The following is a 103,481-nucleotide window of genomic DNA, read 5'->3' as shown; positions in this document are numbered from 1 at the left end:
TGTGAATCTATTTCTGAACTCTTTGCTATTCTGTCAGTCTATGTCTCTTTCCCTTCTATAATACTACACTGTCTTGATTTCTTAGTTTTATGGTAAACCTTAAAAACAGCTAGTGTAATTCCTCTAGTTTTTTTCTTTTTTCAAAATTGCATCTGGTTCAGTTCTTTTGCCTTTCTATGTAAATGTTAGAATTAGCTTCTTGACATCTATGTAAAGCTCGCGAATTTTGATTGTAATTATTTGATTATGTGTGTTTCATGTGGATATTTTAGGGTTTATCCTTTGGGGGTTTGCTCAGCTTCTTGAATCTGTAGGCTTATGTCACCAAATTCAGGAAGTTACTAGCCATTATTTCTTCAAATATTTTTTCAGCAGTGTATGTATGCTTCATCACTGTATGCAGAGTCCTTTCTTTCTGGGCCGCTGAGAACAAAATGTTAAGACATTTCTTATTGTCCCGCAGGTCTCTGAGCTCTGTTCTTTTTTTTTTTTTTCAATCTATTTTCTCTGTTATTTAGTGTGGATAATTTTTATTGATATATTTTCTTTATTTATTTTCATTTATTTATTTTTTAAACATCTTTGTTGGAGTATAATTGCTTTACATTGTTGTGTTAGTTTCTGCTGTATAATAAAGTGAATCAACTATACATATACATATATCCCCATATCCCCTCCCTCTTGCGTCTCCCTCCCACCCTCCCTATCCCACCCCTCTAGGTGGTCACAAAGGTCCGAGCTGATCTCCTTGTGCAATGCGGCTGCTTCCTGCTAGCTATCTGTTTTACATTTGGTAGTGTATATATGTCCATGCCACTCTCTCACTTCGTCTCAGCTTACCCTTCCCCCTCCCCACGTCCTCAAGTCCATTCTCTACGTCTGCGTCTTTATTCCTGTCCTGCCCCTAGGTTCTTCAGAACCATTTTTTTTTTTTAGATTCCATATATATGTATTAGCGTATGGTATTTGTTTTTCTCTTTCTGACTTACTTCACTCTGTATAACAGACTCTTGGTCCATCCACCTCACTATAAATAACTCAATTTCGTTTCTTTTTATGGCTGAGTAATATTCCATAGTATATATGTGCCACATCTTCTTTATCCATTCATCTGTCGATGGACACTTAGGTTGCTTCCATGTCCCGGCTATTGTAAATAGAGCAGCAATGAACATTGTGGTACATGACTCTTTGAATTATGGTTTTTTTAGGGTATATGCCCAGTAGTGGGATTGCTGTGTCATATGGTAGTTCTATTTTTAGTTTTTTAAGGAACCTCCATACTGTTCTCCATAGTGGCTGTATCAATTTACATTCCCACCAGCAATGCAAAGAGGGTTCCCTTTTCTCCACACCCTCTCCAGCATTTACTGTTTGTAGATATTTTGATGGTGGTCATTCTGACTGGTGTGAGGTGATACCTCATTGTAATTTTGATTTGCATTTCTCTGATGTTGAGCATCCTATCATGTGTTTGTTGGCCACCTGTATATCTTCTTTGGAGAAATGTCTATTTAGATCTTCTGCCCATTTTTGGATTGGGTTGTTTGTTTTTTTGATATTGAGCTGCATGAGCTGCTTGTATATTTTGGAGATTAATCCTTTGTCATTTGCTTCTTTTGCAAATATTTTCTCCCATTCTGAGGGTTGTCTTTTCGTCTTTTTTATGATTTCCTTTGCTGTGCAAAAGCTTTTAAGTTTCATTAGTTCCCATATGTTTTTGTTTTTATTTCCATTTCTCTAGGAGGTGGGTCAAAAAGGATCTTGCTGTGATTTATGTCATAGAATGTTCTGCCTATGTTTTCCTCTAAGAGTTTTATAGCGTCTGGTCTTACCTTTAGGTCTCTAATCCATTTTGAGTTTATTTTTGTGTATGGTGTTAGGGAGTGTTCTAATTTCATTCTTTTACATGTAGCTGTCCAGTTTTCCCAGCACCACGTATTGAAGAGGCTGTCTTTTCTCCATTGTATATTCTTGCCTCCTTTATCAAAGATAAGGTGACCATATGTGTGCGGGTTTATATCTGGGCTTTCTATCCTGTTCCATTGATCTGTATTTCTGGTTTTGTGCCAGTACCATTCACTCACTCTTGCCTCTGTCTTCTGCATTCTGCTGTTGAGCTCACTTTATACGTTTTTATTTTGGTTACTGTTCTAAAATTTCCATTTGGTTCTTTTTTTATACCTTCAATTTTGTATTTTAACATTTGTTGCAAGGTAAGTGACTGTTCATGCATTTTTGTAATAGCTGCTTTAACATCTTTGTTGGATAATCCTAACATTGGTGTCATTTCAGCCTTGGTATCTGTTGATTGTTTTTCATCTGGAAGTTGAAATTTTTGTGGCACTTCACCAGGTAATTTGGATCGTAGTTTGGACATTTTGAATATTATATCATGAGATTCTGGATCTTGTTTAGATTCTATGGTGAATGGCATTCTTTTCGTTTTATCAGGCAATGAACCTGATTAGATGCAGAATGCAGTCACCAGTCCACCTTCTGTGGACTGTGGTTCCAATGTCAGTTCAGTTTTCAAGAACTGAAGTTCTTGTGATCTAAGGTTTATGTGACCTGGTCTGGAACCTAGGCAATCTGGGACCTAGTCAATTGGATAATTTAGTTCTGAAGTTCTTTTGGTATACTAAATAGGATCAGATCCAAGCATTAGTGACTTGAGAGTGAACTTTGGGGTTCATAACCAACTTTACAACGTTGCTTTCCTCCCTCTCTATGATCTCCTCACTACTTCCTGGTTCCCTAGGCTCCCTTTCTTTAGTCCTCTGGCCAGAAACTTGGAGTTCTGTTTACTCTGTTGCTCTGTGTCTCATACCTTCATGATTGGGCCTACATCCTGACCTATATGGAGGGGGATAGAGGAAAAAAGCAAGAGAGGTTTCACTACCCTCTTGAAATCATAACTCTGTCAAACAGAGAAAAATTCTCCTCTCTCAGTTGTAGTTCTTGTGGGTTTCCATAGTTGCTGGCCACTACTACAGGATTGTCTAGGGGAAGTCTTTGGAAGCCAATGGGAAGCCTTTGCTCCAAATGATATAACAACAAATGTAGTAACTTTGTCTTGATTTGAAGGTCTGAGGAAATCAATATGACCTGAGTACAAATTATTGCTCAAGGGGAAGTAGTATGATGCACATACAGGACAGATAACCCCTGTAAAGTTGAACAACAATCTGATCTAACTTAATGCCTAGGGTGGAAAAACGGTGACATTGGCTAATCAGAGAGACCTTATTTATAATTTTAGAAGCAGTTACAATGTTTTCAAAAGTCCAGGCCAAATGGCAGGGTTCTAATTGCTGTGAAACTATACCTATGCTTAGATGTGAATCTTAACTTCTTGTTTACTTGTACAGTGAGTGTCACCCTTTTAAAATATTATATGTACCTAAAGTCAGGAAATATTTTGGGGAATGCTTTTGGTTTCATATTATTTTGTTTTCAGTCCTTTGACTTTAGCAGGGACTGTCTTTGAAAGAGTACAATTCACTAACAATCCATACAGAACCATTTTTTCAAAGAGGTGCTAAACTTTACATTGTAAGCATAATTCATCCATTGTTTTCAATAAAGTTTGATTGTTTAAATTGTGCTAGACTTGATGCCTTTGAGTATTGTCACACTGTTACCATTATTACTCCTCTTGGTTGTAGGAATTTATTAGATAAAGTAGAATTATTCATTTGCATGTTAGTAGCTTGTGTTAAGCCTGAACTTCATGGTAGATTTTTTTTGAAGTCTGGAAGTAGAGCTAGATGAGCTGACAGATTGTTTGAATGAGCTTGAATCCTATTAAAATGATGTTTTCTTTTTCTTTTCTGCATACAGAATGAAAAATACTAAATTGCTGTCATTTTATCTACATATGTTAGACCTGCTTGCTTCTCTCTCTCTTTGCTGTTTCTCTGGTCTAGAGTAATGAAAAGTTTGCTTATTGCCATATCATGGGAAATGAGATTGAATAAGGAGGGAAGGCAAAGCATTATGAGTTGCTAAAGTGGTTCAGAGGAATTTGTATTTGATGAGCATTTAGAGAGCCACTCGATTCCTGAGCTGAAGGAATAAAAATGGAAACTGGGAAGCTTACTTTGTTAGTATAACACAGGGTGGCTTCTAGGGGGAAGGAAGCCAAAAACTCTAGATAAAGAAAGATTGGGTAGTGAACTATTTTAGTAAATAACTTGCCTAAACCTGTATGTAAACAGAAGAGGCTGCTCTAAAGGGGTGTTGATAGGCCACTGTGTACTTCCACTAGGCCAGAGGCTAATTCCAGAGAACACAGGAAAGGCAGGGCCGGGAGTCCCTGGCAGGTGCTGTAGCTCTAGCAGGTCAAAGTCCACTATGCAGAAGGGCAAGCAGAAGGTAATCAGGAAACCAGGTTAGGGGAAATGTTTTTAAAGGGCCTGGACAGGAGTCTGATTCAGCAGAAATTCCTTGTACTTCCTGCCTAAGGCCAGAATTGTTTTTGTGGTGTGGTGTGTTGTGTGTGTGTGTGTGCTGAAATGGAGGTGGCTAGAGCTGGGCATGGAAGAGATGGGAAGTCAGACAGTTCCTCAGAGTGACTCTGCGTACAGTTATCAATGAAGTACTAGAGTAGGGCAGTGGGAATGGAAAGGTGAATTTAAAAGATTTGCAAAGAATTGTTGCAGGGAGGGGGACCCCTTCCAGGGCCCGAGAGTGGGCTGTCGTCTAATACTCGGAAATGAATTGTCCAAGGAGACACATGTGCTGACAAAGCAAGAGACTTTATTGGGAAGGGGCGCCTGGGTGGAGAGCAGGAGGGTAAGGGAACCCAGGAGAACTGCTCTGCCACGTGGCTTGCCGTCTCGGGTTTTACGGTAATTGGTTTAGTTTCCGGGTTGTCTCTGGCCAGTCACTCTGCCTCAGGGTCCTTCCTGGTGGCACGTGCATCGCTCAGCTAAGATGGATTCCAGCGAGGAGGATTCTGGGAGTGTGGTAGGACATACGACTGGCGTCTCCTCTCTCCTTTTGACCCTTCCCGAATTCTTCCGGTTGGTGGTAGCTTGTTAGTTCCGCGTTCGTTACCAGGACCTCCTGTTGTAGGATAACTCATGCAAGTGGTTGCTGTGATGCCTGGGTAGGGTAGGCGGTTTCAGTCAGTGGTTCCCCTAACACAATGAGGAGGACTTTGTGATAGGGGATTCAGGAAACGGGGGTGTGGCAAAGGCGACATTTAGATTTCTAAGAATTCTGTAAGGAATTCTGACAGAAATGGTAGTTGAAAAGAGATCTGAGTGGGAAAGGTAAATGTATTCTTTTCTTTTTGTTGAATTTGAGATGCTGGTAGTTCTGCCACAGTTGTGACAAGAATCAAGCCACCGATGGCCTTTGATTAACTCCACAAACTAGGGAGGAGTGAAGCAATATTACTAGGAGCTACAGAAATGGTTAGAAAGGAAGTGGAAGAAGCACATGTAGACCACATGTAAGATGCTTGACAACAGACACACTGAGGATGAAGCCCTCATTGTGTGGCAAAGATTGATAGTAGGAAGAGGCTGCCTTGTAAGAGTATGTTTCAGAAGGTGGGATGAGTAGGATCTGGGGTTTTGTGGAGAAGTTACTGAAAAAAAAGAATTTCTTCTGATTAGAGGGAAAAAAATTGGAAGGATAATGGAGGCTCATGTCAGATGTTTTTGGTCTTCATTTCCTATAAGCTGAGATCATGGGGAATGATGTGAGAGAACAATTTGGGGTTAATGGTAATGTCTGGAAATACTTTTAAGACTTGTTTATGAGGTAAAATAATGAGTAGGAGGATCCACAACGAGGATCTTCACAGTGTCAAGACATTTCCAAGTCTCCTGCCATCTCCTCTTTCCTGATCAACTTTGCTGTTTCTGGGCCCTGAGAATCATTCTTTCCCTTCCATTCCTTAAGTCCTCCAGAATCTGTTCCAATAACTGTTAAATTCACTGTGTTCTTTTCAGTTCATCAAACTAATAGACACAATTCAGGTAAAGATTTTTAAACAGAAATTTTATTGGAAGAATTTTGATAATTGTTTATCATTCTTTTTAAATACATCTGAGGTTAAACAAAATATATACATGAATGTCTTCAAGTAGAAAAAAGTGAAATATACATTATGAATTTGTTGTGTTGTTCTTAGGCAAATCATAATTGCTCACTTTAGCATATTCAAACCAAATTACAACATAGTCTTTGACATTCCAACCTAGGCTTGTACTCAAACGTTTATTTAGAAATGTTTTGATGCCATACTCTTCAACACAGGAATCAAACCCAAATTCAAACTTGGCCATATGTTTAGAAACCATTAAAGACAGGGAGGTAAAGAGTTGTAGGGGTGTTTAGAATAGGATTTAGCAATTTTTCATTCACAGTATTTCTGATATAAAAGACCCATTCTGTGTATTGATCAAAGTCACAAATGTTGGGGCAAAATGTCACTTGGGCAGAAATATCACTGAATTTGCTATTAGAGGAAGCAATGAGATGATTACTTGGCAAGCTCTTGACAAGATATGTGTAGTTCAGAATAGAATCTTCATTGAGCCTAATCGATGCATGATACATGATACATAAAACTCAAATACTAAAATTCAAAATAAAGGGTTTTTTTCCACTAGTGAAAAAGGGAAGTTTTACATTGGCAGAAGCAATGAAAAGAGATGGAAAATAAGTAAAGAAATAAAGAGAAGCTCTACTGAAATTTAGTATTTAGAGGGGAAAAAGAGAAGATAAAAACTATCTTAGGAATGTTTAAATCACTTAATGAATACATGTAGTGTTGTTTTTATAGAAGTACCTTCAAGATATACCTTTGAAAGAGTTTTGGATGAAAATACATCTGGGATAAATGAAATAGAATGTTATACACAGGTCCTTAAAGAATAGGAATATGGCAATTTTCTATAAAAACAAAGGAGAGTGTGGTTTCTCATTTGGCTATACAAAATATAAAAATTCAAGTGACCCAGGTTCCACAGTCCCAGTTCTACGAAATTCCTGTCCAACAGCATGCAAAATGGAAAACATCTCAATATCTCCACTGTTCCTGTATTAAAATGAAGGAGCAGCTAGCTTACAGGGCTACTTGAAAAAAAAAAATGGCCGAAGTGAATATAAACTCACTTATTTGTGCAAAAATGCCAAAGAAAAGCTGAGATGTCTTCTGTAATAAACAATAAATTACTGGTTTACCTGTCCCCAGTCCTTACTTGTGTATCCACTGCTGTCTACAATATTTACTCACTGGTTATCCAAACATTTACTAAGTGCGTTAAGTGTAAATTCATGCTAAGTGTGGTGACAATAGGATGTATGAGACAAAGACATTCTTTTTTACAGACTTTCCATCAGGATCAAAATTACAAATATTAAATTTTCAAAGCCATGGGAAGAGTTCAAAGTTAAATATTATTAAGTTTAAGCATAGATTACTACTAATTGTGAAATATATTTCTCCCTTCTGAATAGGTGTCTATAAAATGTAATGTTGTAAATCAAATCCTATGTATCCCTCTCATGCAGTGCAAAATTATTTGTACTTCTTGGAAGACAACTTCCTACTAATTAGGTTAATGTCTCTTGGCCAGGAGTTCAGTTTCTCTTCACACACTGGTGCTGACACTATTGAATCAGTCCCTTTTAAGCAGCTTACTCTATGTCAAGAAAACTTTACTTTTTTAAAAAAAAAAAAGTTCTTAAAAGTGCTTAAAAGAGCTCTGATTGCTCTTTTTAGCCTGCACAGTTTAAGTTAAATGGCAAAGGTAATAAGCATAAGAGAGCATCCAAAGAAGGAATGAGTCTAACCAATGTATATATAACAACTATTCCCCTATATCAATTTTTTCATGGTGATGGTTCATGATTTTCTACGAGTGTGTTTAGATCTGCTACAACTTCTTGGACCTTTAAATCATTGTAGAATGACATACAAAAAAGAGTAGCTGTCACCAAGAAGTACTGGATCTAGAGTCAGTGCTCTACCACTGGCTATCCCCCAGTTAGGTCATTTACATTCTCTCGAAATAGCTTCCTCATCTGTAAAATGGAGTTATGAAGTAATTCCTTCCTCACAAGAATGTTAGGAGAATCAGAAGATAAAATATATCTGAAAAAGGTCTATGGATCAAAATCATGGAAAAATCTTTCTTTATAAAAATATGAGGATTTTAAATGTGATAACATGAAAAAGGCCATACAAAGAGCCTGATACATAAACACTTAATAAAAGTAACCCCACCCTTTCCATATAATTTGTAGTTAGGAAATGGTTAAACATAAACCAAAGGCACCCTCATCAAAGACCTCGATTTGACCTTTAAATAGAACTATACTTCTCTTCAAATACTTTTTTTGATACATAATTTTTCATTGTCTGGATCACTAAGGCTTTTGGGGATTCTGTCTTGAAAGAATTCTCTACGAATAAAACTTTTATTGAATGTTCTTTAAAGAATAAAATAATTTCCTTTTTTGTCAAAGTTCTGGTGAAGTGGAAAATAATTTGTTTCGAAGATAGTGACAGAAAGAAAAAAAGTTTAACTTTCTCTTTTTTTTTTTTTAAACTTTCTCAAGGTAATTCTTTTAATGAAGAGTTGAAAGTAGAAGTAGCAGTTTAACATCTGGGATTCTGATAAGACTTCAAAATTTTACCCTATTAAAATTTTTGTTTTATTCTATACAACATTTAACGCTCAATTTTGTGTGGCTCTGAGAATAACGTTAAGAATTCAAGAGCTCTCCGGTGACTGAAAACTTAACAAGGATGAAATGATATGACCTATGAATTAGCCTGGTTTCTAAAAAGCACCAATTAACAGAATTTAAACAAAATAAAGAAACTAAACAATCCTTAAATTGGATTTAGTCTTGGGCAATTAACAGAAAAATTTACAAGTTAAAAGTATCCAATGCACACCTGTCATTATTTTTTTTTTAATCAGAAACTGGTTCCAGAAGAGTAAAAAAGAGTAAAAAAATTAATCATATCTTTCATAAAGAATACTATGGAAATAATATTCTAAATCTCATAATTAGCTATGAAAAATAAGACAATAAAAAAACTCCATTTACAAAGTGCCTTAATGTACCAAAAATGGAGGTCAGACGTCCTTTATTTAAAAATGCTTCTTCAACACATTTACAAAATTACACTGGAGACAAAGCACAGTAAGTCAGAAAACCTGGATTCTGGTCTTGGCTTTGCCACTAATTATCTCTGTGACCTTGAATAAATGACAGCATTTCTGGGCTTCAATTTTCTCATCTGTAAAGTGAGAGGTAGAATGAGACTGCTTCTAAGGACAGTCTCCTTGGATGTAAAATTCTATGTTAAGCAATGAATTATTTTTGTTCTTAAATCCCAGCATTATATAAGAGGATGCTACCATATTAATAATTCTGTAAAACTGATTATACCATGGTAGGTAAAAACATTATAGAACTCTGATCATCTGCATCTGGAGTCAACGATTTGGCTGCTTTACAAAGGTGCACAAAAGTCACAGTATTTTGGTTATTGGTGTTTACCAGTAGGCTTTGAAGAACGCTGGAGCATTCCAGGTACATGGGAAATGCCAGTAACATCTGTTACCACTTCTTTATGCCTCTGCAGAAGATGCCATGGGGATGTGGGAGGAACACTGAGCTACAGATAAACTAGATACTGTCCTTCACAAAGTGCACGAGGAGTAAGCAAAATAAGGGAGCCGTACATAGGTTAAGCCCTTCATCTCTATCAATATAATCTAGATTTAAAAACACAAAACTAGTATAGGTAGATTTCTCTTTGGGGAAGTTTACTTGGCAAGGTAAACATTCCCTGAGCGATACAATTTTTTTCTCCAGAGAATATTTGGTTTTTAAAATATTAGCAAAGTTATACTCAGCTTTTTTCCCCCAAGAATTAGGCCAACAATAGGGACATTCTAAATTTATAAGAATAATCAAGGAGTATTTCTCAGTGAAATTATCTACTTTAGCAATACATCTATGCCAAGAACATTGAGAAGACAAAGTATTTCCCAAGAGGGAGAAGAAAATTCCTTTTTGTCCTGCTGCACACACAGGTTTAAGAACATTTCATTAAAGCATAAATGTTAATGCCAACCTGCTAAATGATATGAACTGGAGATCTCTTTTAACAGGTGCAAAACTAAGAGTTTCATCTCAGTCAAATGTCCTATATATATACTCTATTCCTTATCAAAGAAAAAAACCATACTCATGCACTTGTGTACTGAGAGCGTAGTTAAATAAAGTGATGCATATTTTGACAAGAAACTTCACTTGGAATGGAGGCCTCAGTGAAAGGCAGAATTGGATCTTCAATGTGCACTGTAAATTTTACAGGCCAGTGCAAAAATTATCTCTGTATGTGAAGTATCAGTACAGTTTCACATAATTAGTTTTTAAAGGCACACATCTAAAATCCCCACCTTCATCTAGATCTTTCATTTTCCACAATATGCCAGAACCTATAGAATATCGCAGGCTTCTATCAGGCTTGGTAGTGGATGCAAACTTCCAAGTGACTACTTATAATGAAAAAGCAGTACCATTATCAGGACATTTCCTTTTATATTTCCCTCCTGAAACATCGTAACAATTGTTTCAGTTAAATGCATTCTACTGCAGTAATTCTTAGCTTTAGAACTGCCTGGCAGTAAGTAAAAATGCTTTGAAAATACTACTTAATCTGCAAAAAGGGGACTATCAACAGTCCATAGCAATCTGCAGCGGTTTAGGAAAGCATGAAGAAAGGAGTCTATAGTTTTCCTAACACAGTATATTTCATAAGTTGTAGGTCAGAAATAGGGAAACAGATACCTTGAAACTTAGACAAAATCAACAGTGATTTCTGCCACATCAGTGAAAAAGTGCTTATTACTGATCTACATTCTAAACATTCATTTCCATCCTGCAGGGTTTTCCCCCCAACAATTTTATTTTTTCCCTTTCAGTTAAAAGGGAATATATAATACATTGTGATAAAATGAAGTACAATGGGAAAATGTCTATTCAGAACAATTTCTTCATAAAACACAGAGAATATTTAAGTAGAACATTCAAGCACTTATCTCAAATTGCAATTTTATTTTTCAAACATACAAGAGCCTAGAAATCAACTCATTTATTAACTTCCAAGATACCTGTGTTAGGAAGAGTTCTATGTTACCACATTTACTCAGTACCTTCAATACTTCAAAGTCAATAAAATGCTGCTTTAGGATTCCTGAAAGCAACTGTATTTGTGTAACACTTGCACAGGAAAACGTATGACTTGGCATTTGAAGAATGAAAAAGCAAAGTAACATTGTCACAACCATTTCTGCCTTCACTCTACATGCCTTTTCCTTTCATTAATAGAATCTATAAAAACAGCAAGGAGAGATATATGAAAGTTTATCACAGACACAGTAGCTTTCATAGAAATTTGGAATTTAGCAGATGTTTTAAGTAAGTCAAAACACCCGTCTGTATAACAGAAGCATTTGCAAAGTTTTGAAAACACAGTACACAAAATAATTTAATGTAATAATTGAATTTGATTTAAAAAGCAAAATAACACCTTTTATTTTTTGATGGGATAAAGTAATAAAAGGCAGATTTTTATATATCTAAAGCTATGCTGCAAGTACACAAAAAGACATCTGTATACATTACTAACAAGAGTCTTATTTTGTACAGAATACATAATACCCATTAAAAAAAAACATATACATGACCTTTGATGTTACATTTCTATGCTGGCAAATACATTTTCTGATACAAAGGCACTTTGAAAACCCAATATGGTTTGGTTCATAAGTTTGCAAGGTACAAACAATTTTACAAACGTGATTATATTGAAGAACGTCAACAATTGTGACATTACATATAAAGCAGATTTCCATTTTTCTTTTTCTTTTTTTTTTTAAATAACACTGGTTTTCTGGGAATGAAAGCATTGGTTTCCAGCAGCTTCAGTGAAGACATTCCAGATGATTAGAGGCCCACTGTCTGAATTTCTTACTGGCTAGGATGAGGGGTGGGAGTGAGGGCATTTGAAATGAAAAAAAAAGGAAACAAACAAACAGAAAACAATACCCTGGAACAAAACTAGAAACCTCAGAAATCAAAATGGTTTGGAGGGAAGAAGCACAGAAGACCAGAAGTCCAGGAGAGATCCTCTTAATTCTGATCCCTTAGTTGTAAACTCCTGGCAGAGCACAGTCGGCTGACTCTGCCTGGTCTACTTGGTGCTGGGGAGTTGTAGTGATGATTCCTCCTTTTAAAAAGTTAGGTACCATAATTAGGATTGTACAGTACCAGAAAAAATTAGGTCCCCCAAAAGGCATAATTTCTTTCATTCATTTACATGGCCGCAAAGTCAATCTGTACATAAAGCTGTCTCACTCCGGCCTGAAAAGTTAAAAAAAAAAAAAAAATTAGAAAATCAAACAAACCAATAATAGACTATACATTTCAGAAAAGTAGTAGGAAAAAAAAATTTCTTTTCTTTTTTTTTTGAAAAAGGGAAGAATTATTTTTCTTTTCTGTCTTTGGGAAAGAATTCTCCATTTTTCAACATAAAGTGCCAATAATTTTATTTTAGAAACAAGTATGTTAATAAGTTGCAAAAAAGATTCTCCATTTAGCCCTACAAAAGAAAGCTATGCTACTAATTACATGCCCTGCCCAAGTGAATTTTGGAAAAATGAGGTTACCCAGCTACCATTATTCTGCTAGAAAACACCACAGTGCTTGACTAGTTGGCTACCAAAATCATAAATCTATCCAGCCTAAGTCTTCCTATGATAAATGATTTTAAACACTGAAATAAGCATAACCATCTACTGGTTATTGAATTACTTTACACTCCAACTCCTCTTTTCAATTTTGGATATAAACTTGCTATTCAAGGACACTGATCTCAAAATTGCCCCCATCTCTCCTGTTTTATCAATTTTTCTATATTTGCTGTCTATAATTCCTTTACTCTCTTCTCTCTTGAACTCATTTCAACCAAACTTTTGCTGCCAACCACTTCCCAAAACTGTCAAGGTCACCTCTAAATTGCTTAGACCAGTGCTCAATTCTCAGTCCTCATCTTAGTAATTAATCTAGCAGCAAGGACACGGACGATCACTTCCTCCTCCTGAAACACTTTTCCTGCTCTTGGCTTCCAGAGAATACTCGCTGGTTGCCCTTTTACCTCACTTATCAATCTTTCTCAGTCTCCTTTGTGGGTTCTTCCTCCTGTCTTTGAATACTAAACACTCAAATACCCAAAGGCTTAGTCCTCAGACCCCTTCCTTTTTGACACTTGTCCCCTAGATGGTCTCACCCAGTATCCAGACTTTCAGTACCATCTACATGCTCACACCTTTTGTAGACTGGAACCTACCTACCATCTACCTGACAGTTCTACTTGGATGTCTGACAATCATCGAAACACAGCCAAATTGATCCCTATTTCCTCCCCTCAAAACTGTTGATCCTGTATCTTCTCGGGCTCAATTCCTTCCTCAATGCTGCAACGTAAAAACCTTTCTTTCTCTCATACCCAACCCATTAGCAAACCTGTTTGCCTTACCTTCAAAATAATGCAAATACAGAATCTGATCACTTTACATCACCTCTATTGCTATCCCCTGGCCCAAGTCACTATCATCTCTTGCCTACATTTTGTAACGGCCTCTGATCTTGTTTTCACTCTTTTACCTTTGCCCTCCTTTGGTCTGTTTCCAGCAGAGCAACTATAGTGATGTCACTCCATCACTCAAACCCTACAACAGCTTACCTTCCTCAGTCCTTAGCCCAGAGTCCTACAATGGCCTTCAAAGCTTTCCCATGATCTGGCCCCTATTACCTCTCTGATCTCATCTCTTATTTCTCTCCCTTTGTTGACTCTGCTCCAGCCACACTGGGCCCTCTGCCTGGAACAATGTTCCTCGAGATTGCCACATGACATACTCCCTTTCCTGTCATATCTCTACTCAGATGTCAGTGAAGCTTATTCTGACCACGCTATTAAAAAATGCATTCAATTCATTCATCCAACAAATACAGTTTGTGCATCTATTGGAATCCAAGCACTCTTCTGTCCCCCAGGAATACAACAGCCAACAAAATAGGTAAAAAAATACCCTTGCCCTCATGGAGTTTATAAGCTGCTGGGAACTAGGAAGGAGGGGAGATGATAAACAAGCAAATAAATATAGTATGTCAGATGAGATGATGAGATAGATATTACCTATCTATTTCTATCTATCTATCAAAAGAACAAAAAACAAAAACGAAGCTTGGTGCAAGAGATGGTAAATGCCTCAGCAACCCCAGTCTCCCTACCCTGCTCTCCCTATCTATAACACTTATCACTTTCTAATATATCATAAAACTTATTTGCTATGATGCTGTTGATTGTCACTCTCCAATGATAATGTCCGAGAGAAAAGGACTTTGTCTTGTCTTTTGATGCTGACTCCCAGAACCTCAAGTAGTGCCCAGCACACAGTAAATGATCAATAAATACCTGTTGGATGAACTGAAATTCTACTAATTTCCTTCTTTCAAATAAAAAAAATTTTTTAAAGATTAAAGCATACAATCAGTTACAATAAGCACTTTCTTGTCAGCAACATAGAATGAAGAGTAAAGTGGAACATCTAAGAGAAAGAAAAGCCGGAGTGGGGGATAAAATAATAACGCTACCTTCTCCCAGGAATTTCTGGGCTCCTGAAAGCATTACTTTCTAGCATGGCTTTTCTTCTAGCATTCCAGTCGGAGGGCTCTGCCCAGCACTAATGAATGTCTAAGGAGTCAGGAGCTGCTCTAGTGGAATAAAAAGCTGGAAAAGACCCCAGTAGCTTTCCAGCACAGAAAACATGCTAGCGTTTTTGCCTCATTAAAAAAAAAAAAAAAAAGAAAGAGAAGAAAAATCCTTGCTGTGGTAAAGTTCTCTGAAAATACATTGAATTGCACGCACTCAGAGTTTTGTGGCAGAAAAAAGATAGAACTTAACATCTGTATGATTTTAAGCTAAAAATTGAAACAGAATCTCAGTTTTCCTAATTTTAAAAGTGTTGATAAATACCAATCCTACTTATTTCACAAAACTGTTATATATTCATCCAGTATTTGACAAACATTTAATAAATCCTTGCTACATATCAGGCACTATTGTAAGGATCATATGTGAATATACAAGAAAGGATTCTTACGTGCTATAAAAAACAAATTATTATGATTGATTATATTTGATTTACTCAACCCAGAGGGGCCACGTAATAACTATACTTAGGAGCCCTTCTGCAAAATTCTTGTGTATCTAACCTTAGGAGAAAACAACTATTGCCCAAATAAACTGGCTTAATTTCTTTTCTCTTTAACAAAATTGTTAATGAAAGAAAAATGGACAAGTTGGGCTCCCATTATTATCTCTGCCACTTTCCTAACTTCCCCCCACCATATACAGTGAAGATGGTAATAAGAAATGAGGTAGCCCAAGGCAATAAAAAAGAAAGAAGAAAAACAGAGGCTAGGTAAATTGATCTTTGCATAATCACAAGTTAATTACTCAAGCTGATATCTTTCCCCAGAGGGCCTACTGCTTTACACAAAAGCCCAGTCTAACAGAAAAAGTCATTTTGTTTCATCCATCTGGCTGGATGGGAACACCTTTAAGTCTTCCAGCTTCCCATTTTCCTTTCTCAATTTCCTTCAATGTAGAGAGAAAAAGTGGAATTTCCAAAGACTCCTTTAGGAAGTCACCTACTTCCTGAATGCAAACTAGGTTTTCTATACAGTTTATCCACACGACAAAGACATGACAAATACTCCAGCAGATCAAAACAGTGCTCAGCTCCATTAAATATTCTACCTACCACTGGGATGACACTAAGGCCGGCTGAGGGTTGTCCTCAAAAAAAGTGGAAACCATAGAATACTTGTTATGTCTTATATCCTGAGAATCATGTATAAACCATAATTCAGTTAACACTTTTTTAAGTTGGAAGGACAGCTAGTTATTTTTAACATCCATGCTTCTAAGAAAATAAGTGCTAACTTGAAATCATAGACTTACAATACTCTCCATAAATACTCATTGTTGTGGAAAGGAAGACAAATCAGCAGTAATAATTTAGAAAAATAAATAAGAATACGGCTAAAGAAAATTACTGGGTTGTTTGTATTTCTCTACCAATTCTCAAAAACTGCAGAAACTTTCTACTTTAATTTTTGACTCAATGTAGAATATTAGTCTTTATCCCTCAAAAATGAATTCTTGAAAAACTGCCTTACTCTTCCATGTGAAAACTGAATCATCTCAGAATTCGCGAAATAGTGACTTAATATGATAAAATTACAAGTCATGAACAATAACTTGGGTCTGGGTTCCTTTTTCTGTATACTGGGGAGAATACCCCACCTGTGTTGCAGGTAGATTAATACGTTAGGTGCCTATCGCAGTGCCTGGCATGTGGCGGGCTCTCAATAAGGCTAGCTGCTGCTGCTGTTATTATTTCCACCATCATCAACCAATGGACACTTAACCCCTGTGGATTAATTAAAACCAATCAATCATTATAAAAGATTAAAACCCGCTACACACAGGAAGGGTGGAAAGCTAGCTAGCCACCTGGAAAGGCACAGAGAGCTTCTCCTATTCCCTACTGCCAGAGACAGGAAGGGATCACACACGCAGGACAGTGGTGCAGGTGGGAGGTCCTGAATCTGGGGGAACTCCCATCTGGGTTAGTGAGGACGCTTTTTGGTTCCTTCCTGGCGATCAGTGTTAACTTCTATTTTGAGGCTAGAAAATAGAGCACAGAAAGCTGAAGAAGGAAGCTAGGGGTTTAGGACTTAATAGGTATAACAGAAACAGGCAGAAGAGAAGATGGAAGATATCAAGGTACAGTTTCTATCAAGGAGTAAATAATATACATTAGCCTTTATTGTCTTTTCTGCTTTGTGGAATTGAGGAGGGTAATGAATCCAAGCATATTCTAGATTTTTCTTCAAACTTTATTTCTAACCAAAGTGTATTAAAAAAATTAACAGACGATATCAGCCAGTTTAAAACAAGAAACATAAATGATAAATTGCCTTCCTCATCCAGTATCCCACATCCACTTCCTGTTCATATACTAAACATAAATAATAAGTTTTCTATTTCATCTGTTCCCAAATGATAAATCATTTTTAAAAAGTTAGTGCACGTGGTGGAAAGGAGAGGGACTTTTTCTATGTCAACAAAAAACCCTGGATTATCACTTAACTAATAATCCCAAAGGAATCAAAGTACTGAAGAGACTTCTACCAATTCACTAGTATTGCTCTATACTCGTGATAGCAAGCCAACTGCCTTAGCCATTCATGATTAAGTGATAACTATGGAACATGAGAATAAAAAGACATGCTTAATGTACAGTTCCAAAACAGTCACAAAGCTTATAGTTTTAAAAACAAAACAAAATGTTATAATTCTCAAACTTATGTTAACCTTTTCAAAGCTAACCCCATATAAATTTTAACAAGAACAACTTTTTAACCAAAAAAAAAAAATTTAATTCCAATTTAAGATCAGCTATAAGAAAAACACATTAAAATGTCATAGAACCACAAAGTATTGAGAAAATCCTTCTTTTGGAACTAAGGCCACCAGTATTTCAAGTCTTTCTACAAGAAATGTAAAGGATTAGTGTAATTTTTTTCTTAAAAATGGAGCAATTTGAGTTTTATTACTTTTGATAAGTAAAATCTATGATTAAGATATAATTTAAAAATTTTAAAAAACATAAAAAAATTTAAATTTCATTTCATGAATTGCAAATGTTACTGCAAAGCCTTGGATATACTCATGGCATAATGAATATGCATGACTAGGGCATAAGCAGAAAAGGAAAATAAATTAATAAAAAACTTCAGTTTTGCATACGTCAGAACCAAAACAACTATCACAAAACAACTTTACAATCATTAAATGTATGGAATGAAAATCATGAGAAGGATGACTTCCTTCTGCCTGCTGGGAAAAATGTGTTGAACCATTTTCACTGCAAGCCTAAGAGAGTCCCTAGTCTCTGCAAGGAATGAAATAAAGTGGGCTTGACCTTAGCTGATAAAAAGGCTTAAAATATGTTTTAGAGCTTAAGATTTTCAAAACCCAAATACAGTTTCCAAAACCAAAGAAGCAGCTGAGTAAACTTTCAACTTCAGCCATTTTAAAAGCCAAGATTTCTAAGGTTACCAGAAGAACCTCCCTCCACCTACTTCAATTACAAATTCAGCAGTTATAAGCACAGACACAGATGCTCGCGCATTTCTAAACCTATAAATTGCATTCCTTCTCAGAGGGAAAATTAAGTGACTTAAGTGCCAAAGTCTTAGGACAGTATGAGGTATCCTAGAGGTGGACAGAAGCTCAGACTGTGAGGGTGGAAGGACATGGTGTAACTAGGAGAAAATCGAGACTGAAGGAGAGAATAATGATCTAGAAATGGCAGTGAAAAGCGAGGTTGTTGCTAGTCATGTTCTCCTTTTTGCCTCTGAAAAAGGGAGGAGGTGTGAGAAGGATTCAGACATATTGTGTAGGTTTTGCATGCTGCATTATGAAACTCATGGTGGTACAGACTTCTTATAATGTCTGTTAAGAAAAGACAGTTCTTAAATGTCTAGAGTAAATAAGTGGTACCAGCATACTGTTTTGTAGTAGAGGAAGTCTGGCTGTGGCCTACATTCATTACAAGATTATTTCATTAATTATTCCAAAGGAACATAACCGTACATCTCTATTAGAGAAGAGAGATCGTTTAATTTATGCTAAGGTCCTGAATTTAAACTGTCAGTCTGTCCCTCTCTCTTTCTCTATCTATATGATGCTTAGAAGGGTCTTTAAGACTTCAGAGAGAAAGTAACAATTGAATTGGACCTTTACATTAGAGTAGGATTTTTGTCTCACACAGGTAAGTAAATAGTCTGGTGGGGCTGGTGTATGAAGTATATGGCAATGAATAATAGTAGGAGAGAGGCTTGAAAAGTTAATTGTGTCATGCTAGAAAGTTTGGGCTTTATCCTGGTGGCAATGAGGAGCCACCAAACTTTTATTTTTTAACTTTTTATTTTGAAAAGGCTTAAAGTCAAAAGAATAGCACAATAAATGCATATCTACCCATCACCTGTATAAACCAATTGCAAACATTTTGCCACATTTGCCTTATTTCTCTATATATGTATTTATTTATAATCCTTTTTACTTTTGCTGAAACATTTGAAAATTAGTTAGACATCCTGATACTTTGCCACTAAAGCCTTCAGCATGTATCTCCTAAGAATACGAGCATTCTTCTATAACCACAATACCATTATCGTACCCAAGAAGTTTAACACCTACACAATTATATGAGCTATTGTGTAGTCCATATTCTAATTACCCAATAGTTTCCTTTGTGGCTGTTTCTCCCCAGTCCAAGATCCAATCAAGGACCACACATCGCATTTAATTGTGAAGTCTCCTCTAATCTAGAAGAATCCCCCATCGTTCCTTTTTTTCCTTTCATGACACTGACACTTTTTAAGAATCCAGGGTAACAGTCCACAGGGTGGGTCTGTCTTGTTGTTTATTAGTGACGGGATTCACATTAACCATTTCTGGCAAGAGTGCCACACGGGTCATGCTGTGTACTTCCCACTGCATCACATCAGGAGGGCTGGGTCAGTTTTTAAGCACAGATTTCTTTTTTCTAACATCTTTATTGGAGTATAATTGCTTTATAATGTTATGTTAGTTTCTGCTGTATAACAAAGTGCATCAGCTATACATATACATATATCCCCATATCTCCTCTCTCTTGTGTCTCCCTCCCACTCTCCCTATCCAACCCCTCTATGTGGTTACAAAGCACCGAGCTGATATCCCTGTGCTATGCGGCTGCTTCCCACTAGCTATCTATTTTACGTTTGGTAGTATATATATGTCAGTGCTACTCTCTCACTTCGTCCCAGCTTACCCTTCCCCCTCCCCATGTCCTCAAGTCCATTCTCTACGTCTGTGTCTTTATTCCTGTCCTGCCCCTAGGTTCTTCAGAACCATTTTTTTTTTGGATTCCATAAATATGTGTTAGCATACAGTATTTGTTTTTCTCTTTCTGACTTGCTTCACTCTGTATGACAGATTCTAGGTCCATCCACCTCACTACAAATAACTCAATTTTGTTTCTTTTTATGGCTGAGTAATATTCCATTGTATATATGTGCCACATCTTCTTTATCCATTCATCTGTCGATGGACACTTAGGTTGCTTCCATGTCCTGGCTATTGTAAATAGTGCTTCAATGAACACTGAAGCACAGATTTTTAAGGCATGGAATCAGTTTCCTCATTAGATTTATGTGTTAGATAATTTTGGAAGCAGTGTCAACATCTAGATTTTTTGCCAAATATTTCCAGCAAGCTAGACCAAAAACAAATCTGTGGTCTCTCTCCTCAGATATTCTTGACATGATGTTCTTATTCTACTGGTATATACAGAATAACCGAGTAATCACTTTTATTTTATCAGTCACTGACTATGTCAACTCATGATGGCATAAACATTACCTGATATAATTTGGTTGCAGTCATGCACTGACTAATTAATGATTCCACATACAGAATTAAGAAAAACTCAACAGCATATTAAGCCATTAAATGACACAGAAGTAGAGATGGCTTTGCTATCAACAAAAATGTTAACATAGTTTGCTTTTAGCTAACGTCACTGACCAGACATTATTCTTATTCCACATGCTACCTTAGAATTCCTAGCTTCAAACATCATATAACATGTCTTATAAGGAGTGTACAGTAAGGGAGAATCTACTTTTTCTTAAAGGAGCTCAAATCAGTACAACAATGAGTAACAGGACTATCTTCATTAACAGTATTCACTAAAGTAAGGATCTCCCAAATTTGACTCTGTGGTTGAAAAACAACTTTCACACTTACCTCACAGTGTAGTATATATATATTCAATATGTTAAATAGTAAATATTTTTAAGACTAGTAGATACAATAAATTCCTAGACCCTTAAAAGAAGTTAGTAAAAAAATCATACCTGAGTAAAAATATTATGCGTTTGGCTTAAAATCCACCTGGCATCAGCATCAGGTGCTACTACTAATTTCAAGGTCCCAACATAAACATCAGAACATAAGGTCCAGAAATGCTGTTCTTGTAAACTGTAAACTCCTTGCAACTGCTGCACCTAAAATATAAAGAGCACATATTAACATGAACTCAAGTATAAGTACACCCAACTTAAATTATGCAACACATCAGTAAACATGGATTCTACCCTCTAATGAAAAAAGTGGCCTGGTGGGGGGGTGGCTTGAATTGATTAACAAATACCTACTGGGTACTACTATGTTCTGGTACCATGACAGGTGTTTGGGAAATATAACTGAGCACATATCAAAATTTGTAGGGCACAGCTGAGAGAGCTCCTAAGTGAAATTTACATTTTCAAATACAGTTGACCCGAGAACAGCACAGGGGTTAGGGACGCCAGCCCTCTTCTCAGTCGAAAATCTGAGGATGCAACCAACCATGGATCATGCAGTACTGTGGTTATTTACTATTGAAAAAATATCCATGTATAAGGAGAACGTGCAGTTCAAACCTGTGTTGTTCAAGGGTCAACTGTACATCGATCAGAAGACAAATATAAATACATGTGAGCTAAGAAATTAGGAAAAAACAAAAAGTCAACTTAAGAGATAAAAAGGAAGGAAATAAAGGATGGAAATCAATGATCCACAAACTTAGAAATGACAGAGTTCACAATATCAAAAAACGAGTTCTCTGAAAAGATTAACGAGCTAGAGAGTCAGTGTTTCGTATGTAATGGGGGCATGTTTTAGACAGGATGATTCTTCATCGTGTACAAGAGTCAGGAACTACAGGATCTTTGCATCCCCAGGACCCAGGGAACTACATGCCAACATATACCCTTCCCCAACTCATGTGACAACCAGAAAAGGGATGGATGTCTCAAAGTTTTTCCAGTGGCTCCTTAAGTGTTCCACACCCTTAGGTTGACAACCACTGGCAAGACAAACTCTGATGGCGGTAAAAAAATAAAATAAATGAACATGCAATTAAACAAAGTACAAAATGAAAATGGAAAAGAACTACAAACAACAGATTTTAAAAACCATAAAACGGAATACTATATGAATGTATCAATATGTGAGTGTACAAAATACTACAGCTGAGTAGAATCCAAACACTTCTCACCACCTCTACTGCTGCCAGGCTAGTTGAAGCCACTTTAGTTTGGATTATTATAATATCTTATTAACTGGTCTCTCTATTTCTAGCCTTGCACCTCTTTATCTATTCTCAAAACAGTAGCCCAAGTAAGAATCTGTTACTTTAGATCAGATGCTTTCACTCTGTTCAGAATCCTCCAGTAGATTTCCATCTTACTCTGAACAAAAACCAGTGCTTTCACAATGACTTACATGGACCCACGTCACGTGGCCCCTTGTTATTTACCTTATTTCCCTCATCTCCTACTACTCCTCCCCTTGCTCCCTCTTCCTCAGCTACAGAAGCTTCCTCACCACTCTGAAAAGTCAGGCACACTCCTGTCTCAGGGCATTTGCTATTCCCTCTGCCTGGAGTGTCTTTCCTTCCAGATTTCTGCCTGGCCTACTTTGTTTGGGTCTTGACTCAAATGCCATCTTCTCAGGAGACCCTTCTACTGTTATTCTATCTAAAACTACAATGCTCTTATTTTTACATTTCTCTGCTTTGTTTTACTTTTAGGCATATAATGTCGCACACTACATTACTTATGTTATTTATATTGTTTCTTGACTGTCTCCTCTAGCAGAACTCAAGCTCAATAAAGGCAGGGATTTATTTTCGATTTTTATGTTTTGTATCCTCAGCACCTAAAACTGTAAGGACCTAAGCCTGGCCCAAGTAATTGCTCAGTAAATAGTACATGTATGTATATAAAATGAATATAAATTCAATTTTGGTGTTTGCTTTGGTAGCACATATACTAAAATTAGAACAATCAGAGAAGATTTACATGGCCCTTGTGCAAGAATGACATGCAAATTCATGAAGTGTTCCATGGTCATTTCACAATGTACATGTATATCAAAACAACACATTGTACACTTTAAATATACATAATTTTCATTTGTCAATTTTACCTCACTAAAGCTGGAAAAAAAATAAATAATAAAATCAGAGAAGCAACAACAAAAAACACAATTTCAAAAGTCTAGACAAAAATGAATATATTTCTGGAAATACAGAAAATGCTGTAATATAAGAAAAAACCAGAAGATATAAAAGGGCCATTAAAAACTGAAAAGGTAATAAAAGTTCTCTTTCATAAAGCACCCCCCACCCCTAGTCCCAGAGGGCAGACTTTCAAGAAACTTAACATAACCTCTTAGTTTTGCCAGAAAATAAAAAAGAGGTGCTATCTCATATAAATAAGAAATAATCTTGATCCCCAACCAGATAAAGACAATAAATCATAAGCTAATTTCTCTTATGAATTAAATAAGCTAACTCCAGCAGTATATTAAAAAATAACATATCATGACTAAGTTAGGTTTATCCCAAGAGGGAAAGATTAAACATCAGACACTCTATTACTGTTATTCTTCAATTAGTGAAGCAAAGGAGAAAAATCACAGTCATTTCAATAAAAGCATTACAATTATTTAATAAAATTCAACCCCTATTTATGATTAGAAGGACACTTCCTTAACTTAATAAAAGCTATCTACCCAAAACGTGCAGAAAACGCTTAAGGAAAAAAACGTTAGATGTATTCCCTTGAAGATAAGGAAAATCTTTACAAAGATGTCCAAATCACCGCTATTGTTCAATACCTCTGTATAGATCTGGAGGAGATGAACTAAGATCAGAACCCAGAAGTTAAAACAAAGGCTCAATGTAAAAAGATCTTTATAACAATTACAGCAATTTAAAAGAGAAAGAGGGGCTTCCCTGGTGGCGCAGTGGTTGAGAGTCCACCTGCCGATGCAGGGTACACGGGTTCGTGCCCTGGTCCGGGAAGATCCCACATGCCGTGGAGCGGCTCGGCCTGTGAGCCATGGCCGCTGAGCCTGAGCATCCGGAGCCTGTGCTCCGCAACGGGAGAGGCCGCAACGGGAGAGGCCACAACAGTGAGAGGCCCGCGTACCGCAAAAAAAATTAATTAAAAAAAAAATAAAAGAGAACGAGGTTACTCTGTGAAGGGGTTAACTACCGATTCCTGTAAATAGTCAAGAATCTGAATGACCAACTGAACGTCGCAAAGGAGATTCTTCCAACAGATAGAAGTCTGGGCCAAATGAATAATAAGATCTTTTGAATTCTGAGATTCCCTGATTCTTAAGTAATCTATTTGGGCTGTCAATTAAGAAAAAGTTGAACTTATATCTATCAAAAATATTTATTTTTATCAGAATTTGATGCATGTAGGGTCACTTTCTGTAAGCTCCAAGACACTTGGTGGGAAATGTGAGACAATAACCATTGTGCCCTTTAAAAAAACTGCTTTTACTAGGGAAAAAGGTCAAGGTGCACTTCCTCTTTCTCTTTCAGGACTCTGATGACACAGTGGTTTGAACCTGATATCCCTCCACACTTTTCTAAATGGAAATGGTATACTGCTAGGGAAACAACACCCTGACTGAACAGATTTCTTCTACCTCCATAGATATAGCAGTACAAGCACATTCCTGCAGTTATCCTAAAGCATAAGTTAAGGAATGAGTCTTATAGAAACTGGCATTAACTTTACTCAATGGGGGGGGGGGGGCTTCCCTGGTGGCGCAGTGGTTGGGAGTCCGCCTGCCGATGCAGGGGGCGCGGGTGCGTGCCCCGGTCCGGGAGGATCCCACGTGCCGCGGAGCGGCTGGGCCCGTGGGCCGTGGCTGCTGGGCCTGCGCGTCCGGAGCCTGTGCTCCGCAGCGGGAGGGGCCACGGCAGTGAAAGGCCCACGTACCCCCCCCCACACACACACACAAAGTGGGGGGCTTCCCTGGTGGCGCAGTGGTTGAGAGTCCGCCTGCTGATGCAGGGGACACGGGTTCGTGCCCCGGTCCGTGAAGATCCCACATGCCGCGGAGCAGCTGGGCCCCTGAGCCATGGCCGCTGAGCCTGCACGTCCAGAGCCTGTGCTCCACAGCAGGAGAGGTCACAACAGTGAGAGGCCCGCGTACCGCAAAAAAAAAAAAAAAAGTGGGGAAAGTATAGCTACAGCTGAAAATCTGTGTCGCTCTTCCTGCTCGGACAGTGTGGTTTAACAGAAACAGCATGAGCTTTTAAAGCCAGAATGATATGGATTTGAATCCAGATTCAGCCACTACCATCTGTGACTTTAGATGAGTTACTTAAATCCTCGAACCTCAATTTTACTCAGTTTTCCTAGGGAAAGGAAGATGAAACTTACCCTGTATGGTTAATGTGAAGAAAAGAAACAATATATGTAAATCACTTAATATAGGGACCAGCTTAGAGTAGGCGGTCAATAAATTGCCCCTTTCTCTTCCACAACTATGCTGACTGGTCCTACCTTAAAATCATAAAACCACAAATGTCAAATGGGCAGCACTTCACTTTCCCTATCTCAAAAACAACTATTCTATACCTTCTCTTTTCTCCTCTGGTCTTCTAATTTCTCTGCATGATTACTCTGCCCTGTAAATCAAAGAGAAAATAGAAGCACACAGAAAATCCCTTATCCTGCACCACCAAATCCACCAGTCAGCCCTCATCTCTTTCAGCACTTTCTGTCTTCCCTTGGGGGATACAGAACCCCTGGCTCCTATCTACAATGAATTCCTCCATAGTGCTTTGGGTTCTATCCTTTTTCACCTTCTCAAGAACTTCATTCCTTCAACAGGTAGTGAAGTAACCTGCTTCACTACCATATCATCAATTTCTTCCTGTCAGTCGACTGTTCCCATCAGTAACACACAGGCTCCAGAACTGCACTGTGCGATGCAGAAGTCACTAGACACATGTGACTAAATATATGAAAATGAAATGAAATTTAAAAATTAGTTGCGCTAGCCCAAATTATTAAGCTTCAGGTACTCAATAGCCACATGTTCCTTGTGACTTCCATACTGGACAATGTAGATTATTGAACATCTCCATTATTGGGGAAAGTTCTATGGGATGCTGTTTTAAAACATCTTATTTTAAAAACAAATTCCCTCACCACTGTTACTATATCTACAGCCAAGCTATCAGCTCATTTCTTTGTTCCCTTTAACAACACTTCTTAAAAAAAGTTGACTGTAACCACTATCTCTACCTCCCCAATTCATTTTTTCCTTAATCTACTATTATCATGCTTTCTCCAAACTCTACTGAAAATGCTTTTATCAAGGCCATTAATGCTGTTCATGATCCCAATCAATGGTCACTTCTCTGTTCCTACTGTAATTGCCTCACAGAAATATTTGGCACCGTTGATTACTTCCTCCTTCTTCAACTTCTTCTGGGTTTTCCAGCTCCCATTCCTGGCCTTCCTGCCTGTGCTCTAAATCTGGAGTTGAAGCTTGACCTAAAGATTAGAGCTTAATCCTCCCAAGGTAATCTCACATAATCCTAATGTTTTAAATGCTAGTCATATACTGATGACTCAAACTCCCCCTAGTTCTAATCAGTCCCTAAAACTCCAGATCTGCATATCCAACCACTTGAGTGACACTTCCCCTAGATGTACAGTAGGCATTTCATTTTTAACATATCCAGAATAGAACTCTTGATTTGGGAGGATTTTCCACCCTCACACCTGCATCAACCTCAACAAATGGTATTAGCATCTACCTAGTTGTGATTCAACACTTTTTCTCCCCTCTGCTAATATAATCCATCTCCAAAAACTTATCCAAAATATCTACTTAGCTCCATTTTCACTTCTACCACTGTAGTCCAGGCCATGATTTTTCAGATTAGAAGATAACAGCCTCTTAACTGGTTTTCTTTGCTTTCATTCTCCCTAGAGTTTATTCTCTAATAGCAAGCAGAATAAGCTTTTAAAAACTTACATTTTGTGACACCCTACCTGCCTAAAAGCTAATGCTTCCCAGTGAATAGAATTAAATCTAAACCTCTTAGTAAGACCAAAACCTCTATATGATCTGTCCTCTGCCATTCTCCCCAGCCTTTCCAGCCACTCATCCCTTTATTATGCTTCAGCCACAATGGCTTTTTTTTTTTCCTGTTTTTCAAACACACTAAATTAGTTCCAGTCATAGAACTTTTCCCATTAGCATTTTCCTTTACTTGGAACACTCTTCTCCAAGATGTTCATGTCTGGCTCCTTCTTGTCAACAAGATTTCAATTTCCTTGAATATGACTTCCTGGATAAATCTGACATAGCCATCCATGTTTCACACGACTTTGTTTTATTTTTATTATAGTAATCATCACTGATATTTTCTTATTTATTTATTGTTTAGTGCCTGTGTTTTCCCACCAGACCATAAATTCTTTGATAGACCCTGACTACCTTATTTACCATTACACCCCTAGTACCTTAGAAGAATATATGGCATAAAAGGGGAGCTCACAAAATCTATGCTGAAGAAATGCTTATATCATCTGCTATTCATATTTATATTTTAAAAGAGCTGCTTGATTTCTAGATGAGGACAACTTCTACCACATTTTCTTTAGTGACGCTCAATATTTTCCAATGATTTTATTCTGGTTTGTATAAATGGCATTCATGGTCAGCATTCAGTCTTGGCAGAAATACTAAATTATACACACATGCTACCCATATTTATAAAAGTTATAACCCCTAACAGCTTGGAAACAACCAAAACCCAATGGTTTGGAAGCTTTGAAACTTACCCTCTGATAGCACTGAGGGAGAGTATTTTCCAAAAGGGGAGGAGTTCTCTGCATTAATATTCCAACAGACTCTCTTAAAAGAGGAATAACACTATAGAAAAGGAAGACATCAAACTTATTAAAGCCACATTCTGACAATCCCATCCTTCAAGAAAGTAATAATATACCTCCCAATAGAATATAACAAAGATTTGTCAGAATAATATGAGGAAAAAGAATCCAGCCATTGCTCCAAATTTTTCATGGGACAAGTAAGTTATTCTTTAAAGTAAAAGTAAAAGAGCTAAATGAAATGTATCAATGTATGAAACAATAAACATACTACTGAATAGTACTGGAGCATCTAAAATTTAAACACAGCAGTCGTTCAACTGTCATTTAAAATATGACTTCAAATGGCTAGAATCTTCAAGGATAATCTATAAAGCATATCATGGCCAACTGGTCCTTAACGTTTATCAAATGTTTACATTCATTTATTTGAACAGTAGTGTTAAGGAAAATACAAAAAAATTAATACAGTATATTAAGTTCATTCATCCAGTGTTTTTCCAACCTGATTATATATCAGTCTTCTTTGATTATTAAAAAAAAATAGAAGCCTGGATATAACCACAGATCTAGTGAATCAGTACCTCTTGTGATAGGGCCGCAAAGTCTGTATGAATTGATGTAACTAGTCCTCAACCAGTATTTGGAAATTATGGCTTTAGGCTACTTGGATGGTTAAATGCACACAAAGCAATTAACAGTGTAATGGTGAGGGTGACTCTAATGCAGTAGTTTTCTAAACCAGCTACATATCAAATTCACCTTAGAGTCTTGTTTGTTGTCATTTCTAACATATTGAATGAGAATCTCTGAGGGAGAGTTGAGGCATCTATGTTTTTAAAAAGCTCTCCAGGGGGTGTCCAATGAGTCAGGGGGTGAGGCACTGCTCTATTGCTTGAAGCAGACGGAGAGGGAAGGTCAAGAATAGCTTCATTACACTTAATAGCTTAAGCCAGTTCTTTCTTTTAAACTTGTAGAATCTCAATATTTCTAGAGTAAAACCCCTCCTGATTACAACTATAGGAGATAGAGATAAAAACAAAACAAAACAAAACATATACCTTTTAAGGAAGGTAGAAGGTGAAGTGCACCTTAAAAGATTAGTAGTACTTCTGACAGATAGAAAAGAAAGAGAAGATATTAATGAAGACACAAAGGAACAGGGACAATGCTTGTCTTGTTCACTGTTATATTCCCAAGGAGGCCTAGTAAAGTGCTGGTCACAAAGTGGGCCCACAATAAATACTCGTTGGTTAAATGAATGATAAATGCATAGATATTAGATGTTTTAGAATCTAGATTAAAGAAAGGAAAGGCCCCAGGGAAGAAATAGGAGACTGTTCCATACTTTGTGTACAGTGATAAGTATTTGGATAGGGAGGGTAAAAACAGGAACAGAAACAAATAGGAAAATTAAACAGATACTGAGAGATATTGAGATATTGAGAAACTGGTGTCCAGGGAAGCAACACCAAGGGCAAGCTTAGAAAACTAAAAGTGTGGAGAGAATAGCAGTAATGAATATAAAAGCTCAACGTAGACAGGAGTTTAAGTCACATTCAAATGAAAATATTCTTCAGTCAGATAGTGATTTACAAACCAAGAATAATTAGATGCCACCTTTAATTGCTCCTTCTCCCTTAAAACCCTCATGCTCTAAATCGCCAAGTTCTCATGACTTAACATTGTAAACATTTCTAAACTCCATCCCCTCCCTGTCATTCTATTACATATGTCTACAATAATCTCCATATCACTTCACTTAGATTATTATAATAGCCTCCTAAATGGTCCCTTTACCTCTAGTCTTATTTCCTTAAGTCTGCTGTGATAGGCAGCTTTAAAGATGGATCCCAATGACCCCTGCCTCCCTAGCGTTCATGCTCTTGTGTAATCCCTTCCCCTTGAGTGTGGGCTGGATCTAGTGACTTGCTCCTAATGAGTAAAGTATGGCAAAAGTGACAAGATGTCAATTCTAAATTAAAGTACTCTGGCTTCCATCTTGTTCACCCTCCTCTCTTGCTCTCTCACTTGCTTGCTCAAAGCTGCCACGTTATGAGCTGTCCTATGGAGAGGCCTCTGGAGAGGAACTGAGACCCTCAGTCCAAGAGCCCAAAAGAAACTCAATACTGTCAATAACCACTTCAGTGAGCTTGGAAGTGGATTTTCCTCCAGATGAGCACTGGAATGACTGCAGTCCTGGCTGACACCTTGACTGTTACCTTGTTAGAGACCCTGAGCCAGAGGCCAGTTAGCCACGCTCAGGTTCCTGAACCAAGGCAAAGATAATAATATGTGTTATTTCAGCTACGAGGCTTTTGTGTTAAGTTCTTATGCATTCATAGATAACTAATATAACCATTATTTACAAAGCCATTAGACTAATCTACCTAAAATCAGTATCTGACTTTATTCCTTCCCCATTTAAAAAAAATCCATTAAGAGCTCCCTACTGCCTAGGGGATTAAGTGTAAGCTCTTTCACATGGTATATTTTTTGATCTGCCCTCCGCTAGCTTCACCTCCTATCATTTTTCTTCACATTTTAAGCTCTCTAAAACGTAAGCATGTTTGTACTTCACTTTCTGCTGTTTTTCCTTTCATGCTTTGGCTCATGCTGTAACCTCTCTAGAATGTCCCTAAACTGCCCTTTAATCTGGCTTCTACTCCTTCTTTAAAATCTCAAGTGTCACCCCTTTTAGGGTATATTCCCTGATCCCAAACTGTCCTCCAAACTGTATAAATGTCCTCTCTGTGCTCCTGTAAAAAATCTGTGATACCTATAGTAACATTGGAGGAAAAATGGGTGGAAAGCAACTGGAATCAGGGTTAAGGATTTTGACAGGAAAGAACATCGGTTATTCCTTCATCTAACCTGAAGAATACTGTCTGTTTCTATCTACTGTGCTGTTATTAAATAGGTGAGGACTCCCTGGATTTACCAAAAAGGCAAAGAAAAACAACACAGTAGAATAATAAGGCATAATTCAACCATTACATTTTTTCTTTCCTCTCTCCATCCTCATTTCTCAGGAAAAAGAAAGGATCAGTCACTAAATGTTTCTATATATCTAATTTACACAATTTTTATGTTTTCCTACTTTCCTTATTGTACTTCTCAGAAAATGAGGCACAAAAATGGTTCCCCTAGAATAACTGTTTGAGAATAAGTTTTTTTAAATTTTTTATACAGCAGGTTCTTACTAGTTATATATTTTATACATATTAGTGTATATATGTCAATCCCAATATCCCAAATCATCACACCACCACCCCACCCAGAGAATAAGAAACGTTTTTCCATGTGCCCACTAAATTTAGCTATTTTGATAATTTCTTCTCCAATCTTTATCTCAAGAAACTCCTAATAATCTGGAGATATCTGAGGTGGAAAAATCACTCAAATGTAAATCATGAGACTTGGGTTCTAATTCTGCCATTAAATAGCTTCAGGCAAATGGTATAACATTCCAGAGCATCTATAAAATGAGGAAGTAGATTAAATATCTAGGCAATTTCTTCCATCTTTATTTTCATTCAATAAGAAAAAAAAAGGTCAATCTACAAGGAATACTAAGAGAGAATATATTTGGAAATGAAAGAAAATATAAGTTGCCTTTATATTCTAAATAGCAACAACAACAATGCACAACAGCATCATCAAATGAGATACACTTTGCAAATGAATTTAATCTATTACTAATTAGGTAATCCTGCAAATGGATTTTATTATACAATCAATACAAATAAGCAATAATTAAGCACTACATGCTTTGCTTGGCATCAGATTTTCTCAAATCAGATGGAATCTTACTCTAGAGTTGTGGAAATGGAGACCTAGTGCACTAAAGTAACTTGCCCAAGGAAATAGCTAGTGAATGGGAGAGCTAGAATAATAAGAACAGGGCTTTTGACTCCAAACTCAATTTTGAAAAGTTCAAGTCAACATTTACTATATGCCTACCATGTGCCAGACATGTGCTAGGCACCAGAAATAAAAAGATAAATAATACACAATGCCTTACCTCAAAGGAATTCACAACTATTGAAAAAGCCTGTAGAGATCAATGGAAATCAGGCAACAAACACTTATTTAGGACCCACCATTTGGAGGAAGGCACATATGAATTCAAAACAACTGTAGATTAAAAGCCTGTATCCAATTTCATTTCCCATGAACTTTTGGTGAATGGTTTTTTTATTAGTATGTTGACAACTTACTTTTAAATATACCTTTAAAAATAAAAAGTATAACTTTCAAAATAAAGTGGGGGAAAAAGGAATAGAAGAGAACATGGACTCTACTGTAACAGAAGGCATGCAATATGAGCAATGATATTACTTAAGCAATAGTTGTAAAATATCACCTTGCAAACAACTTTTAAAATATTTATTGTCTTAGAATACCTAGGGCTAGTCTAGCTTTCCCTGCAAAGAGCTAAAACACAATTAATACAAAAGAGTTGAGTCCAATCTAAAATAATACTTAAGGAGAGCAGCTTTAAAACATTAAAGACATGCCCTTAATACAGTGTCTTAATAAGTCACCCCAAATAACCATCTACAAATTAATCCAAACCTTTGTTCAAATTTTTATGTGTTAACCCACGTGTGTTGCCTCTCAAAGACTGCTACTCCCTTGTAAGAACAACAACAATAACAACTAGTATGGCCGTTTTTCTCCTAAAATTTACTTTCACCTGTGGCCCTTAGTTTGAGGATTCTAGAACTGGTGAAGTTCCATGATCACAGATTACACACTACTAGAATTAACAGAGGGGAATTCCCTGGTGGCACAGTGGTTAAGAATCTGCCTGCCAATGCAGGGGACACGGGTTCGAGCCCTGGTCCGGGAAGATCCCACATGCTGCGGAGCGACTAATCCCGTGCACCACAACTACTGAGCCTGCACTCTAGAGCCCACGAGCCACAACTACTGAGCCCATGTGCCACAACTACTGAAGCCCATGCGCCTAGAGCCCATGCTCCCCAACAAGAGAAGCCACCGCAACAAGAAGCCCACACACCACAACGCAGAGTAGCCCCCGCTTGCCGCAACTAGAGAAAGCCCACGAGCAGCAAAGAAGACCCAACACAGCCAAAAATAAATAAATAAATAAATTTATAAAAAAAGAATTAACAGAGAATTTAGAGATCACTCATTTTAACACAATTCAAGAACCATAATGCAGATAAATATTTTAATAATAAAATTAATGTTAGAAGCAAGCATCTATTTTAAAATAACTAAATAAAAGATATAACTGATACGTATAAGGAAATAATATATAGAGAGTGTACCAACAGGTTCTTACCGATTTTGTTATACTATAAAATTTGGAATGGTTGCCTACTTAGGTAGAATTTTAATAAAATGTTTACATTCAACAGCAGCAAGCATTTCACCAAAGCACATGGAAGCATCACACTAATTTTCTCCAATAATAATTTTAAAATATTGTTAAAAATTTCAGATGTAGGAGCTATATAACTAGGTTATGAAACTGGGGTGGGGAGAAAAAGGTGCTTGCTAAATCACATGGTGATAAGCAATTTAGAACCAAAGCCAATTTCTATAACAATCTCAGAGGTCATAAAAATGTAAAAGAAACCTGTAGAAACTCTATTTTTGCTTTTTTAAAATTGTGTTTAGCTCAGGAGTTTGTGCCCAGATTTTTCTGATTAACTATTGTAATAGGGAATCATAAAATAGATTTTAGCATGGATCTATCTAGCCATAATGAAAGGATATGGGGAAAAAGACAAACTCAGCAAATTCCTGACTGAGCTAAGACTTAGAGCTGCATCCAAACCCAGAAAGTAAGCATTTGGAAACAATTAGAGGTTCACTTCTGGTTGACTAACTCAATTCTAGCTTTAACAGTGAAATAGCATTTTCCTAGCATATATAAAAAGAATGAGTCATTAGGTACATGAGTTTACCAGTAAAACATGGTAATAGTTTTATTCCTCAAAAGCTGAAGATAAATCAAATTTACAATCATACAATCAGAAACTTAAAATTAATATGAAAGCTTAAATGCTAGCAGATTAAATAAGCAAGTTATTATTCTTTATTGCCAGTAACTTTGTAAATGAAAAAATACCAAATCTTACTTCAAAAGCAGCATATTTAGTGAGTCTCACCATTTCAACAGTACATAAAATTATCTAGCAATAATTATAAACAAACCAAACCAAAGAAAAGGGTATACATTATGAAAACTTTTGAAGAACAGACTGGTGATAATCATAATCATTAACAATAAAAAATTTCAGAGAGTTGAAACTATTACTTAGATCTGAGAATAAATATCTATTAATAATAATTAAAACATAATTACTGATTCAACTTTTTTGAATTGGCTAATGGGCTTAAGTCCTCCTGCATATTACCAGTGGTTCTTATAATCTACAAGCATATAGATAGCTGTACTTTATAAAAGAGCCCATAAATTTGAAGGTCTAGTATATATATCATATACTCGAAAATGTTTAGTGGACAAAAAAAACAAAGAAAATTGGCCCCCAAAAGCAATGTATTCTGCATTCAGACATGGTGGTCCTATGACAAGCTGTAAATATGCAGTCATATTTACACAAATACAATGATTCCGTAGTAAAAAACAATTACCCATTAACCCAGAATTTCATGAACCTAATTTGGAACAGATAACCCAGAACCACAGGAATTGCGGTTTGCCTTATAATTATTCTGAGTTTCTGAAACCTATGGTTTAAATCAACGCATATTTACAGAGTACCTACTTTACTCAATAATGGAGACAGTAAGATATCCTAAAATACCCCTAGAACTTACAGCCAAAGTCATGAAAAGGTCACTCTTTTCCTTAAACTTATGGAACTTAGTTATAACACTTAATGCATCTGGTCTTTGGACTAAAACCATTAGTAAATAATGTCAAGTTAGTAAATAGTAATGTCTTTGTTTAGACAACACTTAATAGTTTTTAAAGTATTTAATAAATTTTTTTCCAATTTGATCCTCACAACAACCTTAAGTAACTTTCAGAAAATGCTGGAATCACAGATTTAAGCAAGATCATAAGAGATCATTTAGGCCAACCCCCTCATTTTACAGAAAAGAAAACCATCTCAGAGAGATTAAGACAACTTGTTCTTTGTTACACACTGGTAAGTGGCAGAGCTGGGTGGGATAACTCCAAGACTAAAGCTCTCTGCACTACACTGCAGAGTCTCATCATGATTGAATCCTCTGGAGTCAGAGACCATATTATATTCTTTTAATTCCCAGTGCCCAGCACAGTGTATGGAATATAATAAGTGCTTAATATATGTCTGCTGAATGCATAGTCTATTTTAAAATTTCAAACACTAGTGGAAGATTATTAAAATGTAAAACATCCCTTGTTTGACATGACTTTCAACCCTTCACAATAACAGCTAAATAACAAAACAAGAAAAGAGCCCCTCAATTTAGTCATTTCCCCAAAAGAATCTCCAATAAATAGAAGCAAAAGTATCTTATCCTCTATTCAAGTATAGGTGAGAAAGAATTAATTACACTTAGGCAGAAGCAATCAACATTCCCAGCTCTTGATGTGAAATTTGTTATCTTAATAAAGGCTCTTTATTCTAATGAATAAGAATAGTCTCATAAATAAGAAGCTAAAATCACACCAACAATATAAGTAAAAAAAAAAATTACTAAGTGATACATATGTATCCATGAAGAGCAAAGGTGCAAATAAATAAGAAAAATGAATGAGAATTCATAATACCCTGTCAAGAGGGAGGGAAATGGGGAAAAACAATGGAATAAAAGAAGTAAGAAGAGAGGACTTCCCTGGTGGCGCAGTGGTTAAGAATCCACCTGCCAATGCAGGGTACATGGGTTCGAGCCCTGGTCCAGAAAGATCCTACATGCCGCGGAGCAACTAAGCCCGTGTGCCACAACTACTGAGCTTGCGCTCTAGAGCCCACGAGCCACAACTACTGAAACCATGTGCCACAACTACTGAAGCCTGTGTGCCTAGAGCCTGTGCTCTGCAACAAGAGAAGCCACCACAATGAGAAGCCCATGCACTGCAATGAAGAACAGCCCCTGCTCGCCACAACTAGAGAAAGCCCACGAGCAGCAACGAAGGCCCAAGGCAGCCAAAAATAAATATTTTTTTTAAAAAAAGGAAAAGCAGAGAAAAAGGTGAAAGGATTTAAAAAAAAAGAAAAAGATGAGGACAAAGAGCACCACAAGATATACATAGTTTTGAGAGAAGACTGGAATAAATCTTCTTCTTATTCTTATTAAATACGGTAACATTTGTATTGAAAAGATCATGAAACTTGGAGGTACCTCCCCATTACCTCTGCAACTCACTGAAAGCAGTGGCGAGGCTAAGATGGACAAAGGCAGGAGATGAAGCTCTTTAAGGAAATCTGCATTTTCAAAAGTACAGAAGTGAAGAAACGGGACTTTATTTAGGAAAACCAGATAAGAGGGCAAGAAATATTTATTAATCACTTCAGTGATCACAAGTTTTAACTCAGAACAAAAAGGCCTTAAGATCAGCACGAAAAATCCAAGAGGAATGGGACCAGAGTGCTGATCAAATACCTAGGTTCAACAAGGCTATTAGGAATCTGAGCTAAACAGTGTCTATTTGGTTTTAGGTTAAGCAATTAACACACAATTCTTGCCAAGTGGCAGGTCTGTTCCAGGCCTGGTATATCTTAACCTATTTAATCCACATATAACAAATTATGAGGAAGATATAACTATCATTGCCACTTTAAAGATGAAAAATTGAGGCTAAGTGGCTTGTCCAAGGTCACACAGATAAAAGGTAGAAACAGGATTTGAACCCAGGCAGTTTTGCGCCACAGTAAATGCTCTTAACTTCTCTGCAAGACTCCTTCCAATTAAGTCATCAGGGTGGCTTTGCTAGTGCTCCCAAAGCACCTTTACCCAAAGGAGAATTCTGACATTAGGAGATGCTGACCTTCAAAGTGTATAGGAGGCCTGGACCACAAAAAGAAATTTAAAAGCTCTGGAAAAGATGATCAGTAATAACAATATGAAAGTTTTCTGCCATCTGAGAGCTGACTGGTAAAGTCAAAAATTGAACAGAAGCAAACCCCTGACACCTAGTTTCTGTTCTGGGCCCGTCCTCAATGATAACTTCCAAAGTCACATGTCTGAGAAGCAAACCTAACATAGGAAATGAAAAGCAAAGGAAAAAGTACTCTTATTTGCTTACCCAAATTAAACTTAAAATACCACTGTGAGAGTATAATTTTTATTAAATATCTCAAAGTAGGTTTCTAATTGCTACAGTGCTACATTGGATGCTGACTACATTAAAATATTTAGTTACTGAGGTAGGAGTAGAAATCATGTTTTCAAAGGATAAATTAAGCAAGAGAACAGAGTAACAAGTGCAGACTATACCTAGTGGTGGAGAATTTCAAATTAATTACACACAAATTAACAATGAACAATGAATAATCAAAGGAACTAAAAGTTTTTCTTTTGGCAGGAGTAAATTAAGAGTAGAAAAAACTTAATATGCTTTCAACCTTTAAAATTTTACTTTTATTTTTTTAAAGGCTAAAAATGCCTGATTCCAAAGTCAAAAGTATATTTAAAATACATGTTCCAAGTCTCACTTCTAATCCCTTCCCTCTGTCTAGAGGTAACTATATTTATCATATTTGTTTTTGGTTTATTCTTTGTGTTTCTTTTCAAAATTATAAGAAAACATGCAGATTATATGTGTATCTCTTCTCCTTATGGAAAAGGTAATAGTGCTACTTTTTGCCTATCTTATGCTATACTCCTATATATCATTTGCTACATATCAAGTGCTATTTTGTTTTCTTAACAATACATCTTGAAAATAATGCCACATTACCATATAGAGATATTCCTTATTCTTTTTTTTATTATTATTATGGTAAAAAACATGTTACACTAAATTTATCATCTTAACCATTTTTAAATATATAGTTCAGTAGTGTTAAGTAACATTGTTGTGCAAAAGATCTCTAGAACTTTTTCACACTGCAACACTGAAACTCTTTACCCATTAAACACTATAATTCCCATCTGTCCTGCCCCCAGCCCTTGGCAACGACCTTTCTACTTTGTTTCCACAATTTTAACTACTTTAGGTATTTCATATGAGTAGACTCATACAATATTTGCTCTTTGGGATTGGATTATTTAGCTTAGCATAATGTCCTCGAGTTTCATCCATAATGTAGTGTGTGACAGAACTTCTTTCTTTTTAAAGGCTACATAATATTCCATTGTATGTATATACATTTTCTTTATCAATTCATTTGTTGACAGATATCTGGGTTACTTCTACCTCTTGGCTATTGTGAATAATGCTGCAACGAACATGGATATATGAATATCTTTTTGCGATCCTGCTCGGAGTTCTTTTGGACATGTACCCAGACATGGAATTGCTAGATCATATGGTACTCTACTTTTAACTTTCCATAATGGTACTCTACTTTTAACTTTCCATAATGGTGGCATCATTTTACATTCCTATTAACAGTGCACAAAGGCTCCAAATTCTCCACATCCTTGCCAACACTTATTATCTATTCTTTTGATAGTAGACATCCTGATGGGTGTGAGGTGATGTCTTGTCATTTTGATTTGCATTTCCCTAGTGATTAGTAACGCTGAGCATCTTTTTACGTGCCTATTGGCCAGGTGTAAATCTTCTTTGGAGAAATGTTTATTAAAATCCTTTGCTTATTTTTAAATTGGTTTATTTGTTGTTGTTGTTGAGTTGTAGACCTTCCTTGTATATTCTGAATATTAACATCTTACAAGATACGTATGACTTGCAATTATTTGCTCCAATTCCATACATTGCCTTTTCACTCTGCTGATTGTTCCTTTTGATGAGCTGAAGTTCTTAAGCTTGGTAAAGTCCAATTTGTCTATTTTTATTTTTATTTTTTTTGCCTGTCTTCTTTGGTTAGTATCCAAGAAATCATTCCCAAAACCAATATTCTGAAACTTTTCTCCTAGGAGAAAAGTTTTTGTCTAAGAGTTTAATAGTTTTAGATCATATGTTTATGGTCTTTAATCCATTTTGAGTTAATTTTTTTATGTGGTGTAAAGTAAGGGCCCAACTTCATTATTTTGCATGTGGATAGCCATTTTCTCAAAACCATTTGTTGAGGAGACTGCTTTATCCCCATTGTGTAGTCCAGGCACCCCTGTCAAAAATCATTTGGCTATATATATGCAAATGTTTCCTTCTGGGCTCTTTATTCAGTTGACTGGTCTATATATCTGTCTTTATGCCAGGACCACACCATCTAAATCACTGTTTCTTTGTTGTTATGTTTTGAAATCCGGGAGTCTAAGGCCTCCAACTTTTTTCTTCTTTCTTAAGATTGTTTTGGCTATCATAGTCTCTTCACATTCCACACAAGTTTTAGGAGTTTTAAAAAATCTATTTCTGAAAAAAAAAATGTCATTAGGATTTTGATAGGGATTGCACTGAATCTGTAGATGACTTTGGGCAGCATACACATTTTAATGATATTGAAGTCTTCTGATCCATGCAAGAGATGTTTTTCCATTTATTTATATCTTCTTTGATTTCTTTTAGCAATACTTTGCAGTTTACAATGTACACGTTTCACCTCCTTGGTGGAATTTATTCTTAAGTATTTTATCCTTTTCAGTGCTATGGTAAATGGGATTGTTTTTAAAATTTCCTTTTCTGATTGGTCATTGTTATTATATAAGAATGCAACTGGGTTTTGAGTGCTGATTTTGTATTCTGCAACTTTGCTGAATTCTTTTGTTAGTTCTAACAGTTTTTGTGTGTATGTGTAACCTTTAGGATTTTCTACATATAAGATCATGTCATGTGTGAACAGGGATAATTGTAATATTTATTTTCCAATGTGTATGCCTTTTCTTTTTCTTGTCTGATTGCTCTGGCTAGAACTTTCAGTACTATGGCGAACAGTAGTGGGAAAATTGGGCATCCTTGCCTTCTTCTTGATCTTAGAGGAAAAGTTTTCATTCCTCCCCAGGTGTGGGTTTTTCACATATGACTTTTATTATGTTGAAGTAGTTTCCTTCTAGTCTTGGTTTGTTAAGTGTTTTTAATCAAAAAAGGGTGTTGAATTTTGTCACTTTTCTGCATTGTTTGAGATGACCACATCTTTTCTTCCTTCATTTTGTTCATATGGTGTATAATACTGATTGATTTTCATTATGTTGAACCATCCTTACGTTCCAAGTATAAATCTCCCCTAGTCATGGTGTATGATGCTTTTAATGTGCTACTGAACTTGGTTTGCTACTGTTTTGCTTAGGATTCTTAAATCAACACTCATCAGGGATACTGGGTCTATAGTTTTCCTGTTGTGTCTTTGTCTGGTTTTGATATCCAGTTAATGCTGGCCTCATGAGTTTGGGATTCTCCTCTCCTCTTCAAATCTTTGGAAAAGTTTGAAAAGAACTGGTACTAATACTTCTTTAAATTTTTGGTAAGATTCACCAGTGAAACCATCAGATCCTGGGCTTTTCTTTGTTGAGAGTTTTTCGATTACTGCTTCAATCTCCTCACTAGTAATAGGTTTGTTCAGATCTTTAAAATTTCTTCATGATTCAGCAGTGGTAAGTTGTATGTTTCTAGAAATTTACCAATTTCTTCTAGGTTATCCAATTTGTTGGCATACAACTGTTCATAGTAGTCCCCTATAATTCTTTTTATTTCTATGATATCAGTTGTAATATCTCCTATTTTATTTCCTATTTTAGATATTTGAGTCTTCTCTTTTTCTTATTTGGTCTAGCAAAGTTTTATCAATTTTGTTGATCTTTTCAAAAAACCAACTCTAGGTTTTGTTGACTTTTTTCTATTGTTTTTCTAGTCTCTATTTCATTTATCTCTGCTCTAACCTTTAGTATTTCCTTCCTTCTGCTGACTTCGAGTTTAGTTTGTTCTTCTTTTTCTAGCTCCTTGAGTTGTAAGGTTAGGTTGTTGACCTGAGATCTTTCTTTCCTTTTTTTAAAAATGTATGTGTTGGGCTTCCCTGGTGGCACAGTGGTTGAGAGTCCGCCTGCTGATGCAGGGGACACGGGTTCGTGCCCGGGTCTGGGAGGATCCCACATGCCGCGGAGTGGTTGGGCCTGTGAGCCATGGCCGCTTGGCCTGCGTGTCCGGAGCCTGTGCTCCGCAATGGGAGAGGCCACAACAGTGAGAGGCCCGTGTACCGCAAAAAAAAAAAAAAAAAAAGTATGTGTTTATAGCTATGAACTTCCTCCCTCTTTGTACTGCTTTTGTTGAATCCCATATGTTTTGGTATGTTGTGTTTTTGTTTTTCATTTGTCTCCATAAATTTTCTAAATTCTCTTGCGATTTCTTCCTTGATCCATTGGTCGTTAAAGAGCCTGTTGTTTAATTTCCACATACTTTTGGATTTTCAAGTTTTCCTTCTGCTATTGATTTTTAGTTTCATTCCACTGTGGTCAGAGAAAATATTTTATATAATTTCAATGTTCTAAACTTTGTTAGGACCTCTTTTGTGACATGACATATCATCTTTCTGGGAGAATGTTCCATGTGAGCTTAAGAAGAATGTGTATTCTGCTATAGTTGGGTCAGGCTCAACAACAACCCGTTAGGCCCAACTGGTCTATAGTGTTCAAGTCTTCTCTTTCCCTACTGAGTCTCTAATGAATGACTGGTTGATTTCCTAGTTCCTCTAAGGTACTGAAGTCTCCTACTATTACTATGTTGCTGTCTATTTCTCCCTTTTTGTCAATGTTTGCTTTATATATTTGGGTGCCCTCATGTTAGCAGCATATGTATTTACAATTGTTATATCTTCCTGGTGAATTGACCCTTTTATCCCTACAGTGTTTCTTCTTTGTCTCTTGTGACAGTTTTTGTTGTCTATTTTGGCTAAGTATGGCTACCACTGCTCTCTTCAGGTTCCTGTTTGTATGAAGTATCTTTTGCTACCCTTTCACTTTTAGTCTATGTGAGTCCTTATAGCTAAAGTGAATATCTTGTAGGCAGAATAAAGATGAATCTTTTTTTCTTAAATCCATTCAGCCAGTCAATGTTTTTGAAATGGTATGTTTAATCCCTTTACATATAATTACTGGCATGGAAGGACTATTACCATTTTGTTCAGTTTTCTGTTTCTTGTAGCTTTTTCATCTCTCTTTCACCTTTTTTCCCTCTTTTACTTCTTCCTTTGTGTTTCATTGATTTTTTTGTAGTGACATGTTCTGGTTCCCTTCTCATTTCCCCTTTGCGTATATTCTATTAATATTTCCCTTGTGGTTATCACTGCATGTGACAAGTTGCTCTTCTTTTGCTGCTTTCAAGATTCTCATATTATATGTAACTTTTGACAGCTTGATTATGATGTGCCTCAGTGTAGGTTTCTTTATATTATATTTATCCAAGTTGAAGTTCCTTACATTTCTTGAATTTGTATATTTGTTTTTCTTCTCAGATTTGGGAAAGTTTCAGCCACTGTTTCTTTAGCTAGGTATTCTGCACCTTTCTCTCTTTCTTTACTTTCTGAGACTCCCGTAATGCATCTGTTGCTCTGCTTGTCCATAAATCCCTCAGGCTCTCCTCATTTTTCTTCTTCTTTTTTTTTGCTCCTCTGCCTCAGTAATTTTTGTTAAATCCTGCCTTCAATCTCACTGATTCTTTCTTCTGCCTGGTCAAATCTGCTGTTGAGTCCCTCCAGTGAAATTTTCAATTCAGTTATTGTTGTTCTTTTGTTTGGCTCTTCTCCACAGTTTCTATCTCTTTGATGATATTCCCATTTTGTTCATGCACCATTTTCCTGATTTTGTTTAGTGTCTACCTGTGCTTTCTTTTAATTAATTGGGCATCTTTATGATGGTAATTTTGAATTCTTTACCTGGCAATTTATATGTCACCTTTTTTCAGGTTTGGTTTCTGGATATCTAATTGTTTCCATGGTTGGCTGTTTCTTTGTATGTCTTATTTTTCATTGTTGGGATTTCAGCACCTCAAGAATCAGTCAACCCTCCAGATTTTGTGGTCTGGTTTCATGCAGGGAGGACTAACTCTATATAGCCTGGCTGGAGATTCAGGAGACCTCTCAAGTCTTTTCTGGTACATGCCCTCTCTGAGCTTGCACATGTAACCTCCTATTTGAAAAAGGATGCTGGCTCCTATTCAAGAGCTCCTCCTGGTGTCTATCTGCTGCCTCCTGGAGCTGTAGTAAATCACAGTCCTGGAGTTCCACCTAGTGTCTGTCTGTGATACTGCAGACTGTAATGCACAACTGACGTCTGTTCCCAGGGATGCCCAACCAGGCACCCATTTTTGTCAGTACTTGGATACAAGCAAGACAAATCTCTCAGGCAGCATCCCCCTAAAAGTCAGTTAGTGTTAAACTCCTTTCCCCCCGCAGGAATATGGGAAGTGGGGGTTTCCTCCCAAACAGTCCACCATGTGCAGGCTTGGGCGGTGGGATTGGTTATGAGGAGAGAAAGTGGGGAGTGTCATGAATTTCCTGTCAAGCTTGCATGTGGTTGGCTTTCCATTAGCCTGGTGTGCAGGAACCTTTTAACTAGTTTCTGGATTTCTCACAGAGGTATTTTGTCAGTTTGTTGTGTTAAATCTGTCTCCATGGAGGAAAGAAAGTCTAAGGCTTCCTATTATGCCATCTTGCTGATTACACTTCCTGTCTCCCTTTATTCTTTTTTTTTAGGGATACATAGAAGTCCCTTACTGATGTACATATGTGTTCTTTCCAATCTTTGGTACAAACACAGAAAGCCACAAAGAATGGCCTTAAAATATATCTTTATGTATTTTTGCCAATTTATCTTTAGGATACATTCCTAGAAGTGGGACTGCTTAATCAAAGGTAAACATACATTTAATTATGCTAGATGTTTGTCAAAGTTCTCTCCACAGAGACAGTACCACTCTCATTTCTATCAGCAATGTATGAGAGTACTTATTTTACCTACAGCCTTGCCAAAACATTGTGCAAATTTTTGGATATTTATCCACCTGATTGGTGAGAAGTGGTGTTACAATATATTTTAATTTACATTTCTTTTTTATGAGTGAGGCTCTGTATTTCTTTTCCTTTGAACTAAATGACCTTATACTTTTGCCCATTTTTCTATCAGGCTTTTAATTTTTTAAATTTAATTTAAATTTTTTTTTTTTTTTTTTTGCGGTACGCGGGCCTCTCACTGTTGTGGCCTCTCCCGTTGCGGAGCAAAGGCTCCGGACACGCAGGCTCAGCAGCCATGGCTCACGGGCCCAGCCGCTCCGCGGCATGTGGGATCCTCCCAGACCGGGTCACGAACCCATGTCCCCTGCATCGGCAGGTGGACTCTCAACCACTGCGCCACCAGGGAAGCCCCCAATTTAATTTTTATTTTTAAGAGTACTCTCTATATTAGGGAGGTTAGCCCTTTATGACCTAAGTGGCAAATATTTATCCCAATTGATTATGCTTTTTGACTTCCCTTATGGTGATCTTTTTTCTATGCCAAAGTTCTTTTTTTTTTTAAAATGTAACTTAATTCATCAATCTTCTCTCTCACTGATTCTAGGTTTTGAGCCATAGCTGTTCCCCTAATATTCCCATGTTGTAAAAATAATTCAGACATGCTTTTTTTCTAGTATTAGCATGGGTTCGAGTTTTACTTTTAGAGCTCCAATCCATTTAGAATTTATCCAGGTAATAGTATGAGGTACAGTTCCAAATTTATCTTTCTCCACATGGTTGGTTATCCAGTTAGTAAAAAGCTCATCTTTTCCCCACTGACTCAAAATGCTGCCTTTATCCCTATAAAATTTCTATTTGCATATAAATCTATTTCTGGAATTTCTAATCTGCTCCATTAGTCTGTGTGCTTTTTTAGGCATCTCGCTATTTTAATTGTAAAGGCTTGGGGCTTCCCTGGTGGTCCAGCGGTTAAGCCTCCATGCTCCTAATGCAGGGGGCCTGGGTTTGATCCCTGGTCAGGGAACTAGATCCTGCATGTTGCAACTAAAGATCCTGCATGTCAAAAGGAAGATCCTGCACGTGGCAACAAAGATCCACGTGCCACAACTAAGACCCAGTGCAGCCAAATAAATAAATATTAAAAAAAAAAAACTGTGAAGGCTTTAACACTTTACATCTTCTTTTCCAAGGTTTTCTTGGCTATTCCTCCTGCTTCTTCATTTTTCCTTATAAATTTTAAATTCAACTTTTATTACCTCCTCTCTAGAAAAAAAAACCTGTTGGTATTTTTATTAGAATAGCTTAAAATTTATAAATAAGAGTTAACATGTTTATAATGTTGATTCTTTAAAAACTCCATAATTGACCAAAAAAGGCTCTGTTAAAGTCTACTTTTGTTTTTCAGAAGTGTTTAAATTTTTTCTCCTACAAGTTTTACACATTTTATCTCTAGATTGTCTTTGTTATTGCTACTGAAAAGGTGTCTTCTCTTTAATTGTAACATTCAACTGGATTTTGCTTATATATAAAGGGTACTAATTTTATACATTAGTTTTGCATCTGTAACTTTACTAAATTACCTGTTTGTCATAGTTTTTCCATTGATTCTTAGAGGGTTTAAAGAAATATAGTCATATATTTTACATAAAAGAATAACCTCTTCTTTCCAATTTTTAAGTCTCAAATACTTTCTCTTATCTAATGTTATTGGCTTATGATCACTAATACATTACCACACTTGCTCTGTTCCTTCTAATATTTCTAAGACTGTCTGCCAGCCTTTCTTAATTGGGATCCCTCTTCTGAACCATTGAACATAAAATGATTTCAGTGACTATTTCTCAATGCCCGCAAGAATAGTACATAACCAGTACTTTTCTAGATGCAGAGATGAAGTTAATAATTGTATACAAATGGATACTTTACAGCATTAGGGTATTCTCTCCCAGAGTGCTGGTTGAGAAAAGCTGTTAGACTATTCAGTATTTATAAATGCTGTTACTAACTATGATGGTTTTACATATGATTAAAAAATACAATTACCATACAATAATATTCCCATACGTTTGATTTTACAATATGAGTACAAACACCAAGTTAAAATCTTGTGAAACTGTTTATCTTTATCTTAGTCTCCAAAAGTATAGTGCACAAATTATAACCACTTGAAAGACAAACCGCAAAGGAAATTGTTAGGCAACACCCAAAACCATTCTTGAAAAAAAAATCCATAATTTCTCATATATATATAACCATTTGAAGATATGGTAGCATCTTACTTGTTTAAAAAAATGCTTTTTTGACTTAATATAGGCTCAAATAATTATCTATTTAACCACAAAATCAACAAGGTTTATCAAAATCAGTATCTGATCCAAATCCTGTATTCTTGAACAATGATAACCATCTAGATAATCATTTAGAATTTCAACTTTATAAATTTTGTTTCATTACTGTATATTCTTTCTATTTCATACTGCAGCTTATGACCACTACCTGTTATTTCTAAAGCCTTGGTTAGCTTCTAAAAGTTGGGCTATTTTTTTCTTCTATATGATAATAAATAAATATATTATTTGAAATACTTTTGCCCCTAACAAAAAGACAATTTCTTTTTTTAAGAAAACTTTTCTTTGTATTTACAAATGATTAGTGAAAGTCAGAGCACCACAAGATAGTAACTTGTGAGTTGCAGAAAACTGATTAAAAAAAAAAAAAAAGGCTTCAGAAATACCGCACCAGTAACAAAGCTTTTTTCTGCATCCTGTTTATATATTTTTTCCCGTCATGCACAGGTACCCTTTTTATTTAAGTGAATCAAAAATCAAGCTACAGATTTATGTAGCTTTTAAATCACAGTGCAATTCAAAGCTACAACTAATTGTTCAGATTTCTGTTCTCTAAGTTATGAATCCATTTTCCATTCCAATTCAACTTACTAAGGGGGGAAAAAAAGTGAAATCACACTGAAATCTCCTATATTTTCAGATGATAAAAGATTATACTCTTGCTATTATACTCAATTTCCTGCTTTTCATTGGGAAAAAAAAAAATCCATCACAGTACAACCGAGTTTCACAAAGAAGTTTAAATTACCCTTTGCGTGTTAGGAAATGTTTAGAGAAAAAATGTCTTTTTCTAGGAAATCACTTTCACTTGAAAGTGATACTGCAACACTGAGCAGCCTAGAAGGGACAGACGTCTATTTCATGGCACGTTCTCAATTGAGGAACATTTAGATCTAGAGAATATATAAAGAGTACCATTATTTCTCTTGTTTTTAGTGAATTGAGAATATATGAAAAAATTAACAGTAAGGAAAATTACTTCTCTATACTCCATTTTGTTGAGTGCTTAAAAGTTTTAATCTACTTCCTAAAACTAGCTTTGACTAATTAGACAAACTCTTAATCAATTTGAGAAGTGTCTCAAAGTTATCTGCTTGCAAATATTTCATTATCATGTAAATATTTAAGTAAAATAAGTTTGCTTTCTTAACAGAAAAACAGACTGAACTGGAATGTCTTAATTTTGTACTTTGGAGCTACCTTGGTTTTTACTGCCTGCCATTTAAAAAAAAAAAAAAAAAAAAAAATATATATATATATATATATATATATATATATATATATATATATATATGCTTTTAAAAGGCAAAGTCACAATTATTGATTTACTTTAGAAAAATTAGGAAAGAAGCATAATTTTAAAATTACATCACCCAGAGAGATCCAATTAACATTCAGGGATATATATATATATATATTTTTTTTCCCCCATCCTACATGTAAAGAGAAATATATACTTCAGATATGGACTGTTTACAATAATGACTCATACTTATGCATTGCCCTGTATCTTGTCATTTATTGTCACTGAATTAAGACCTTGCTACCTAATAAATCATCCCAAAACTTTATTGACTTAAAACAATAACTGTACTATTATCTTTCATCTAGAACCTGTGAGTGCTCTACTACTGACCAAACTTAATAAATCAGCACATGTAGTAGAAACTGAATAATGGAAAAAAAGAAAAGGCCTAAAAATGACTAAAGAAATACTGTTAAAGTGATAATGTGACCCCTGCGTGTTGTGATCCTGACTGATCTTTCTTGACTTCTTTATATTTTCATCATTTCCCAAGTTTTCTATAATGACTACATATTTATTATCAGAAAAAGCTAAAAAAATTTTCTTACTCAGAATGTAATCTTATATATATGATACAGATAAAAAATACTATATATTTTATATATATATATATATATAAAAGAAAAGAGACTCAGAATAAAAGAAAAAGCCAAACCCATAAAAATATTAACATAGCTCTCTTGGCTGGTGGAACTATGGGTAATTTTTTTCCTTATGCTTTTTTATATTTTACTAAGTTTCTTTATCAACATAACTATTTCCATAATTTTAAAAAACTACTTTTAAATATGTAATTTTCACTAAATCTTCAGCCTCTCCTCTAAATAGCCACAGCATGTTCATGCTCTACCTGAAAACTGGCTATCACCTGAGGACACTTTTCCTTAGAGCACTTTCTCTCCCACACTCCTGGTACTACTGGGACTTACCGGGAGGTAAATATCCTCCTCACTTATCACTACTACTGTTCCTCCTACTTCTCCCCAACACAGCTCCTTTAAGGCCCATGCCATCAGATTATGCCACCTTCTACCCATCCTAATTACTAGTGATACAATTCTTGATAGTTACCCTTCAGCCACTGAATAGTTTAACAACAGGCTTATTCTCTTTCCATCTCTATGTTTTTCATTACTCTTAATTGAAATATCCACGTGAACAATCCATCCGACATTTGGCCTCTATATAATGATCTTTTCCTGGAGCCACCCCTATGATCAGACCTTAGACCTTAAGATCTCAATTTCAAGCACTCAAAAAACCTTCCTACTTCTGGATTTCTTCCCCCAATCCATCTTTAACACTTTTCTCAGAATTCCAATCCAATTCACTCCCATCACTTTCATTTTCAGAATCTATTATTACCTTTAAATCTTAGTTTCCCATGTCTATAATCCCTGCCTTGCTCCTTTCTCACTCTGCCAGTGAGAAAGGAGCAAGGCAGGGATTATAGACATGGGAAACTAATACTCACCCAACACTCACCCAACAAAACACTCACCCAACAAAACCTCAAACCTTTTAAATCCAGCTCTCTGCCTATTCCATACCTTTTACCAAGTAGCTGAACAAGACTAGAAAAAAAGAAAAAGAAAAAAAAAAAACACAACTGTGCTGGTTGCTTTCACTTTAAATTCATGACCACAAATCTCAAAGTGAGCCCTCAGTGTCACCAGCAGTCACTGCTCCCCTTTACAGCAAAGGGCCTTGAAAAGGAGTTGACTACAATTACTTCCATTTCCTCCCCTCCCATTCTCTCTTGAAGCTACTCTGATCAGGCTTTCATTCTTATCACTCCTCTGGGCATGTTATCTAAGTTATCAATTATCAGCCCAAAAGCATTTAATAGGCTTAATTATTCCTTCTTGTTTAAAACACTTGCTTTACAGGGCTCCTGAAACAAGGCACGCCCATGTCTCTCCTAGCTCCTCACTGGCCACTCCACTTTCCTCTCCTCTGCTGGAGCTGCCTCTGTTGTCCCCCTCCCCTAGGGTTCAGTCCTCCAGCCACTTCTCTCTATCAGTGCTCATTCTCTGGGCTAACTCATCCAATCTCATGGCTTTAAATACCATGCAGCTTGATGACACCCAAATTTCTATCTTTCACCTCAACCCCTTCCCCATACTCTAGATACATATACCTGCCACCTCTCTGCCCTACTCACTGCACTCCCCTCTCGCCATTCCTCACACGTCAGGCATGCTCTCACCTCAGTGTGTTTACTTGAAGTTCCCTCTATCAGGAATGCTCTTCCTTTGACCAGTCCCAAGCCCCTCTCCTTCAATATTAAGGTCTCTGCTCAAATGTCACCTCATGCAGAGGACTTCCCAAGCCCTTCTAAAATACAGCCCCTTCCCCTACTTCATAGCATTTATCACCATATGACATTACATTATCTATTTGAATGTTCATCTGCTTTATTGACTATACCCCCTATTAGAATATAAGCTCCATGAGGGTAGGGTATTTGCTATATTGTTTACTGACTAGCACAGAGTGGGCACTAAAACATTTGTTAAATGACTCAAAGATTCGTTAAAGTTTTCTGCTTTATCTCCAAGTGGTGGGATTGAAAGGACATTTCAATAGACAAGTTGCACATTTCAATAACGTTTGAGTTTTTTACAATCAACATGTATTACTTTTGATATGAGAACAAAGGAAAAGAACAAGTAAAAATGTTAAAGCTTAACAAAAATGAAAAAGAATCAAATTATATGAATTTGAGAATATATACTTATGTAAACTACTAAGAAAAAGTTTTATAAACAGGTCAGTAGGACTCAGACAAGGATGACATCTAAGTTTTATAGGTTTATCTTGAAAGCCAACTGTAGTTGGTTGTGGCTGCCTGAAGCATTATTCCCTTTAGCTAAATTGGGTTCAGCAGAAAAGAGGGTTGCTTTCCAGGAAAATGGAAGGGGTAGGAATTGTGGAATTCATGACAGATAAATGCTACTCCATGACTTTAAATCTATATGTGAACTATTTCCAATCCTTTATATTCAGTTGAGCACTCCCAAGAATTCTGTACTTGTACTTGCGCCACCTACTTGAGATCACCATATAAATGTCTAATGAGAGACCTCAAACCTAGCAACAACCAAAACAGAACTTCTGATCAGCAATGCCCTTTGAATCAGATAAAACAACTCTTCCCCAGTCTTCCCTCTTTCAGTAGAGGAACCTTCATTCACTCAGTTGCTCATGTAAAAACTCTAGGAATTATCCTAATTTCCCCCCTTTCACTCAACCCTTCACCTAAACATTCATATCTAGGAGCAAATCTTATTAATTCTAGGCCCAAAGCATTTTCTAACTTTAGCTATGTCTTTCTACCTCCTAGATTATTAGTACCTTAGACCAAGGAACCCTGGCCTCTTATTTGGTCCACTCTAATAATAGCTTTCTAGTTGGTCTGCCTGTGTGCCCTCTTACCCCCTTTTAATCTTATTAACTACAAAGCAGCCAAAATTATTTTTAAGGATACAAATCAAATAATGTCACCCCCTATGGTTTCCTCCTCCACCTAAAATAAAATCCAAACTCCTAACCCTGGCTAATTTTCCCAGGCCTATCCCTTCAGCTTTATTTCAAAGCACTCTCCCCTTACTCCCTATACTTCTGCCATAATGACCTACTTTCAGTGCTAATGTTCTTTCCACTACAGGGCTTTTATACTAGCTGTTCCTTAGACTAGAATGCTCTCTTCGACACTCTGATCTCAATTTAAATCCTCCCTCTTCAGAAGTCTTCTCTTATGACTCAATCTAAAATGGTACCTCAGTCACCAACATCCCATCTTAACTCTCTGCACAATTAACTGCTAGATACTTGAGTGGTTTATTGATTAATTTGTTTGTGTCTCTTTTACTATAATGTAAGATCAAAACAGTAAGTTATCTTGTCCTTTCACCACGCTGGCGAGAGGGTCTACTTAATAAATATTTGCTGAAAATAATTTGTGTAGCTTTTTAATGTGTTATGTTTCAGGAAAAAAAAAAGTTCTCTTGTCCTCTGTGTGTCTGTTTATTTATTTATTCATATTTGTGGAACAACTGAATGGGACTAGAACTAAGTAAGAATTCCCGATTTAGGATTAGAGAAAATAATTCTCTGAGACTGAAAAAACACAAATTTATTTTGATTCAAATAGAAAATGCACCAGAATAGAAAATGCCTGGCAAAAAATTTTCAAATAGAAAATGCCTGGCAGAGTTAGGTGCTGACTTTACAACAATGAAAAAACAGTTTGACCTCATGGAGCTTAAGGAAGACAATAAGACAGGCTATTTCAACATAGTTAGTAAATGCCACAAGAGGAGTAGCAGGTGTATACTGTTACTGTTAAGTAACAGGTATACTTAACCCCTCCTGGGAGGTAGACTTTCAGGAAACGCTTCCTCAAGGAAGTGCCATTTAAACTGAAATCTAATCTCAAGGATGAGAATTGTTATCTATGCACTTGTGGGGGTGAAGGGGAAAGGAGAAAAGCACTCAGTGTAAGAGTATTTTATTTTGGAGAGAGGAAACACGAGCAAAGCTCAGAATCCAGAAAGCTCATAATATGTTTTCAGGGAACTGAGTTATTTACTGTGGCTGGAGAGCAGAATAGAAATTGAGACAGGGTGAGAGAAAGACTGAAAAGATAACTGAGTACCAATGGGAAGGCCTACTGAGGAATTCAGACTCTATCCTGAGGGCAAGAAAGCCATGGCAGGATTTAAAGCAAGATTATTTTTCCATGTACCATAATCTTCATTAAAGAAAGATCACTTTGGCCACAATGTGGAAAAGAAATTAGAGGGAGACAGAAAGGTCAATCTCTTCCAAGCAACAACTGATAGGAGAATTAGGATTATAAGAGTGGAGACAAAGGAAAATAAAGGTTAAGATCTTACTCTAAGAAGTATTAGAAGCAACCACAAATTATAACACAAAATAAAATAAACACTGAACATGCAAATAAAGAGGTACAGATGTAAGTTACCAAGTCTATCAGGAGTTAAGTTTCATAGAATATGTGAATCCAAGCTGAACTTTCAAGGAAATATGTAAGATTTCCAAAGATGAAGAAAAGAGATTCCAAGTTTTATAAAAGATTTTTACATAGCAGAGATGATTCCTAGTACAAATAATTTAAAGAAAATTTTAAAATAATCTTCATGTTTAAAATGTATACTGTATCCTATTTTTTAAGCAAAAACTTAAAAACCTAAGTTTATGACTAATTTATAATTTATAAGATTATAATTTCACTGTAATTTTTAAAGTCTATTCTATTCAACTGCAAGCTATAAAAATCATCTCAGTCTGCCCTCTAATAGGTCTTCTTATCATTACAAAGATAGCTTTACTAACAGTAAAATCATATGGATAAATTAGACAAGAACAGTCCAATCAAGACATATCTATATAAATAATTCAAGATTGTGAAAAAAGGCACATAATGTTCCATTATTCTGATAAAAATTAAAATAATAATAAAATAACTTGACAGAAATTTAAGAGATAGTAACCATACACTAATTCAGAAAATATTTATTGAAAATTTATACACACTCACACACACTTTTACATACACATTGGTACTATGACAGGCAACAGAGAGCCAAAGAGCTAAAAGACAGATTCTTCCTCAAGAATTTATAATCTAGATAGGGAGAAGGACATAAATATACTTCAGTAAGCAATTTTATAAGACTTCTGCAATAATAATATAACTTTATAAATTAAAAATAGTTCTAGAAGAGATTTTAATATTCTTTTGATAGTGCAAAATACAGATGTCAAAGGAATAATATTCTAACATTAATACATTTTATATTCCAATGTTCTACTCTACAGATATAGTGTTGGATTTAAGAAAATTACTACTGATTTGATTTACAGAAGATCAATTACTAAATACCAAAAAGAAATATCAAACCCTAGGTAAACACAGGTAAAAACAGTAAGATGAAAAGAGAAATAATCTATGTAGGAATTTGTTAAAGACCAAAAAACCCCCAACATAATAATAATTTAGATCTGTAATTTAAGTAGTATATTTATCACCTCTCATTTTAATACCTGAAAGTAACATACCAACACTTACCTTAAAACTATGAGCATGGCTATCAGGATTGAACAAATAGGATCTGCTATCATTAGACCAAAATTCTGCATCATGATGGCAGAGACAATTACACCGATACTCCCAAGTGTATCTGCTAGAATGTGTAAAAATACACCTAGAAATAAAGCATAATGAAAATCAATATAACATTTTCTGATCAAGTGAAAATGCAAATATTTCTTAAAACTGTATTCTTGATTTTATATATAAAAAACTAAATACCAATTTGAAAATCAGTAAGAATGCAGATTCACTGTTTAGTAAAGAAGTAATATTGATAGTACCTTTGGGAATTGAAATAATCTTTCCTTTTAAAAAACAGCAGGGGTTAAAGTATTTGACTCATAAGTTATGCTTGCTCTTAATGATCCTTAGTATTTTGCTATAATATAAATGAAGAAGTAGAGAAATAACTGATTTAAAAAATTTTTTGTGCACACTCATCTCTGGTTAAGAGTCCAGAAGTTAATTAATAATTTGTTAGAAGAAAACTGCATTAGGCTGAAAGAATCAGTCAAGAAAACATTGTTTATAACTACAAATATACGTACACACAGAGCCCTCTGCTGGTAATTAAAATTATTACCACTTGAGACTAGAATTTCCTATGGACCATACTGCTAATCCTGGTAATTATCCTGAAGGTATTGTTACCTGAAGTTACACACTAAACTCAAACATGATATGAAAGAAAGTAGAGATCTGAATATTTTAAAGTGGATGTAAATATATTTTGAACTTTTAATAATTAAATATTACATTAGTAGGATACTGATACTCTGCCCAAGAACCTAGATATATTAACATTTAATAATTGATACTTGACTGGAAAACCATTAAAAAATGTCAAAAATTAAGTTTAGTATACATTATTTAAAAAAATTTTAACTAAGACAAATTATTCAACATTTAGATCTGTAAGAGGTAAAATTTACTGTATAGCAAAACACTGTATCTTAAACAAACCTCAACCACATGTTGCTAGAAATAGAACATTCTTCAACAGCATCAACTACTCTATCTGAAAAGAAATATCTAATGTGTGAAACCATGTGTCTACTTTAGAAATACTTATTTTTCTTTTTTATTATTCAATAAGCAATTGAAGGTAACCCAATTATGTTTTAGGTATAAAACAGATTTACTTAAACTTGAAAACACTTTCTAATAATTTAAAAATGTACTATTAACAAGTTGTTAATTGAATCTTAATACACTTGAATTGAATCTTAACACACTCTATGAAAATATGCTTCAATCAATCTGCTAATGTGGAATTTTATATCATGTATTAATACCAAATGTAACTGATTCCTCAGTACCTAATATGCTTTTTCATTTGTACACAGTATTGATCTTTACAACAACTCTTCAAAAAGTCAACAGCTCTTTTTTCTGTAACAAAAAATATGTTACAAGCACACCTATTAAAAAATATTCTATTTCTCTATAGTGTTTCAAATAACAAAAAATTAAATAGATTAATAATTTTTGGGACCACTTTAAGTTTTAAAATTAAAACTGGAGGAAGATACACGTGGAAGTGGATTGAGGGTCCCTAACCTTCAAAACTCTTAAGTGATATGTGATTTTAAATTTTTATACATTCTTTAATCAATGTTTTGGTAGGACCAGAATTGAAAGCAGCTCTAAACACTGAAAGGAAAAAGAAAAGAATCCTTTGTTCTTCATTTTCCTTTGACTGGCAAGTCCCTGGCTACCTCTTATTTGCTGACCTGAAAACTGGCTTTACTAGCAAGTGTCATTAACTAACTAAGCCCTTCTTACTTTCCAGTAACTGTTTCAAGAAGAAAATCACTACAGAGAGAAATCTAAACTAACATGTTTAACTTATATAAAAGTTAAAACCCTTAAAAGACTTGGTAGGATACTGATATTTTAACTGCCCATGAACCTACAAAGCCAGGAGTCATATTGAAAATGCAGCAAATAACTGAAAAATTCAGTAAAGTCAGTTTTTCATGTGTGAGTATTTATATGGAAAAGTTTTAGTACCCGGAAGTTATCCTAACCTTCAGCTTTCTACTGGGTTGCTTCAGCCACCATAAATTAATGGATACTCTGAAAATACAAGCTAATTTTCACAACAGCTTGTATAAAAGATAATTAGGAATGCAAATCTGACCTCCCTTCCCTCAACTTCTGATGATTTCCAAGACTAAAACTAAGTTCTTATTATCAAGGCTAAATTTGTAGCATTGGATATAGATGCATTACATATGCATGATTACAAGCTATTTCAGCAAATGCTGTCCTAAAACAATTCTGTGTATTTCACAAATGGAAAACTAGTCACTACAAGACACATTTAAGCCTCCTGAAATAAGCTCTTCAGTATGGAGGAACATATTCACAGTGAAAAAATAAAAAGCAAGAACTATATCAAAGAATAGAGGAGAAAATAAAAATAAGCACAGTTGAAGTTGGATGACAAGCTAGTGAGAAAGTCAGACTGCAGTCAAAAGTTAATAAAGGCAGAAAAATGGGGAGCTGCAAATTAGGAACTGTGACAGTGAAGTTTATATGGAAATCCAGAGCCAAAGATTGGTTCACATCCCAAAAAAGAAACTACCATAGTTCATAGACAAGACTGATTTTCTCTAGCTTGTAAAATTCTGTAATATATCATTTTACATAATATGTAAGCTCCTCTTTAGGTGACATAATTTGACGCCTATGGATATGAGAAAGATCTCCCTTTGCATTATTATTTTTTTTAATATAATAGACTTTACTTTTGAGAGCAGTTTTAGGTTCACAGCAAAACTGAGTGGAAGACAGAGATTTCCCTTACGCCCACTGTTCCAACTCAGGCATAACCTCCCTCATTGTCAACCTCCCCCACCAGAGTAGTATATTTGTTACAACTGACACATCATTATGACCCAAGTTCATAGTTTACATTAGGATTCACTCTTAGCTCTGTACATTATTTGAGTTTGGATGCATTACATTTTTAGCATTACATTTTTCCACAACATAAATACATGTTGAATATTATTCTTGGAAAAATTATTTAATAATTCTACAAAGGCAAACATACTATTATTTATTACTAAATATTATGGTGTTACTAGAGTCACTGGCATGAGTATTTATTTAGATTTAAGCAGTATAGTTTCTGAATATTTTAATCTTCTTATTAAATCTGAGAAAACAGCCTAGTGACAGTTAAAAGAACATCTGCTAATATACCTAATAGTATATATTAAAAAATCGACTAGGAAGGCTAACATTTTAAACACAAATACCGTGTTATACATTTTTCTTAAAGGAAAACTTCAGATAGCTCAAAACTATGAAACCAGTTTCATAAAACTGAGAAATATACAAATTGCTTGTCATACCTTGTAAAATCTGTCTACTGGGTCCTGTTGTTTCTTTTAAGGAGGGGCCATCTGTAGAGAGTTAAGTTAAATTATTTTAAAACATGTCTTCATTCCTGATTCAATTTTTGCAATTCAGAGTACTTTTCATTCAAATGTATCGTGAAGGATGCATGACTATATAGCCACATCAGACCTACAAAATTATTTTTTAAATTTAATATGGTAATTAAATGAAGATAGACATAGGAAATTTCAAACTGCATCAACAGTACAGAGTATTTAGGAAATTATTATATTAAGCAATCTGGTTAAAAAAAAAAAACCCAGTAAATTAAAAACACTGAGTCTTCTAATATTCATAACATACCTTACAGAGCCTGCTGCACCAATTTTACAATTGGAAAATCCAGAAAAAAAAAACTACTGCTTGATATTATAAGAAGACCAAGAAATGAAGCCAGGACAGCATCCAGGAAAACTGGACTATGGCAAACAGTTTCCCAATAGCTTCTAGATGAATACAGCAAGCTTTTCATACAGAAGAGATAAAAATACTTTTTCATATTGCCTTTATAATGACGAAATGAAAAAATACTGCAATTTTTATACTTAAATACTTGGAAGATTACTAATCAGCTTTAACATCAAAGCAGAAAATACAGGTAAACAATGTAAAAGATCAGCAATGTTTGTTATGGGATCATCAGGTGGACTGATGAGCTTTCTGATGATGACTAACAGAGTCATGGTTCTTGGCCCACAGCACCAAAGAGTGGACACACCCTTGTTACTACATCTTTGATGGAACACTGTAACAATGCCAGAAGTATAAAAGCATAAGGCTACACAATGACTTCTGTCTTAATATGGCACTGCTGCATGGGGAGAAGGATGGAGCTACCTTGAAAATCCTGATAGTCAAAAGTGTAACTCTTCTAAAAATCCAGCTCCTGATAAGAGCATGAGATTTCTGTCTATACATAGTTGGTCGAGATAAAGACAGTCTTTTTTTTTCCTTTTCCATTACGGTTTATTATAAGATACTGAATACAGTCCTGTGCTATACAGTAAGACTTTATTGTTTATCTATTTTATATATAGTAGTGTACCTGTTAATCCCAAACTCCTAATTTATCCCTCCCCCACCCCCTTTCCCCTTTGGACCAAAAGTCTGTTTTCTATGTCTGTGAGTCTATTTCTGTTTTGTAAATAAGTTCATCTGTGTCATATTTTAGATTCCACATATAAGTGATATCATATGGTATTTGTCTTTCTCTTTCTGACTTACTTCACTTAGTATGATAATCTCTAGGTCCGTCCACATTGCTGCAAATGGCATTATTTCATTCTTTCTTATGGCTGAGCAGTATTCCATTGTGTATATATACCACATCTTTCTTATCTATTCATCTGTTGATGGACATTTAGGGTGCTTCCATGTCTTGGCTATTGTAAACAGTGCTGCTATGAACATTGGGGTGCATGTATCTTTTTGAATTAGAGTTTTCTACAGATATATGCCCAGGAGTGGGACTGCTGATCATATGGCAACTCTATTTTTAGTTTTTTAAGGAACCTCCATACTGTTTTCCACAGTGGCTGTACCAATTTACATTCCTGCCAACAATGAAGGAGGGTTCCCTTTTCTCCACACCCTCTCCAGCATTTGTTATCTGTAGACTTTTTAATGATGGTCATTCTGAGTGGTGTGAGGTGATACCTCATTGTAGTTCTGATTTGCATTTCTCCAATAGTTAGCAATGTTGAGCATCTTTTCATGTGCCTATTGGCTAACTGTATGCCTTTGGAGAAATGTCTATTTAGGTTTTCTGCCCTTTTTTTAAATTGGGTTGTTTGTTTTTTTGTTATTGAGTTGTATGAGCTGTTTGTATATTTTGGAAATTAAACCCTTGTCGGTCTCATTGTTTGCAAATATTTTTTCCAGTCTGTAGTTTGTTTTTTAGTTTTGTTCATGATTTCCTTTGCTGTGCAAAAGCTTATAAATTTGATTAGGTCCCATTTGTTTACTTTTGCCTTTATTTCTATTGCCTTGGGAGTCTGACCTAAGAAAACTTGGTACGATTTATGTCAGAGAATGTTTTGCCTGTGTTCTCTTCGAGGAGTTTTATAGTGTCATGTATTACATTTAAGTCATAAAAATAACATTTGGTGATAGGTTATCCAATTTTTGGAATGTAATTCTGAAGGTATTCAAAGAATTAACTGAAACTGCTATAACAGAATTCCTTGTATTTAAAGTTTCTTAGTATTGATACTTACATTATAAGGATGGAAAATAGGAACAGAATTGACGCCAAACCTGTTTTATGCTAATAAGTGTTATTTATCCATAAACTAATTGAGGAAAAAAAGACTTCCAGTCATATCATTAAGATATGCATTTCAGGGACTTCCCTGGTGGTGCAGTGGTTAAGAATCCGCCTGCCAATGCAGGGCACATGGGTTCGAGGCCTGGTCTGGGAAGATCCCACATGCCACGGAGCAACTAAGCCCGTGCGCCACAACTACTAAGCCTGCACTCTAAAGCCTGCAAGCCACAACTACTAAGCCCGCATGCCACAACTACTGAAGCCCATGTGCCGAGAGCCCGTGCTCCACAACAAGAGAAGCCACCACAATGAGAAGTCCGCGCACCCCATCTAAGAATAGCCCCTGCTTGCCACAACTAGAGAAAGCCCATGTGCAGCAATGAAGACCCAACACAGCCATATAAAATAAAAAAGGATATGTATTTCAAATAAAATGTTGCTTTTTTATGTTTATATACATATCAAAAATCAGAATAGAATTATTTTCATTGACTTTATGCTAGTAAAAGCTACAATAACTCCATCCAAAAGAAATGTTTAAATGTCTTGTGTGCCTAAGAAATAAAATATTTTAATTTATATACATATTTTATTGCCAAGAAATATAACAGATGGTCAACTAAGGACTTAAATATACTCCATTTTATAAAATTCTGGAAAGGAAGCGGAATAGAAATAAGAATTCGAGGAGAAACAGGATGCTGTAAAATTTATAACTGCTTATGCATTTTTGAATGGGTGACAGTGGGTCTCAAATCACTAGGGTATTTAGAGTCCACTGACTGACTATATTCAATAGAGTAATATGGAAGTTTCATTCTAAAATATAATCTATAAGGTATCAGAAATTACATTCTTTGCAATTATTTAAACACACAAATTTTTTTAGAAATCATCTTAAAAATGTGAGCAATATACAGTTTTTCAAAATTATTTTGGGACGCATGTGAGCAAAAAACTTAGAAAAGCAGGTTTTAAAGCATATCAGTGTAATAGTTACAAAAATATAGCAAATGTTAGAGACTGAAAAAATTAGGGTCTTAGTATTCAATCTATAAGGCCCATTTCATATTTTCAAATTGAAAGCTTTAGGATTTGGTCTGTGTGCCAAGTACAGACAATTTTTAAGCATATAATTTTTTTTTTTTTTTTTTTGTGGTACGCGGGCCTCTCACTGTTGTGGCCTCTCCCGTTGCGGAGCACAGGCTCCGGACACGCAGGCTCAGCGGCCATGGCTCATGGGCCCAGCCGCTCCGCGGCATGTGGGATCTTCCCAGACCAGGGCACGAACCCGTGTCCCCTGCATCAGCAGGCGGACTCTCAACCACTGCGCCACCAGGGAAGCCCTACGCATATAACTTATTTAAAGATTAATCAAACGGTATCACCTAAGCAGCTTCTATCTATTAATCTATATTCTAAAATTTTGTGAATAAACTATTTAAATATAATTTTAAAATACAATGTTAATTAAGTTGATAAGTACCTTATAACTTAGTACCCAGTACTATATAAGTTAGCATATAAAGATTTCTAAGGAAACATGGAGTAAATATCAGGTGATAGCTATCAAAATTACAAGAAAAATGCGAAAAATTGAAAACTCCTGTCATATTTTTATAAGCCTATATATGGCACAAAAGGCCTCATTATACTTCAAAAAAATCATTTGCTAAAATGCAATAGTTCCTCATTCACTGACACTCATTTAAAATAGTGGCATTTTATTATGATAAGCTCACTGAAAAAAGCTACATTCACTGCCTATGCCAAGTTAATTTCATTATATACTAAAAATAAACTAGTCCAGGAAACCATTCAGTCTGACTCATTAGAAAGGAACTTGATTGCAATATTTTTAACAGATTATTTCAACTACAAAAATTAATCTACACAATTTCTGTTTATTTAAAAAGCTGTCCACTTGAAAGTATTTAGGCTGTACTCACCATGAGAATGAAAGTGTTCATGTCCATGAGCGTAATCATGGCTATGTGTAGCACCATGTTTTAATTCATGACTATGGCAATGATCTCCATGGCCATGTGCCTGATCCAGAGCACCGTTAAAGAGGGAATGACTGTGTCCATGGCCTAAAAACAAAGAGTGTTAGAACAAAAGTTATGTAAAAATATATTATTTAATGGTTACAATAATACTGACATTAGTGAAAAGAATTAGCTCTAAAACCAGATTCGATTCAATAAATATTTACTTGTAGAAAGTGCTACAGATTCATTGAAACAATACTGAGTTTCTAGTATAAAGTACAGGAAGGAAATAAAAGCATAGAAGGAAGTGGTAGACTTTACTGGAGATGAAAATAAGTGAGAAGTACACAGAAATATTTAAAGAGATTAGACAATGTTGTTCATTCATTCAAGAAGTACTTATTTGGAACACATTATGTTACAGCATCATTCTAGGCACTGGGGATAAAGCAGTGAACAATACAGACAAAAATCTTGGCCAAAACTTTGCCAAGTACTATTATACATACTAACAAAGATAAAACAATGCATGCATATGGTCACATTAAGGCAGAGGCAGGGAAGCAGCTGTATTTGGTAAAAGGATCAGTAAAATTAAAGCAGGTAGAATCCTTAGGGGAAAAAAAGCACAAAATAGTGGGGAATCATTTCTCCACAGCAGACCTAAAAACTACCAAACCATCATAGAAGCATCTTCTACAAACTATTCCAAAGCATAGAAAAAGATTGGATGTTACCTAATTCAAAAATATCACTTATATTTACAAAAATCCTAAATACCAGAAAATCAAATTCAGCATTGCATTACATGAAAAATCATGAATAATGGGGAAATCAACTTCCAGAATGGTGGACAGAGGATGTGGGCAAACTAACTCTCCTAAAACAACAAAAATATGTGGAACACAACTAAAAAATTTCAGAACTCTGACAATTAACCAAAACCACAAAAGGAACTGAAAATCATCTACCCAAGAAACTACCAAACCTCAGTAAGACAGCAGGGTCTTGATGTTTAACTTGGGGCTATGCCATTCCACTTCCTGCCTCAGCTCAGTTGAGATTAGCCAAAAGCCAGCAGCTGTGCTAAAAAAAAAAAAAAAAAATCAATAATCTAATCTTCCACCTTAAAAAAATTAGAAAAAGAAGAAAAAAATTAAACCCAAAAGCAAGGAGAAGAAAGTATGTAATAAATATTACAGCAGAAATAAAATGAAATGAAGAGAAGAAAATCACTGGAGAAAAACCAACAAAACCAAAGGGAAAAATAACTAGACTGACCAAGAAAAAAAAAGAGAGAAGGCAAAAATTGCTAAAATCACTGCTGATCTTATGAGAAAAAAAAGGAACACTTTTAAATACATATCTATAAACAATAATAAGTTATTTAGATGAAATGGACAAATTCCTAGAAACACACAAACTGCTGAAACTGACTCAATAGGAAACAGAAATCATAATAGACCTATAACAAGCAAAAAAACTGAATTAATAATTTTAGAACTGCCAACAAAGAAAAGCCCAGGATTCACAACTGAATTCTGCCAAACATTTAAAAAGTACCGGTACTTCACAAACTCTCCCCCACCTATGCCCTCCAAATAACAGAAGAGAAAGGAATGTTTCCCAACTCATTATATAAGATCAGTATTACCCTGATACCAACACCAGCCAAAGATATGAAAAGAAAACTACAGACAAATATCCCTTAAGAATATGAACACGAAAGTCCTCAACAAAATGCTAGCAAACCAAATCTAGCAATATGTCAAAAGGATTATAAACCATGGCCAAAAGGGATTTATCCTAAGAATGCAAAGGTGCTTTAATATCTGAAAATCAAGCAATGTAATATACCATATTAATAGAATAAAGGGTAAAACCCAACTGATCATCTTCAAAAATAAAGAAAAATATCACTAATAAAATCCAATACCCTTTCATGATGAAAACACCCAGTAAACTAGGAATAAAAAGAAAACTTCCTCAATCTAAAGGGCATTTCTGAAAAACCCATAGCTAACACAGCTAAAATCATATTTAATAAAGAAAGATTGAACGCTTTCACCCTAAAATCAGGAAAAAGAAAAGAATGTCCATTCTCATTACTTCTATTTAACACTGTAGGATCTGGCCAGGGCATTTAGACAAGTTAAAAAAAAAAGGCATTCAGATTGGCATTCATCTGGGCCTTCAGCAAGTCACAGTAGTAACATCAAAGATCACTGATCACAGATCATCATAACAAACATAATAATAATGAAAAAGTTTGATATATTGCAAGAATTACCAAAATGAGACACAGACATGATGAAGTGAGCAAATGGTGTTGGAAAAATAGTGCTGATAGGTTTGATGCAAGGTTTGTTTGCCACAAACCTTCAATTTGTAAAAAATGCAAAATCTGCAAAGCTCAATAAAATAAGGTATGCTTGTATTTAGAAAATTCTAAAGAATCCACCAAAAACCTGTTAGAATAATGGACTATTTCAGCAATGTGGCAGGACACAATATCAATATACAAGAATGAGCCAATATACAAGATAATGAGTATCCCTTATCCCTTTTGCAATCCAAAGAAAACAATCCCACTGATAATGGCAAGCAAAAAAAAAAAGAAGCCCTACAAGTAAAGTTAACAAAAGAAGTGTGAGACTTGTACCCTAACAACTACAAAACATTGTTGCAAGAAACTAAAGAAGCTACAAATAAATGGAAAGCCATCCCATGTTCATGGATAAGGAGATTTAACATTGTTAAGATGACAATAATTCCCAAATTGACCTACAGATTCAGTACAATTCCTATCAAAACCCCAGCTGCCTTTTTTTTGGGCAGAAATTGACAAACTGATCCTAAAATTTATATGGAAATGCAAGAAGAGACCCAGAGTAGCCAAAACAACCTTTAAAAAGAATAAAGTTGGACAATTCACATGTTCCAATGTCAAAACGTACCCGAAAGCTACCCTAATCAAGACTGTGTGGTTCTAGCCCTAAGGACAGACATATAGATCCATGAAATAGAATTGAGAGTCCAGAAGTAAACTCTCAATTGATTGTTGACAAGGGTGCCAAGACAATTCAACAAAGAAAAGCAATCTTTTTAGCAAATTCTGTTGAGAAAAGCAGACATTTATATACAAGAAAATGACATTGGACCCAGACCTCACACTATACACAAAATTGACACAAAATGGATCGCAGACCTAAATTTTAACCCCCAAATTTAAGGACAGTTCCTCATGAGAAAATCTATCAATGTAATTACTAATTTTAAATGAACTAAAGCAGGAAAAAAATGATTACTTCAATAGATGCAGAAAAAAAAGAAATATCCTTAACTTGATAAACCAGTTTTATCAGAAACAGACCACAAACATCAGACCCAGTGGTAAAACTTTAGTAGCGTTCTTTTATTAAAGCAATGGTTCTGAACATTCACTGCACACTAAAGTTGACTGGAGAGCTTCAAAACATGCTGATGTTTGGGTCTCTTCCTCCAGAGATTCTGATGTAAATATTCTGGGATTAAACCTGGGCATCAACGTTACTTTAAAAGCTACCCAGGTGATTATCCAGGTTGACACAATGATATAAGCTATAAGTATTTCTAATGAACATTGTTCTAGAGGTCCTGGCTATGTAATTAAGACAAGCAGGAATAATAGTTTTCATTCTTAATAGTGAGAAAAACTTTTCAAATACCTAAAAATGAACCAAATGAAAAATATAAAGATCTTTATTAAAGTGCCTAAGACAATTTAATAAAGGGCTCAAAATATGTTAATTCTCCACAATTAAACATAAAGACAATGCGTTCCCAATCAAATCCCAAAAAGATTTTTCATAAAACTTGACTAGCTGATGAAAAATACCAAATGAGCAAGACAGGCCCAAACAACTTTGGAGGGAAAAAAAAGAGAGAGAGAGAGAGATGGGATTAACCCTACCAGATATTAAAACATAAAGTTTACAGCAATTATTCCAGTGTGATAGTGGGGTGGCCAAAAATAAACAGGCCAGATCTGATACATAAAGCAATTTAATGTAGGGTAAAAGTGTCCTTTTATATCAATGATGTAAAGAGCAGATTAATAAATGGTGCTTAGAAAACTGCTTATTCATTCACACTGAGAAAAAAAGGTCCTAACTCACCCCATCACAAAAATAAATTACATACAGATGAAGGACCAAAGTAGATGGGAAAAAAACATAAAACCAAAATTTTCACAGTATTAAATAATAAGAGAATATGTTTATGACCCAGGGACAGAAAATTCCTTAAACAAAGCAGAAAACATACCACAAAATATATGACAGAAAAACTAGACTATATCCAAGTTAAAAACCCCTAAATAAAAGCTTAAATAGACAAGCCATAGACTGGGAAAAGATATTTGCAACACATAAAACAAAGAATTAGTATACAAAATACATTAAAAATGCTTGTAAGGGGATTAACAATAAGAAAAACAGGCAAAAACAAAAAAGGGACAATTCCAGAAAAGGAAAAAATCTGAATGGCCTAAAAACATACAGAAAGATTTTCAACCACACTACTAGGCAAAGAAATACCAAATAAAATGATACCATTTTTATCAAAATATCACCAAAATGGTTTTAAACCCATAATATTAAGTTTTGATATGGGTGAAAGAATACTAGTACTTGAATTTTTTGCTGGGGTAAAAGGGAATGAGTCATTTGGAGGGCAAACTGCTAACATCTATTGAAACTACAAACTAGATATCCTGTGTTCCAGCAATTCTACTCATATTCCAGCAGACTGCAATTCCAAGAATTTTCTGTGATGATGGAAATCTTCTACATTTGCTGTCCAAATGGTAGCCCTATGTGGCTACTGAGCGCTTGAAATGTCATTAGTATAACTGAGGAACTGAATTCTTAATTTTATTAAATTTAATTAACCCTAATGTAAACGTAAATAGTCATATGTGACTAATGACTACTGTATAGGATAGCACAGCTTTGGAAAAACACTTGCATGTGTTCACAAGGATATGCTTCATATGTAAGTGCGAAAAACAAGAAACGACTTAAATCCATAGAAGACTGGTTAAATAAACCATGGTAACCCACACCATGGAGTTTTGTGTTTCTGTTAACAAGAGAAGGTACACTGATGGATACCAGGTGGAATGATCTCAAAGACAGATCGTATGATAAATTTCACACCCCCATACACTGTAACTTTTTAGTAACTAGATTTGTACTGTGGTTTTGATATTTGTTTGTTTTATATAAATGGTATCATACTAAACAGATGAGCTACAGAGGTCTGGAAGTATCCACACCAAGCTGATAATACATACAACTCTGAGAAGCCACTAAGAGGGAGGGACATGGAGAAGCGGGAAGGATTGTTCAGGAAGACATTAATATGAGTCTATTAACATATTACTTTCTTTATTAAAAGTCAGTATAGTAAGTTCAACTTTAAAAATTATCAATTTTCAAAAGTGACTATGACAGAAACCAGAAATGAAGAAACAAAGCGTTCTAACCATCATACCAGAGCCATGAGAATGTCCATGACCTCCATGCTTGAAAACAAATATTCCTACTAGGTTTACCAAAAACCCAAGAATTGAAACAAGAAGCAGTCTCTCATGGTGTACATCTGGAGGGGCTAATGCTCTCTAGAAAATACAGAATACAAACAAATTGCATTGATATAATTTCTGACTGATCAACTGGTAAATTTTAAAAAATTTTTAGTTATTTTCAGAATTAAAATCACTCAAAAATTATCTGCCAAAACAGTTAATAAAAATAAAACCATTGCTCACATACTGTAGAAACGGTAACAGTTATTATTCTTAAATAAATACATTTAAAAGCATGAACATTTGGACTAAAACCATCCTTCTTCAGAATCGTAAAATACTGTCATTAATTTTAAGTTGATTAATCTTTAAATTTTCTCTTTACTTGTTTTAATATACAAAACATTCAAGATTCATTGGCAAAATCCTCACATTCTATCTTAAGAACTCTTCCAACAGACCTCACTACAGGGATTGTGTGTTTACTTTTCATAAAGTGTCAACACTTCATTCACAGCTTGTAAAGCACTATTATTTGTTTTCAATTTGAAGTAGTTTCAAATATAATTTTTTCAACTACTTTATAAGTTCCTCCTGTACACACATAATATTTTATCTAATCCAAGACTGGCCTCAATAAATAATGATAGTGTGAAAAAATAGTTCTATTACAAGTATCTTTAGTTAGTAAACATTTTCATTATAGAAATATAATTTACTGACTCTAATTATTATCTACTATACCTCAACTCCTTCTGAGAAAATAAAAAAAGCAGTGAAGATCAAAAAGAGGCCGTTGACAAAACCAGCCAGAACTTCCGCTCTAACATACCTAAAGAAGAGCAAAGTAAACAACTGAATTAAGTTATTTCTTAAATCAAATCACAAATTCACATATATTCAGAGGTCCTCAACCATACTATATAGTTATAAGCAGCCAACAAAGTCCCAGTGTTTATAGTATGTTTTATTGTACATATATCATAAAATTGAGAAAATAAATTTAATTATTATGAGTTATATTTAACAGCAGAATGCCATAAAATATATAGATTTCTACAAAAGACCTTTTTAGAGTAAGTAGGTTTAGAGAGACCTTTCACAGAAATGTAAATCTCAAGCTGCCAGTGGAGAAGGAAGAACAGGACCAGATAAGTGGGCAAAGAAGGAAGGATACAAAGATAAAAAAGCAGAAGAAGAGACCCTGAAAAAGGGGTTTTTATAACTTGTTAATTCCTTCTTTTCTAAGAACTCCTTATGCTTTCTGCTTTGTACCTTTCAGTTTTCAAATCTTTGGCAAGGGGAGCTTTGACTGAAGGAAAATATAATTATTTCTGAATTATCCCAGAGACAACTTGAGATTTATATTTCTATCACTCTTCTTCTAAGATTAATAAATTTAACAAAAGCTTTTCAATTACCTATTTTTAGAATCAATTCTAGCTTCACATAATTCTAATTAAACTATTTTTAAAATACCTCTCTTTTTCTCCATGGACTTCTGAAGCTTTCTGCTTCCTACCTGTGTGAAGCATTGGGGAAAGATTTTATTTTTCCATGAGGTATATTCAGCTTAAAGTCATTAAAACAACTTTAACTTGGCAGTTTTACATGTTCAGACATTATTTAAAGGGTGCTGACAGCAATTAATCACTCTGGTTCTTGAACAATGTAACAGGAGCATCAAAAAGCTAGACTTCCTAGCTTTCTACGTTAATTTCTAGATAATACAACCCTTCTAATCCCATAGCTAATGCTTGATGGAAAGCCTTTTGTCCTTGAGTTCCATTAGATTTCAAGATCAAAGGCAGGAGTGTTTTTCAGGCATCTTTTTGTCCCTAATGCTTAGCTTAGTAGGTGCTCCATAAATTCTGATAAATTGTTGGGCTAAAGTGATTTTAATTAGGTTTAATATATTTGCTAAACTTGACTGCAGGATTACAATGAAAAACTTGTGAAATCTAGATACACTTGCTTTTCCAAACACACTGTGTTTACCTGAACAGACTGAGTCTTGGAATTAAAACATATGATCCATGAATGTGCTATTGCCTATTTAGTATGATGGTATCTGGATTATTTAGCCAGGGCAAAAAAGATACAAATATATGTACATATGTATATAAGCATGCACATAAGCATCTATCTACCTATCAGATATGTATTACTTTTATTCTAGCTTTGCTATTTCAAAATTAGGAGTGTGACAATACACAGAGATGACTTTACATAAAAAAATACTGAGAAGTCTTTGCTGCCTTTCAGATTCTGCCTATGGTTTCTACTGTTGCAGTCAGCCTGCTATTCTGATCATACTGAATTAGGGGTTTGGGGATTCATCACTGGCTTAGCCTACTCAGTGTCATTTTGTTATACTGGCACCTACATTTACTGCTGCTACTTACTACTACAGCAATTACTAATAGTTTCAAATGTTACATCAGCTTTTTTCCCCTAATTTTTCCCTTCTCAAAAGAAAAGAAAGCAAATAAGGAGAAGACAGGATAAACAAATTAAAAAATGTCAAGAATATTACTCTCGTATATTTTAGTTGAAGTTGAATCAGTAAAACCTGCTATGGTACTGAAGGTATTCAAAGCTATTTCTAAAAACTATTTTATACCAGAAGATTATGCATTCTAAATAGAAAACAATAGATACCCTAAGAATTAAGGAATTGAGGAGAATTCTTATAGTTATTTACTGTTTATCCAGGAAGATTGCTTAATAAGATACTCTAATTAGATTTTTTTATGTAAAATATGCATGAATTACTAATTTTCCAACACAAAACTATAACTTCACATACAACCTTTAGTAATTCAAAATATACTTAAGAGTCTTTTGATTATGCAATGTCATGGAATAGGTTCTTTTCTGAGCTTTTGAGCTATTTGGATTTATAAATAAACAGGATCTCTTGCTCTATAAAAATAAAAAGTATTTTTTGTCTCACTTTTTATAATGTTACAAGTAATCATATCACTTGGGTTATACCCCAAGTCAGCAAGTCCTGTCACAGAATTTCACGTATCTCTTTTAGCACTTGTCACATAATGTATAGTTATCACAGGATTTTTACAGAGCTGTTTCCCCATCAGACCACAAGTTCCTCCGAGGCAGACGTCGTATCTTATTCATTTTTTTTTTTTTTTTTTTTGCAGTATGTGGGCCTCTCACTGTTGTGGCCTCTCCCATTGCGGAGCACAGGCTCCGGACGCACAGGCTCAGCGGCCATGGCTCACGGGCCCAGCCGCTCTGCGGCATGTCTTATTCATTTTTATATCATTACAAGTAGCAAAGTATTCAAATCATATTGAGCCCTCGATAAACATCTGAAGAGAACAAGAGCACGTGCAAGAAGCAGAGAGTGTGTAACTACTCAAGAACAAAAGCAAAGCTAGAAAGAAAGAGGAAGTAGTGGGGGAGCACCAGTAGAAGAGAGAACCAGGGGCACAAGAGACAGTGCATGTAAGAGGGTGGATGTGAACGGAAGAGAGAGAGAATGAGAGGAACTGCATAGGAAAGAAAGGGCACAGGGAAGGAGAATCAGGGAAAGAAAGAAAGAGAGGCTGGGAAAGGGAGAGAAAAAAAAAAAACAACTACAGCTGAAGAGGTTAAGGGGTGGGGAATATGGGATGAGAAAGAGTCTTAGTGATACAGTGCTACAGCATAGAGGAAGAGAGTAGGAGAAAGCAATGAATAAGAGAAAAGATATGAGGGAAGGAGAAAGAGAGAATGGAGAGTAGAAGGGAGAGGGAGAGAAAAAGACCATGAGCACAGACCCAAGTAACTAGAAAGAAAGAACAGGAAAGGAGAGAAGGGAGTTTAGAAGTAAAAGGGAGAGAATGAGTATGAGGATGGGGAGACAAATGAGAGATGGAGTGAAAATAGGAAAGACAGCAAAGAAAGGAGGGAGTGCAAGACAGCACTCACAAGGGAAAGGGAGGGGAGGGGAAGAGACAGGGCAAGAGTCAATAAGTAAGTAGGTGAGAGAGGGGGAGCAGGAACGAGAAAGTGGGTGGGAGAGAGAAAGAGAAAGAGGATATTAGTTCTGAGCGTTACTTATTTACACATAAATATAATTACATTGTAAAATAGTCTATGAGCTCAAAAAAAAAAAAGAGAAAACACTCAGGCAGAGTAAATCAAATAATGGAAACTCCATTGCTGACCCCAATCAGAGATGGCAAAAAGCAAACTCTGCCTCTAAGGTTACTAGGCTCAGAAGTGAGACCAGCCCCTTCGGCATAAAAACACTTTCCAAATATTCAGTAAATTGTGCATATTCAGCAAAAGTAGGGGAAGTATTTTACATAAAAGCAGAGCTGAAGACAGTAAGTAAACAAAATATCAACCAAAAAAGAAAAATAAAGAAACATGACCATTTTCATATACTGAAACTTTCTCTTTTTCCTCTTTCTTCAAAAAAAAAAAAAAAAAGAACAAAAAAACAACAAAAAAATAGATTAAGAGTTGAGAAATTTCCCTATCTAGTAACACTCACCTGAAAATTTTTGGTAAAATCAAGATGCAAGAGAACTCAGATGCAAAAAAAAAAAAAAAAAGTACACATTGTAGATTCCAATTATATATTGTCCAAAAACAGGCAAAACTAACCTATGGAGTTAGGAAAGCGGAAAAGTGAGTATTAAAGAACTAGAAGGAGGCATGAGGAGTTTTCAAGGGTTCAAGTTAGACAAGTGTATTCAATTGTGAAAATACATTGAGCTTGAGTTTTATGTATTATTTTCTGTATTTCTTATACTTCAATAAAAATGTTTTTAAAAAGTCTTACCCATAAGAGAAAGCATCATTATCTCTCCATTTTGAAATAACAGACGCTGCCAATCCAGCCAAAATGGCAGTGCTATCGAAAAACATGTGAAAAGAGTCGGAAATCAAACCTAAGCTGGAAAAGAACAAACACATTGGCATATTATAATAATAACCAAATAGTAGTCATCCTTTTCTAAAAATCTAAGATCCAGCCTCTGCTCATCAGGAACTAATCTTCTAAAAAGACAACATTAAAATATGATATATTGAAAAACATTAAAGATAATTTTTAAGCATCTAAGAAGAAACCCTCATACCCCTTGCCAAAGGAAAAGCCCAGCTGCTACTGAAAGAAGGATAGGCATCTGTCCGCCCTCTGATGACTAGCAAAGGTCAGCTGTCACTGAAAGAGAAACAGAAAAAACAGCCATCTGCTACCGGGGGCAAGGCTAAAGCCAGCTTGGGCCCGGGATCTTACACTGATACAAAGCAAAGGTCTGCTGTTGGAAGAGGTGCAGGACCCTTGCTCCTTTCCTTGATACACGGCTGGGGGGAGGGGTAGGGAAAGGGGCAGGAACGTTAATAACACCCACTCTGACAGGGGGAAAGGGCCTACCTAATATTGAGGCTGCAACAGGAGAATGAAATATTCATCCCCCCACTTCCCCACCCAAAGCCTTGCCTAAAGTAAAAGACAACAGCAATCTACCTCTGAGAGTCAAGCAAGAGCACAGAGAGACTCCCTTGTGGCACAGGTATGCAGGGCTTGCTGAAAACTGAGAGTGAAACAAGAACACTGAAAAAACTCTCCAGTTCTCAAAATCCTACACTAAGCACAAAGTGGTAGAAGCCTCTGGAAAAATGTGACGTCTGTGGCTTGTTGACATTAACTAGCAATATACCACAATACAAAAGCCCAGCTCCACTATTGATCAGATAAGTTCAAAACCCCCATGCTGACAAAACAAAACAAAACAAAAAGGGCATGCACAGTTCTGGGCATAAATACTACTAACCTCAGTTTCTATTATTCTTTTAAACATAATATCCAGCACTCAATAAATATTTATAAGGCATATAACAAGATCAAGGAAACAAAATAATAAGACCCATTGTTAAGAGCTGAAACAGTCAACAGAATCAGAGGCAGAAAAGTCCCAGAGATTAGATTGTAATACGGGCTTTAAAACAAATATGATTAATATGTTAAAGGATGTGGTACGAAGCTGGAGAAAATTTATGAACAAACAGAGACTTTCCACAGAGATAGAAACTATAAAATAATCAAATGAAAGTGATAAAAACTTTTAAAATATCATAGTATTAAAGATTAAAAATAACATACATGGGCTTCTGAGCAGACAGGACACAGAGAGAAAGAATCAGTTAGGTCAAAACAAATTATCCAAAGTAAAACACAAAGAAGAAAAGGAATGAAAAAGAAAAAAAACCTAAAAAGAACAGAACATTCAAAACCTATCAAAGCATCAAACAGACTAAAATACATGTATTTGGATTCTCAGTAATAGAGAAGAAAGAATAGGGTAGAAAGAGCATTTAAAGAGAAAATGCTTGAAGAGTTGTCCAAAATTAATGAAAAACAAAAAACAAATCACATATCCAAGAAGCTTAATGAAGTACTAGCAAGGGAAAAACCCTACATACCTCACAAATTGCTGAACACCCAACAGAAAGAGAAAATCTTGAAAACAACCAAAAAAAAGAAAGAAAGAAAAATTGGATACAGAAAAACAAAGATAAGATTAATAGCATATTTTGCTTCAGAAACTACTCAAGGCAGAAGGCAATGAAGCAATGTCTTTCAAGTATTGAAAGAAAAAAAAAAGCGTCAACCTAAAATTCTATATCTAGCAAAATATCTTTCAAAAATGAAGATAAAATAGATTTTTTCAGACAACCAAAACTGAGAGAATTCACTGCCAGCAGATTTGAACTACAAGGATAAAAAGTTCTTTAAGTCCAATATGATACCAGATGGAAACTTAGCCTTGTATGATGATCACTGAAAATGATAAATAGGTGTAAAAATATTAAAAATAACTTGATTTTAGTATCTTTAAAAGATAATTGAGAATAGAAAAAAAGAGGAAAAAACAATAACCCAAAAGTTGGTTCTTTGGAAATATCAGTAAAATTCACAACCTTTAAATAAACTGACCAAGAAAAAAGAGAAAGGGCTCAAAGTACTAAAATCAGCAATGAAAGTGAGATACTACTACTGACTTTATAGAAATAAGAAGGATTATAAGAAAATACTAGGAACAACTAAATATAAACTAATAAATTAGATAACTTAGATGAAATAAACAAATTCCTAGAAACAATCTAGCAAAACTGGGTCAAAAAAAATCTAAATAGATTTATAACAAGTAAACAGATTAAATTAATAATTTAAAAACTTTCAACAAAGAAAAGCCTAGGCCCAGATGGCTTCACTGGTAAATCCTACCAAACATTTAAAGAACAATAAATATCAATCCCTTACAAACTCTTCCAAAAAAAAAAAAGATGAAGGAATACTTCCCAACTCATTGTATAAGATAACCATTACCCTGATACCAAAATCAGACAAAAGACACCACAAGAAAAGAAACTACAGACAAGTATTTTTTGCAAACACACACACAAGAATCTTCAACAAAATACTAGCAAATTAATTCAGCAATATATAAAAGAGTATACACCACAACCAAGTGGGATTTATCCCAACAATGCAAGGTTGGTTAACTACATGAAAATCAATCAATATACTACATCATATCAATGGAATGAAGGACAAAACCCACATAATCATCTTAATAGATGTAGAAAAGCATTTCACAAAATCCAACACTTTTATGATGAAAACACTCAACAAACTTGCTATAGAGGGAACTTCCTGAACTGATAAGTGGCATCTATGAAAACCCCACAGCTAACATCAGCATCACTAGTGGCCAAAGACTGAATGCTTTCCCCTAAGATCAGGTACAAGATAAAAACGTCCCCTTACCACTTCTATTTAACATTGTACTAGAGGGTGTACAAGGGCAATTAGGCAGGAAATGAAATAAAAGGCACCCAGACTGGAAGGGAAGGAGTAAACCTATCTCTATTTGCAAATGGCATGATCTTGTATATACAAAATCTTAAAGACTCTACTAAAAAACTATTAGAACTGGGCTTCCCTGGTGGCGCAGTGGTTGAGAGTCCGCCTGCCGATGCAGGGGACATGGGTTCGTGCCCCGGTCTGGGAAGATCCCACATGCCGCGGAGCGGCTAGGCCCGTGAGCCATGGCTGCTGGGCCTGCGCGTCCAGAGCCTGTGCTCCGCAACGGGAGAGGCCACAGCAGTGAGAAGCCCACGTAATGCAAAAAAAAAAAAAAAAAAAAACTATTAGAACTAATAAATGAGTCTGGCAAGGTTGCAGGATACAAGATCAACATACAAAAATGAATTATATTCCTATATAATGTGATGCACAAAAATGGAATTTAAAAAATTTCCATTTACAACAGCATCAAAAAAGAATAAATAATTAGGAATAAATTTAACAAAAAAAAGTACAAAAGCTATACTCTGGAATCTATAAAATATTGTTGGAAAAAAATTAAAGAAGACCTAAATAAATGGAAAGACATCCATGTTTATGGATCAGAAGACAATACTGTTAAGATGGCAATACTTCATCAATTGATCTACAGATTCAACTCACTTGCCATCAAAATCCCAGCTGACCCCTTTGGAGAAATTGACAACCTGCTCTTAAAACTCATATGGAAAAGCAAGAGATATAGCATAGCCAAAACAATATTGAAAAAGAAAAGCAAAGTTGGAGGACTCACACTTCCCAATTTCAAAACTTATTATAAAGCTACAGAAATCAAAACAATGTGGTAGTGGAATAAGAAAAAATGTATAGATCAGGAATAGAATTTAGAGTTCAGAAATAAACTCTCACACATTTATGGTCAACTGTTTGTTGACAAGGATGCCAAAATAGTTCAATGGTGGAAAGAATAGTGTTTGCAACACTGACACAACTGGATATCCACATGCAGGAAATGATTTTTGACCCTTACATCATATTATACACAAGGGTTTACCTAAAATGGATCAAAGACCTAAACATAAAAGCTAACGTATTCACAACCTTGGATTGGGCAATGGTTTCTTATATATGATATCAAAAGCACAAGCAACAAAAGAAAAAAGAGTAACAGACTGGACATCATTGAAATTTTTAAACTTTCATGCTTCAAAGGACATATAAACAAAGTGAAATGACAGTGCACAAGTGGGAGGAAATATCTGCCAATCATATATCTGACAAGGGGCTTGTATCCAGAATATATGAAGAATTCTTAAAGCTCTTCAAAAAGAGAAATTATCCATTTTTTTTAAATGAACAAAGGATCTGAATAGACATTTCTCGAAAGAAGACATACAAATGGCCAATCAGCACTAGAAAAGTTACTCAGCATCATTAACTACAATGCAGGGAAATGCAAATCAAAACAATGATAAACAACTTCACATCCACTATGATGACTACAATAAAAAAGCCCAATAATCCCAAGTGTTGGTGGAGAAACTGGAACCCTCACACACTGCTGGAATAGTATTTGGTAATAAAAATAAATGAAATACTGATACATGTAGAACATGGATAACCCTTGAAACCATTATGCTAAGTGAAATAAACTGTCACAAAAGATCATATACAAATGATTTCATTTATATGAAATGTTCAGAATAGGCAAATATATATAGACAGAAAATAGATTAGTGATTGCCTAGAATTGGGGCAGATCAGGAGATGAGAGAATTGGAGGGTGATTGCTAGGGGTGCAAGGTTTCCTTCTGCAGTAATAAAAGTGTTCCAATATGGACGGTTGTTGATGGTTTTACAACTCTGTGAATACTACACTAAAAGCCATTCAATAGTAGACAATAAATGGGAGAATCTTAAGGTATATGAATTATATCTCAATAAAGCTGTTTTAAAAAAACATATCTGACAGTCTAAGGCAGGGTGAGCAATCTATGGCCCACAAGCCAAATCTGGACCACCATTCATTTTTGTAAACAAAGTTTTACTGAAACACAGTTATGCTCATCTGCTTATACACTGTCTACGGCTGCTTCTGTGCTATAACAGTAGAATGGAGAAACTGTGACAGAGATCTATGACCCTTAAAGCCTAAAATATTTACTATCTGCTGTCAACAGAAAAGGTTTGCTAACCTCCAGTATAAAGCCAAAATAGGAACACTGTATTGTAGGGTTTACATAAACGTGAAGTGTATGACAATAATAGCACGCAGGGACTTCCCTGGTGGCACAGTGGTTGCGAGTCCACCTGCCAGTGCAGGGACATGGGTTTGATCCCTGGTCCGGGAGGATCCCACATGCCACAGAGCAACAAAGCCCGTGCACCACAACTACTGAAGCCCACACACCTAGAGCCCGTGCTCTGCAACAGGAGAAGCCACCGCAATAAAAAGCCCACCCACCGCAATGAGAAGCCCACGCACAGCAACAAAGACCCAACACAGCCAAAAAAAAAAAAATTAATAATAATAATAGCACACAGGATAGAAGGAAATGGAAGTGTATTATTATAAAGTTCTTACAAGATACATGAAGCGACATATTATTTGTGATGTTAAAGATTTGTACTATACATGCTTTAAAAAAAAGCCACTGGGGGGGTGGGGCAGGAAATCCTATTGGGCAGAGGATCCTGTACCAACACAAAGCAGATGTTTTGCTCTGACCAAAGAAGGAGGAGGAAACTCACTCTCACCCAAGACCATCTACATAAATGTGACAGACTTTGGCTGTCACCAAAGGAAGGAAAAAATGTTAAAAACAAACAAACAAAAGAAAAACAAACAAACCAAAAATCATACCCTTGAGGCCCAGGCTCACAGGGCCTGCCTAAGACTGAGGCTTGGTCAAGTTAATGAATGCCCGTCTGCCCTCACCACAAACCTCACACTGAGTAACAATCAACAGCAGTCTATAGCTCGGCAGGGGGAGGGTGTATTGAGCATGAAGAGAGAACTTCTGTGACACATGCATATGAAGAATACTGGAAACAAAAGGCCTAATCGCCTGTCGGAAGATGCATGCCTATTCCTAGTCATAAATACTACTACCTCAATACCTACTGATCTCTACTCACAATGTCAAGGCTTTGATCAAAAATTTCAAGAGGGGCTTCCCTGGTGGCGCAGTGGTTGAGAGTCCGCCTGCCGATGCAGGGGACACGGGTTCGTGCCCCGGTCTGGGAGGATCCCACATGCCGCAGAGCGGCTTGGCCCATGAGCCATGGCCATTGAGCCTGCGTGTCCAGAGCCTGTGCTCCGCAACGGGAGAGGCCACAACAGTGAGAGGCCCACATACCGCAAAAAAAAAAAAAAAAAAAAAATTTCAAGAAACACAAAAAACAGCAAGCAAAATAACTCATTGTGAAGAGATAAAGCAGTCAACAGAACCAGACCAAGATGCTGGCCCAGATATTGGAACTATCAGAACTATAATTAATATGTTAAAGGATCTATAGAAAAGATGGGAAAAATGCATGAATCAATGCAAAATTTCAGCAGAGAAATGGGAAGTACAAAAAAAGAAGATTAAATGGAAATGCTAGAAACAAAAAACAAGGCGTCAGAGATGAAGAATTCTTCCAGTTGGCTTATCAGCAGACTGGACAGAGCTCAGGAAAGAAATCAGGAAACTTTAGGACAGGTCAACAGAAATATTCTGAAAGCAAGCATATCAGCAGCTCAATCTTTAAAAAGCAAGAAGTATCAGAATGGTTAAGAGCACTACTTCTGAAGTCAGAGTATCTGGGTTCAAACCCCAGCTCCACCATTTACTAATTCTGTGACTGTGAAGTTGTTTAACTTTGGACCTCAATTTTTTAGCCATCATTTAAACAGGTAACAGTAAAAAATGTCATAAACGTTATAACTGAATTAATATACGTGAAACACTTATCACAGTGCTTGTCACATTAAAGCCACATCGATACTCCCATTATTACTATTATTATTAATATTAATACCATATAATATCTAGTGTTCCCAGCATGATCCATAGCTCTCAATATTTGGTTATATGCTACAGCTTTCTTCAATTGTAAGTGCTACAAACTAAAAGTCAAAAACATTCCTCATAGAAGTCGAAAAAGCAGTTTTTACATTTCCTTATAATTTAGGATAATTATAAAATTAGAAACTGAAGTAAAGCACATTACTCACCCACACAGAAAGGAACAAAAATTTCTCAAAAATCATTATAAAGTATTTTGAAAATGTCTTGTTTTATCATGAACCTTGTATATTTTATTCAACTATATACAGATGCATAAGATAGTTTAAGTACTATCTATACTTATCTGATAACCAACTCAAAGCAGAATAAGAAGTAGTGAATAAATGGAAAAGGCTGAGTGAGAAAATCAAAACCTGAGAACAAGGTTCTTGCTATTCAAGCAATTCTCTCAGATTTATAGTTATTTTAAGATTTTCCTTGGATAGTTAGATCACCATAAAACTACACACTAGGCACTTTATAGCTTTGTAACACTGAAAATAATAATTTAATTATATTTTGAGGTATGAAAGACCCATTTGAAGAATATCTCTGTAATGTGTTATAAAACCAATAAAAACATTGTTTATGATTTTTTCTATGCTCTGATAAAGGACTGATATGGTAAGCTATTTTTTTTTTTTTTGCGGTACGTGGGCCTCTCACTGCTGTGGCCTCTCCCGTTGTGGAGCACAGGCTCCGGATGCGCAGGCTCAGCGGCCATGGCTCACGGGCTCAGCCGCTCTGCGGCATGTGGGATCTTCCCAGACCAGGGCACGAACCCGTGTCCCCTCATCGGCAGGCGGACTCTCAACCACTGTGCCACCAGGGAAGCCCTATGGTAGGCTATTTTTAAAATTTGGTTTCAGAAAACTCTGCCTCTATTCTGATAAAACAATATAGTTGTGGTGTTGCAGTAAAACCTGACAATGAGAATCTTTACCCACCCTGCCTTGATTTCATGAGATTTTATAACCAAATTTAAAAGTCAATTTCAGCAATGATATTAGGCTACATATTTAATAGGTTTATTTTTTTCTCTGTATATGTGGTTTTTAAAGTTTTTATTTCTTAATTGGAGGGTTTTATTATATATATGACTTTTATTCTAAATAACTGTAAATTAGTTGTAGAAGAAGGCAAGTATTCATGCTAAATAAATATAAATTTTAAAATTTACTGATTTATTGATCTACATATATTAGTGCAAGAAAAGGGTAAACCTCTACTGTATACTAGAGCAATCAAGTTCCCTTTTAAAGAGGCTTAGATATGGCATGGCAATTTTAATACTCATCAAAATGAGATTTTGATTTTATTTAAACTTTAAGTAAATTTAATTGTCATTAAAGTGTTATTTTATTTTTAGCATATCATAAAACATGATTCTACCTGAAATAATACTTCCTCTTCTGAGGTAGTAGAACATCATGTTCTCTTAAAGCATTGTGATATGAGATCTTTTCACCTAAACCTGGTATCATGATTGGAAAATTACTTAGTTACAACTATGTAGACAAACTCATGTGAAAAAAGTCTACTTCTAGTTCTCTTCTCACCTATTATATGTCAAAATAGTGTTCATGAGGAACGTCAATTTTGCTGCTCATCTTCAATATCAGCAAATGTTTCTGATTATGAATTATCACTTAAACTACATGGCATAAAATTCCTTAGAAAATAAAGGTAGCATAGAGAATATTTAAGGGTATATGATTTACGTATCAAATGTGACTTGATTAAAAAAATTAGTTGCTAAAAGCAGCCTACTCGTTTTAGGCTCCTATCTTTAAACACTAAATACTAAAATGTATTTTTAAACATTTTTTTTAAGTGACCACTTTCTAAGGACATTTTTATAAAGAAAACTTCCTAGGATATAAAAAAGAAACCTGATCACTGAAGCAAAATATAATAAATGTGAACAGAACATTTGGCAAAAGAAACTTATGAAATGGATTTATTTAAGGTCTATTGAAGGAAAAAACAAAGAAAGGGGGAAAGAACCTATAAATTGAGAGGTATGAGACATATCAACCAAATACCATAGATGTTGTTTAAATTCTGATTTGTAAAACCAACTTTAAAAAGATTTATTTAATAAGAGATATGTGAACACTCACTGGACATTTGATATTAATAAAGTATTAATTTTTATAGGTCACAATGACATCAGATTATGTTAAAAGGGGGGCTCTTATGTTTTAGACTCAACTGAAGTAGTTATGGAAGAAATTATACTATATCTGGTATCTGCATTAAAACAATTCAATGGTGACAAGTGTAACAGATGAAACAAAATAGGCCACATGTTAATAAACATTAAAGCTGGGTGATGGATACATGAAGTCCACTAAACTCTCTACTTTTATATACATTTTCCACAATAAAAAAATTTTTAAAGGTCTACTGGTAACTAGGCTAACAGCATATTTACAGTGGTTGTTAGACATTAATTCAAAATCGAAGATAGGGAATCATCAACTTGGGTTCCATGAGATAGAAAGGGGGTAAGAAACTATCAACTATCGATTAATTAGCAAGAATTAGAAAATCCTTAGAATCCTGATATTTGTATAAGTTGTTAAACTCATGAGAGTTACAGTGAAAAACCCACAACTCCACTACATTCCATATAACCCTTTACTGTAAAGAAAAATTCTCAGCAAAATGGAATAGAAATCTACATTTTTAAAGTAGGAAAAAAAAAAAACTATAGAAAAGCAAAAGTCATCACCATAACCTGGTAAGTAATGTCTTTTGGGAAGAGAAGGGAAAAGCTGATGAAAGTCTAAGACATTGAAAATTTTTAATGCTATAGAAAAATACGTAACTAATGGAAGCCTTTTTCTTTACCAAGGAAGTACTTTACAAACATATGCTGTGACAGACTTTATAAGAAGTAGGACCAAATGAGTGACTGGTATGGCCTAAAACATTTCTTTAACACATAATTACTTTGCTAATACAAAGACATTTACCTTTAGAGTTAAATGAGTTTCCTCTATGTCTAAGGGGGAAAATGGTTGTAACAGCTTTGGTAGAAAGTATCACTGAAATTAAGAATTTTAAGACAGTGAAGTAAACATAAAATAGAAGAGCATAAAAACAAAGAAAGCAAACTATAGTAAGATACTAGGGAAAAAATCACTGTATAGTAGAAAATACTTGGATAACAGGTACTTCTAGGCTCTTCTGCTACTCTGGAAAGTAAAAAACTCCCTGGGCCTCCTATACTTTTCCACCTGTAGAAGAGGTCCGACCGGCTTATTTCTCTTTCTAGTCCCACTTCATGAGCCTACATATGCCCTTTCTTCATTAGTGAAAAATCCTTGACTTTCAGTAGAATACCTTGTTGACCGGAGCAAATATGGCATTTGCAACTGGACATGAACATGTGACAAAGGTTAAGCCACTGAAATATCAGTGAAAAGTGTTGTGTGTTAGCGTCCAGATAAATCTCCTTAAAAGACACTCTACATACCTTTTCATTCTGGACATTCTGCTGCTAGGGATGGCTGGAACTCTAATAGCCACTTTGGAAATAAAGTTTTATCTTGTTTAGGCAATCACTAATTTGGGGTTTTTCTAAAACTTGAGAAAGAACTTAATCCTAGATGGTACAAAACACATTGCTTATATATACCATTCTACCATGAGATTAGTTACTCAACGATAAATAAGTAAATGAAAATAAATGCTAGAAGGAAAAGAACCCTAGAAGGAAAGATCACATATGGTATTCCTACCATTTTCTTACTAAGAATAAGAGAAAGGAGGGGTTTAATGTCCCCCCTCACCCTGCCCCAAATGGGGTAGTTAGCATGGTTAGTTTAGGGAGGTTAATTCCATATATTCATTATTCCTTCATTCTTTCATTCTGTAAACATGTATTAAGCATATGCTTAATACCAAGTACTAAGGTGCCTGAATAAGACAGAAGAGATCCCATTTTAATAAAGTTTACATTCTAGTAGAAAGGCAAAAGGCACTGGATATTTAATGAGGGAAAATATACAAAGAGCTTAGCTATTCTCCACTGATGACACATTTTCACCAACAAAAATATAAACCAAGTATAATTAAGTTCTTATTTAAAATGAAGGTGTTGAATAAGAACCAAAACTATTTAACATTTGTTGCAACTAGATCAAATGTTTCTAGGAATCTTTATTCATGAAGAGAAAGAATGTTTTAACTATCTTTTAATTCCATAATGGAAAAAAACTCTTGACATTTCATAACATCTTGAAGCTTAACTTTTACATAATACAAAGGAACACAGAAATGACTATGACAAAAACAAAAAACAAGTTTTGGTAACAAATTTACTCAAGGAACTTAAAATCTAATTGAACCTTCAGGAGCAGAGATAATCTAGTCATATAAAGAAATTGTTGATCAGTCAACAAAGGGGCCCAAAATTTGTTGTGTCTAAATAAGACAAAAAGCCAGATTATGAAAAGGCCCAAGCAATTTCCAAGTCTGCCAAGGCTTCAACAGGAACACATTTGTACTCCCAATTAGCTGATAAAAATTAGTATTTGGGGAAAAGTGATTGTGGATGTGGAGGTTAACATAAAAATGTATACCTGCTAATTAATCTAGGCATGACAGACAGTGGTTCAGAGCTAGACTGCAAATCTGTAAGATATAACACAAAGGGAGTAAACTGGAGGAGAAAAGGCCTAAAATTAAAAGAACAAGCTACCTGAGGGCAGAACAAGTCATGCATCACTGATGTTTTCCTTATGTACTGATGAATATTGACTAATGGCTTAGAAAACAATGGTTTTAGTAATTTCCTCAATGGATCTCTACAGATCAAAAGAATTACTTTCCATAAAGAGATGGTTTAGGTACTTCAAATATGAATCCCTTAAACAAGACATTTCACATAGTAATTTATGCAATGGAAAGCCATAGTGAAATATAATGTATTGTAATATAAAGTAATTGTAGCAAAACTATACGTAGGCAAACCAAGATACAGCCTTGATACAGCCAGCACATATGCCACAATATGGCATAATTTAGGAAGAAGAAAATATAAAATATAGTATAAATATCACATATTTATAATAAAGTATGATTATTTCAATACAAGCTAAGACAATAGAGTGCTTTTAACATGTACAATATATTGAAGGGTGTTAATATTACAGGACACATATATCGGATTCCCAGAGGATTAAAAATGGTTATTACATATATTGATATTTTATTGTTTCAATATGCCTTTTACACTTAAGTGGTGACTAAACCAATAACCGCCATAATCTGCTGAGTATTTTTGATAAAACTGAATTGACATTTGAATTTAAAAGTCCACCTTTTCATATGAAAGTATACATGTCACAAAAACTGGTGGTATCGCCTAATGTCATTGTTCAATCAAGAACAGCAATTCTCTCTGAAAATGGACCTTAAAGGACAGAGACTAAGTCTATTTAATTAATAGGAAATAAAGCATAGATGGTATAGGTTCTTATTTTGGGGTCCAAGACCTATTTCAAGAAACCCAAGAAAAAACTTAAGTTTTACATAAAATTTTGAAGTGTTGGCTATTATGAGATTCTCAAATGAGTATGATATTTAAAGAGGAATCAGTACACCTACAAGTGAGATGATCTTATCGTTGCTGAACAATTTTACAAGACCTTAAGTTATTCAACAGCAAACACCTGGATAACAGTACTGCATCTTCACAGTTACACTGGATAGACCTCTTTCCATCGCAGTTAAAAACAAAAACAAAAACAACCAAAGGTGACACCAAAAACCATCAACTCAAGAGATGTAAGGCTTTTAGAAAACTATATGGGATCTTCTACCGCAGTCAAGACAAAAGGAAAATCATGATACAGTTTCAGCATAAAATTAAAAGAGAATGAAAATATGTTTCTTTGGATATCCCCTTTATAAACCTCTTCCTGGTTTCAAGACCTAATAACAAACTAAGTAGAACATCTCAGATATTCCCTCTCGGAATTTTAAGGGTGAATCCCAAATGCCACTCCCCCACAGAGTGGCAGGAAACGCGTTTCTCCCAATTCCAAGAAAGTGGACAAAGCTAAGGTGTGTAAAGACAAAAGGCTCTCTCCATCTGTCAAAATGAGGAGGGGACTTGTCACTCCGGTTTGACGGAGTGGGGGAAGGTGGGAAAAGGAAGAGGGGACCTAAATCTTAACTGCTGCACGTGATGGCCTCGGCTCTTAAGAAATGTAACCGTGTCAGATTGGTGTGGATATGCGAAAGCAACTCAGCAGCAGAGGTGGTGGCAAAGGCAAGAGCTGAACCTCCTGGTGAGGAGCTACGTGGCATTAAGCAAACAGTGCTTCGTCTCCCCCACCCGCTGCTTCCGCCCCAACCCTTTCCCCTTTGGTTACCAGTTGCTCCAGATGCCGTACAGTAGTTCAACGAAAGCGAAAGAGAGGTTCAGGCACAGGAAGAAAAACAGGTTCCGAGACGTCTTGTCCGACAGGATAGACCTAAGCATGACACAAGTAGGGAATAGCCGGGAAAGTCAGAGGACTGCCGGACCGGGAGGTTGGGTTCCCCTTTCAGGACCCTCCCAGTCCACCCGTTCCTATCCTCACACAAACAAGGGTGTCCCTGACGCTTCCTCCCTGGACCTCGGGCCATCCCTAGGTCTGGGCCTTTTCCCCTTCTGCCGGACACCCCCTTCCCGCAAATACGGCACCCCGCACCTAAACCAGCCTGAGATCTTGCCGAACAGATTGAACTTAGGTGGTTTGTATTCATCGTCCTTGATGGACAGGGGCAACATCTTCTCTGCCCGGCGAAGGGCCGGGTCTACTCCCCTCTAGTAGTGGCTCCGTGGGTGATGGTAGTGACAGTGGTGACGCCTCAGATGGGAACCTGGGAATCCCGCTTGCCCCGGGCCGCGCACCGCTTCGAGACAGACAGACCCAGACACACACCGGAGAACCCGCCGACTTCCGGCCCGAGCCGCGCAACGCGTCCTGGGACGGGAAAGGGGGAAGGCGGGGCCGAGGGCGGGACGTGCGCGGTGGGGCGGGGCTTACGACGAGGGCCGGGTTGCGCCAGTTTTGCTGGGGGCAAAAAGAGTTGGCAACTACTAGGTGGTCTAAAGGGCCGACCTGGAGTGGAGTCCCGCCATCTGGACTCAGGAAGAAAATCCTGAGATGGCCACCCACAGACTGGGCTGGCTGGGAGGTTGAGAGTCCGCTCACGCCCACTCCGACTGCCTACCACTCTTGTTCCTGGATGCGCTGGCGTCCAGCGCCTGCCCTTTCGCCATTGCCCCTATTAGCATTAAATCCTGGTGCATTAGAGAGCAGTGCTTAAGAATCCAGGCGGCGACATATTCTCTCGCCGCCAGTCCGCAGGAAGCGCAAATGATGGTTTTGCTGGGTGAACTCCATGGGCGCCCAAATCCTAGTAATCCACCCCGCCCCGCCCCCGAAAACAGCGCCTGACCTTTCTGTACTGCCACGCAGGAGGCAATCAATAAATGTCTTTCGAAAGAATGTTAAAGGTATTTAAAAGAGCCTATTAAAAGGAGATCCTACGAGACCGTGTTGAAATTGAGGTTTGGTTAAGGCATTGCTTCCCAGACAATCTCAATCCATTGATAACCCAAAACTCGAGTTCCTACACGTCCCCTTCACTTCCAGGTCATCCCGGAGGCCGCCGCTGTGGCTCTAATTCTCGTGAGAACCCCATAGCCCGTTTCAGGGAAGTGCAGGGAAAACTGACTCGTTGGTGGGACGTGAGGGCGTGCGGAGCGCCAGGGGCGAGCCCGGCGGGCCAGTGCTGGGCACCCACGGTCGTTGGAACTCCTCTTCCAACGCCTCTCTGGGAAATTGTTTGGGTAAGGTCAGGTGGTCCACCACCTGAATGATTAAAAGTTGTTACCCTGGGGGGGGGGGGGGGAGAAATGGGGCAAAGGAGGACTGGCTTTTGGAGATGGGCTAGAAACTACAAAACCGAGCTTCTTGGGAACAGCTTTTTAGTCTAACAGGAAGTGGAGCGTCACCGAAAGGGAGGGGCGGCCACCCGGGACTGCCCTCTGCTTCAGGCTCTCTCTTTGTGGGCAGCGTTTCATCCAGGTTATCAATCCAGCGAGTAATGCCGGGTGAATGCACGCTGCTGGGTTTGGGAAAAAAATGAAAAATGAGCAAGCGAGACCCCCCTTTCGTTTCATCGTAACCAAGCTGGAAGCAAATAAATCGGCTAGGTCCCACTGCAGTCTTCTGCACTCGAGGTAAGGAAATAGGAAAATGCTCTCGTGTTAAAAATCTTTTTGCAGTGAGAATATATGTGTTTTGCACTCCTTCTTGGAACTTTGTGAGTGTGTGGGGTAGTGGTTCTGTGGTTTTATTTTTGAAAATAAAATTTACTTATTCTACACTTTTTTTTAAATGTTCGTGTTAATTAAACTGCTGTGTAAAAACAGCTAGATTTCAGAAATTAAGTTCTGGAAAGAGTACTTTGTCTTTGTCTTTCTTGGCGTATATTTCATTATTTTAATTTAAACATAGAAATATTTTCAGTTCGTAACATTTACTTATATTTTTAGGAAGCTTTTATATTAGCCATAGACTGAGTTTTACTGTACTGCACTGCTGGGGAAACGTTAAGTGGGTACAAACTAGGTTGAAGATAAATATTTCCACTGCGATTGTTTCTCCAAAGCTGCTTTATTTCAGTATGATGTAACTGGGGGTGGGGGGGTGGTGCATATATGGAAATAACTAAATTTCAGCAACTGGTTTCCAGCGTTCTCTTAACTCATCCAGGTCAGCTGCAATCTGAGCCTGTGTTTTTGTATTCTGCCTTTGAAAATAAATTCTACATTTTGCCCTGTATTGCTGCAGATGAGAAATTGTTCAACTGGGTTATGGAGAAATCTGCAATACCCTTTTTCAAATAGTTTTGAAATAAGTTGGAGAAATTGAAGTTTAATTTCAGTTACAGTGGTCCTGGAACTCCTAAATTCCCCACTGCTCACTCCCCAGAATAGAAGATAGCTATTCCGGTGAGGGCCTTCTTTCAAAAAGTGGCAATGCCATTTCACATCTTTCATTCTTAGACGACATAATTACCAACTTCAATACTAAATATTTTATTAGAAATATAAATTGGGCACTAAATCAGGAAAAGTGCTATGAGTGGAAAATGTTTGACATGTCTCACTTGATTTGCCGTCTTGAAATAATGTTTGTCCCATATATGTTAACCAGTATATGTTGTCATATCAAAATTAAAGTTAGTTTCATTCATTCAACAATCACTTAATGAGTGTCTACTATGTGCTAAGCTCTGTGCTGGGCACAGGGTTGGGGAAGGGAGGTAGGTTAAAAAGCCTGATAAAGTTCTTTCCCTGGAGGAATTTTATGGGAAGAAGAAGTGGGATGTGAGGAGAGGGCAAATCAGTTCAGGATTTTAGAACTAAATGATATTTAAGATGTGCACAAGAGGTGCTTTTGGTGTAGCGAGGAGGAACAACTGTCACCTGATGAGTCCAGATACATGCTAAGCCATCCCTTTACCCCTTCAGTAACTTGTATCATGAAAAAATATGTTTGGAAAATCAGAAATGATTCTTCAGGTCTATTCAGGTGGTCATTACAGTTGCAGTATCTTGCTGGTCTCCAATCAGTTCTGAATTCCTTCATATGTTATGGATTTATAAGATTATAAAATAGGTAGATATATTAATGAACATTTTAAACTAATAAATGGATTTCTACCCTGAACTTTTAAATATTTATTTAGATCATCTACTAATTAATTGCATTAGGTTAACTGTGCAGACTATATGGGGGGAAAAAACCCTAACTTCTCAGACATGTGATTAAGGACCGTGAGGAATGAAAGCCGAGAAGATTAAGGTGCAGAAGCTCATCTCCAGCCAAGGTTCCAGCTCCTTTGGGGCAATAGTAAGGAATAGGAAGGATGCCAGCTGTCATTCCTCAGTAATCAACCCTGACATTTACCTGCAACCTTATTTTAGACCCTGAGTTTTTTTAGTACTTCAAATTGAATGCCTTATGAACCTTTAGTGAAAAAAGGAGTTTTGATGGTAGATAAAACTACAGATAGTTAAAAATCTAGAAATTGAATACAAGCGCAGGTTGCTAATGCATTCAGAGGTCTTGCTCCATGGTATATATGTTCTGGTTTCAAACGTGTAAACACATTAGATCATCAGGATGATGTGAGTTTATTCTGCTTCTGGATACCTAAGAGAAAGATGAAAACAAAAAATATAGCAATGTTAGCACCAACCTGACAGGTAGCACCTACCTAATTGCCTAAATGTAGTTTTTAGAACACAGTATAGCAAATTTTAATTTCTAAAAATAATTCAAAGCCTATGGACGATAGCATTAAAAAGCATTTTTTAAAAATTTCCTGCTGATTGACCAAAAACATCTCAGAAAATTCTTTGATTTCCCTTAATAGTGCCAAGAGAGCCTGTTCCTATCAATTACTGGAGCCATAAGGAAAATTTTTTTAAAAAATTAAAACTTTACCATAATGAGGTAAGTACCAGTATTTTTTTTTTTACTTTTTAAAAATTGTGGTAAAATACCAATAATATTTGCCATCTTAACCATTTTTAAGTGTACAGCTCAGTAGTGTTAAGTGTATTGACATTGTTGAGCAGCCAATCTCAAGAATTTTTTCAGCCTGCAAAACTGAAATTCTATAACCATTAAACAACAACTCTCCATTTCTCTGTTCCCCGGGTCCCTGGCAACCACCATTCTACTTTCTTTTTCTATGTATTTGACTACTCTATATTCCTCATGTAAGTGAAATCATAGAGTATTTGTCCTTTTGTGCTGGCTTATTTCACTGAGCATGATGTCCTCAAGGTTCATCCATGTTGTAGCATGTGTCAGAATTTCCTTCCTTTTAAAGCCTGAATAATATTCCATTGTATGTCTATACCATGTTTTGTTTATCCATTCATCTGTCAATGGACATTTGGGTTGCTTCCATTTTTTGACTATTGTGAATAATGCTGCTATGGACATAAGTGAAATACCAGTATTTTTATCTGAGAAAAATTGTTTCCTATAGAGGTGTTTTTGTTTCCTTGGAAATAAGAGTTTTTACTTGAGCCAGGGTCTGTTAGAACATACTGTATTGCCTGTTTTAGATCTTATCCATTGAAATAGTATTCCAGATTATAGCATAAAGTCAATACCTACAAAGTTGAAATATTCTTGTAGACTAGAACAAAGCTGAAAACAGAGACTACTTGAAAGACACTAAAAATACAATGTAGGTCAAGTGTGAGAGTCGGGAGTTTGTTTGGACCCACTACTCTTTCTGTGGCTCAGGAAACATCATTTAATATTCTCAGTCCCAGCTAGCCCGTCTACAAAATGGGGTGGATATATTTTAACTCCCGTGTCTCTGAAGGTTTGAAACATTACTGATTTGAGTTGTTAGGTAACATAACAACATGTATTTAGACTTGTGAAAAAATTGATGGGAGTTAAGAAGAACCATAAAAACATAGATGGGCTCCTTAGAAGGAAAAGTGAGGGGAAATCATTTAGAAAGGAGAGGATAGCATTCGTTGAAAATGAGAAAAACTGTATGGCACTTCTAAAATAACAGTGAAAAGAATGAATTTCCAGAATATAGGGAAATACAAAGGCAAAAACTCTTCTTAGAATACTCTTTAGCACCTGGAAAAGACTCATAAAGAACAGTGACCTTTCATGTACTATTTCTGGCATTCTGGATTTTGCACTGAAGTAGATTCTAGTGTGTGCTGCTTAAAATTTTAATGGAAGAGGCTTACTCTAAGCAGTAGTGAACTGACTTGGGTGGTGTTCTGACTTAGTTCTGCCAAATGTCCTGAGGTTTCTATAGGTTTTTGTCAGTTTCTGAACCCAAACTAAATTTTCATTTCTCACCTAGACAAGACTTTATTGTCTGTTTTTGTAAATCATATATGCTGCTGGATTAAGAATATAGCTTCTGGTTATTGTTACCAGAAATCACAAGGATGGGATTATCTAACAAGTGATGGTTTTCTCCCAAGGCAAATCCGCTTATTCTCCAAGAGCAGAATATCTTGGAAAAAATCAGCGTTCTAAGACATCTTTTATTAAGTAGTTTGGCCACAGAACTAAAGGTAGAAAGGTGACTCATGTGGCCTGAGCTAGAGACCACATCTGATGGCTTGTTGTCCTGGTCCCCAGACGGGGGATAATGCAGGTCTTTTATAGAGGGAAAGATTTCTTGAGTCTTAACTGGGCCTTAATTTGCATTTAATTTGAGTTTATTCTTTTAAAATTTCAGTCATTCCTTATTCATTGCAAAGTTTAAGACCATTTAAACATAGATTCCCCCACTCCTTTCAGCCACAGAGAGTTGTGAGCCCTTACTCAAAAAATGACCAGGCACTGTTCTGGATTACAAAGCCTAACAGAAACGGCCCTCAAGGTACAGCCAGAGTCAAAAAGGAGCTGGAGGCATGGTCAGTAGTTGTAATACCTGGACACAAAGTCTAGTAGCCCTGTGTTCCCAGTTCCCAGGAGCACTGAGGATGGAGAGTGGTGAGAGAAATATCCACAGGGGAGGGGATGTTTGAAAGAGACTTGGGGGTAGGAGGACGAGGAGTAGGGGTGTGCCAGGTGGAGAGAGGGATGGGTTTTGTAGTAGAGAAGATAGCATGTACCAACACTTGGAGTCATGGGTCAGCACGTTGGCTGTAGGTATCGTAAGAGGAAAGTCCTTTTGGAATTGGGTACCACATGTGCCTTTGCCCCAATTGGAACAGTGTTTGTCATCTACGTGCCATAAACCTGGCCAGAAACTGCTCATCAGGTGTATACTGTCTCTTCTGATTCTTCTTGCATGTTCATAGAAGGGAAGCCCAGGTTCTGAATTAGCCTCTGTGTTCTACCTTGGAATGCTTTTATCTCGTGGCAGCTGAGGACACCTTTTTGAGCATCTGTCTTCTATAATCATCAGTTTTTAGGCAAGTACACATTTTGGAGGATGAGCCAGAGAAGAATACAATATGAGGCAAATCTCATAATCAAATGGTAGAATAGTTATTCTTCCACCATCTGTAGCATTAAAAGGAAAATGACAGCTTCTCAATGTATGACGTGAAGCTGTTCATTGCTTTTCTACCTTATGAGTCAGAGGACATAACTAATCTTTGTTTATGCTATGCTCTGGCTATTTGTTTTCAGCTTTTGTCTGGATAATTATTGCTTTCAGTCCAAAGGAACTAGCCTGGAGAAAAGAATTCTTCATTCAGTAGTGTTCCTTCTAAGGAACTTTGATAGATGTAGTAAATAACTACAGAGAGGGTCTTTGAAAATTCAAATTGCCTCGTTCATTTAAAGAGAAACATTAGAGAATTAGTAACTGTTGCTTCATTGTATTATTTACTTTCCTACTCTATCTTATCTCCACATTTAAGAAACTTTCGTAAAATTTCAAATAATGCTTTTTCAAAAGCTACCTCAATTCTCAAATATTTAAAAATTCTGATATAATGACCCAACCATTCCACTCCCAGATATATACCCAAGAGAAATGAAAGCATGTCCACATAAAAATTTGTACTTGAATGTTCATAACAGCGTTATTCATAATAGCAAAATGTGGAAGCAACCCAAATGTCCAGCAACTGATGAACAGATAAACAAAATGTGTTATATCTATACAATAGAATGTTATTTGGCAATTAAAAAAAAGAATTAAGTACTGATATATACTATGACATGGGTGAACCTTGAAAACATTCTTCTAAGTGAAAAAAGCCAGGCACAAAGGCCATATATTGTATAATTCCATTTATATGAAATGTCCAAGATAGGCAAATCTATGGAGATAGAAAGTAGATTAGTGTTTGCCTGGTGCTGGGGTGGAGAAAGAGAGGAAATGGGAATGAGGAGTTGACTGCTAACGAATGGGTCTGGGGTTTCTTTTTAGAATGTTAAAAATGTTGTAAAATTAGACTTGGTTGCACAATTCTGCGAATACACTAAAAGCTACTGAACTGTATACTTTAAATAGGTGAAATTTATGGTATGTGAAATAAATCTTTAAAAAGTTGTAAAAAACCCAACATACCAATATTAATATTCATATTATCTTACAGGTACCTTAGGGACAGTCTCATATACTAAGTTATGACACATCCTTGCAGAATTTACCATAACACAGTGGAAAGAGTCGTGGACTGTGCCCTCAGAGATCTGGATTCTAGGCCTGGCTCTGCTGCTGGTTAACTGTGTGCAGCTGCATCAGTTCAGGCACATTCCTTATGCCTCGACCTTGGGTTCTTTATCTATGAAACAAGGAAGCTGGCTTAGGAGGGCTCTGAGGTCTCTTTCAGTTTTCTGAGTTTATGATGTGTTTGTATCATAAGGCATATAGATATTGGGGCAGTTTTGGAGACATTGCTTTATCCTTCATTGTTTGAGCATAATAAATAGCAGTAGGGATTTCAGGGGCCACCTGGCTAGCAGTCCCTCCCCGATCGTGTTCAAGGTAAAATATATGTAGAACAGGGCTTCTCCACCTTGGCATCACTGGCATGTTAGGCTGGATAATTCCTTGCTCTGGGGTCTGTCCTGTCCATTGTAGGATGTCTAGCAGCAGCACTGCCATCTACCCACCAGAGAGCACTAGCATCTCCTAGACCCAATCACAGCAATCAAAAATGTCTCCTGAGGGTCTTCCCTGGTGGCGCAGTGGTTGAGAGTCCGCCTGCCGATGCAGGGGACACGGGTTCGTGCCCCGGTCCGGGAAGATCCCACACTCTGCAGAGCCGCTGGGCCCGTGAGCCATGGCCACTGAGCCTGCACTTCCGGAGCATGTGCTCCGCAACGGGAGAGGCCACAACAGTGAGAGACCCGCGTACCTCAGAAAGCAAAAACAAAACATGTCTCCCGACTTTGCCCCATGTACCCTAGAGAGCAAAATCGTCCCTGGTTGAGAACCCCTGGTCTAGGAGATGCTATGTAACCATATCAAAATAACTAAAAGGATGTGCTCTCTACTCATGAGGAACTAAATAAGTTAACATGTGCAAAAAATATCATCTGGGGATCTTTGATTTTGCAGATGATTAGGAGAAAAAGAAGGATTTTTGTTTTGCTGACATTTACTGTGTTTATCAAAGTCACATTTAATTTACTATAGTCATAGATGGAAGAAGGGCAGAAAGGGGATAGACTAAGAACTGTCAGATCCTTTTTGGAATGAGGCAGGGTGCCAGGAAATACATATATCAATAGATATAATTTTAAATTAAATAATTTTAATTCTTGGTCCTTTCTAGGTAAGACATAGGTTATCCAGATGTATTCTTTTTCATATCCCCCCATTCAAAACTCAAAGCTGTGATTTAGGTGATAGATTCTTCTCTGGACAAAGAACAGAAGAAAGCTATAAACTGAAATCCAGATAGCTATGAAGTCATCATCACTCTCCAAACTGTTCTAAGGCTGTTTCCAGTAGGCCTACAATAAAGTTCCAGACTTCAGCTATTCTCAAAGTACAGAGATGCCACTTGCACTGCAGTCTATAAAGTTTTTGTTCTTCTTGCTTTTCTATGTAGACTACAAATGTAACATAATTTTATCGGGCTATATCATTTAATAAATACTACATGAAATATTTACATTGTCTTTCCAAAGATATAAATTATATCTCTCAAAACATTTTTGATACAAGTAGAATAGGGGATTAGAAGCTATCTGAAAGAGGAAATTTCTATGACAGATATGGAGGGTAACTCCCACTTAAAAGTATAGATAAAAGTGAAACAGTCGTTCACAATTATCTTTGACAATGTATATTTATAGTAGGCTATAGAGATGAATCTTCATTACTTTTTCTCCACTAAAACTGCCAGGTAGCTATCAGTGTCTGTTTTAGAGACTAGAGACACTGCTATGTAAGTTTTATAGTATGTACTCAGTATATATACTATAAAACTATAGTTTTATAGTATAGTACTATAAACTAGTTTTTGAGTATAGTACTCAGCTGAGGAAAATGAACATAAAGATCTTTTTTTTTTTTTTTAGTCTCTGCTTTACAACAAAGTGAATCAGTCATACATATACATCTGTTCCCATATCCCCTCCCTCCCTCCCACCCTCCCCATCCCACCCCTCCAGGCGGCCACAAAGCACCGAGCCGATCCCCCGTGCCATGCGGCGGTCCCCCACCATCCATCCACCCCACGCCCGGCCATAAAGATCTTAATCAGGGTATATTTTAATGCAGTTGTCAGAGGATTCTTAACTCTGAGTGCTTATAACCAGCCATTTTTATTCAGAACTGAAAATATGTTTTATGAGACCTGCTTTTGAGTCAGTATTAGAAGGATTATCAAGGCCTTTGAACCAAGATTATTAATTCATAATGGTTTCTCTTTGGTTTACCACATTAACAGTATATGTTGTTTGAGTAAAAGGGTGTATACAGTGAAAACACTTGTTCTCTCAAACCTTAAATTACCATCCTTGAAAAGTAATCATGGTAAAGCTGAAGTTACTTCAAAAATAATTCATTTTATTCGTATCTTAGAGTGAAGCTATGATAAAAGGAGAAACACAAAATTTCTTTTCTTAACAGAACAGGCTGCAGAGAAAGTCCAGGAGAGAATATCCTTGAAAGCTCTCCAAAAAGATTGCTGCAAGGGAATATTTCTTTTCAAATCTGGACTTTTGAAAAGTGAGAGTTGCTGAATGACAATGACCATTCCCTTGTCCTTATGAATAAGTTCTTCCTTTGCTTGCACAGGCCTCAGCGCATTATCACGTCATGGGGTGTGTTCCCCTATAAGCCTTGGAATTCTCCAGTCCCCACTTCTGTGAACTTTAAAGAGAGATGTTAAAGGCATGGGCTATATGGCCTCTCTATGTCCTTGCTGAACAGAAGACTGATCGGACATTATTTGGATAGCAAAGTGAGATTTCGTTTGGAACCTAATCTGTTAGACAGGAAGATTTAGACTAGTCTTAGGATTGTCTGTAGAATGATGGCCTAGCTGCAGATGCCCAACTGAAACCACAAGGTGCAAAATCAAGAGCTTACATACAGACATAGTGCACTTTTTCATGAAGGAAACCAAAGTAAACTGTACAGAAGCAGTGTTATACAAGGAAGAACAGTGACAGTGGCTTGTACAGTTAGCACAGCACAGGTGTGAGTTAGCAGTGAGAAGTCTTTTCCAACTTGATATTATTTATCTGTAATAAGGAATAGATAAGGGTATCTGTTTATTGTATAGCCCGAGAGGAAAAATTGTATTAAAAGTAGTAAGAGTGGATAGACTATGGGTCAATTAAAGTCATCAAGAATAATAATATCTCATTCTTTCTGGTTCTGAGAGATCTATTTTTTTTTCTTAAAGATATTTTTTATATGTCTAGAAACTCCTGGTTGATTTTTCAGTCTTTTTATAAGTAAATTTCTTTAAGCTTTCTTTTTCCTCATTTCAGGCTTTTGTACTTGAATAGAGTAGTAGAATAGATCTAGGAAAAGTGCTGAGATGTATTTGAAGTCTGAGCTGCCAGAATAGAAAATGAAGACATTCCTCAAAAGCTTGTGGAGGCTTGTGGAGGAGTAAGTAAAGTAAGTAAATCAAAAGCAGAAATAGCAGAAGAATCAAAAAGCAGCAGCAATTGAAAGCCAACAGTGCTCCAAAACGAGGCAGTAGGGGTGATAATGAAACTGTATTGGAAGCCAAGAAATCAGAGTTCTGGGTATCTGTAAAACAGTATGAGATTTAACCTTTCCTTACATTTGTGACTGAGTTTTGATCAGACAAAAAATTTTGACCAATAAATCTCCAGGCCACATTCCTTAGTTTTTGTTCACCTACTCTTCTATAGCCATCTCAGGCAGATCCTGTAGGTATAGTTAGGAATAGGAGAGTCCAGAGCTGATTACAATACCTGGTGATCCTCATGTTCTGTGACAGAGGTTGCTTTGGAAGCTCAAGAGCCCTACCTCAGCACATCCTGCATTTGAATCTGGCAGTACACTCCCCAGCCCATGATGATGAAAAGCCTGGGCTCTGGCAGGAGTTTTTTCCTGGATAAAAATCATAGATCCATTACTTCAGTTGTTTAGTAACCTTGAGAAAGTTATTTAACCTCTGTAAGCATCCAAATACTATTAAATGGGAATAATAATAATAGTAAAATATAAACAAGATTCTGTTACTCCCCTGATCAAAACCCTCCAATGGCTTCACTTAGAATAAAATCCATACTCTTTACTCAGGCCAACAAGATCCCCCGTAATCTGGCACTTGCTTATCATGTCAGTCTTATTTATTCTCTTCGTTACCATCATGCTGAATTAGCTTTGAGTTTATTTACTTTGTTATCTGTTTGGCCCTACTATTTCCTCTGTTACTAACAGCAGAGACTTTGTCTATCTTATTCATTGCTGTATTCACAGAATCTAAAACAGTGCATGGTACAGTAAGTGCTCAGTGGTTATTTGTTTAGTTTACTGAGTAAATAAGCACGTACTATGACATGCAAAGCACATAGTACAGGACCTAGAATGTAATAAACCCACTATAATTGTTTGCTTCTACTGCTATTACTATTATTTCATATATTAGGGTTCTGCATATGATTCCACTTGGAAAAAAGTTTGCTACCAAAATGTAAGTTTAAAGTTAGTGTACTGAAATATACATATATCAGAACATCAAGTTGTACACCTTACATATATACAACTTTTGTGTGTCAACCATATCACAATAAAGCTGCTTAAAGAATTAGTATACTACCAAGAGAAATATAATCCTATCTGAAAAAAATAATCTCAGTTCCAAATGTTTAGTAGTGAAATGAGGGCAAATTTTAAAATGCACTGCTTAATTCTTCCTGTTCGGTGTGTAGATAACCCTTTGTCTGCAGCTGCAAAGCGAGCAGGCCCAGAAGAAAAGGTTTATTCACTGTAGTTTTTATCTAAGGCCAAATCACCTTATCAAAGAGGCAGGGTGAACTGAACTTGAATCAGCTAAAAGATGATTAACCTCTCTCCCCAAAAAAGCAAAAACAAAAACATGGTAACTAGTAAGAATGCTAAGATTCTGCACTTTATTTCCATTTCTACTCCAGGTGTTGCCACATCTGCAAACTCCCTGGAAGAGTGATGGGGATTCGAGTACTTCGTTTCTCTTTGGTGGTAATCCTTGTGTTACTGCTGGTAGCTGGGGCTTTGACCGCTTTACTTCCTAATATCAAAGAAGACAAGCTGCTCACTTTGCGTAGGGAAATAAAATCCCAGGGCAAGTCCACCCAGGATTCCTTTACTCTCATAATGCAGACATACAACAGAACAGATCTCTTATTGAGACTTTTAAATCATTATCAGGCAGTACCATATCTGCACAAAGTGATTGTGGTGTGGAACAATGTTGGGGAGAAGGGACCAGATGAGTTATGGAACTCTCTAGGGCCTCACCCTGTCCCTGTGATCTTCAAAGTACAGACAACAAACAGGATGAGAAATCGACTCCAGGTCTTTCCTGAACTGGAAACCAATGGTGAGTTGCAGCTGGGTTCTTAGTCTGGCAGGGCTGCAGCTAACCAGAGCTGTGGGTGGGTGCGTGGCTTTTGGGCCTTCTACTTGCCTTAATTGTGTGGAGAAAATAGGGAAATTTAATCATAAGAAAGCATTTTGAAAAACTTAAGGGGCAGTTTCCAAGATGTCAAGAAGCAGTCTCCTGGGGAAGAAATCGCATATACCTTGCAACAATGACAAAGAGGTTAATATTGTGAAAGAAGATATGCTATGATTACATATTACGGCATCACAGAAGTTAGTAAAATGCCATTTAACTTACGCTTAATGTATTTTTTGTCACCTCCTTTTCCTCCCACTGAGCAGTTACATGAGGTTGTAATTTGCTTAAAAAAACCTTGGTTTTATTTATTTATAGGTTCATTAGTTTCTAGGATAATGGATGATAAATACATGATAATTTCCCCCTCAGGAAATTATAAAAATCAATTAACATTTCAAGTAAAAAGTTTTTCTGCTAGACAAATCTCTCCAAGAATACATTTTTTATTTACTGAATTTCATTCAGAAAATACTTCATTTGAATGACTTATAAAAACACCAGAAGTATCTTATAACTTCTGTCTTCATTTCCAAACTGTTTGATTTACATTTTTTTCCTTTCATTTCAGCGGTGTTAATGGTAGATGATGACATGCTAATTAGCACCCAAGACCTTGTTTTTGCTTTCTCCGTGTGGCAGGTAATGTTGCTACATCCTTTATGAAATCAACAGTATAAAGTCTGATCTAGTGTTTAACTAGAGCAGCATGGTTTAATGTGACAGTCACCCAAACCAGCGTAGACAGTATTTATCTAAAAGGTAGATGAATTTGTCGTAATCAGATTTCCTGAGCTCAGTTAAGCTAATCTGAAAGTTACAGTATCTTTTATCTATATTTGATTTATATTTGGTATATTGGAAAGAAGAGCTAGAACTGACTTCCAAAGAACAATGAGGAAACGATCTGGTATATGATAGAGCAAAGACTAAAATCCAGAGGCACTTTTGCCTGTATCTCCAATGAGAAGTGTATTTCTGTATTAATATTGCACAGAACTTCCTTTGAAAGAAACAATTTATTACATCCATAAAATTTAATTCTGATTCTGAGGCCATTGTTTAAAAATTAATAATACTAATAATTCTGCATGCACCATTGTGGTGGCAGTTTCCCCCACCCCCCCACCCCCTTAAATCTCAAGCTGGGATAAACAGGCATAAATTGCCTGGTATCTATAAAAACTCCTTTTTCCTACTGAATATATGTTAATAGTAGACAGCTTTTACAAGTTGCACTACAAGTACCTGAAACGAGAACTGCATACAAATACTTTGAAGCCCTGTCCAGTAATTAAATACTGTGCTACCCAATAAATGGTCTAATTTACACTATAGTAACTCTCCTTAATTAGCGACTTGGGATGTAACAACATTAGGTATTAATGGCAAGTGGTCACAGTACTCTGCAGATATCATCATTCTCAAAACTTCAGTTTTCAGCTTCATGCCTAGTGTACTGATCAACAGATTTTTTCTATATCAGCAGTTTTTCCAGCCCTGTAAATAAAAACTTCCTAGGTGAAAAGTTCTAATGTAATACTCCAGCTGTGAGATTTCTATTTCAGGTAAAAAATCAATTTACTGAAAATATCAGGGTGGGGGAAATATGAGAACTGCGGTTAATTAGAATAATCCAAGTAAATCATAATTAAAGATGGATAAATATGACTTTAGGTTTTATTCATAAAACCATCAAGAACAGTTTCAATCCATTGCACAAGATAATCTGACTCCTAAAGTTCTGTCCCATCAGTGCCCTGCATAGTGTAGTGATTTGGGGCCTAGAGAGAAGCAAGATTAGAGCAGACGGGTACCTGTGCCTTTGCACTCACCCATCACCTCCACTTGCAGTGCTTTACCTTTTCCACCTCCATTCATCCATGAAATCTCTTTCATCGCGTAGATTGTGTAAGTGGCACATCTCCTCTGAAGGCTCCCAGCCTTTACACCCAACCCTTGACATTCCCCTTTGCTTCCCAGCAGCACAGTTGTCATCCTGTCCTCGGTGCCCCCCTGAGAATTGCACAGCTGCATTTACAGCTTTCTCACAGTGTGGTAATTCCTGGTTCACATATCTGTATCATACCCTCTCTAGACTATGCGTTCTTTGAAACCGGATTTAACCCAGCCTGACTTGTGTGCATGTGTCCCTAGTTTAGTGTCTGTTCCGTAAATGAATGAAACTCAAGTTATTTGTGAGATTGAACTAAACCTTTCAATTCTATAAGTTCATTCTTCTTTTCCGTGATTCACTGCTTTTCTTTGCTGATTTTTGTTTTATTTTTAGTCACCCTCATCCTACTATTATTGTTTTAATACTATCCTTCAAAGATCCTGACACATCTCATATATCTATATATATGTCTATATCTATCTATCTATCCATCTATCTATCTATCTATCTACCTATCTATATATATATATCTTTGAGCAACATGGATTTGAACTGTACAGGTACATTTATACTCGGATTTTTTCAATAAATACAAACCACAGTACTACATGATCAGTGGTTGGCTGAATCTAGAGATGCGGATCCGTGGATACGGAGGGCTGACTGTAAAGTTATAGACGAGTCTTCTACTACGCTAGGGGGGTCAGTGCCCCTAACCCCTGAATTGTTTAAGGCTCAACTGTATATGTGTGTGTTGTGTATATATGTGTGTATATATATATATTTTTTCTTATGTTTTTAAAAAAGAGACACCCAAGCTGAAAAGGGATAAAAATAAACATCGTTTAAAATCAATGGTGACTTTCAAAAACATTGAAATCAACATGGAAAAACAGTAAAATGATACATGTAAAGCCATAATTTTACATACTCCTAAGAGATTAAAACAATTTTTCAAAATAATCACATTATGTCTTCTTATCTCCTATAATAAATATCATTCATACAGTCAACTTCTCTTATAGCAAACTCTGAAAAACCAGAATCTTTGGTAACTCGAATTTATTAATATTGGATAATGTGTAAATTAGGAGAATATTTGTGAGGTTAGAAATTTTGTTAGAGGTTTGGGTTATGATGAATTGACCTTTAAACTTATCAGTACATAGATTTATGAATTTGTCTGGAGTTAAAGGAAATTGAGATGTAGAAGCCAGGAATAAAATAACATTGACAAATCAGTTTAATTCTTTCTGTAGTAAATCATTGCCTTTTCACCATGTCAGCTTTAAAGAAATGCCACACTTAATTGTTCTTTTTCCATCTTTTCAGCAATTTCCTGATCAAATTGTAGGATTTGTTCCAAGAAAGCATGTGTCTACTTCCTCTGGTGTCTACAGTTATGGAGGTTTTGAACTGCAAACACCAGGGTTTGGAAATGGTGACCATTACTCTCTGGTGCTGATTGGAGCCTCATTCTTCCATAGCAAATACCTTGAACTCTTTCAGAGGCAACCTGCAGCTGTCCATGCTTTGTTAGATGAAACGCAAAACTGTGATGATATTGCCATGAATTTTATCATTGCCAAGCACACTGGGAAGACTTCGGGGGTATTTGTGAAACCTGTAAACATAGACAATTTAGAAAAGGAAACCAATGGTGGCTATTCTGGAATGTGGCATCGAGCTGAGCACTTTCTGCAGAGGTCTTATTGTATAAATAAGCTTGTTAACATCTATGACAGCATGCCCTTAAAATACTCCAACATTATGATTTCTCAGTTTGGTTTTCCATATGCCAACCACAAAAGTAAAATGTAAAAGTAAAACAAACAAAAACAAACCTCAAAACTGCTTAGTATTTGAGTAGCTTCTTCATGCTATGGTCGGTTTATTTATTTATTTATTTTTAAGCACATCATGAACTTTTTTTCTACTCCAGAAGTCTCTACAAGGGGGAAAAAGTGCTTAGGGCTTCTAGCATATAAAATTTACAGACACTTCAAAACCCAAGAAGCTGGTATTACCCAGATAGGTCTTCTTGTGAGAAGTTTTCATCCACAGATATAATTCCTTGGTCAACAATTTTATTGTTTACATTCTGAGACCATTCTACAATTAAAAAAAATTTTTTTAATTGAAGTATAGTTGATTTACAGTGTTGTGATAATGTTCTACAATTTTTTTGACTCCTGGCACTTGCCTTAAGGACGTTTAGCAAGCTGTTTCCAGGATCAGAAACCAGGACAAGTATTTCTCAGCTTTTTCATTAAAGGATGATTATTTTCATTTGAAGCCTGAAATGCCTCTTCAACAAAAGCCTGTGGTATAGGGAAAAGCCATGTGAGGAGAGAATAATCTCAATCCCATATAAAAACGAGTGGAAAATTTGTGACTATCTGTACTTCCCTTGTGGTCCTTCCAACCAGCCCTTTCCAGGACTAACTTATCCCAGCATGATTTCGGTGCAACCATCAGTGCTTTTATTTCTGTGGACTGGGAGGGTTAATTTTAGTAGCTAAAGGATGTCTAGTTGTTCACTTGATTTTTGTGAACATTTACTGCATGGATCACAAAAAAGTGTAGTCTCTGTTTCTTACATGCAACTTATATGCAGTGAGGAGTAAATGTGTTACTAGATTCAGGTCGTGCATTTTGACTGAATCTGACTTTGAGATTGCACATTAATTCTTAGATTTTACATAAAGTATGTATTGTTTAAGAAACATGTATAAAATAACTCTTTTGAAAGAATGATTAAATAGGAACTGGCAGAAATTATAACCCTTACTATCAAATGATCTTTATTGTTATAAAAGCATAGGTTATCTCCTGGATACTAAAACGTGTGTATTACGCACAAGTCAATCTCTTGCATTCAGAACTTCTTCCCTCCACCCAGCAAAAGATCCAGAGATCATTTCAATTACATAGCTACAGGAAAAAATAAGAGACCTGAGTCATAGTAGAGGAATTCCACAGGGAGTCTGCATCAGTTGATTGTTAAGTTGCCCACTTCCTGTTACGTGAATTAGTATCTGTTCCGCAGGGTGTCTGTGTTTGCTCCTCGTTCACTATTGGTGGAAAGGAATACTCAGGCCTCTTTCTGCCACCTTCTC

The 103,481-nt window shown here is 36.1% G+C and overlaps 2 protein-coding genes across 2 annotated transcripts; one reads left to right on the top strand and one right to left on the bottom strand.

Annotated features, from left to right (window-relative positions):
• Positions 1–12,363: 12,363 nt before the first annotated feature.
• On the bottom strand, positions 12,364–85,616 carry SLC30A7 (solute carrier family 30 member 7; the record flags this gene model as incomplete). Its single annotated transcript, XM_079698055.1, has 11 exons — positions 12,364–12,411; positions 21,088–21,237; positions 27,886–27,976; positions 53,683–53,818; positions 57,072–57,122; positions 61,333–61,476; positions 66,910–67,036; positions 67,688–67,775; positions 71,742–71,855; positions 85,216–85,317; positions 85,537–85,616. 11 exons carry the CDS (start codon positions 85,614–85,616, stop codon positions 12,364–12,366), a joined length of 1,131 nt encoding a protein of 376 aa, XP_079554181.1.
• Positions 85,617–97,978: 12,362 nt separating this feature from the next.
• On the top strand, positions 97,979–102,183 carry EXTL2 (exostosin like glycosyltransferase 2; the record flags this gene model as incomplete). The annotated part of the gene is made up of 3 exons (XM_079728102.1): positions 97,979–98,387; positions 99,037–99,107; positions 101,695–102,183. Exons 1-3 carry the CDS (start codon positions 97,994–97,996, stop codon positions 102,181–102,183), a joined length of 954 nt encoding a protein of 317 aa, XP_079584228.1. The 5' UTR covers positions 97,979–97,993.
• Between the last annotated feature and the right edge of the window lie 1,298 nt (positions 102,184–103,481).

Source organism: Hyperoodon ampullatus (genome assembly GCF_949752795.1).
Source record: "Hyperoodon ampullatus genome assembly, chromosome: 2".
NCBI lineage: Eukaryota > Metazoa > Chordata > Mammalia > Artiodactyla > Ziphiidae > Hyperoodon > Hyperoodon ampullatus.
The sequence above is the reverse complement of the archived record's forward strand: the minus strand, read 5'-3'. Positions and strand labels throughout refer to the sequence as shown.